This window comes from Battus philenor, unplaced genomic scaffold (genome assembly GCF_028537555.1).
Source record: "Battus philenor isolate CCGP_79_NKW_IND1 unplaced genomic scaffold, ilBatPhil1.0.hap1 SCAF_14, whole genome shotgun sequence".
Lineage (NCBI taxonomy): Eukaryota > Metazoa > Arthropoda > Insecta > Lepidoptera > Papilionidae > Battus > Battus philenor.
Window position 1 is genome coordinate 658,743 of NW_027181676.1, and position 144,179 is coordinate 802,921.

Consider the following 144,179-nt stretch of genomic DNA (forward strand, 5'->3'; position numbering starts at 1 on the left):
TTCTCGAGTCACGGTGTTCGAACTTGAACGGCTTGACCGATTTTTACCAAATTTTACATGCGTATTCAGTATGTCTGAGAATCGGCTACTATCTATTTTCCATACCCCTAAGTGATCAGCTAGTGTATATACATATATATATATATATATAAATATATATTAAATATGTTAAATATATATATATATATATATATAAATATATATATATATATATAAATATATATATATATTTAAAAAGATTGTATATTGATTTAAATAGCATTACTTCATATATGTAAACAAAAGGTGGTTAAACCGTTGAAGAGGTTCATTGACGTAAATGTGAAAAGAGGTAAATGTTATTTGAAGGTAATAAACTTAAAATCCCAATGATTGTTCACCCCATTGTTGTCTGTTAAAGAAAAACAAATACATTCCTTCGAATATTATTCTTCTGTACAAAGGTCATGTCATCTTAGATTAGGAAGGTATTTTAAATAAATTTTAAATACGAGATCATTGACCAACTTCTAAACTTCTTTACGTCATTGCTACTTCTTTAATTTTTTTTAAATTTAACACAAGAAACACTCTTAACCTATCTACATCATAGTATAAACGTATTATATTGCAGTTATATGTATAAATTGTTTTAGCTTCTGACACTGTAAAATGTATTTATGTATACATAAATTTTCATAGTTTATCGGTGTACGGATTACAAAGAAAATGGCCTAAAATAAAAGATTTTTATTTGATAGTTGAGCGTGTATTAGTTTATTATTTAATTGGTTCCCTAGATGGCGCTAATGAACGCTTTTTAATACGTCACTGTTGACAGCAACTGTCAGAAACATCAGGAATAATGTCCGTTGTTGTCAGTGTGATTTTTTTTGACAGATCTTTCAGATGCTATGCCAATATAAAATGCATTTCTTTTCTGCTAAAATATTGTCAATCGTGCATGAAATATTAAATAAATACGTGCATTCGCATGAAATAGAATTAAAAAACTATGACATAAATAAACACCACAGCTACCTAACTCTATTTAACTTACTAAATATATTTATAATCTGTTCACTTTTCGAATATTCCAATATTAATTCAATATCTTTAAAGTTATATTTTTAGAAAAACTATCTCGTCGGACAATGCTATGAAATTTAAAATAGACTGTTACAAGCAATCAAGTCAATCAACATAAAATGTCTGCACTGTTGTCCCTTCTGGAAGCTACCACAGGCTCGGAAGGCAGTTCTGCTAAGAGCCGACGAGACACTCAACAGTTGCTCTTTACAAATATAGTTTTATAAAGAGTGCGCTACAATGATTAGCTTCCTGAGTGAGTTTCAACAACATTTAATTCCACGCATTAACATCAGTATAGTATTCTAGTATAGAATAATATACTTCTTTCAATAATATGCTTTGATATCTCTCCAGTGACAGATCTGAAATTGCTTCTGAAATTTTACTGTACATACCTTGTACCATAAATGATTTATTTAATTATTGAAGACAAAAATAAGTAGTAATCAGCTTATATTTCTCATATAATAACTTGTAAAACACTGTTTTTATTAATAATTTTGGAGGTTTTTGCGCAGAAACAATACATTTTTATAGATATATTGTGTTGCAACCATCAGAATACCTTTAAAGAAAAGTTATCACCAAGAATCCCGTGCTGCAATCATTGAATATCTGCAATATTCCCCAGAACTAGGACAATAAGCTATAAACGCAGCCAAAATAAAAGAGTCTGACTGCATTTTGACGGTATTTGTGGCTGGAAGCTTATTTAATACGGAGTAACTTAGTCTACTTTTACTTAAAAAACTAAATGAATTGAATATTTTTTTTATTAAATTCTACGCAGACGTAATTGCAGGTAAAAAGCTAGTATTAAATGTTAATAATAACATGTTTATATGTTTTTTCTATAAAAGAAACCCTATGTCGGAGAAAATAGTAACATAAGGATAGAAAAAATGAAAAGATTGATATTGACAAATGGCGGTTGTTGTGTGGTTAGGACGAATTTTAAGATTTTGTATTAACGAAAGTTCTAAAAGGAAATTCGAGTGTTTTTCCATTGAGCATGCCACATATGTTGTTCTTTTATATATATATATATATATGGTTTCTTTCGCCTGTTCTTCTCAGGTCTGAATCATTGTCCAAACAGATGGTAGAGTCAACTTAAAGAAAACAAAATAATAAATTCACACAAAGTTAAACAAAGAATTGTTCAATCTTATAAATAGAAAAGCCTTCATACGCATATACTTAAAGATCTTTTTGTCGCGACATAAGGCTCAAGACATTATTAACACTTAGGATCATCACCAGGAACGTTTTAACATGAACAGAAGATAAAAAGCCTCCATGGACGTGAAGGCATAACAATTCGTAAGTTTAACAACCTACAAGTTAAAAGGGAAAGATAGCAGAAATGTGGCATGAAAGAATAGATTGAAAGAATATGTGAAGAACGAAAGGAGAGAATGGAAATAATAAATAACTATGTAAAAAAATAAATTGCCCGTAAAGTCCCTGTCCCACCAAAGATAGGGGTACGAGAGGCCCCCAATAGCGAGGGCCATTAAAAAAAAACCTACAAGTTAATTTTAAAAATAGTTTATAAAGTACATGTGATATAGCAATTTCGTTTTTTTTTATCCCATCACTTAACATAATTATATCTGCCAACATTATACATAATTACGCCGACTTCCTGTCCAAATCTACCAAAACATCTGACGTGAAAATTTAAAAACGAGCCTACAATTTTATTGTTAGAATCATATAAATGACGTATACAATTATAGAATTAAAACTGATCTATTATCGTATGTACGTATATACGGGTTCTTTATTTAAACGAAACGTTTTATAATTCAGTTATCTATTTATTTATGCACAATTATAAAAAAACAATTTAAAATATTTAATGGAATCAGGCGTTACCTCACGGAAGTCCATCCTAAGTAAGAAAAGGACAAATATTTAGCCAGACAGAGTGGCTCTGTGTTTGGCACTAATCGGTGTAACATAACTCCTGAAGATGCCCCGTGGAGGGGTGAAACACGTGTTGAGTAATTTGGTAGTAGCGGTTATGTGATTCGAATTGTTTGCCGCATACGCATTTATCAGCGGGCTGGCGGGCGGTGCATTTCATTGCACGACTACCACTGCATGTGCGGAAGTGGCTAAATATTGGTCCTTTTCTTACTTAATATAAAATATGATTAAAGAAATGGAAGTGACTACGAGGTACCAGAGCGATAGGCAGATCTAATGCCAGATGGGCTGACGAGATCGTGGCTACGGCAAGTCGCTGGTGACTCCAAGTTGCCAAAGATAGAGTAAAATGGAAAGCTTTGAAAGAGGCTTTACCGTGAAGGAGTTCACAAATTTAACACAAATCACTGAAACTATTATCTAAAACAGAGTTCCCCAAACTTTTTTGTGTCGTAGACCCCTTGCCATGTTATTCCGTGTTTGTTAGACCCCCTACTTACCTGATATTGATTTCCTGTAAATTTCTAACTGTAGTGAAGTTTAGTGTTAAAAACTTAAAGTAAAAACACATGTTAATTTATACATTTATAAATTGAATTTAAATTAAAACTACTCAAAATAAAATTTTGTACCTGTTGTGTAAAATATACGTAACATAAAATAACATAAGCAATAAGTCAATATTTTTAGTGAGAAGGATGAACCTGATGCTTTAATAATAAATTATCAACATTTGGCGTCAATTTTGTAAGGGTTAATCTTAAATCTCCTCGGCTAATGATGTCCAGTCTGTTTCTTTTTTTTCGTTAGGAGGTTGGTAACAGCGCTGAACCCCCTTTCCACTAGGTATGATGATTGAAAGGAAATTAAAAATTTCCTGATATTATAAGCTAGTATGATGTAAGTAAACAGGTACTATCAGTATATGTGTTGAGATCCACTATGGTGGACCCCCATTTTCATTTCATGGACCCCCAAAATGTTGTTTCGCTGACGTAGACCCCTTGCAGGTTGTCATAGACCCCTAGGGGTCGATAAAGGCCACTTTGGGAATCACTGATCTAAAATTTTAAAATATGTATTTTTAAGGTGTTTATATGCAATGAAATAAAACGTTATTGTTATGATGTATGAAATTAAAATCTAAAGTCTTTGTATTCCAAAACTAAAATTTGAAATGAGCAGTGGTAGCACAGTGGTAGAAGGCAGACTTGCGATCCTACATCGCGGATTCGTTTCTCGGGATACAGTCTTATATAATTCACACTGGCCTTGCTGATGAATCTAAGAGTGGGAGACCACGTTTCTATGCCGTATATGGCAGTGGTAGTGATGGAAGACTGACACTTGCGATCATATATACACTTTGTGCATTAATTTTTTTTATGGCCCCCGCTTTTGGGGGCCTCTCGTACCCTAACTTTTTGGGATCGGGGACTTTATAATAATTTTTTTTCAGTCTTTTCTTTATCTATCACTCTCTTTCACGCGTCACAATATCTTTCGTTTTGCTCTTTTATAACTTCTTTCTTTCCTCGCCTTTCTTCCATCATCATCTTACTCTAAGGTGGCTAGGTACATTTTATTTATTTTTATTCTTTAATTTTATCTTACATTTATTTTATCTTTGCATTAATTATATAGGATTGCCATTGCACACAAACAAGTTTACAGAGGATGGGTGGTAGCGTCGTCTCCATACCACAATACCACACTGTGATCGCCAACCCGCCTGCCAGGCGTGGCGATTATGGTATATCCCCCCATAAAAATCTTGCGGGAGTCCTATACCCTGAAGTGGGCATCTATGGACTAAAACAACAAAAATTCGAAACATAGACATAAAAAAGACAAACCGAACATAATATTTAAATAACTAGTAATATATAACATTTTTTTTCATAATTTTATACAAATATATAAAAGATAATTCATTTTCAAGATCATCAAATGAGTGGAGATTTTTGTACTACATAAAAATATTTGCGGGACACCTATGCCCTTCAGTGGGTATCTGTGGGCTGAAAGGACGAATGCTTGTAATAAAGCACCAATTAAATGAAGAGATAATTCAAATATAGAATGTATTCTAACCGTCACAATCTTCAAACGTATCTGTATATGATTCACAGAAGAAAAAAAAAGTTACAATTTGAAGAGATATACATTATCAAAGAAATTTATGTGAATAATTAAAAAAAAATGCGTTATGAGTTCAGTGCACACAAATCATAGAAGCAGATAAAATTAGTCGTTAAATTACTTCAAATTGATTCTATTTTCAAACTGGATTCATCTGACACTTTTCTTTTGACATGTACATATTTTTTTTTTTTTTTTAAAAATTCGAAATTTAAAATATCTCTATTCCTGTAAACATTTACATGAGCTTATAACGCGTCAATTATTTAACTTTATATATAGTAAGCTAGCGCCGGAACGCCGATCTATTGATTAAAACCAGCCATAACCTCAAAAGTTGGTTTTTTAAATGGAATTTAGCAATTTTTGAAGTGTACATTATAATATAAATCACGTAAATGAGTCATCAAACCAAGTTCTACACATTTCGGACAACTAAATACATTTGAATGCTATAATAATATTTATTTAATGATGTACTTTTAATTTTAGATTTAAAACTATAAAACGGAAGGTCTAAAATATATTGTATAAACATGAAGGGTGGGCAAATTTTTAAAAACAATGTCCATCAAGTTGATATGAATAAATGGTTAAGTTTTCTAAGGTGAAAGTCATTTACTTTTAAGTCCTTGGAGATCCAAAAATTTCGTAAAATGTAAAGGCAGTAAAATTACTGGCTCAGCTAAATATAACAAAATAAATTTAATTTAAAAATGCTAAATAGCGTATATATATGCTACATAGCATTATTAAAAGCATTTATTAAATTTCGTAATCAACCTGTAGATTTGCATTTTTAGGTTAAAAAAATTTCATAAAACGTGTGAAAATAATTAAGAATTTTAGCGTATAAATAAGTAATAAAAATTAATTATAATTCTTCGCATTGCGTTATAATTAGTATAATAGTATGCTATTAAATATTAATATTTCTTTTTCCGCTTAGCGATGTTTATAATCTGTGGCCAGTAACAGATATACACGTGAAGGATGCGTAAATATATGCGCGGGTTCATAAGAATTATTTGTATAAATATGTTGTCGACTTTTTGAATATTTTATAAAGGACATTCAACTTCATCTTTTGGTTCAAGTAACGTCTGATGACGAAGGTCATTAACCAATGTGTGTTGCCGGTGATGACTTATGGGACGGAGGTGAAACAGAGAGCAAGAGAGCTCGGGTCTTGAATGAAAGAGTAATGTGGAGATACGTTTCTTCTGTTCTAAACTAAAGGCTATGTTATATCTTATGTTTAAAAAAAGGTTTACCCAAAAGCCTTGGAAGATCGCAATCTCAAAAAAGGTCTTAGGCTACGCTTATCTAGGAATCTGAAAATGACATTTAAAAAGAACTTTATTCTAAGCTAACCTATAAGAAAAAAAAAACTGCTACTCGAAATCGAGTCCCACGGCTTAAATGTCGTATTGTCCGCTAAAACATTCAAAATTATTTAAATATATACAGTGATAGATACGGTTTTAATACAAGCAATAATAACATGCTTATTACTTCTAGTTTTCAACTTCAAAAATTATATAAATCATTAATGGCACAAGGTATATGTATATACAATAAAATTCAACAGATAATTTCAGATCTGTGACTGGAAAGATATAAAAAACATATTATTCTATACAAGAATACTATACTTATGTCCACTTAGGAAACTAATTATTGTCAAGGACTAAATAAAACTATATTTGTAAAGAGCAACTGTTAAATTTCTCGCCGGCTTTCAGCAGAACTGCCTTTCCGATGGTTGCTTCGTGTAGGAACAACAATGCCGACATTTCATGTTTATTGACAATTTGAAAGTACCTGTAACAACTTATTCAAATAAAATATATTTTACTTTGAATGATGTTGATAATTCCAGAGTGGTAAAACAACAAAAATATATTTAGCTAATTTTATTAAAAACATCTAAACTATATTAATATTTAGGTTAAAAAAGTCGTTGCACTATTTTTCCTGTTTGTGTTCAATTTATATCATAAAGGGAGTATGCTTGATAAAGTCATTTTAAATATATTACTTTTATAACATAATATATGCTATGAACTAGCTATACAGATATAGCAGATAGCACGCGCGTGATTTTTTGTGTGAAATTAAACAAATCACATCCGTAGCGACAATTTATTTTTTCGTAAGAAAATAATTGAACATAATACTAGTAATCTTTCAATCAGAGTGTATTATAATCTGTGATGAATAATGATTAATTCCCGCTTATTATAAGCTGTATTGTCATCATTGTAAAAATTATATTTTTTGCGTGTTGCCCGATAATTTGTGAAAAAAGTTTTTTAATGCTATAATCTGTGACGAATTTCTATCAAAAAATTGTATTAATCATTATATGTATATGTATATAATTGTAATATTAAAATAACCACTTGTTATTACATGCATAAGAATTTATAAACAATACATGTGCCAAAATTACACATTTTTTAATTTATTTCTATCTGTCCGTCTGTTTGTTTCGGTTAATCTCTGAAATGGCTGAACCGATTTTGACAAACTCGAGAATCTTTTAGACCCAACGTCTGCACGAGCGATATGTCCTGCTCATTGCCACTTTGACGAGCAATTCTTCGAGCAACCTCGGTGATGTTTCTTCTTCGTTGGTTTTTTAATATACGCTAATATAATTTTTATCATTTTAATCGTTTTGATTTAAATCGCAAGCTCCCATGCATTCAGCGAATAAATTATTCGATATGCTGTTATTTCTTTGATCCAATAACAATTATAAAAAAATTGCCTATGACGCCCTTGACCCTGAACACAGTAAAATTTAGTCATAACCATTTGACGCAAGACGAGGTGGACGGTGTGGTCATGACTCCCTCTAAGTGGACGTACGACATGGTCAAGGTTGCAGAAAGTCGCTGGACGCAGGCAACGCAAGACCGGTGATCATGGCGATCATTGGGGGAGTCCTATGTCAGTGAGCACTTATCGGTTTACATGATGATGATTAGGATTTGACACATGATATGGGCGGCCATGAGAAATCAAATTTTTTACAGAGCGAAATCTTTTGGTTAATATAGCCATACAGGTGTATTTAATCTATGGTTCATACAGAAAGAGAAAAATTTGGTTTAAAAATTTCTATATTATTTCTTTAAGAACTTTCTTAATTCTTTAACCAAAATATAAAAATATATCGAATTTAGTCGAGCCGTTTTTGAATTTTGCGTTCAGAAACACATTTCGTGTCTTATTATCATTTATATACTCTATAGACATGTAACGCGAGATATTACTGACCTGACATTTCGAAACAAAAAATATATTAATGTAAATTATTTGAGATTTGTTGCATTTTTATGAAATAAATGTGAAATTAATAAATTAATTTTAAACGACAACTTAAATATGGCGCGCGTGAAATGTCAAATGCGCGAATCTCAAAGCGAACTGTCAAACCTACGAAATTCCAAGACTTAATTTTTTTGGCGCTTGGTATTTTCTACACAATTATTAGAAAATTAAATAAAAATAGATATTTTTTTAAATAACCTTTTACAAAGTAAAAGGAAGCTTAATAAAATTAAATAATAAAATCGAGTAAGCCGATTTCACGTTATGACGTGACAAAAAAATATGATTTTACACATGTACACATAGATTGATATAGATAAATTGAACATAGGAATAGATATATGACATATTACAATTAAAAATGTTATTTTTTTATTTTATAAAATGACACTTATGTTATTAAATTTCTTTATTTCATATATAAAGCCTACGTAAGCGAGGTTATTAATTGATCATGTTACTTCGTCATTCGAAAGTTCAATCTCTTATAGGGTCATCTTGTAAATGGATTTTAAATTTACGGTTGATACTCTTGCGATAAACCGGAAAAATTAACTCTTGACATCGCTTCCGGATGTCATGTTTGTTTGAGTTGAAATATTACCATAAAAAAAGAAATTTTACAACTGTCAATAATGTGTATTTATGAAATAAATAGTTACTATAAATTAATATTTATTTTTAACATATTCATATCTTTATTAATATCTTAAAAAGACAATAACACACCAGCTTACTTACAAATATTCCAGATAAATAAAATTGACTATTAGTATATAGTAATGTATCATATCTTAAATACGTTTTAAAAAATTCCGAGCCTGGTAAATTTCTTAACAGTATACTGATGAACACAAGTTTGGCATACTCATATGCGATGCCGTTTGACATGTTTGCGTACGCCAAGTCGCCCGTTGTAATCCGCCTCCTTGTCAAATCTTTGCGTAACGTATAAAAGACAGGTGTTGTGAAAATACACGCAGTGTGGAGCCCAGCCGCCCCAAATAACACAACTCTTAATTTTAAATTAACAAATTTTAAAACTATAAAAGTCAAAATGCGTGCGACAGTTTACATGATGGCTGCCCTGACTCTTTTGGCGGGAATTTCGGCGGGAACGCTTCGTGAGTTAAACTTTTTTTTTAATGTTGTTGCTAATGTTGACAATGGAACGATTCATATATGCATCCTATTTAATATTTGTATCCTAAGCATACATGCATAAATAATTTTTATTATCAAATAATTTCTTCCTTTCTAATTGTGTAAAATATTACAAATATCTCTTACAGTCTAATAAAATTTAACATAGCATATTAATTTTGATATGGTTATTTTTGTTCGTGTATTATAATACAATAAACATAAGTATCAATTTAAATGCTTAATAATATTATGAAGCTACAAAATATTGTCGTATTTTAAATAACAAAAAATACTTTTTATTAAATCCTATTTAAAATTCATTATAATTTGTTTTTTTGTAAATATATTTAATGTAAAGTGGCCTTTATAATTTGTAGGTTGTCAAAAAAAAAATTATCGATAGAAAAACTAACATCAACATAGATTACTAGGATTTATTTTTTTAAAACGAAATACTTGCGACGTTCATTTGTAACATTTTGGTGTATAAAGTTATTGCTATAGAAATATAGGAATAGTAATAAAAAGTGAGAGAAGTTATTTCGGATCAGGAAGACCGAAGACAAGTCGCGAAAAGCCGCTGGAAGCCAAAACCTTGTAGTAAAGAGTAAGAGTAGTTATTTTGACAGCCATATTTTTTTTAAAACTTATGACTAACACAATACTAAATATATATACCAATATGGGTAATAAATGTAAATATATTTCCAACCATCGTATATTAATTTATCACTATGAAATATGTTACATTAATTTGTTTTATATAATGGAATGCGACATCCCCAATAGCTTCTGGCAGTAAAAATTCTGCAGATACAGATATAAAAAAAAATGTTTTTCATATATAATCTATATCCTAGACGGCAACAGCATGATATAAAGATTATATATAAGCTATGGAAAGATAGATAACGTGAAAGACAAAAAGAAAGCATGAAAATTTTAATAAAACAAACATGTTTTTACAGACATATACAGTTCTGGCCATTATAATGTTAGCTTTTAACGAAATCTTGACAACTAAAAAAAAATAGCTAATTAAAAATAATAGAGCATCCATAAATTGAGTATAACTATCGTTTAAATATCGTAAATCTAATTCAAAAACTTCACAATCTCCATTAATTATATCAATATTCAACATATATTAGATTTAAATAAATTATTATCATAAAACTTATACATAGTTACTTATAAAAAGCAGGAAGAAACTTCACAATAACTTATCTTTTAATAATACACTTTATTATTAGCCTAAATGAAATCAAAACAATCAAGCGCCATCGCTGCCAAGGATTTGCTTTTTCCGACAATTTACTTTTAATATGCGCTTTTAATTTCGCAAATGGTATTCCAATAATGTTTTGCGAAATTTCATAAGAAAATCTGTTTATTACAAATGAATTAGGGACTTTTTGCAGTCGAAACTTTGGTATAGTTGGTTTTTTAGTTTCAGCATTCTTTTCTTCGGTCTGGATCTATACTACCTTATTGGATTGAGGAGGTACAACGCGGAAGGCGCTTACTCCAAACCTTATTTAATTAACTTTCTTTATGTCCTCTGTTGGGGACATCTCGTTCACATCTACGTGTGGGACAGGGACATTTTTTACAAGTGTAAATGATTCTTACATTTTTGATTTTGATTTTATTTTCTTCTTTCGTGCTTCATATTTTCTTTTGTTCTTATATCGGTCACTGTTTACATTCTTTGCATTTAGTTCAGACTTCCTCTTACATCCTGCATTCCGAAGACATCACAGTTTTGTTTCAACTATCACATTACTTTGCTATCACAGACTTAGTTACTGGTTTACAACTTGCGTCCGTTTCTTGTTTTCTCTATACATAACTTAGCCTAAAGGCTATCTTGGGAATTTCGGTACGGCATGTTATATATATGATTTTAAAGCCTCCAAACTTATAGATCTCCATGACACATCTGACCCAATAGCCTTTGAGAGATACCTAGATTTGGACAGCTGCTACTAAGCGTCTAATATTACTACAACTTTGAAAAACATTAGGAAGTAGAGCTGAGAGAAGAAACGGAAGAAACATCAGCAATGCCTATATCTAGGATGAAATTTCATGTCAAATATAATATATACTACTATATTTTATATACTACTGTGATCAAAAAGTAAGTTCAAATTGTCATTCAAACCTCCCGGACATTAGTAAGGTAATTTTTTAAGGTTGGTAGAACTGTCTATAATATCTGCCAAGCGTCTGTTTTTTTTTTAAATGGTTCAATTTAGTCAAACACGTCAAGTCTCGATTGGTGTGATTTTATCTATCAATTTAAAAAAAAAACTGTCAAAAGTCGGCTGATATCTGTCCGCAACCATCGTATTCGCATATTTTGACTACGACTTCTGGCTTTTCAACAAATTCAAAAAGCTTTGTAGACACCGTTTTGACTCAATTGAGGAGATGAAAACCGAATCGAATGTCTTGAAAGCTATACCTAATAATGACTGTTCCAACTGCTTCGAGGACTGGAAAAAGCATTGACAAAAGTGCGTTTTATGGAACGAAGGATTACTTTGAAGGGGATGAAATATCGATTTGGAACTATAATACATAATTTTCATGTTATAAACATATTCACATTACTTTTTGATCGCAGTTTTACTTGGTATAACTAGTGTATAAATAAAGACCAGAACACACAATCACGTGGCCGTATTGCTAAGAGCAATCATAAGTCTCTGACGTGATAAGGCATGATACGGAAACATACAAGATCTTAAAAGTTAATGCGTGGAAATAAATGTTGATGCTCACTCTGGAAGCTAATTATTGTCGCGCATCTATAAAACTATATTTGTAAAGAGCAACTGTTTGAGTTTCTCGACGGCTGCAGAACTGTCTTCCGAGCCTGTGGTAGCTTCCTGTAGGGACAACAATGCCGACATTTTATGTTGATTCTAAAGCGCTTGTAACAGCGTATTCGAATAAAAAATATGAAAGAGAAGATGTTTCTCATGAGTGATCACTGTAAATAATTCTAAGTGAATAAAATACACAGCTAAATAATATCTTTGTATCAGTATTTCATTTTATTTTATTTAATATTTATTACTCGCAAAAATAATAATTTTAAATGCAAATAAAAATCGATTAAAAATTTAAAGATAAATCGTAATTTTAATGACATGCAATCATGCGTTGTGCAATAGAATCCGATTTAATTCATTTAAAATTTAATAGTTGACGCAAAAGTAATATAAAACGTAATTTTTAATTTTTGTCAAGAAGTGATGAAATATATCTATATATCTACATCTTAAATGTCAAAGCGTTGTTTCATTTTACTTTTTTTTTACAAATGGCAAACAAATGACATGACATTTTGGCGCCATTTGTAAAAATTAAATCACGTTCACATTATGACCTAATTTATGTAATATTTTTAAAATGCCGTAATATCAAATGTAAAGTTATTATTTAGTATGTAGATATTATTCAGTTATCAACTACTTAATAAATTATTTGTGACTTATTTAATCACCATCAATATGTTAAAAAATAAATTAATCAATTTAAATTAAAATATTATTATTTTCATAGATTCTTCATACAAAGCAGATAGATGAGTGAGAGAAGAATATCTTACTACATTCACACCGCTTCAATTTGTCTGTAAAGAAGCTGACATTGAGAATATTTAAATAAACATGTGACATCATTATAGATACATTAAAAAATTGAACGAATTCAGCCATGTATAATCTGTGATTCTCACGTTTGAAATAAGAACAAAAAAGTCTATTGTCCGACTCGTAGATTATAAAAAAATAAAAATGAATATCTATGAATTTCCTTCGCAACAGTATAAGAATTTTACATAAAAGGCATTCTAGTTGAGGATAATATGAGTAAATTGGATCTGTTAACACGGAAGTATGTTTAGTATTTGTAAACAGTAGACAGTTGATTTGCTTTTTATATTTAAGGCTTATCGCACACGTCATGCAGCGGCAGAATACTGAAACTTATGAGTACCGGGGTATAATGTTATATATTTCAAATTTTGTGCATTAAATACATGGGATTGCCATTGGGCAGCAACGTCCTGTATATGTATGTATATACCAAAAATCAAACTGCAATCGCCAACCCGCCTGCCATATATATATATCATTGGCGAAGGCCTATACCTTGCAGTGGGAATTTATAGGCTGAAAACTACAATAAACAAAATCGCGTTTCTCTGTAAGCAAACCTTACCACCAACCATTATAATCGATATTAATTCTTATACAGGTGGTTGCTTTCGCTACATTTTTGCGGAATCCTTTTCCAGCATGTTTGTTTTTGTTACATGTAAATCAAATCCAGTTCATTTCTAGACTATAGTATTTATTCTAACATTTATACCGGTTACAGTTGTTACAGGACGGTTGCTATGATAAGATTTATGCGAAATTCCAGAACTTTCCTCAGCTATATCACTTACTAGCTTAAACTGAATATTTTGCATAAAGTACGTTTGTGTTGTACGTTGTTACATATATATAATTTTTCTTAAATATTATTTTTAAAAAAAATCTGTATTTTTCCCGCTCTTTTTTGACAGATGTCAATGTAGGTTGTCATGTAATAAAAGACTTATAAGATATTAGTCATAGTCATAGTCAAAATGGCTAGTAATATATAGATATACACCACATAGTTCGCGTATGAGAATCCTTAAAGGTTGACATCACTCAAGAAGGACATTTGTCGTTGACTTTGAACAACATAACCTTCTCATAGAACTTACATAACAACCAGTTTCCTAAAACTGGACAACATAAACATTACGTTGTTTATGAAGAGTGGGCACTTTGTTTTGAAGTGCCTTTTAGTCAAATGATAAACATTTGAATAATTCTTGTATAAATTGTAAGATAGCTAATAATACTCTATTTAAGAAACGTAAACAAAAAGTTTTTTTTTAATTTTTATGTAACTTATAACCTCGTCAGCCTATACGCCCGCAAGGTATTTGCCTCCTCCACAAATCGCTTTTATGATCTGTATTTTTTTAGTATGTACCAAATCCACAACGTCGCTTCACATAAGTTTTTTTTTTTTTTAATATACATTTATAGTCTGTACCGAAGGCAACAAAAGATTATTTTACATTTATTTGTCAAAACTTTTGTAAAATATTTTTAAATTGTTATCACTTATAAATTAAGGGTTCTCTTAATTTATTTTATTTTAATTCATAAGTATGTTTATATTCTGTACCAAAACGTACACAAATCATTACAGATAGGTTTACGTACAGACCTTGATAGATAACAGAAACGGACAAGCGTTTTTAGTAATTTATTTATGTAATTCATACATTTATAGCCTGTGCCCAAAACGTAAACAAATAACATATATGCTTGAAACATTAGTGTTATCACAAAAACATAAGGTTAATTTTTTTTATAGCGGAAAATGGCGGGTTAATTGTGACATTTACGTCATAGTAAATGCATGTCTTTAAATTTTATTTAAAACGAATTTATTTTTATTAAGAATTTAAATGCAATTAGTAAATTTTCATTAATACATAATACATTTAACCATCGTTCTATGTATATTAATAGTCTGTTGCGAAACGGGCACAGATCAATTAATAATACTTGTATAATGTATCCTTTTTTTTTGTCATTTAAAATATTTAAAAATTATAAATTTTAAAATCTTTAATTAAATAGTCAATTCATTTACAAGTTTTATTGTCACTTATTACTCTGTATCTAATATATCTTAGTACCTTAAGTAAATCTTTGATAGATGTGTTAAAATCACTCGCATTTACGTGATCCCTCAATAAGACTTTTATGGGTAAGCTGACAATCACTCATCGGGCCTTGAATGGGCATGCCCAGGATTTCCTCCGAATTTTCTCAAGATTTTCTTAAATAAAATAACATGGGCTGTGTCCGTTAGAAGGAACAAGTAGGCAAAAAAAACAAAAGTGTCTAAGACTATTCAAGATAAATAATTAAATCTGTAATATATGTAAAGGAAAAAGGAAAATTAAAATTAGATTAGAAAGGAATGTAAATGTAAAGTGAAGCAAAATAAATAAAAATAGTGCAAAACAGAACAACGTGTAAAACTTGTATTCTGGTGGGAGGCGACGAAAGTGAGGTCATGAATTAAATAATTAGGAAAAAACCCAAGACAGAGGATATACAAGACGCGCCCAAAAACGGGGGCCGCAAAAAAAAGACGGCATACGCTTGTATAATTAACACATTAAAGTTATGAACTATAAAACATAATCGGAAGAGCTAGAGTTATATAGTTTGATATAGAAATGAAGAAAGGAAAAAAAAGTAAAAGGTTATACAAATTCTTTGCCGCTATTTGGCGACTATAAATAAATTAAAAAAAAAACAGATCGTCTAAAGTCACTATTTGACATAATATGAATAAAAAATCCAAAATTTATTATCCTGGGTACAATTCATTTGTTTATATATTTTCAAATCATCACACTTATATAATTACATTAACTTTTTTCGCAGTATTTCGTTCCTAACCTCCTAGATTTAAGTTTTTTTTTTAATTTACTAAAAAATTTAAATACATTACGTGGGTGTGTTTGTTTTGCAATAAATATATGCCCACAAAATAATTCATCATTATATAATAATTATTATGATAAGAATAAATAAGAAAGCTCATTATATCACGAACTTAATCATCAAAGTTAAAATGTATCCTAACCTATAAAAATTCTTGCTTTTTTAGTCCGTTTGCTAGTCGGCAAAGACCTATTTCAAAATTAAGCCATTTACCATAAAATTTAACCTGCTTTTTAATATATTTATTTAGTATAAATATTAAATGTTATTAAATATATTGATAGTAATATAATTATGGTAAATATGCCTTGATGTAACTTTAGAGTTGCAGCGGTTGGGCAACGGAAATACGCAATGCTGGTACATTTACTTCACCGGTTGTACTTGATACAGTTATCAATGACTTTCTTTTTAAACGCATACAATATGTAAAACTTATTGTCGAAAGTATCTAAAAAGTACAGCTTTATTTAAAAAATTTACTTAGTATGTAAATTCATTTTTCATATAAAAACTCAAGAAGTATATTAATATATTATCTACATATAAATTAAAATTACTGGCTTGACTTATTTGGCTATTTTATAATTGTTTCAGCGACGAGGCATTTTTTTTAACTATTTGTCCTGCTGTGGATTTCCTTCAACTGAAAAGATTTTACATAACTTATCTTGTTAAGTTATATTTGATTTAAACTAAAAAGAATTTTTCATATGTAAAGGTTTAAAACAGTTCTGGTAATTAAACATACTAATACTTTTTAGGTTTTGTTAATGGTTGCGTTCTTTTATTTAATATTCTATTGTTAATAGCGGAAATATTATTAAACAATTGTTAGTAGTCTCAAATAAAATTTAAAAAAAAAACTGCAATCGGACTGTTGTTCGGGCATCGTCGAAACATCTATTGCAATCAGCCGAGACTTCCAAGGCAGCTATAGAGTTTATTTACTGAACTTAGCACTACTAAAGACATAGACATATATACCCACGATTAAATTTCCTCTACATATTTAGATTTCAAATTATTTACAATTATAATTTATTATTATAATCTAGCAAATTTTTTTTAATCTAATAAACTTTAAAACTTTTAATTTTTGTCAGTGTTTATTATCTGTGGTCGCAATAACTTGACCGCCATTGACCCCGAAGTAACCGTTTAACCTTGCGCCGGCATTCTACTGAAGTCACGTACGCCATTTCACTTCTTTCCTTTCTTTACTTTCAGCCTCGCATGATGACAGTGATGGATACTCTTACTATTATTTTTCAATAAATTTAATTTTTACAATATTATAAATACTATATAACTTGTTTTTTTTGTTTTTCATTTTATAATCAATAAATATTGGCCGACGCAGTTGTTTAATGACAATGTAAATAAGCGTTTGAACTGTCAAACTCGCGAAGTTCAAAACCAACTGTCAAAAGTATAAAGTCTCAATAGCCAATGTTTTCTTATTATATTTTAAAGTTTATGTGCAATTATTTAAATATATTTCATCTTTGTAATGATGATGAATGATGAAATATATTTAATAATTTTTGAGGGCTTTGAGTGTTGTTTCAGATATATTTTGAAATATAAAAGAAAGACCATACTCGTTACAAAAACTAACGTCCATTTTTTGACATTTTAGTTTGACATTTAACAGTCAACTATCAAACGAACAGACGATGATAGGCTTAATATCATTTTATGATTAATCATATTATGATCATATAAAAATTATACACCAATTCTAATTATTATTTGTACTCTACATAACATATTATTCAAAATGTCTCATATTTGTAGTGGCATTTATGTAGCATAAAAAGAACTAATTAACCACGGTTCTATGCATTCTGTCTATTATTCTAACATTTTATATGAACAATTGGAAAGACACGGGATAAATACAAGAAATAAATATAAACGTGTTAACTCGTAAATTTCTAATTCAAACAATTAATAAATCCTTCACGGGTCTGAGTGTACACATTATAAAGTTCCACAAGATATCTTGGACCTTTCGTTTCTTAGTTTTAAATCTATATTATTATAAGCATATACTAATAAGCATATTACTAAATAAATCTTATTAAACCATTCAATAGTTTTTATTTGATCGAAAAATGCGGAAGTTTTTTTGTAGACTTATTTACACGGTTGATAGTATAATGTTCATATCAAAAATTGTTAAATTTCATTTACATAACCCACAGACCAGCGTTCTGAGTCGGTGGTAACTTACTATGTATTATGCTTACTATATTATAGTAATCGACGATTCAAATTGGCTTGAAAAAGGATATTTTGAATTTACTATACATGTAGGTAAATTTGATATTGTCTATCCCTTTCACTGCAACAGATTAAAAATAAACTCTGCAATATTCCTTTATTTTTATTTCGGTACACGCATTGCTTATTTTTAAATATTTATATCTAATGTTAATGGTATTTATACTTATTTTTCCTCAAACTTTATTATAATTAGCTTTCTTTTTCTGTTTTAACTATTTCTTAACGTAACTATGTACGACTACAAAAGGCAAACCAATTTATTTATATCATACTAAACTAATGTAAAATTATGTTATGTAAAAGCGATTTGTAAATAAAATACAAATCCAAAATAAAATTGATTTACATATATATATTTTATTATTTATCTGTAAGACCAATGTTGACATTTAAGAAATGACGTTAATTAATTTTATGTGACACATTTAGTTGCTAATGTTGGTACAGGCTCTATGTTGAAATGCACAAACATTCCTTATTGCGTCGCTGAGGAAGTCGAAATTGTTCATTAGCCCATATCGAGCAGACGACCGGTATTATGAAAGTTTTTTTTTAATATCAACGTACAATAGTCACATCATACAGCCACTGATGTCATGTGATAATTGTTTTATTTTATTTTGTTCCGCTATAAAAGCTATACTACTTATATAATTGTTCTTAATGTAATTCATATTTTAAGTGAAAAATTGTTAAGAGAATTTAAGGTGGGAAGAATATTGTATTTCAAAAGTTTGAATACTGCTACTATTATATTATTATATAACATATATATATATATATATATATATATATATATATATATATACCATCAGGTAAACGGTATAATCATTACGGGGCCTCATACCAAGGTTACTGTTCTTCAATAGGCCATGTAGAGGGTTACGTTCGGAATTTCTGTGCGAATTTGAATAAGGAATTAGGAAATTAATAAACAAACAAAAATAACCTTCTTAACCTAGTTGATATGACAGTGGGCAGGCCACATAGTGGGCAGACCACATAGTGGGCAGACCACATAGTGGGCAGAAACTAATTGCTGATGGATTCCTTGGACTGGAAAGCGCAGCGTGGGCCATCCACCTACTGGATCGACAAGCCTGGTTAAGTACTGATGTAGAGTCGAAGGATGGACTAGCATAGTGTTGGACTATCACCTTAATAAGACCGTATGTCCACGCCAGATGCCGGCCAACTGGTCCTAAACAAAATATAAAGACGACGTCTACGTTCAGTACTGGACCTTCTTCATTTACTAATAATTTCACCTACCATAAACAATATCTCTCCACAGCATCTTTCATCAAGCCGTGCTCGATCAGCGATCCAAAGCTAAACGAATGCGTGACGAAGTCGATCGAGGCGGCAGGTCCGAAGTTCGCGGAGGGCATCCCTGAGTTAGGCATCGCGCCATTGGACCCCGTGATGCTGGGCACAGTGGTGGTGGACAACCCTGCCCTGAAGCTCACCTTCACAGACACTGTCGTCACCGGCCTAGGAGGCTTCAAAGTTAATTCTTTCAAGTAAGCGATAAATATATATTCCTGATTAATATGGGCCTTATATGTAGGTTCAAGGTGTATGCTCGGAGTTTAGCTCCTAGATAAAATTAGAAATGAGGAGATAGTAGAACAAGTGGCAGTGTTCAGGGAACATCGCTCGTGTAATCAACGTCTGCTGGGGTTGGAAGGTACTCGAGTGGTGATAATCAGCCGGTAGACGCTGCCTGGGTAGTCCACTCCTGGTGGACAGACATTAAGGTCGCGAGAAATCGCTGAATGCGGGCAGCGCAGAACTGGTCGTGGTGATGATTTTTGGGGGGAGGCCAATTCCTTGTATTGACCGTATATTGGCTGATATGATGATGAAATAACATGAATAGTGTTTTGGCACAATTTTATAGTCATAGTTAGTGAGATATACATTTTTAAATCTGTCATAAGTCGCTTTAGTTCCTGTGACATCTCACCGACTTGTAAATAGCTTTTTAATTTACTATATTTTATTATATTATAGTTAATGATTCACTAAACACAACGGGCATACTGCCATTAAAAAAATACATGACAATGATATAAATGACCTTCTTTTTTAATATCCTGTTTAGTTTTTTTTTTAATTTTCTATTCGTTATTGTAACATCTGAACCATATTGAAACAGAAGGACAAATAGCGCGCAGTCAATGTGTATATTAGAAGAAATAGTTTAAAATACGTAAAACATATGATATCGAAACCGACATTTACATATATATATATACCTATGCATTTACTAATATATACATATTCATACAAATTGATACTAGAGAAATTTAAAGATATCCAGATAATATTCATGGTTAGTTATACATAAATATCAAAAGTATAGTTTTAAAATATGCATTTTTTAAATCTAATCCTTTCAATTATCCTTGCGTGTGGAATTCCAGAAAAACCATTCATAGCTGATCTCTATTCGGTAAACAAAATATTTTTACCAAATTTAAAAATCTCTAAGTCTTATGGTTCCAGAAATATCGTGATGATTCAGGATGTATGTACATGTATATGTGTATACAGATGATATATACATTTAAATTTATTGTAATACAAGAAATTCACTAAAAAAAAACAATTTTATTTCGTTCAATGCACCGTTAATGCTGTTCTCATATGATACTTATGTGGTCTCTCGCAGAATCAATCCAGAAAAAGGCAAACAGGTTCTAGACTTCACCGCCAACGTGACGCTGAAGGCCAACTATGACATGGATGGGCAGGTGCTCATCCTACCTATCAGGGGTAATGGCCAAGCTAAAATTAAAATCAGTGAGTATCATCTCTATTTTTAACCAAAAGACACTTTGAGGCATAAGCAACCCGAAAAGATATCTATGGCACGCAGAGGTCGCTGCTGGGCATTCTCTGGAAACTTCTTTATGAGCAATGGCAATCCTATATATTTTATATAAAAATTATACAAGATTGTATTTTGGGACTTGAAACCAGGACTTACAATCGCAATTCACAGTCTGTTACTATCCACACAATATAAACATTAAATAGGCCAGTTGAAGGCATACTACCGTGAATTTAATTTAAAATAAATTGTAATAGATTAAGAGACTTATTAAACATTGTAACTTGCAAAACCGTACGGATGTTAATGTCTTGTACAGTACCCGAAGATAACTATTGAACATCGACCTTCGAAAGAGACAATCGGCTAATTTCGGCTTCGTAGAGCGTTATCTCTGTCGCACACTACCTAGGTGACGTTTTGTCAGTCGTGCAATATTTATCGCCGGGTGTATAGATCCTAATAATTAAAAAGTTGCATTTATTATAACATGCAACACTGAAACGAGTGTGTGCCTCACTCTGGGCGTTGTCAGTTCATATTTCTTCAACGGACCACGGAGAAGACTATGTTCGGTATTTCTCTACGAGATCTTACCAAGAATGAGGTCACTGTTATTGAATAAATAAAAACATAAATAAAAAACAAGAGCAAAAATTGTAAATAAAAATAATAACCAACGTAATTAGGAATATAAACGAGGAAAGAAAGGCACGTGGTCACGTTATATATAATATATTTATAATTACGTTACAGCAAATCTGAACATTGTGATCAAGTATGACTACGAGACGAAAGATGGCCACTGGGTCGTCCCCAATTACAAAGACAGCTACAAGATGGACCGTGCTCAGTTCAAATTCACCAACCTGTTCGGCGGAAATAAGGAATTGGGTGAGATTTTATTATCTTTACCAACTAACATATCAGGGAGACCTGAAAGTGAAATCCTTTCTATCGACATATTTTACAGAAAAACCAATTGATTTTTATCGCTCCGGCATTAAAATTTGTATACTAGATGGCAAAAGGTTGTTCACAACAGTTTAATATATTGTTGACAAGAAATAAAAACTGATTAAAAAAGTAGTCTTGTGAATTTAACTTAAGAAAGCGACATTACTTTCCGGTTCCCCTAATAGAAACGATGCTACATTGGACGGCGCCGATAGATGGCGCTAGTTGTAGATTAACTCGCGTTGTTTTGATGCATGAATCTGTGATTTTGATGAACTAGTTACTAAGGAGAATCAACAAATACCCGACATATGTTTAGTTAATTTCAAATACAGACGTGTTACAATTAAGTAAATAATTTTTTATCAACATACATATGCATAATAACCAATGTTACATTGAGATCAATCAATTTGATATCACGTCTTTAATGCTATGTTATTATATTTAAATTAAAAAAAATACTTTATTTGAAATACAATTATTAGATCACTTTTTGGGTTAAGTTACTCTCACACATCTTCCGTCGCTCTCACACAAACGACACATGTGATTGGTTGTAAAAATAGAGCTTATTCTAGAATTGTTAACTTAGCTTTAAAGTTTGGTATAAATGTAGGATCTCGGCAAATAATATTCAGTCTGTTCTCTGCGCTCGAGTTTAGTAACTCCAAGAGTCTAATATAATATTTCATGCCCTCAAGATGTGAAAATTACTTTTAACACACTTGGTTAGTAAATTCAAAAACAAGTTACCTTACAGCTGACACAACAATTAAATTTATTAACGAAAGCTGGGACATAATAATGCAAGAGATTGCACCGCCTGCGATGAAGGAAATTATCGCCAGATGCGTGAAGGAAGTTCAGAAGCTATTCGCCGTAGTCCCGTCTACAGAACTCTTGCTCCAATAAACGGTTCGGGACACCACGCCGTTTTTTAATCACCTCATGGGTCCAGTCATACTGCTTTCCTCCGAAACCATCTCTGATTATCAGCCATTCTTTCTTAAATCATTCATTCATGTTCACTTCACTTATATGTCTATTATTATTCATTCATGTCCACTTGTCTATGCTTGAATGAAATGTCACATCACGGGAAAATTGTTCATCTCCAAAAAATATACATCTATGGATTCATCAGGAAACATCGGCCATTAACTCAAACGAGATACATTTAATTATCATTTTCACTAAACACATTGTCATTTTTACATAAATTACATATTAGATAACATGAAATGTCATAATGTCATACAAATATCATTTAATTATGATCATACATTTAACAAAACGTAATTGTCAAACTAATATCTGTAAAATGTGATTTATTTTAATTAAAATAACTCTAACTGTCATAGAGAGTATTAAATTAAATAAAAAGGCGAGCAACCTTAAATAGAAATACTCAACTCTATTCGAGTGACAGTCCAAGGCTAAATCGGCACAGGAGCCGTTGTGACCACTCACGCTATAAAATGTCTGCCTCCAGTGATATAAATAAAGTAACTATTACAATCAAATTCCCTAAGGGATCTCACGTCTTAATAAATATTAAAAAGTTCAAGTGCCTTGAGCACTATGCAATCATAAATTTTAAGCTGGCAATTCCAAAATTTGTGCATTTGTCCATGTCAAAAAAAATTCATTTTAATTTTCGACATTCTTACATTTAGTTTAACGAAATTAATTAAATAATTTTTAATTTACACTGCTACAAATTATTCAACATTTCAAAGTTCCATTTTTTTCACAAAACAGATATTGGTATGACAAAATAAAACGTATCAAAATAGTATTAAATACTTATTTATCGATTTCAGCAAATACAATCGGTAACGTTATAAACGCCAACTGGGAACCGGTTATTCGAGATATAGCTCCAGTCGCCTTTGAGAACATCATCGCAGCCTGCGTGCATGAGGCGAAGAAACTCTTCGCTGCCGTGCCCGCCAATCATTTACTTCTGCCCTGACATCATAGATAATAAATTTATTTTAATTTGTTACTTGTAAAACGTCATTCAACATTATGTTACGAAGTACCTTTCAAGCCGCTTTATTGCTTCATGAAACAGATATTTCATACATTGATCAATATTCATCGGTTGCACAAAGAAAAGCTCAATTTCAACTACATTGTATTTAGGCAAGATTAAACGCTTTTTTAAATTGCAATGCAAAAAAACATTTCAATCTAAAGTTTATAAAATATCTCGTAAATGCAAAGAATTTTAAGTAATTATAGAAACTTGGTATGGTTGGGTTAAAGAAATAGGAATCAGTGATAATATGTTTTAGGTTTTTGTGATAATTTTAATTAAGTGTAGTAATAGGTTGATGAAATAAAAGTTTAAAAAAATAACATTTTTTACTTATGAACCCAAGAAAGATAAACCTATTAATATAAATATTAATCTCTGTTTTCATTGGTCACGCCGTACTTTTGTGATTATGACTACGAATATCATCTTTTTTTTAAAAAAAGGTTTTGTAATACTATTTGGTCCTAATTAAAAAAAAAAAACTTGCAGGAATCAAAAATACAATGACTATTGAAAATGAATTTGACAGCTTGTTTTAAACTTCGCGCGTTTTACAAATCACCAGGTATACATTTATATATTGTCAATTCGTTATTTATCAAGGATAAAACTGATCCATTTATTTCACATTTATTCAATAAATTCTCTGCAAAATTAGTTTTATTAATTTATTTAGAATATTACAATGTGATAGGCTAGTAACTTCTGGCATCCTCTATCAGGACAACTAGTTACCAATAAACCTTTCCTCTCATCAGATTACATAAACTTGAAAATGTTTTACTATAATTATTATATAATTTAAGCTTAAGAACGGTACCATTTTATTCAATATGTAAGAAAAGTACTGTTATTTAAAAAAAAAAAAGAGTAATTTCTGCAGGGTGAAGATAATCTGCATTCATTAAAAGTAAACATATTAATAATAGTGAATTTATTGCAAGTTAAACTGAAAATCTTATTTTTTAAATAATGCTTGAAAATTGGTTATCAAAAACCAAAAAAATAAGATATTTAATGCCTTAAGCAATATCATTTTACCAGTAGGAAATAAAACACAATATAAATAAAATATTTATTAAAATGAGAAAACAATAACAAAATGTATATGGCAGTATGAAAATTAATTTTTCATTTACTCTTAAATGCTATAACATTTTTAATGTACAAAGGCACTTGTGTAAATTTGTAAAACAGCTTTAATTTACTTAACAATAATTAACGTGGGCACATAGCATGACGTCCACCGTCTACTGGCAGACTTGCACCCGTAATGTTAGATGCCAAGTCACTAGCAAGAAAAGCTATAGTAGCTGCAACTTCCTCTGGCTTTCCTGGACGTCCTAATGCATGGGTATCCTTAGTACGTGCCAAGAAAGCTGCATACTGTTCTTCATTTAACCCACCCCGCTTCTGTAACTCCGTCAATATAACACCAGGATTCACACAGTTGACTCGAACACCTTTCGGAGCTAACTCCAATGCTACACAGCGAGTAAACTGGTCAACAGAGGCCTTAGAAATGTTATAAGCTAGGACTCCTGGGAAAGATCTAATACCATTGACGCTTGATACATTTACAATGTTTCCTTTAGTTTTAATTAAATGTGGGACAGCTAACATTGTTAAATAATAAATAGATCGAACATTAGTGTTCATGAGACGATCGTACTGCGCCAGTGTGGTTGTTTCAATAGTACCAGTTTCAATTATACCTGCGTTGTTAACCAATATGTCTATCTGGCCATAATGGTCGATAGTATTCTTAACGATTTTTTCGATGTCGCTTTCTTTATTCAAATCGGCTGGCACAACGAACGTGCTGGTGGACTTTTCGCAGTCCTTGTTAACTTTCTGGAGATTGTCAACGTTCCTACCGGTCAGTGATAGCTTTGCTCCGAGTCTGGACAAGAATACAGCGGTAGCAGCACCAATACCGGAGCTGGCGCCAGTGACGATAACCACTTTACCAGCGAAATTCATGGTTATACAGACTCTAGAACGATTAGAAGACTTAAACACAAAATAAATTCCCTATCAAAACTATTAATAGATTGCGATAAATTATCAAACTAGTATTTTTTTTAAAAAGTGACAGTCTGTCAAGCATAAGGCAACTTTCTACATTCATTAATAGAAATAAATTTCAATATTAAATAACACTAAATTTAAAAATGCAATTCAAATTTAAACCAACCCGTTAATATTTCTAGGCACAAATAAAATAATAAAAATCTATTGGGGCGTGGGAAAAAAATTATTGTAAACATAAATAATCCAAACATTAAAATAACAAATCAATAAATTTACTTGAACCATAATCTTTTAGAAACAAAATTTACTATCTTTTTCAATAATTACCATGTATTTACTATTAGATAATAAATATTCAGTTTATAAAATTAAAGGAACTGATGTAAATAAATAAAAAAATTAAATTCTGCAATTGTTTATACATCACAAATAATTGAATAAAAATAATCAATAATATTATAAATCTTTCAAAAAATCTGAGTCACATAGATCAGTGACATAAAACGTCATGTCATGTGTAGTTAATACAATAGCCGTTTACTTCAAATATTACAAAATAATAATGTAGAAACTAGACAATTATATCTCTCATTTTCAAAATTTTAGTGTGTATTCTGCAGTAATGCCTAGAGTTAGTAAAACGGTTCGTTACTATAACAATATAAAATAATGATATGGTACAAGAGTTATGATATTTTACAGAAAGAAGTAATTCATATCCACATAGGACAGGCAGGAGTTCAAGTGGCAAACGCATGTTGGGAATTATATTGTCTAGAGCATGCTATACGCCCTGATGGATTCCTGGCACAAGCAGATGACCAGGCGAGCCACGAAGCATTTTTTAAAGAAACTGGTGCCGGAAAAGTTATACCAAGAGTGGTTATGATTGATTTAGAACCAACGCCTATCGGTAAGTTTTAGCCAAAATAAATTATATTTAGACTATTTTTTGATTATACAACTCTTAGCAAAAATAAAAGAAAAAAAATATCCGCCTATCCAAACTTGGTCTACATGGTTTATTACACTGGTAACATTACAAATTTAATCAATGCAATACCAAAATATTTCAAATAATTATTTCGTAATAAATTTTAACAGATGAAATTAGAACTGGAACATACAAACAACTATTTAGCCCTTCAACTTTAATTACTGGAAAAGAAGATGCCGCTAGCAACTTTGCAAGAGGATATTTTTCTATCGGCAGAGAGATGATTGATTTAGCACTAAACCGTATTAGATTAGTTGCTGAAGATTGCCATTCTCTGCAAGGTTTTATTATATTTAGATCATTTGGTGGAGGTACCGGTTCAGGCTTTACTGCACTGTTACTAGAAGGGTTGATAAGAGATTACGGAAAATTAACTAAAATAGAAATAGCAGTGTATCCAGCTCCGAAAATTTCGCCAATAATTGTAGAGCCATATAACGCAGTGTTGACATCGCATGCATGTATGGAAACAGAAGATGTCTGTTTTATTTTTGATAATGAAGCTTTATACGATATTTTGGCGAGATCGCTCGATGTTCCGAGACCTACTTACACAAATTTAAATAGACTTATTGCACAGGTACATTTAAGTAAATATTATTGAATATGTCAAAGTATATTGAACAAAATAATTAAAAAGTATGCACTCCATTTTAGGTAGTGTCGTGCATGACAGCGGCCATGAGATTTGAAGGATCTTTGAACGTGGAATTAGTAGAATTTCGTACAAACCTAATCCCCTATCCTAGAATACACTTCCCATTGATTACTTTTGCCCCTTTCGTTCCTATAACTAGAGCTATGCATGAAAATACGTCCACTTATCAACTAATGATGTCTTGCTTTGAGCCGTCTAATCAAATGGTTAAATGTGATCCAAGACAAGGAAATTACATGTCCTGCTGCATACTCTTCAGGGGAGACATAGATCAAAACGACATTAATACGGCCATTAATCAAATAAAAAGCACTAAAACAATTAAATTTGTTTCCTGGTCACCAACGGGATTCAAGGTAGTCGCATATTTAATTATTATTACTTTTTATAATCCCTTAAAATCTCATACTCTAATCTGAAAATAAAGTTATCAAAAATTATATTATGCATAATAATGACAAAGCAAAGGATAATATAGATAATTAATAAATTATCATCACGTAGTCAGATAAGTCTTTTCTTCTCTTAGTATTAATTTGAATATGTTAATGCCTAGTCATAATATATACATATGAAAAATGAAAGTCAGTGATATGTTTTGTTCTAAATGATTATTATTATTTTTAGATTGGTCTAAATTACCAACCACCACTGACAGTACCTGGAGGAGATTTGGGAGCATTACAAAGAGCAGTGGTGATGGTATCCAATTCATCAGCTATACGCATTGCATGGGAACGATTGTGCAAAAAGTTTCATTTGATGTATGCTAAACGTGCATTCGTTCATCACTATGTTGGTGAAGGCATGGATGAAGGGGAGTTTACAAACGCCTTGAAAAATATTAAAGCTTTATCTAATGATTATAGAGAGATGGAAACATAAGGAATAATTTCAAAGTAACTTTGTGCTTAAGTAAACATGTTTATCCTAATAATTTGTTTCATTTATAATAATTTTTTACTTGAATTGTCAGAGTTACTAACCTAATTAAACTTTGCGCATAGCAACACCGAGTGTGACAATATACTGACATTTATTTTTGACTAGTTCAAAATAATAGTATTTAAAATTTTAATAAAGTGAATTGAATAAATGAAAAGTTTACTACAGAAAATAGTTTAAAATCGTGACTTTTTAAATAAACGCTGCAGTTGTATTATCTTTAGTTGATAGCATTAAGGTTATACAATGAATGTTGGTTATCTTACGATTAAATAGTTTTATCGTTATATGAAAGTATTAAACAAAGTTAGGTAATAGAGTAAACATCGATCGATACTTCAAATTGGATGATAAGTTGATACATGTCAGAATTTTTATAAGAATTGCATTAAGTTCAAAGTTATACAATGTTGGGTGTCGCGCTTTTATGTCGATGCTCTCTGCCAGTTCGCGCGATACAAAGTAAAATACACAATTTGGGGCCGAGATTGTTTGCGAGGCAGTTTGCGGTACCCGCGCGGTGTGGTCGAGTGGGTTTGCAAAATGCACGGAGCTATAAGGTAACTTATATTTTGTAAAAAAAAAATACTTGTAAACATCACATTTAGTAGATATTCATAGTTTCTGATCAAAATATACATTATTATAACTGTTTAATATGTATATTTTTTAACCATATTACAGAATTCATTGTTAAAATAAAGATCTTCTATGGTTACTAACATTTTTTTTGTCTATTGAGGTTGCATATTCTGATATGCCATACTGGCTGAATAGAAGTTTAAATTTAAACTTAGAACATGAACAGGGTTGTCAATGTTATTTTATAGTTTGTTTGAAAGGTCCAGTTCATAATTAATTATAGAAAAATGTAGTAATATCAACTGATTTTCTAATTCATAGTACTCTTATTTATAGATTAAAATATGTAATCCTTAAGAAATGCAAGTATTAATCTTTAGATCCTCATCCTTCCGATCATTGCTTATGCTTTGTGTCATTTTAACGGGTATAGAGATTACAATATACTAAGCCATATTCTTAATAACTGCAATCAATTAGTTTGTATATCTTTGTTTAACAGTGTTAAATGTTACTTTCAAATTCCCAATTTAATTTTAATTATGTTTCAAATTGTTCTTAATTATTACAAGCCATAAGACATCCACTGCTGTCTACTGTACATAGTTTTTTCCCATGGGTTTCCGATAAGAACAAAAGTGGCCAACATTTAGTGCCTTTAACAATCTTACAGAAATAATCATGAAATTTAGGAAAAAGCGAAATTTAGAAAAGTTTTTTTCTAAAATAAAAGCCTGTTACTCCTTATTACTTCAGTTACCTGCCAGTACAAGTTTCTTCAAAATTCTGTCCAGCCATTTCAGAGATAAAGAGTTGAAGATAGTTATAACAAAGACAATGAAAATAAAAAGAATGGAATTTTGACATATGTACTATATATATATATTCATAACTGTTTATCAGCACTGGTTTCACTGTCATTTTGGATGTGCATTAAGTTTAATAGTGCCAGTTGAATGAAGTTATGTACTAAGTGTTTTGAATCTGTTTCTGATCAGCACAGCCTAAATATGGAACAAGCTGGCTTCCTTATTTCCTGGGAAATATAGCTAGCCTAGGTCTCTTCAAGGTCAAAGTGAACAGGTACTTACTGAATCTCTGTGCTTGGTCTTTGATATGGTCGCATTCCTAAAAGAGAGTTGGTGGTCAAAGACGGACTAGTAATTGTTAAAAAAATTAACTGAAGTGTACACTGTTGTCTGGAAAATGTAGCATGTTATATCCACTTACTTATAACAATGTTTACACATTGGAGTCTAGTATTTAATGGAATTAGGTGTTACCTCGCGGAAGTCCATCTTCAATTTCTCAAATCAAATTACTCAACACGTGTTTCACTGCTCCACTGGGCATCTTCAGGAGTTATGTTGCACCGATTAGTGCCAAACACAGAGTGACTTAGGGTGGCTCTAATCGGTTTGGCAGAGGCGGTTGTGTGATTCGCATTGTTTGCCGCATACACATTTATCAGCGGGCTGGTGGGCGGTGCACTTTATTGCATGATTACCACTGCATGTGCAGAATTGGCTAAATATTGGTCCTTTTCTTACATTGAAGGCTAGTGGCTTGCATTTTATACAGCCTGAGAAAAACAACATCACAGTAACCTTAAAAATATAAATTCCAGATAAGCGAAGTCATTAAGTCAAATGGAATCGTTGCAAGGTTCTGCGCGAGCAGTCCAAAGCCAAAGACATCAAAGGCGGTTGGGTACTGGCTGCTGGGATGCAGCGGAATGGTTTTCACTGCTGTGGTCTTAGGTATGGTGGCTGGTTATATGATTCTGCTTTATTGTGTTTATTACGTTATCAATGTTATTGTCAGAACCACAAATGGGAGTAAATAAGAATTGAACCGATATAACCTGTGAACTTATTTTTAGTGAAACATTTTCAAAAATAAAAATTTTATAGTTATTATTAACTTATATAAATAAAGAAAAATCAATAATTTGATTCTGAAATCAGATGCCATTTCAACCATAGGCTGTGAAGTCCTCGTTCTTCATTACTTTAAAGGAGGTTTTAAACTAGGCACTCTTCACCTGCCACTTCAAACCCGTGAAATCTACTGCCACTTGGGCAGCAGTGTGGGTGGTAAAAAGCAAAGAGTATTTTATCATCTCATTAATGAAATTTCATTATTGTAGGGTAGAAATATAACTTGTAATGTTTAATTGTATGCCATTGTTTCTGTTCTAGTGTGTTAGGGTTCAAAAAGAAACACCCATTTGTTCTATGAAGATATTTTAATTTTCAACTATGCTATGATGTCTACAGTCTGCAAACAAATGACTGACAATGTGTTTTTACTTATTGCAGTAATTTTATACACCTGCATCTAGAGGAGTATTTATGAAAACTAAATATTACACACAATACACAATGCACTTGCACACTTGATGTAATTGGGTCCACAATTACACTATTGATCTTATTAACATCTGGCTGAACCAAGGTCAACAAGATTTACAATCTTTGTTTGTTTAATTCATAGGTTTCCTAACATATTATGGATTTACCTTCCCTGGAGACCGTAAAGTTCCAAAAGCCTCTTTTATTAAATAGTTAATTATATAATTTTTATTTGCTGCCTAGCGGTAGAGATCTGAGACTTGAGATCGCCGGTTGCATGGTTTGATTTCCTGGACACAGTCCTACCCTGGGTATTATTTATATATGTTTGCTACCACTTACAAATGAGTTTCCAGAGTATAGGTTGGAACTTTCTCTGCATACCATAATACCACACTGCGATCACCTGTCAAGTGTGGTGATTATAGTATATTCCTCCATCAATGTCTTTGGGTAAGGCCTATGCTTTGCAGTAGGCATCCGCAATATTGTCTATTAATATATATTCTTTGCATACCATCTGTTACCAACAGTCTCAAATTAAATCTGACTTTGTTTATACTTAACCATTATTTAAATGTTTGTAATATTATTCATGCTGTATAAGATAAAAAATATAATACAATATTTATTATTTTTACAAGGTCACTGAAAGTACCTTGCCATGTACATGCATCATATGGTCTTATTGGAAGTGTAAGGGGGAGACTTATGTCTAGCTGTGAATGTCGTACAGCTGGAGTAGTGATGAGTCTCCAACATATGTAACTTCTTAATATAGTTATCTATTCATTAGTACAATGAAATTGTTATTTTGTATGTAGGAACTAGTAACGGTCGGCGTCAACATCTGTTGGCGCTAGTTGTTCGTAAACGTATAAAAGCGGCACCGCGCGGTAGAATCGACATTAATAACGAAGTCGCCACGACGACATGACGTATATATAAACCGTATATTTTTTTAATATAATTAATAGTGTACCTGAAAATATTTGTGATTTAAAAAATAACATTTGAAGATAGATAATTAAAATTAAGTTATATATTTAAGTTATTAATTAAAATTTATAATAATAATTATTGTGAGAATAATAAATGTTTTAAATTGAATTTTATCTGGTCTAGTTACTTTCTTTAACCCACATAGAGGAAGATTAGTTATAAATATTAAATCTTTTAGTAAATTTTAAGCCAATTTACTGTCAATTAATGTAGGGTTTTTTTTGTTGTTTTAAATGCAAAAATTATTAAATATAGAAGATAAGGTAAAAAATCTCATTTTGAAACCATAGATTTTTATATGGTTTTACCATATATTTATTGACAGCAAATGAGCTTATCTTATCACCTTCCTGTATATCCTCGAAAATAAAATTGCAATGATTTAATGAATAAAATTTATTTGCTTGATAATATTTTTACATAAATTTTAGACTTTTTTTTAATTAAAAATGTAATTGATTAAATCTCATATTAATTTCAAGATTAGTCTACCTAGACTCTATTTTATTTAATGTTACAATCAATAAAAAATAATAATTCAATTACAGATAATTAATATATTTTGAAAAAGCTTAATGTTTAGTAAAGTTATTTTCAGTGTAGTAACCCTAAGGGAGCAAATATTTTTTGATTTTTTTATCTGGCAATGCGTATGAAATATAATATATTAAAAAGGTTTATAGAATGACAATATGAGGAAGCTTATTTTTGATACTAGTGAATCAATCTTCGTTATTTCTTGGCATACACAAATTAATTATATGAATGACAACACAAACAAATATGTAATAATAAATATATAATTAATGTAGACATTGGGCTGAGTGATCTCTGTAGCACACTCGAATGTGAGCGCCTAACGCAAGTGATAGCCCAAGCTGAAGTCGGCAGCTTCTGCTCAGTGACTCCGTAGAGCGTCTGCCTATGTGTCTAATTACCAGGGGAATTCCCAAATTTAGAATTATAAGTATTGGAATGGACCAAGCAGAGACCCTTACGGTAGTCCTCGATCATACTTACTTTATAAGGTTCTAGGTTATGCTCTACCATCTTAAACCAGGTGAAGCCTAAATGCCACCGTCAATAATGGTTATGTAGTATCGAGGTGGACGCGGTCTCGACCCAGCTCTTCACGGGGCACGGGGGGTTCTCTGAGTACCTCCACAGGTTCAAGCTCAAGGAAGACCCCTCGTGCTTCTGTGAACCGGGCGTGGACCAGACAGTGATCCACCTTGTGGCCCAGTGTCCCGCATTCGGGGGACTCCGGCTCGAATTCGAGTGTCGGTCTGGCGTTAAAATCAGGGAGGAGTCAATAGCCTCCCTGATAAGCGGAAAGGATACCAAGAAAGAATTCCTCTCATATTGCAAAAGAATCACACAATATGCAATAGAAAGATATAAAAGTTAGGCATTGACAACAAATAAAACTAACAAGACAAGATAAAAATAAAATAATATAAAACTGTGATATAGAATAGATAAAAATGTGATATACAATAAAAATAGAAACTAAGAAAATGTAAAATGAAAAGAGGATGAAAGAAAGGTAATACAGAGCAAAAGGGAAAGACAGCAGAATTGTGGCATGAAAGAATAGACTGAAAGAATATGTAAAGTATGAAAGGAGAGAATGTAAATAATAAATAATAATGTGAATAAATAAATTTGCCCATAAAGTCCCTATCCCACACTAGATAGGGGTACGATAGGCCCCCAATAGCGGGGGCCAACTAAAAAAAAAATGGTTATGTAGAGAATGCTGCTGCCCATCTGGAAAATTGTTCGTTTGCATTGTCGTGAATTAAAAAAGATTGTATTGCAGGAATCGAACCCGCGACATACGATCGTACAATACTCGGCGATAAATATTGCACATCGACCTTAGGAAAGAGACAATCGGCTAATTTCGGCTTCCTAGAGCGTTATCTCTGTCGCACGACTGACAAAACGTCACATAGATAGTGTGGGACAGAGATAACGCTCTACAAATCTCTCAATCCCCTATCACTGGTCTATCGTCTAATAAGATGGCAGTATATTTTATATACAGGGGGTGTCACACGTCTGACAGAGTCAGGTTTGTCCATGGTGACGTGGAGGCTGCTGGGGGAGAAGTTGCCCACCAGTGAGGAAGAGTGGCAGCAGGAGTTTGAGAAGTATAAACAGTATCCAGAGTACAAATAGTTAGTGGAACTCTATTTATAATGTTACAGTGATTGTTTTGTGATCTAGTTAGAGAGTAAATGGTGATGGAAGTTCCTGAACACGTTTCGATACTGTTTGAATTGTATAAAATTTTCAAAATAGAAGAGATTAACCAAAAGATAATCCGTTACATCCTTCTCCAGTCATGACGTAAGACTGAGGTCATGGAAATGGATGGTGAAGGAAAATTGACCACGAACCTCCGATCATAAGTCAAGTTCTCACAAGTTGGTCTAATGACTTCGTTAAAGTCAAACAACACTGGATACTGGCCGCTTCCAACTGGTCTTATTAAAAATTTATAGAGGAAGCCTCTGTCCATCAGTGGATAATGGTGATGAAAGTAAATTGCGTTGGTTTTTATGATATATGAACTTTGAGTTAAAAATTTAATGGAATAAGGGACTACCTTGCGGAAGTCCTTCCTAGTAAGAAAAGGACCAATGTTTAGCAACTTCCACACATGCAGTGGTAGTCGTGCAACAAAGTGCACCGCCCGCAAGCCACCGATTAGTGCCAAATACAGAGTGACTAATCGATGTAATATAACTCCTGAAGATGCCCCGTGGAGGGGTGAAACACATGATAAGTGATTTGGCAGCGGCAGTTGTGTGATTCGCATTGGTTGCCGCATACGCATTTATCAGCGGGCAGCGGCGGTGCACTTTGTTGCACGACTACCACTGCATGTGCGGAAGTGGCTAAATATTGGTCCTTTTCTTATTTAAGTTAAAAGTTATCACTTATAAACGAGTGTATATTTGTTAATGGTACCTACATTACATAAACTGTCTTACCAGTAAAAACCAGCACATAACCCTGTCGGAGTTCAAGTGGATATGGTGGATGGAGTATGCCCACCGGAGCTGGGGCCGAGCTATTGGTGCGGTGGTATTCCTCCCGGCTGCGTTCTTCTGGGCCAAGGGCTACCTGGACAGGGGGATGAAGGTGCGCGTGGGAGTATACTGTGCTCTGGTCGCTGCACAGGTGAGCGCAACACTCTTACCATCAATCATACTCTGCTGGTGTTCCACCTGCTTTTTTTGGATCCAGGAGAAATCTTCTAGATGAAGATAAGATACGCTTTCCTCTGGGGGAAGGACAGGGTTATGAGAATTTTTACCGACTACATTCTTACCCTCGGTGGTCGTCTTCGTACCTTTGAAGGGGCCGCCGCATCTACGACTATGAGAGGAATCTGGGCCTCCCACGGCGGAGGTCCTCCTCTAATGTAACCTACCCAATTAGGCCCTCAGCTCTCTTTACTTAATTGAGAGAGAGAGAAAATATCTATATGTGATGTACCCCAAAAACAACCTTTTACTTCATGTCTATCATCTCCTTCCAAAACGTATCAAGTAGAGATTCCTTCTAGCGATAAGACTGCCTTCTGTATCACCGCTGCATTAACTTTCCAACTTTTATTTATAATTTCTTTTTGTGCTAAATATTCTTTTACATATTTTTATTGGGTCATCTATGTCAGCCAATATACGTCCACTGTATATATAATATCGTAATATCCTCTTGTATATATAATATCGCACCGAACTATCGTTTCGATCCTCAAAGAATTTATCATAAAAGAGAGATTATCGTCAACTGTGCAAATACGAATCAAGTTGTTTGGACTTGTCACCAATAATGGAGACTTAATGGTACGTTTGGTGGTACAAGGTATAGTGGAAGGTCGATCTATAGGATGCTCTCTAAGAAGATGGACAAACATCATTAAAACTGTCGCTGATAAGTCAGTAAATGAATGCCCCCACTTCGCCAACAACAGCGGGGGAAGCAGGCCAGGCCATGACCAAGACCACTGACAAAAGCGCACGAAGGAGGAGAATATGTAATATACTTTTAGCTTTCTTGTTCAGGGTCTAATGGGCTGGTATATGGTGAAGTCTGGTCTAGAAGACCGTTTCCAAGGACCCTCGGATGTGCCCAGGGTGTCGCAGTACAGGCTTGCGGCACATCTTAGCCTGGCGTTCATCTTGTACTCGGGGCTGGTGGCCGGCGCGCTAAGGGTGCTCCGTCCCTTCCCAGTGTCCGCCACCTTCCAAAGGATCAAGGAGTTAAAGAGCGTGACAGCGTTCGCGCACACTGTTAAGGCGATGGCGTTCGTCACTGCTGTATCAGGTGAGTTCTATAATTTTATATGATGACTAAATAACAATCTGGTGATAGTGTGTCAAAGTAAAAGCAATATTTCTAGTGCACAACTGTTATTGCATACGCGGCACGCTTTTGATCAGTACGTGGCACACTTTGATCAGTACATGGCACGTTTTGATCAATACGCGGCACGCTTTGATCAATACGCGGCACGCTTTGATCAATACGCGGCACGCTTTGATTACATTACATGATTGCACCATCATGGTTTCATGGGCAAAATCCAAAACACTGTATAGCAATTCCAAGCGCCTCTTGTAATTTCAGGCGCATTCGTAGCGGGCCTAGACGCTGGCTTGGTCTACAATTCGTTCCCAAAAATGGGCGAGAGCTGGATACCCGAAGACATTCTTGCATTCAGTCCCACGTTGAGGAACTTCACGGAGAACCCCACCACCGTGCAATTTGACCATCGGATCCTGGGAACTGGTACGCTGCTGGCAGCGACCACGCTGTGGTTACTGTCCAGGGGTAAACCGCTTTCACCAGCTGCAAGAAGAGTCGCCAATGCGGTGGGAGCTATGGCTTGGATGCAGGTTGGTTATTTTTTAGAAGATGTCGTAGATGATCTGTGGTTAAACTGATAAGGTCCCCACTTTACCCTCCCACCAGTGGGAGGAACCCAGTAGCTTACTTATACAAGTTGAGTGGACACCGCGAACCGATAAGCTGTTAGATGATCTTTTAAAGGCCGTTGGAAGATGACCAGGTCGCTTAAAACTGTTTTTTTTTTTGAAAATCGAAAACGGACGACATTATTTAATGGTTTTCGATCGAATGTCAAGTTTTGTATGTCTCCTTTGTTAGGTATTTTTCGTTTTAATTTTAATAATAATAACAAAAATTAAACTTGTCGCTAGAATCTCCTTTTAAGCATAGGTACCTGATTATCAGATAGCTCTCTTCAATTACTCTTTATTATATGTATGAAAAAGCATACAGGATGTTTTGTTACAGGCGTAAAAGATTTTTTTACACCTGTAACAAATTTTACACCTACTTCGAATCAAACTGTATAAAGTGATCATTCAGGACAGGCCATTGTATATAACAAAAATATTAATTATTGTAACATAATTAATAAGTATCAGATATAATCACCAGTTTGAAGCTATATATAGCTATATGTGTAAAAGGAATCGTACTGTGTATATATAAAGAAATAAGTCATTTAAAATGTATTTTGTCTGTCGTGAAGATCAAGTGTTCAATAAAGACGGGTTTCATGATTAAGCATGGGTATGTGATCCCACAGGTGGGGCTGGGTATCGCGACCCTTCTGCACTACGTGCCGACGCCGCTCGCCGCCAGTCACCAGTCCGGCTCGCTGGTACTGCTGACCTTGGCCATCTGGCTTACCCACGAGATCAAACTTCTCAAATATATACCCAAATAGACTGCATTTCCACAACTACCTTCAATAAACAAAATATATGTCTGAAAGAATTTAAAATGTATTTTTTTACCTTGCTTATACTACTGTCCACGTGATATTTTTCTTTCGAGGGTTTACTGGAAAGCCTTGGTTCAGGATGCTACTGTTTCACTGGAATGGTGTGGAGTGGAGTCCATGGAATGGATTAAGGCAAGTAACATCACTTCCTTAGTGGGTTAGATGGGGTAAGACTTCAATACTGTGATTCATAAATAAAAAATTAAATAATATGTGTGAATTAAATAGGAGTTTATTTCAAAAATTCAAAATAAAAACAAGGTACAGATGCAAGTTGTGAACTAATAACAAAGTTTGTGATAACAAAGTAATGTGATAGTTAAATCGGTGATGTCCTGGAAATGCAGGAGAGGGATGTAAGAGGAAGTCTGAACGAAATGCAAACAATATAAACAGTGACAGATATATAAAAATTAAAGTAAATATAAAGCACGAAAGAAGAAAATGAAATGAAAATCAAAAGTGTAAAAATCATGTACACACCACATATCTACAGAAGTGAACTAGTGGTCCCAAAATATTGGGGTCATAAAACAAAAAAGATTCAACGTAATAAAGTTCTTTCTGACACGTAATTTTGTGAAAAATGTTTAATTTGAAATAAAAGAAAAATTGAAAAAATCGAATTTATTGACAATAAATTGTCAAAGAAATCAATTACGTGCTGGGATATATTATATCTAGACTCTGAACACAATGCATCGATACAAATAAGAAATGAGACCAATATTTATGAAGGCGCTCAATTTTTGGACCTACACTCACTTGGGGACCTCCAAGTTGATATAAAAGACCTGACCGTGGACCACGCTATTACTTGCTATCCCGTATATGGAGTGTTTAGAGTGGCGTGCAAAGTGGAAATGTGTCGAAGGATTGTTTGAGGCAATATCACTTTCCTTTTAGGAGAGCCGTCACACTTGCGGTTTTGTTGCAGGGTGGTGGGTGAAGTTATTGGGATATACAAACACGTGTAATGAAGTGCGGGAATGTGTAATGTGGCTGTATGTTGAATGATAGAAAATATGAAGGATGAATGAGGGAATAAAGAGAGAAATTGGAAAGAGTGAGAGAAAGAAGGTGGAAGATGGGGAAAAGAGTATTTAAACAAAAAAAGGTTATATAACAAACTTTCCTAGTTAGGATCCCTGGGGAACGCCTCCAACATAAAGTTTCAAGACATAGTTTAATAGAATCAGGTGTTACCTCGCGGAAGTCCATCCCAAGTAAGAAAAGGACCAATATTTAGCCACTTCCGCACATGCAGTGGTAGTCGTGCAATAAAATGCACCGCCCGCCAGCCCGCTGATAAACACTTTGTTTTCACTAATCGGTGTAACATAACTCCTGAAGATGCCCCGTGGAGGGATGAAACACGTGTCGAGTAATTTGGCGGTGGCGGTTGTGTGATTCGCATTGTTTGCCGCATATGCATTTTATTGCATGACTACCACTGCATGTGCGGAAGTGGCTAAATATTGGTCCTTTTCTTACATAGTATCACCATTTCCCTTGAAATCTAAAATACGTGTACAAGATTAAAAAATAAAAGAACCAGATAAGTTATTCACAAAGTGATTTTATTTGAAAATTTTTAAAATGCTAATATTGCTTACACACTCAAAAAAATATCGTTTATATACAAGTTTATATGTCGGGCACACGCCCGAGAGAATACACTTGACAGTTCCATAGAGTACAGTCTACATATGAGGCCGAAACACGAGCTTTTGGCTTGCCTTTCAAAAAAAAAATTAACCAATGTAATAACATATATAATTATTAATATACATTTGAATAATAAGCTATAATATATTTAAAATGTAGCGACAAAGGTACAGTTATGTTGTTTATTTATTTGGTGTTGAAATAACTGTTTTAATTCATTTGCATCCCTAATACATGCGATTTAATTTACGTCACTTTTTTGTTGGTTGTTATTAAAAGATTACATATTTTTGATATAATTATTAATGGTCATAAATTCTACATTTCGAGTATCAATGTCATATATATGAAGTATCAATCAATATTATAAATGAAGTATCAATATTATACATGAAGTATCAATGTTATATCTGAAGTATCAATGTTAAATAATAACCTTAAATCATTTTTCATTACTCTCAAATTATTCAAATCAATTTTTTGCGCACAAAACATGTAGATTATTTTTTTCCTTGCTTTTCTTATGGAATCAAAATTTCTGTGTAAAATTATAACATTTTAATTATACATCAGGTTTTCTAGTAAACATGATGATTGATTATTAGTATAAAAGCTTTAAAATAATGAACATATTATTTGTAAAAAATGGTAAAATCTACGCAAAAATCACAACATTCAGAAATACTAAATAACACAATGATAATATATACTATAAGACATAATTGACCTGTCGAGAGAATAAAAAAAAATGTACCATATTTTAATATGAACACTTATATAGGTGCGATTGAAAATAGTTGTAAAATATTTAAAACTGTTGCCAAATAAGCAATACATTCATTCATATATATCTCTTAAAGCTTTTTAGATTTCGCTATTAAAAGATACATTTTTGTATCGAAAAGAATCCTTGATTTTGTAACTGAAGCCACCTCCATAATTTCTTAGCCGATCTTCGAACATCTAAACCTTTTATATATTACTATGCAAATGAATTAAATAAAAAAAAACGCTATATTGTTATCATATATTATTTTATAAAATTCCATTGGTTCAGTAAATTATAAGGTGATTATGCTTCCACAAATGCCAGAAATTAAAATGTATATACTCAGTAAAAGCCAGTGTTAGGAAATGTTTACAGTTTTGGACTTTACCCGTATTAGTTAGCAGTGAAGGTTTTAATGTAAATATCGAGCCAAAATCCCCAACGCCCAAATATACAATGTATACAAATCGCGAATATAGAGTGTAAACATTTACACTTTCTATATTAAATGTAAACATCAATTAAAAAAGTATGATTATTTTATTCGTACTTTAATAACCATTTCTAAAGTATATTAAATAGGTATGTTTGAATATATTAAATTTTTTATCGAACTCTGTCACAAACCTCAAGTAAAATCCAGTTGGAAGCTATCTAAATCTAGCTTCTAATGACTTTAATAAGGTTGTTTTTGTCCACCTAGTGGACATATGCCCAACATAGAGTTTATATGATTTTTCTTGGTGTAAATTAGGCTCAGAACGTTTCTTATGGTCACTAATTGATCTAAATAGGATTTTTTTATAGTTTACAAAGAAAATTTGGATTATTTTTTAGTGTATTTGGGCATTAGGAATAAGGCTCGATAGGCTAATGAAATTATTCTAGCACCATTAAATAATTCCTTAATGCATTTTTAAAATAAATAAAACCAATCATTTTTGGAGTATGTCCGACGATTAATTTGAGATCTAATCAGATAAATATTCTATAGTTAATATATGAGTGGTATATATCTTATCTTACAACGCATGAGATGTACAACACCTAATTATGAATACGATATGGCGTGTGAAACGTACAGGGAACGAATTCACTGATTTTCTTTATTGTCGAAGTTCTCTATACATTACACTATCGAGCATTGAAACGGTGAGACTTGCGCGGGAGTAAGCTCTTCAACTGCACGCAAGTGTACTTCCACGTGTTACTATAATTATTTGTAACTCTCATTTTCATATATGGTAACGTGAGGCGGCAAATAAACACATCTGTTGAAACAAAGCCTCATACATATTTTAGATTAGCATATAATATATAATACATATAATTTTAATCTACGTTAATATGACATATAATATATTACATACATTACTGTACCCGGCGATAAAAATTGCACATCGACCTTTGGAAAGAGACAATCGGCTAGCTTCGGCTTTGTAGAGCGCTGTCTCTGTCGCACACTATGTGACGTTTTGTCTCTCGTATTTCGTGGGACAGAGATAACGCTCTACGAAGCCGAAATTAGCCGATTGTCTCTTTTCAAAGGTCGATGAGCAATATATATCGCCGGGTACTGTATATTAGACCGTAGCAAATATAAAATAATCGTTTATTGTGAGATGAAAACGGACACATGTTTACAATTAAATAAATTACGACAATTTTCACTCGGTATATGAAATATGCTTAGAATATCTTCACAGTTAATATATGTAAATATATACAGGTGTCCCATATATCAACGACAAGTCTAACTAAAAAAAAAATTAGCACTTCGTTAGAGTGAAATTTGCATTAAAAATCAATATGAATTATTGTCGACGTAAGGCTTATTCGTGGTAATATAAGTGAAAAAAAAAATTAAAAAGTAAAATTAGCGATATTCTTAATGACAAAATTTGAGAAAAAAAATCATGTGATATAGATAATTTAATCAGTTGATTTATGGAACACCCTGTATATAGAGCTTCGTCTAGGCCCGAAGATTACATAAGAAAAATAACATCAAAAGTGTATATTAGTTAATAATTTACATTATAACATATCCAGTAGTTTACATCGAACTAACACCTTAGAATTTTCATCATAATATCCATGTATATGTTTACAAGTAAATATGAATTCAACATATAGTTTATACTTTTACATGTTTCATATGTTTGCAGCGGAGATGAATAATTTAATTTAACATAAATGTTGATTTGTAAATAAGTGTAATCGTGACAAAATTTTCAAAGTACATTAGCAACATGCATATTTATCTTAAGTTGAAACGTTAACTTAGTATAGAAAACACTTTTGTGAATAACATAAGATACTGAAAAACTGTTTATATTTTCACAATACATTCTTATGTAATGTTTCTGAAATATCATGAAAAACTTTAAGAAAATAGTTTTATTAAATGAAAACTTGTTAAAAAAACCTATAAAATGCTTTGCTAATGTATTAAATATATTGTTTAAGGACTCGTCTGAGTTTCTTGAAGGCTTTTTACAGATCATGGCGTTTGGAGCCTCCGTAACTTTAAGTTTAAGCAAGGGGAACTTAATTTTGCTTTTATTATACCACAACGCACTCTTCGGCCATTTTTAGGAGGTACAAAAGTGAATAAATGTGAAATTTTTGCTTCAAAAATATCCTGAAATGATTATTGAATTAGTCTGCGAAATATTGTTTAAAATTTATATATCAACGAAGTCGCCTCCATATTTTCTTAGCCCAATAATAACTAGATAAATATGCATTTGATGTAATAATTTAAGTATGTATGAAAATAAGTTTGTTCATTTAGGCCGGCCATCCGTTAATATATACAAGAGATATTAAATTTACATTGTATATGAAGTTGTTTCATGATATACATACCGTTTACATTTCGATCTTTGAACAATAAATAATACATATTATGAAAGTACTTACAAATAATTTATTGAGCAATAAGCATTATTTCTGTATTTTTTTTACATATTTCTTGTAAATATAGAGTTGACTGGTTTACATTTCAATGATAAGTATATATTTTAAGTAGAAGTATATTAAATGTATCAATTGTATGGATACATGTGCTAAGATAGTATGGATTTTCATTTGTCGACTTAAAAAAATTCAATTTATTTTTAGATTGAAAGTTATCATGATCTACTTTGTTGTAGGCTTTACAAATTCCATTGTAGAGTTAGTTTAATTTGAGTTTCTATCAATTTAGGCCCTTCTATAATGACATATAAATTCGTTTAAAATATGACGGTAGGTATGACAGTTCCATATTTAAAATTTAGCAGTAGAAGTAACGGTAAAATAAACTAATGGACGTATACGAAACTCAGTCCTGATTATACACCAGATACAACATCTTATTGCATTGTCTATGGCAACATATTTTATCTGTTTTACACACAATATTAATTAATCTCCATATTGAATGAAATCAACATAAAAAAACTTTTAAAACTGGCCGCTGAACATATAGATATGTTACCAATGGCTAATAAATATAATCAATACTATATTTTATCACATATATTTCATATTTACACTAACATCGATAATTTTATTGGATATATACGTGTTATATAGATATATCTGTTCCGCTATATATGTACATAACCGTGACAAATCTTCGGTTTTAAGAAAGAGACATGTGATACGTGCGAAAGAGACAGAGCTCTACATTACTCCAGCAGGTTGTCTCTTTCTAACAGATAAAATATTTTCACAGGTTACTTCGGACTGTATGCCTTACTACTCATACAAAATGTATTTTTAAATTTATTTACAACACAGAAATTTCAGCGTTTAAACATACAAGACGCGGAGTGTATATAAAAACATACATTAAGATATAAAAGTGATACGAAAATCATAACTACTATGTTAGTGTCGCTTGCGGAATTACATTATAAACATTCTTTCGAAGCGAACATATATATGCAACGTTCATGTGTTAATCACACACACATTAAGCTTCCATAAAAATGACGGTAGTTGTGAAAACGACCTAGAGTGAATGTTCATAATTAAAAAAAATATAAAAATAAATGCATTAATTCAATTTGCCAGCAAAATAAAAATAATCTCATTATAAAAAGGAACGCCCAAACGCAGCGCGACAGTCGACATTGAATCAAGTAAGAAAATCTCTATCTACCCTACCATTTTAAATATAACTTTTCGGGCTTAAAATTCTTAATTGATCCAATAAACAGTACATCGAGTTTATACATTATTTTTTTTATATATTTTAATAATACTTTTATATAAAAATCATAGTGCATTTATAACAAAAAAAATTTAAAACGATTTTTTTTAGAATCAAATCGATTTTACACAACGGGCGATTATGATTAATTGCGCTACTCGATTACATGTGCCAAAGATGTACATCGAATAAAACTATCGGTTGGGGCAATGACGATTTTAAACTTTTGACACGTGATGATTTTATTGAAAAAAAAAACATCTCGTAGAGTTGGATGGTTAGAAATATAATTTAAAAAATTACAGAATAAAAATCTGAAAGAAATCGATTATTTAGATGTGAGAACGCAAGTTGGAGAATCGATTTTGAGTATCACAATCGCCCAGTAAACGATGGTATCGAGACGGTCGGTATATACGTGCCATTTTGGCGACTAGCTTGGCGGACGCGGTTCAGTGCTTACAATCACCTGCACCACATAGCCGGGCGTGATCTTGGCTTCCTCCACCAGCAGGCGATCTCCGAGCAGCTTGCCGCCGTAGAACCAGCGCTGGCGCCACGGCTCGATGCCCTCTTGCGTCTACAAATGTCAGACCTCTTACTATATGACCACAGATAATTATTTCTTTTGTCTCCAATCCGAAGGACAAAAGTCATCTTCGAACTTTAGATTTAAATATAAACATTTAATTTACACCACAATTACACATAAATACTCTTTTTTTTTCTTTGTAAACGAAACATTTGGTCTACGATGGTACAGTGGACAATCGGCTAATTTCGGCTTCGTAGAGCATTATCTCTATCTCACACTATCCTATATAACATTTTGTCAGTTGTGCGACAGAGATAACGTTCTACGAAGCCGAAATTAGCCGATTGTCTTTTATCACAGGTCGATGTGGAATGTTTATCGCCGGGTTCTGTAAATGTATGCTTAGAAGAAACCTATTCACTCTGAACTTGAAGACTTCTAAGTTATAATTGGCTGAAAAGAATGACGCCGGTAGTTTGGTAGGTACTAAATACAAAAAGGTTATACTGAAATACAGTACCCGGCGATAAATATTGCACATCGACCTTTGGAAAGAGACAATCGACTAATTTCGGCTTCGTAGAGCACTATCTCTATCCCACACTACCTATGTGACCTTTTGTCAATCGTTGTATTTCGTGCGACAGAGATAACACTTTTAGAATCCGAAATTAGCCGATTGTCTCTTTCCAAAGGTATATGACAAAATATACACTAATTATTAATAAAAATATTTTAGCATATATAATTGATATATATTGTAGTAGTGTGACTGACTTTTATTCGCGATTTTGCAGACCGACCAACGGCTAAAATAAATGTTAAATTAAAGAAATGCAATCATTTCTATACACAGACTTTTCAATTTACGAAGTTACCAAAATTTGATACAAGATGGCGTTCGTAACGCTGAAACTCCGGGTGACGACGATAGATGGCGTTGGCTGTCGTTTGCCTCACGCTATCGTTTGGCTTGTTAAGGATGGACCACGACCCGAAAAATTTATTATTGATTTTTATAATGTTTATCATCTATTAGATTTTCAATTACATTAAAGCTATCATAGCCTTATATATGACTTGCCTCACCTTTGCGTTTATCATCTTTTTTTACAAATGTGTAGTGTAAAAAAAGATTTAAATAATTACTAAACATCGAGTATAGGAAGTTCGTATACAGACTATTATCAGGAAAACTCCAATTCACAGCACAGTAAATAATTTTATTCCACTTTTAACACTTCTATCGGCCAACTAGCATAGTTTCCATTAGACAACTTATCACTTCGATGGTTATCGAACGAGTGACCGAGCTCCCGACTCAATAATCAAAACGCTGTTTCAACCCCACCACTCTCAATTCTTTTACCAGAAGTTGTTACAAAAGAGTGACGGGTGCGAGTAGTGTTGCCATTTAAGAAAAATAAAATTACCTTTCATAAAATTATTACACTATTCACTAATTTTTGTCGCAACATAATTTTTATACTATGTTTATAATGTAAAAGTGTGTAATGTAGAAACGCAAAATGCTCTATTAATGATAAAAAATAAAATGCATTTACTCATCATAGGAACTTTTAACAGAACTCTTATTGATCGTCGACTTGTTATCTATTTATTTTTTTTAATCTATTTTATTACTGACTCCACTCTGCTTCGCAAGTTGTTATAGTTGAGTAGAAGCAGGAAGAAATTCCACAACAACACATCTTTTAATAATGTTTACCACAGATATATACATATATACCTTATCAGATATAGCCTAATTGAATTCAAAATAATCAGGCGACATCACTGCCAAAGATTCTTGTCATTTAAATATTCGTTTTGCGGAATTTTATTGCAAAACAAGATTCCGTTTATTACAAATGAATTAGAGACTTTTTGTAGTTGACACTTTGGTAGTGCCATTTGGACCTCAGTTCTAGCATACAATTGGTTTTCTAACATTTTCTTTGATCATTATTAAGTTATTTAATACAACATTAAAACCGAGGCAGACTTATTTCAAGCCGTTGGACTCATCTTGTACATATTCACTTGCATACAAGTGATCCAAAATGAAAGGTAACATAAATAAATAAATAAAATATGATGATAATCTAGATCGTGGATGCACAGACCGCGGCCCGCCGGTCGAATACTGGTGGCCCGCCGGCAGCAAAAATAGCACTCTCGTACATTCGACCAGTGGGTAGACCCAGGTATCGCTGGATCGATCGCGTTGAGGCAGACTTGCGCGAATTGAATGTCAACCAATGGCAGACGATGGCGCAAGATAGAGGAAAGTGGAAGTCTCTCGCTTCGGAGGCCAAGACCCACTTTGGGTCACATGAGCTAGCGGAGTAGTAGTAGTAGTACATTCGAAAAATATTGAATTCTATTCCAGAATAAAACCAAGAAAAATTAATTACCTATACTTCTGGCGGCCGGCCCGCCATCAGTTCATGATTTGCCCGAATGGCCCCTAGTCTTAATAAGTCTGTACAACCATGATCTAGATGAAGGAATTGAAGAGAATATTATTTTTAAATTAGACCCGTTAGTGGTAACGAAGGCCGGGCGCATTAGCAGTCGAGACGCATTGCACCGGCGACCGGACAAAAGCCTACTCAATGCAGTGATTTGAACTCTGAGTCACTCTATAAAGCGCACCTTTTCATCGCTATAAACCGTTTCGAAATATATTCCAACGGAACACGACGCTACTCAGTTGAGTATTCTAGTCTTGGATTTTCGAAATAAGGGTTAAATTATCCCTTCCCTATTCATAATGATATATTGTAACCCTACTATACCACACATTAAAAAGATGTCAACACAGTGATCCAATATTACAAGCCATAGGAGTAATCTTTGATATTTAAATTAAAAGCTGTGATCTAGGAACATAGATGAAGGAAGAAAGGAGATGCAAGAAAATATATCTCCAAGCGAAGAAGGAATGGACTAAGCGTAAAAAGAATTAAAAGATAATGTGAAGGACGAAAGAGAGTGTAGAATAAAAATTAAAAAAAAAACTCATTTTACCCGACACTTGACCAAACGAGAGGTCCCCAAAAACGAGGGTCATAATGTCTACAGTATCCCGTGACCATATCTGAGTAAATACGACCACAGCATTGATATTTTTGTGAGTAAAATTTCACAAATATCTGTGTTTATTCCCGGAATACAAATGTAATCTTTAGCCACATCCGCACATGCAGTCGTAGTCGTGCCAAACACAGAGTGGCACTAATCGGTGTAACATAACTCATGAAGATGCCCCGTGGAGAGGTGAAACACGTGTTGAGTGATTTAACGGTGGTAGTCATGTAATTCGCATTGTTTGCCGCATGCGCATTTATCAGCGAGCTGGCGGGCGGTGCACTTTGTTGCACGACTACGACTGCATGTGCGGAAGTGGCTAAATATTGGTCCTTTTCTTACTTAGGATGGACTTCCGCAAATGACGCCTAATTCCTTTAAATGTAATATTTCCGATGAACCTTTTGTTTTTCTTTCATATTCAAATAAGGAACATCCCAAAAACCCGAAGCCAGGTGTAGTAGTGAGAGGATACAAGATCTGCCCTGAATCTCGACTCCAGGTGATCCTTGATATGCCTTTAGCGTTACCATTCCAGGGTGCTTGAGAGAACCTAACTACAGCTAGATCGTATATACATTCTTTTTTGTTTCAGCCGATGGACCCCAACTGCAAGGCATAGACCTCCCCCTTAGCGCTGTCCTCATGCCAACTTCCTGGAGGTGGTGGGAAGCCCACTCTCGTCAAGGATTACCAAAGTTAAATACCCGTATATTACATATTGCCAGGTAGATTCTGAACATTATGAGTTTGGAACACGTGTCTTGCTGGATAGATTGAAGAATCGACTATGAATTTAGGATGTGTCTAGCTGGATATATTCTGGATTTGCCAAAGAATCTACTACACATGGCTTGCTGAATAATTTCTCGACTTAACTATCAATTTGGGACTCGTGTCTTGCTAGATAAACTCTGAAATTGACTAAAAATTTGTATGAGGCGTCTTGATACATTCTAGACCTGACTATGAATCAGGAAACGTGTTATTCTGGAGAAATTTTGGATTTGGCTATTAATTTAAGACTGGTATCTTGCTGGATAGATCTATAATTGGGTATCAAATTGGGAGACATTACTTGCTGGACTGATTCTGGACTTGACTACGATTCTAGGACACATATCTTGCTGGAGAAATTATAGGTTTATCCATCAATTTGGAACTGGTATCTTGCTAGATAGATCTCTAATTGACTATCAATTTGGGACCCTTATTTTTGTTAATAGTCTCTGGACTCTACTATGAATCTGTGTGTCTTGCTAGATAAAGTATAGACTTGACTATCAATTTGGGTTACGAGTCACATTACATAGATTTTAGACTTGACGAATAGCGAAAAGGTAAAATGTTGCACTTACATGTAGTTCAGTCTTGCAGTGTGCGATAGTATGCCGCGCGCCCACTTGTAGCTCCACGTCGCGGCACGTCGTAGAAAGGCGTAGGCGGAGCGCCAGGGCTGCGCCCCCGTCGGCCGGCTCCGACCATTCGGCCGGAGAGTCGCGTCCACTCGCCTCCTTCACCATGTTTATCGGTGGCGACAGACAGTATATTGGTACCTGAAGATGATTTAATAGATACACTTACAATCTATAACATTTACCTCTTCCCACACACACATACACACGCACAAAATAATTATAATTGTATGCATATGTATATATATGTGTATATATAATACATTTACATGAGGCCTATAGCACACCACCATATACAACTTTATCAACATTCCCATTTCACCTTTCCTGGGTCAACCCCTAGACATAGGCCTCCACAATAAATATCCTATAAGAATGTTTATAACAAGGTTTTCTGTAAACTTAGTCATTATAATTAACCAGCTCAGGCAAGTAAATTCTACCAATTGATAGAAATGGTTGCAATCATCGGTAGTTTTCTTATGCAAAGTACCATAAATACAAAAGTTACATTGTACCAGCTCCTAGTAAAAATCTAAGGCACAAGATCATATATAACTAAATTAACATTTTAACTTCAGCTTTTCTAGGTCAACCAATAATACTGTTTATAACAGGATCTGTCCACATATATTATAATTAACCAGGTAAGGCAAGTAATTTCTACCAATTGGTAGAAATGGTTGCAATCATCTGTAGTTTTCTTATGAAATGTACCATAAATACAAAAGTTACATTGAAACAGCTTCTTGTAAAAGTAATTATAGACTATCTTTTCTTACAAAAATATTACCAATTATCTCTAATATTTAATCAACAATGATAAAAGATTTCCAATCAAGTCTTATCATAATCATTCATGTGAGGCTTTGATTAACTTTTGTGTTAGTAATATCATTATATCCATTTACAGTACCCGGCGATAAATATTGCACATCGACTTTTGGAAAGAGACAATCGGCTAATCTCAGCTTCGTAGAGCTTTATCTCTGTCACATGAAATACAACGACTAAAAACGTCACATAGGTAGTGTGAGACAGAGACAGTGTTCTACGAAGCCGAAATTAGCCGATTATCTCTTTCCAAAGTTCGATGTGCCATATTTATAGCCAGATACTATAGAATCTAGTCTGATTCAAACCAGTCTCTAAGAATTTATAGGCATGTCTATAAATTTTCAATTGTATCTCATATGTATTAAATGTAATAGGCTGTAATGATCTATTATTATAAGGTGAACGAACTGACTTATCACTGGCTGGTATAAAAAAAAAACATTAAAAACATCAACAATTATTGTAAACAGTTCCATATTAACTTCAATAACATATTTTAATTAACGAGGGTAGATTATATTAATAAACATTGCTTGATATACAGGATGATTTGTTATAGGTATAAAACCTAATTATGTACAATAGAAGAACGATACACAATAGATCTTTATTTGAAAAAAGTTATTACAATGAAAGTTTCTAAGCGTATATTCTTAACATAGGAAAATCAGTGGTCAACTTCGAAGTTCATGTAAATATCATCTTTTGTATTATAATGTAGGTAAAGCTATAATTTATTAAAGTATTAGACTATTTGGAAAGATAGATTGTCAATATGTTACTTTTTGATATATCTTAGATGCATTGTGTGCAACCTTTTTCCAACCAACCTGTACCTGTAATCGATCACTCTGAAATATTTTACACTAATTTATTTTTTCTATTAGAATGCAACAGGCTGTACTTTCTGGCTGTACAAAGTATGCAGGGATAGAAAATAAATTATAATAAAATGTAATATTTAATACTCTGATATTTCAATACACTATCTTATTATATCAGTATTTTTCAACCATAAATATATCATGCATAACCTTAGCCTTTCCAAAATTCTTATGTAACATATATATTCTTTATATAAAAGTCAAAGGGAAACTCAACGCAATTCAACTATCAAATTGCCACCCTGTGGGGCATGGGTCCCACATTGGGTCCCACACGATATTATCATTACATTATTTATTATTTCTGACACCATTGATTTTTATACAGGGTGTACCATACAGTAAATGAGCTATCTATATATACATTCACTGTTTAAAGATATTACAGCTATTCACAAATCAACATGTATAAGTGATCACTCTGAAATTTGTCACAGTAATTTATTTTATCAATAAAAATACGACAATCTAATACCTTCTGCCAAAACAAAGTCTGCTGAGACAGATAATAAATAATTTTTTGATTTACTATATTATTATATATTCACCCATATAGAGATTTTACACCTCTAACCAAACATCCTGTATTTATAATCCATAGTAACCGCTTGAAATTGTCCAAATGGTAATATCACCTATTATTTTATATTATATGATGTATTTGAAAAGTGGATGGAAATGTGGTACAGGCATTTTGACTGCCTTACACTTTAAAAAACATTTAATGGAACCATATCATTTATATCATAATGTATGACTTGAGAAAACAAAAAAAGAAATGTATGTGACTCATAGTTTAGGCATTTGGTACAAGGGGCCACAAATTGGATGACTCATATAAAAGAAAGATATGAATGGAACATTTTGTGCGAGATAGAGGATCCCATCCTGTCTGTACTATTTTCAAATGAAAATTGTAGTTGTGATAAGATAGTACACAGCTGTATGCAATCTATACTAGGATGTCATTTTAAGTTTTTTTCATATTCCTGATTTAATTTCATCACCAAGTGATTGTACCAATCTGTATTAAACATTGTGGTTTTCTGATATACCCTCTCTCTATCAGTTTGTAAATTATAAAGTTGTCCAAAATTGGCAAATCATAAAATTAATTCAAGTAATATAAATTTGATATCAAAGAGGATGGACCAAGCAGGTTTTTGTATCAACTGATTGTTTTATGTCAAAATCAATTATTTTTATGTCAAAATAGAATAACTAATTTTACCTGATATCTAGTTCCCCATTCATCATAGCACTCTGTGAGGTAGCCATTGGGGACGGAGACGCTGGCCCCGTCCAGTATCGCTTGCGCCAGCTGGAAGTCCATGGCCTCAGCGGCAACGGCCGCGGCTCGCAAAGCGTCCCATATCTCCTTCCTGCCTTCGAAGGCCGGCGCCGTATCCCAAAACTCATCCCTCTTACTACGCAGCTGCCCCTCCGTCAGAGGCACGTCCGACTTCCACCGTATAGTTTCGTGACATAAAGACTGGTTTTTTCTCAGCGCGCCTAAAACAAACACAAAATCAGTTCGCACGTATCGCAGGCTTCAGGGTCGTCTCGGCGGCAGCGCTCACGTACCGGAGTTGGGCCGCGACACGGTTCCCGACGACTCTTCAATGGGTCCGCTCCTGCTCCTAGTGATACCAATGCAGCCACCCATCGTGTTCACATTCTACGATCGCCCATTCAACAATTTCTCGTAAAAAAAATATTAACAAATAACATTTTCATCGCCTGTCCGCCGCTGTCAAAAGATAGCTGTACATGTTCTGTCTTTGCATTATGATTGATTTGTTTCTATCTATAATTTAAATATTTATATTGAGAATAACAGCACGAAAATAATAATAAAACCGAACCAATTTTTTATCACACTAATAAATTTAATAATGATTTTAGATTTCTAGCAAATTTAAAATTAGACAAAATGAGATGCCTTAGAGAAATATACTAACATTATAAATCACTAAAATTTATTCCCTAATCTTCTGTTTATTTTAATGATACTTAATAAATGTATATCGTCGTATTAGTCTAATACATATAATAAGAGTCGATCTGTTTATAACATTTATAATGGATTGACTTTGAATATTAGAAGAATGCATAGTAAATAAATACGTATGAATTTGTTTCTGTGCAAGTATTTAAATCGAATAAATATATTTGATTTCAATTTGGAGATATTATTACGACATAACAATGAAAGTTTTTCTGTAAGCCCTACAAAAATACATTTAAAGTGACTATTTAAAAAGAAAGGTGGAAACCATTTTGATAAAATTAAAAATATTTATTTTAAATATGTAGAGAAATTTTAGTACTTAACATTTAAATGGACAATAAAAAAATCTGTTATTACTTTATTTTTAGGTAAAATCCTAGATGGTAGAGTAAGCATGAAAAAATTTTTCGCTTGTCGTCATACGTCAGAGCAATGTAAAATTTTGTAAATAAACACGAAACACAAGATAATTCACAAGAGAATATATTTTAGAGACTTTTTTGATTATCAAGAGAAGTTAAATAGTTTTTACAATATTAAGTATTGCAAATAAGTTATAATTTATGTAAGACAGTAATGGAAAATGATAGAAACTTTTATTCAATACAAAATTACAGTGTAACCAATGTGAGTATCTCTATATTTTAAAAATATTTACTAGATCATTGATTATATATCCTTTAATTCCTTTTGTTTTCTTTATCTTTTTCTTTATTCTTTATTATTATAAGGGGCAAGTGCGACTATATTTATATATATTAAATTAAAGATATTAAAGACATTGCCCAAGTGGCTTCAAAACAAGAAAGGGATATCAGTTAGTTGTGGCTTCTTCTCTGATATGGGAAATTAGGAACCTTGTAGCCTTAAGTTGAATGATGCCTAATAGAGGTGTTGATTCTATGAATATAAATATGAATAAATAAGTAACCCCTATTATTATACTTTGCAGGTTGAACCAACTGCATATTACATATCAGAATTCTTATCACCTAAAGAAGAGAGTAATATTTTATCAAACATATACTCTTCACCGAAACCTAAATGGACACAGCTTTCGAATCGAAGACTTCAAAATTGGGGCGGTATACCCCACAGTAAAGGAATGATTGCGGAGACAATACCATCATGGCTCCAAAGCTATTTGGATAGAATAAATAGTTTAGATTTAATGGGTGGCAATAAGCCTAATCATGTTCTAGTAAATGAATATATGCCAGGTCAGGGTATAATGCCGCATTTAGATGGTTCCTTATTTTATCCAACAATAACCACTATATCAGTAGGTTCACACATTGTTCTCAAGTTCTGGGAGACACCTGATGCAAATGGAAATGTAGGGGATATGAAATTAGCTTTCTCTCTTCTTCTAGAACCGCGCAGTCTTCTTGTGTTACAAGACAAACTTTTCCATCAATATTTACACAGTATAGAGGAATGTAAAGAGGATATATTAGATGACTCGATAAGAAATCTAAATATGTGTTCAGTTAAATATGTGAAAGGTTGTAAACTTGTCCGAGGTACCAGAGTATCATTGACAATACGACATGTACCTAAAACCACTAGTTTTAAAATTAATATTGGTAATAAAAGATAGCATATAATATCTGTTTTATTTGACTACCTACAACATAACTACAAAAGCAAGCTATTCGACTATTTGCAGAGGTTTAAAGAGGTCAATATCCTAACAATACTATGTTATTTTGTATGTTTACAATAATCATAGTAAATTTAAAAAAATAGAGGACATCCTGTGTATTAATAAGGCACTGTGAAAAACTGACTGTACCAAAGTGTTTGACTGTTAAGTCTCTTATTCATTTGTAATAAATGAAATAAGATTTTTTAATAAAATGCCGCTAAACATATTTGCAGTACCATTAACAAAATTAAAAATAAATTGATGGAAAAGGCTTATTACATACAGAAAACATCATAGCATTTACTATGTCCTGCCAATAATGGCAAGCTAACCATTCAAACCTGATGTGATGGATGCCTAAATTTTAACAACAAATTATGACAAATGCATTGAGGTATTGATCCTAGGGCTGGTAGGTCTTGAATTAACAACACAGTTCGAAGAAGAAGTGTATACACACTTCTTCTTCGGCTGTGTTGTGTTTTCACTTATTCTCTGTTGATGTAGGTGCTGGAAGCCCAAAGGCTTTTACAGCTTCATTTGAGCCAAGTTCAAGGAGCAGAAGGGTCTGTGAACTTAAATGTGTATACTCATCGCATTTGATGTGTTTGAAGTTGTGCTGCTAGCCGATCTAGGCTTGGTACACCTTCATCGAAATTGAGTCCTTGGAAACAGAGGTCTATGGACTAAAAATTTTACGCTGGGGATCGTACCACAGTTACAACGAAGACGTACACACACGGAGAACTATAGCTGTGTAGGTGTATAGTGTATGTAGCACGAAGCGAGGACTACTCGGCGGTTGGCAGAGACACGGGTCTCTCCGGACCGCCCTCGCTTGAACGTGGGTTAGGCGGACGCGGCTGCCATGTCATGTGTTAGAGATTGAGTATTGCATGACATGTGCATCAAGACCGCCGGGGCTTGATGTAAGGCGTATATCCTGACGTTGAGACGGGAGAGCGGAGATTATTTAAACTCCGCTTTAAGGGCGGCGAGAAGGGCCGAGTGCTCCGCGATACAGAGAAAGCGCTCCGAGGAACCGGAGGCTTTAAGGAGTTCGTATATATTCGTTTGAGCTTCGCCCGTATTTATATCGACGTAAATATACAATGTCATTTCTGTGGGATTCCCCTTTTCGATGCACCGCTGACGATAACGTAATGTTGCCAGTACAGCAAGAATAAGCATGTTATCCAGTAGCTGCATGGACTGATGTAGATCTATTCTGACATACAGTCAGTAAACTGATTGTAGATTAGTGCAGAAGAGAAATTAAATATTTTTTGCTTAAAAAAAGTAAAGTGAACAATTGAAAATTCATCACCAGGCATAGCCAATGCTGCCAATAAATTTGTTTACTCAAATCTATGTTGTTTTTTTTATCTTTAAATACAAGTTGAATTTTGTAATAAAGTTTAATTTTTCTACATTCAACCATTCAGTTGTGGGATTTTTCCTAGAGCCGGTATATCTTGGAAGTAATGACAACACGAAGTCCGTAGTAGAAGTGTGTATATTCATCAAACTTAGTCCATATTTATACCGATTTTAAACAATGAAAACAATGTTCAACCAATAAAAATTGTCAGCCAATCACAAGTCTAGAAGTATTGTAGAGCGCTCCGATTTGCCTGATGTATTTTATTTAAAGAATTATATTTCTGTGGAATACCTCTTTTTTGATGCGCTGCTGACGATGGCGTAACAGCCTCCTACCTAGTCATTACATATCACTGAATTTACTTATTCTGTCTAAAAAAGTAAGTTCCTGGCCTAAAGTTACTTATCCAATCCAAAGACACTCCCAAAATACTTTTTGTTTTTACTGCTACATATATTTGTACTGACAGAAGTTATTGCAGTGTCGTATTGTAATTAAAAAAAAAAAAAACATTTTTCAGAGAGATATTATAGTGTGATTGGAAAAAGGTTTTTTACACCTTTATAGCTATTTGCTCACAATAACCAATCAATTTCTTCATGATCCAAATAAGCATTGATGGATCTTGCTATTTGTAAATTATATAAAAACATTGGTTTGACAAAGATTAAAAATGTCATGTATAATCCGGGTAAAATGAGATGTATTATTTTGTTACCATTATTTAGGCGTAACGAATGGTGTCCGAAAATTAGAATCATAATAATGCTTAAAAAGTTTATTTCCGATATAAATAAGTATTTACTGTAATTAAATTTTTAAATTCCAATATCAAAAAGTTTCTATTGTTTTTTATTCTCTAATCTAGTTGGTTCAATAATGATCAGAGTTTTATGTTAATTTTATTTCACGTATTTTTTAATTCGAAATGAGATTTTCTAAATTGACTGCAAAAGTTTTTCGGGCGGTTGGTATCAGAACACCGGTGAGAAATGTGAGTGGTATTTCTGCTCATGAGCAAGAACACTGTGGTGGGAAGAAAGAAGTTAAAGCTGTAAATTCCAGCTCTGATGAGAAGGTGGGTAGATAATGGAATAGATAATAGCTGCGAAACATTTCGTCCAAAATACAGTAATGTCTGAAAACGAAGGTCATTGACTAGTGTGTTGCCGGTGATGACTTATGGGTCCGAAACGTGGTAATTTACGATAGACCTTATAAGAAAAACTCTACCCCTGACATATCTCTAAGAATTGCTCATCTGAAGTGGCAGTAGGAGGCAGGGGGGGGGCTCTAGTTCCTGAAGCGCCTCCTAGGCCTGACCCCCCCCCCCTCGCGGCAATAACTATTAACTTTGCCTTCGTAACAAGAAAGTTTTTTAATATTCCGAAAAGCTATTTTATAAGTAGGTATAGCTTACAGTATGGTATTAGTTACGGCCTTTCTTCTTATGACGGCAGAATAACACTCATTGTTCTTATGCCTGTAGCACATCTCTGTTGCGAAACTAAGCGGCGAACTGCGATAGTTCATGTTTCGTTTTGTGTTTTTAAATAAGGTTTATTTCGAGTTGAAACAAAATTTTGGAAAAAGAAACCGCCCATACCACGCTGGCTGACCGCTTCTGTCATATCATTGTTATAACATGATGGTCCAAGACGATGCTCTTAGCTGTCTCAGGGAGCGCCGCGGCGGCGCCCGTGTGCATTGCACACACTGCACTATAGGTTAAGCCCCTAGTAGGAGGTGTACATCACTTAAGGAACCGTCAGTTGTCGGGGCCGAAAGAGCAGCATAAAACCTGCCAACGTGTTGTAGAACCATGAAACAATAGTTTTATTATTGAATGTTCCGTTCCAGAAGGGAGTGGTGTTGGGTGTATACGAGACTGACAAGGATCTGGTGCTGACACCAGCAGCGGAGGAGGTCAACCAACGCAGTGGGGGAAAGCTGACGCGCTACCTGAATGAGTTAGGGTTCTTTGTTCTCTGTGTTTGGCATTAATCGGTGTAACATAACTCCTAAAGATGCCCCGTGGATTGGTGAAACACGTGTTGAGAAATTTGGCGGTGGCGGTTGTGTGATTAGCATTGTTTGCCGCATACGCATTTATCAGCGGGCTGGCGGGCGATGCACTTTGTTGCACGCCTACCGCTGCATGTGCGGAAGTGGCTAAATATTGGTCCTTTTCTTACTTAGGATGGACTTCCGCAAGGTAACGCCTGATTCCATTAAATATTTAGGGTTCTTTATTATAGTCATATGTCATACGGTGATGGAAGATGATGAAAAATGATTAAGATTATCTTTTACCAACCTTAGAATGTAATTCCTTAGTACAACAGTTAATTACATGCCATTTAGAGCAAATCCTTACATAGACAGTCTTCAACTGATTCTATTGAAAATCTATGATGAGGCCTATATCCAGCTAAGAATGTCTTACAACAGAAACCAAAAAGGAGGAGATGCGATTGCATCTTCTAAACCAGTGAAAAATCTATGCAATTGGACGAACTGAAGCTCTGGTGGAAACCTTCAATCTTAGATGCATAAAATGATGTTTAAGATGTGCGCTGTTGATGCCTCAACAGCCTGTGGGAAAAAAATGTTATTCTCTTAGTATATATTCTTGCCTAAAAGCTTTGGTGTTTAGAAACTATATACCTTTACATTGGCATAGTCCAGTAGATTGGCAACTTGATATTTGTTTCAATTTTTATGGTCCTCGTTTTTGGGTGCCTGTCATTTCCCCTTTTTTGTGTGGGACAGGGACCCTAGAAGTTCGGGTAGTAATTTTTTCAGGTATCTTTTTATTTACATTTGTCTTTTCATTTCTTTTATCCATCATAAATTCTTTCACCTCTTAAGTAATCTTATCATTCTTTAAACTATCATCTTTCCTCCTTCTATTCTGTTTCAATAGTATCACAGATTATTTTATGTTTTGATTCTTATTAAGCAACTCACTCTCCTAGAGTTTAAACTGATGAAGGTGCTCTGGGAATCCCCCGTGCCCCGTGAACATCTGAACCTGTACCTTGTCCAGCTGAACTTTCAGGAGTATGGCAAGTTGAATTGGCAGTCAGTAGATCATATGGCGCGAAGAACAGATAGCCGCTGGGAATATAAGATTCAGGTGTGGACCTCAAAGACGCAACGTAAGATGTTCGCTCACAAAGTAGACAGATGATCTTCTTAAAGTTGTGAATGTAGACTTCTTCCTTTTGCTCCTGATGGAGATCTATTGGTGAGGCTTAACGGTGGTCCAGTTGTGGATATCCTATTGGCGAAATAATGATGATACTTTTGTACCATGTGTTTAATAGTAGCAAATCTCCTAATTGATTTCCTAAACAAAACAAGATTAATGTAAATAATATACACCAACGTTAAAGAACGTTTCTTTATGTCTGGTCTTAGATTCTCCTGTCAGTTGAGGGTTGGGAGTTCTGTGGTTGTGACGGACGTGGACCCAGAGCTGGGCGATGTCGCGCTGACATCTTTCGGCCGCAAAGATGTCGGGTATAACAAGTTGGAAGAACTTGAAGAGGGACGGGTATGTTTTTCATGTCTTTTTTACCTGACGTGTGTTGGCCAGATATCATTTGCCTTTTCTACGTGTCCAAGAAGGCAGAGCGCCGAGACGATATTACACGGCATATAAATACAAAACATAATATTTACATAATACAAATATTTTTTCTTATTTAAATAATAATATAGCTGTTGTCAATGTAGGAAAGGCCAGAATACTAAGTCTAAAGATAGATTGTTATGTGTTAGTAGATTTATTTAATGCTTCAACAAAGTTACATGTAATATCATGGAATGTTCTCGAATTTCGCTGTTTATCAACAAGAGAGAATTATTTTTGGCGTTGATCAAGAATAGATTTTTAGTAAGCGACAGATAAAATATGATGGTTCAAGTGGCAGCTACAGTGTCTTTCACAACGTTTCTTTGATTTTTATTAACATCACATGTTTGAAAGTTTAGTTTACTTTGTTGCATTGGGAAAATGTTATATCCCTTGATTTGTTTGGAATATAATTATCAACGTTTTACTTACTTAATTGTTATTTTGAGTGATAAATATGGCGATGGATGGTGCAGGAGAATGTGCGGTGGGGGATAGGCGCAGGGATCACTGCGTTGGGGCAACGTGGCTGCAAGCGTGCGCTGGTGGACATCTCCGTAGCACCCGACGCCGCAGCCGAAGCCGCCCAGCTAGCAGCCTGGAGGTAACTATATGTACATCCGAGAACCAGACGCCATCTTTAGTCAAGTCACGCTGTTTCTTTACTTACTCATGTGCTATTGACAGGTCAGCATATCAACGGATTCAGTGATCATTATCATAGATTTAAGGTGTCGATTTCGTGACTTCCATTGATCCGTACCTCATAAAGCTGGGTAATCTCTGGTCTCGATCCATCAACTCTACCCTGGAGGTCACATACCGTAGTTTTACTTTTGTCAATTTTGAACAAGTTTTAAAAATTTAGAGGTAACAAAGCCGAGAGTAAGAGACACGTATAATAGTTTAAATAGGGTCCTTACAATGTGAAGTGCGACATATTTTACTCCGGTGTTTCCCAACGTTGGGCCAATGCCCCCTAATGGTGGTAATATGAAAACGGACCTGATACAAGTTAACAACTCTCAAATTTATGAAAGACTTGGAACATGGCACAAAAATAGCTGGGAAAAATTGTTTTTCTTTATAGTAAGTGATAACTTGATATGTTTCCATGCTATAAAAATATATATCACATAAAACAATCAATTGGGATTGGAGATCTTAGGTTTAAATCCTCTTATTCTATTTTACGATATTAGAGCACCGTTTATTTAGATCAGCGATTCCCAAAGTGGTCTATATAGACCCCTAGGGTCTATGACAACCTGCAAGGGGTCTACGTCAGCAAAAAAATATTTGGGGGTCCATGAAATGAAAATGGGGGTCCACGATAGTGGATCTTAACACATACACTGATAGTACCTATTTATATTATACTATCTTATAATATCAAAACATTTGCATTATTTATAAAAGTACCTATGAAGTAAAAAAAATATTATATATGTTTATAAAATTGGATAAGTTGTAGGATGTTGGTATTCGCTTTGTGGTCGCAATACATTTTGAACTTGTAAAAACCTGAGAGTCGCAGTCTCAGAGCTTCGCTACCTTGCACTGACTTGTTCAATTCGTCACTCTATGAATACGAATGTGGGACAAACAAATAAATTTACAGAAAATCAATATCAGGTAAGTAGGGGGTCTACCCAATACGGAAAAACATGGCAAGGGGTCTACGACACAAAAAAGTTTGAGGAACTCTGATTTAGATATAGAAGGACTTCGCCGTGTTGAACTTAGTAATGGTCGCACTTTGGGTAATTCTAGAGGGTCAAGTTTATTGTTAATCAATTCAATTCAATTATGTTTAGAGAGGACTTAGATCTATTCATATTTTTTCTGCTTAGGTCTTTAATATCATTTGAGTACACCAAAAGAAAAAAGCCGTAAGAACACAATTTGATATAAAATATTTTCAAATTGCGTTCCTTAAAGCAACTGTCATCGCTGTTATCCTATATCTAGATTCCAAGAGTTCAAATCAGATGAGAACCGTCATCCGATCACCACAGTGGACAAGTACGAGTGTAAAACCAAGCCCAGCACGAAGGAAGGCGACCAGACGCCTTCCCAGCAGTGGAATAGAGGCACGATTATGGGCTGCGCACAGAACTGGGCACGCTATTTGTCCGACATGCCTGCGAATAAGATGACGCCTTTCGGTATTGCGCAGGTGAGTGGGATTTTAAATAATTGAATCTTTGTTTTATGATATTAAAAAAAATTTGACAGATGAGAAAACTTTTTGACATCTGTCATTATTGACAACGACTTTTAATGTTGTAATAAAGCATGCGTTGCTTTTGTGTATTTTTGATAAAATTAAGATACCTGACCGTAACTTGCCCAAAATTTTGGTTGGTAAAGCAAAAGTTAACGAATTTTTAAATGAAAAATTTTATTAAATTAAAAATTATTATTAACATACTTAATTAAGTCGATTTGACATTTTATTATAATGACTACTGTGAATGTAAATTTAAATTTAAACAAAGAACTGACATTTTTTTTCTTTTTTATACATACCTACGTAAAATTTATATGCCACTACGCAGAACACATTTGAAGTATTTATTCTCTTTTGTTATCACCATATTTGACATGTGATTCACGAAATAAATGAATTGATTTGATTTGAATTCTAGTTTTAAAAACTAAATAGTAAAAGTGGGGAATTTAAAATAAACCGCAATACAATTGAATACATTTTGACAGCGTACAACGCCAAGACAGTAAGAAACGTATGAAGTAAATAGATGGCGCTGTGTGCAGCATTATGAACATCAAGAATATGATATATATATATTTAATAAATACATTTAAAAAACTTTTAATTTAAACGGTTTTTTGATACCCATATTGTGGTGGTTGTGGAAAAATATGTACCTAGTCCGCCATATTGGAACGGCGTCCATCTTGAATTTTAAATTTTGACATAATCATCGTGTTTACTAGTGTAGCCTTTTTATTTGATACCCATATTGAGGGGGTTAAGGAAAAATATGTAATCCGCCATTTTGTATCGGCGGCCATCTTATATTTATAATGTTATTGATTTTATTATATTGTATTGTCATCTGAATTAAATGTGTGTGTCAAATTTCAGATCAATCTGACAACGGGAAGGTGCTTAAATTTCAATTTCTGATTTTGACCCAAATAAATTCCCTACGGGTCGAACTAAATAAAACCGTTTAATTTTAAAATTATAACACTATTAACAGATAGGTTTTGGTCATTATAATGTCGTAACTGTTAAAGCTAGGTACGATTCAAAATATTTACCACTAAAAAATATTTATTAATTTTTAATTTTTACATACACTATGGACTGAACGATAACGTGAGTGGTGGAAATATAACAAGTAGGTATGCTACTTAAAAAACCGAGTGTTCCCCAGGCGGCCCTGGATGTGCTTTGCCCACTCGGCGTACAGGTGTGGGTCCGCGAGCGAGAGTGGGCAGAGGCCCAAGGAATGGAGGCCTTCCTGGCGGTGGCGCGGGGCTCTTGCGAGCCTCCTGCACTTCTGGACTGCTCCTATAACGGCGCCGGACCTCAAACCCCACCAGTGCTGCTCGCCGCTAAGGGCATCACCTTCGACTCGTGAGCTTCCATATAGCATTATAAATAATACAGTTTATTCAAAGATTTAACCAGAAATATTTCAATAGATATAGATATCACTGATATGTGGTATACTGGTAGCCCAGCGGTCAGGACTGAGAAGTAGTCTTATATAATTCATACTTTGTGCTTTAAGTTTCTAGAGAATGGACAGCAACGTCCTATGCATACTATAATAACACACTGCGATCATCAACCCGCCTGCTAAGTGTGGGGATTATAATATTATATATCCCCTATAGATATCCTTTGGGAAGGCCTATGCCCTGCAGTGGGTGTCTATGGGCTGAAATGACGATCACAATGCTGCAGCTCCATGTACTCCTCATGTAACCATTTGTTTAAGCATTACGTCCTCCACATGGTATAACAACGCATCTCAAACTTCAACAAATGATTTTGGAAGCTAGAGTTCATACATAACACCATTGAAATAAAGCATATATCTAATAGATTCAGACGTTACTTTGCGGAAGTCCATCCTTAGTAAGAAAATGACGAATATATAGCTACTTCCGCTATGTAGCAGTAGTCGTGCAATAAAGTGCACCGCCCGCCAGCCCGCTGTTAAATGCGTTTGCGGAAAACAATGCGAATTACACAACTACCACCGTTAAATCACACACCGAGTCCTTTTTTAACATCCAGAGATAGGAAAAACGAGTTCGTTGGTAAAGTAACATCCGTTACTTTATTTATCAAATCACACGCACTCGGTGTTTGGCACTAATCGGTGTAACATTACTCCTGAGGATGCCCCGTGGAGGTGTGAAAAACGTGTTGAGTGATTTAACGGTGGTAGTTGAGTAATTCGCATTATTTGTCGCACGCGCATTTATCAGCGGGCTGGCGAGCGGTGCACTTTATTGCACGACTACTGCTACATAGCGGAAGTAGCTATATATTAGTCTTTTTCTTACATAAAGCATATCGCGTCTTATATGTCAAGGAATTCCACGTGTATAGTAGGATATCCATTTTGTGTATTTAAATATATTCCTCAGTGGTGGACTGTGCTTAAAGCATCCGGAGCAGATGCTGGAGAACAGAGGCAGCATGGCGGGCGCTGCGGTCGTCCTCGCGGCGTTAAAAGCTATCGCCGAACTCAAGGTAAGATCTTACATGTCACTAATAAGCTCCCATCTAATATACAGGATAATAATTATATTTTTTGAATTTTCAAAAGCATGGATAGATTTTTGAGTGTCAATAAATGTAACATATTGTTGAATATTCGTCTTCTTTATTTAAAAGTAAATTCCGTTAAAAACATATTGCTGGACATTTTGTTAATTGTTGTCAACTAAATTTAGGTTTTAATTATAGAGGATGTAGGGATGTTCTCTTCTTTGGGATGAATGGTAACGAAAGTTGACCTGCCGCCTTGCTCGTGCAGCTGCCGCGCTCCTCCGTGGCACTTTCAGTTCAACGCGCGAACATACCTCCACGGTGACAGTGCGGCTTCGTGGAAGTTGTAGCTCGTAACTTAAAATAGGTAGTGAAAAGAGTGTGCTGACGCATCTTCGGTCGATGCCCTTACTCGCGCGGAACCCGACAAGTCGGGTGAACCCATCATTGCCTGGATAGACCTGGTCAACGTGCCATTTGAGTGGTGGTAAACTGGGCTCCTGTAGAACCACCATATCACCTAGCAATGGTGGTTGGTCCACATGCCATTTGTGCCGTTTCTATACTTCGGCCAGGATTTGCGCCAACGTTCCCAAAAGTGCTGTCATAGTTACTCGAGGACCTGGTGTCGGGAGAACCTCGTATGGTAGACGTCATAAAGCGTAGTTGAAGGTAGAGTAGTCAGTGTTCTGCCGATCAGAAAGAGGCCCGGGGTTAAGGGATGGAGGTCGGATGGATCAGAAGAAAGGGGAGACAAAGGTCGGGAATTTAAAATTGCTTCTATATAATTAATAATTAATAACGTAAGGAAAATATAAATGGAAAATTCGTATTAATACATTTTAAAATTAATTGTTGTCTTCTATCTGTCTTTGCAGACTTTGTATTGCCAGTATTTATTGATCTGTTGCATCCCAATGCTTATTTACTTTACGTTGCGGTCAGATATCCTCTCGGGCGCCCTTGGGGTGGAACACTAAACTGGTGTTATCGACGAATGATAGCCCAAGTCGAGGTCTTTTCACTGGTACTCTTGATTCTAATCACTCCATGGAGTTTGACAGCCTTACAACCTGGAGAAATTTTAGTATGTAGCGGCCTGAGCCGAGGCTTCCATGGGAGCCCTCAAGCTTTTGCTACCTTATAGGAGGTGTTAGGCTAAGAGCCTTCAGAACCCCGCCCTTCGCCTCCTAGCGCAAGTGCGACCAAAAAAAATAGGCAGAATTCTCTTAGTATACCTGTTCTATTTGTTTTTCTGGCTAGCACTGTTCGAAGTGTTCCGATAATACGATGGTAACTTAATTGTTACCTTGGAGTTCCGTCTCAGATCTTGACGGCCTTCCAACCTAGTGAATTGTCAACTGAAAAGTCACTTATGCCTAGATGTTTGACAGAACCCCCGAATTAAAGCAAGGAAGTCATGATCATCTTGTAACCAACCGGTCTATAGCTTCCAATCCATAGAAATCCATAGAAAAACACAATAAAACATTTTAATTATTCCAGGTGGCTCTAAACGTGCGAGCGGTAATACCACTTTGTGAGAACTTGATCAGCGGACAGTGCATGAAAGTGGGGGACGTGGTGCGCGCTTTGAATGGAACGCACATACAGGTCATTAATCAAATTTTGACGTAGAGATACAAATAGGTTTAAATGCGCAAAGTTTATCAAAATATACGTAGATAGAACTCTAAACAGGCCCTCATTTTTATCAAAAAATCTAAATCATAAATGGCACATATAACAATACGACATCGCCAGCGGCGCATCAAAAAGGGGAATCCCACAACAGAGCGTTATATATTTACGTCAACCAAAAGAGACAACGCTCTACAACACTTCTTGTGACTTGGACAGCCTTGTGATTGGCTGACGGTTTGGTGTTGTTTTATTGGTTGAATATTGTTTCATAGACATAAAAATATGGGCTAAGTTTATTGTCACGTCGATGGTAACTTACTACTTATAATGTTACAGTAATCGAACAGTACGTAACGAACAGTGTATGTAAATGATGGCTCGAATAAAAACAATTTGAATGCATGTATTATCGCAAATGGTTTTTTGTTTGACTCCCATTTCTCGGTTTTCCCTAGCGTACAATGTTGCCAATTGCAGTCTGAGTCTGTAGGATTCTTTCTAGGGCCGATATTTCTTGGAGATAATAACAACACCAAGTTAAAAATAGAAGTGTATATGTACACCAAGTTTAGTCCATATTTATACCGATTCCTAAAACTACAAAAACAAGACGAGAGGTTTTGTAGAGCGCTGTCTCTTTCGCCCGACGTAAATATAAATCGCTCTAGCGTGGGATTCCCCTTTTCGATGTGCCACTGACGATGACATATTGTAACTCTTACACAGTAATAGAGCAATTAATTCCCAAGCACTATTATCACTAGAAAAATCCTTCATAACTTAAACGGATTTTTTACTAGTTTGTTTTATGAACTCTCAATATATATTTTATGCTAATGCAGAGCAAAGAACATTGTTTTCATAGTTTTATAGCGATTTTTGTATCGAATGTTCAACTAATAAGAACCGTCAGCCAATCACAAGTCGAGTAGTGTAGTGCGCTCTCTTTAGCCCGATGTTTGTATATAATTATATTTCTGTGGAATTCCCCTTTTCGATGCGCCACTGACGATGACATATTGTAACTCCTACATAGTAGTAGAGCAATTAATTCCCAAGCACTATTATCACTTAAAAATCCTTAACAACGGAAACGGATTTTTTACAAGTTGTTTTATGAACTCTCCGAATATATTATATGCTAATTAAGAGCAAACAATTTTTTTTTTTAGTTTTATTGCGATATTTGTACCGAATGCTCAACCAATAAGAACCGTCAGCCAATCATATAAGGGTACCGATCCCAATAAACTAGCGTTATTTTGTGATCTCTTTTCAATATTTATACAGTTGTGGGATTCTTCCTAGGGCTGGTAGGTAACGACGACGCAAAGTCCAAAGAAGTGTGTATATTGATTAAAAATACTTATACCGATTTATAAAACTCCAAAACTAATATTCAACCAATCACAAGGCGAAAAGTATTGTTGAGCGCCATCTCTTTCGCCCTGCGTATATGTAGGGCCATCTAGCGTGGGATTCCCCTTTTCGATGCGCCGCTGACGATGACGAAATGCACCTCCTACGTGTCAATGTAACTCTTTTAATGCAATCTTTGTATAGATTGATTTTTGTTAAATGATCTAGAATTATATTCAATTAGCTTAGTTAACTTATATTGAAACCTGATGTAGATCGAGGATACAGATATGGAGGGTCGGCTGATGCTGGCGGACGCGCTGGTCTACGGCCAGGCCGCCTACCGTCCGGCTCTTGTCGTGGATGTAGCCACTCTCACGCGTGAGCTCACCTTATTTGTGTTATCTATTTTATACGTTATTTATTAGAAACGTATTTTAATTATTGTGCAAATTTATTGAAGTAGCAATAGGCAGGCCACGAAGTGCGCAGATTCCTGCCACTACAGCCTTAATTTTCCGGAGTGGACACTATAGACTGGTGGATAATTGACTTTTGATCAGGTCATTTGAAAACACTGGATAACCGTTTACAATCGGTCTTATTGTAAATTTACGGGGGAGAATTTTATCTACCTGTGAACGTTTTGCTGCAAAAATGATGATGATTTGGACTATCTGTTCCGTAAGCCCTCGATGTGGCAGCGCAAACCCGATAGCAGTGGCGTACCTAGAACTTTTGGCGCCCGGGGCGATCTCCAGTTTGCCGCCCTTTCTATTATAAGTCAATCAAATAGTGGTTTTTATAAATTAATACACATAAATAAATTACTAAGTTATTTAATCAATATTAATTATTACATAGAGTAAATTTTTTTTACATACATTTGCATGCACTTGTAAATATATTTATATAATATCTACTCTCCTACCTTTCATACTAGAAAAATCGTTTACAATGTTCGCAAAATTTATATTATTTGTAATTTCTTGTTCTATTGACAATATTGCAAGATTTTGTAGTCTTAATTGACTCATTGTAAAACGAAGATAATTTTTTATCAACTTCAATTTTGAGAAGCTTCTTTCGCAACTAGCGACACTGATTGAAATTGTTAAAAAGATTCTTAACAAAATTACAATGTTGGGAACAGAATTTTCCAACCTATACTGCTGAATAAATTTTAGCAGATCAAGAGGGCCCTTCTCGTTTTTCAAATGTTTTGTCTCTTCTTTTAGTGTAGGTACAGCCAAAAAAACCTGCATCCTTTTTCTTTCAATATGGAACTGTTCTTTATCAATGTCAATCAAGTCATTTATTTGACATTCAAATTCTTCATATAGTAGGCTACACGGTATTATACACGAATATTTTCTTACAAGGCCATGCAACTGATCGAAGCGTTCTTTTATTTCCTTTATATTTCTGTCCATAGATGAAAACATTTCTCTTCGTACTTCTTCTTCTAAGGATAGCCCCACGTTTCGCGAATTTTCCCCACTCATATTTTTTCTCCTTCTAACTCGACGCTTAGTCGATATCTCCAACTCTTCACAAATTATTTTGGCTGCCATAACAGCGTTTTGTACTAGCGTATCTCTTTGTTCCATTAAATGTGTTTGCAAAGAATTTAGTTTTATATGGCATTGATGGACATTTAACCCTTTTTATTTGCAGGTATTTTTGAGCGTCATTAATTTCCAAAATGCATTTACATACACCGAGGAATAATGTTCGAAATCATATAGTTAATCATAATTTATAAATCAAATTTTAAACTTATAATAATCACAATAATCCATTATTATTTAAGAAAGAAAATAAATATGAAATAAATAAGTTGTTTTTTACAACTATAAGTAAATATAAAAAATGCCGCCCCAAGGTAAGTGCCGCCCGGTGCGGACCGCACCCCCCCCCCCCCTAGGTACGCCACTGCCCGATAGGCAAGCAACATATACATCATTCGAAACATTTGTAAATAGAAGCATTTCGTCTGAAACATCCAATCGGTGTAGTGTAAAAGCTCCTTATACGCTATTTGCGGATTAAAAAGTGCCAGCCATTTCGTATATTCGCGGCTATTCGCAGGTTTAATAAGTACATACATAAAAATAAAAGGATTCCAATAGGCATCCAACCCGATATCCTTTGTAAATCCCGTCAATTGGACTAATAAAAAAAGTTATGTTAAAATGTTAAATTTACAGCTCATTGAAGAAGAGGCTGCAACAAGCACCGGAAACGTTACATTTAATTTGAAAATCTTAGCGAAGATTTAAGAATAGCAAATGAGTTTTGCGATTTCTTTATGAACATTGATCCGTCTGTGGAACGACGTCTTATTTTTAAGAAACAAATTACTAACGCAACTGCTGCGTGTCAGTCTGAATTGAAGGAGTATTTACCTTAAAACTGCCAAGCAAGAGAAAATTACTAAATTATTTAAACCATCATTTAAGCCTTAAGATAATGAAAATGTTCAAACACTTTAGTCAATTTTTATTAATATTGTTTTTTTTTTAATTTTATCACCTAAGAACGTATACCCTTTAATCTCATATAAAAAACAATCACATATACAAAGTATCTGTATTGGCGTCATATTTATGGAATATTTACCCCGTGAATAAAGAACTTTTACTGTACTTCACACTGTTTTACCTTTTTTTTTCAGTCTTTTCTTTATTTATCACTCTCTTTCACGCGTCACAATATCTTTCATTCTTTACTTTTGTCCTTCACTATATTTTTCGTTTTGCTCTTTTATACCTTCTTTTTTTCCTCGCCTTTCTTCCATCAACTGTTTTACCTTAGACAGTAGGTATTCATATTGTACTATTAAGGACATAATAAACGTGTGTTTTTATCAAGGTGGGATACTCCTGGCGACGGGAGGCGGTGCCTTTGGTTGCTTCAGCACCGGAGACGAGGCTTGGGGAGCTCTGCAGCATGCTGGTGCGCTCAGTGGTGATCGACCCTGGCGTTTCCCGCTTTGGCATTACTACCAACGCCAGCTAACTGGTGAGATTAAATTTATAACTCAATATCTTACTGAAAGAAGATTACATCTCATTGACAAGTGCAAAACTTGTACCAAAAGTCTATTTATTCATAAATATTTTTTTTTATATCCACATTGAAAAACTTTATGGTTAACCTAATGACGTTGCAGATGACCCATCAGTGGACCTGAGGAACAGAGGGTCTGGAACAGCTACACCTTGTCTGGGAGCAGCTTTCTTGAGGGTAATAATTACTGATATTCAAATCTTGTCTCAAAGGATTTGTTTCCGCAACATTGCGCTCATTGTATAACATAACTGCAGTCTCACACACATGATGGTATGGGGACGCCAACGCACATCTACAGGTTGTACTTTGGTGTTGTGTTGACTTGTCTTAGATTTCACAACGTACTAAAAGTTTAGGGAGACCTACAAAAAGCTTGTATTTAGTCCAAAATGGTAGTGTAGGGTAGTTATAAAACGATGTTTATAGAACTTCGTATGCGGTGAGTGGCTGCACCTGGACGTGACGGGAGTGGGGAAGCTGCCGCACGCAGCAGCGCCGCCCTATCTACGCCGCAAGCGCATGAGCGGCCGCCCCACAAGAACCCTGGCTTACTTCCTCGCAGAGCTCCCGGAACATAGGGAGGCAAAGACTGATTCTCATTAACAACTATCACCATCACCCTCTTACACTCTCGAAACCAATATAGAGCACGATAAAGTAACTTGTATTTTTTGTACAAGTGGGTAGTTTAACGATACTGGCCAGCAGTTTAAGGCATACCCTCATTATTTCATGATTTATTACTACCCACATCAACCGTGATCTGTAACACGTATCTCAAAATTCTAAAGTCAGTACCTATTCCAAGATTATTATTGAATCGTCAAAATATTTTTTGTGGTACACATGTACAGTCAGTACAGTATTTTTTATAAAATTTATTGATCTTTAATATGCATTTTAATTTGTATTAATTTAACATTATTACATATATCTCTCTTATTATATTTTGTATGTTAATAAAGGTTTAAAAGTTATGTCAGTTTTTAATGTAATTTTAAAAGTGAATTAACAACGGCAAAGGAAATTTTAACGAGGGTAGAATGGTTTTGGGTTTAAAAATTAAAAGTTAACGTCACAAGTTTTTCATAATCGGTGTCTTCTTTGCTATACGATGACTAAAAACATGTGTTTGTTTGTCTTTGCCGCATACACCATTGTAACAGCCAGCAAACCAACTACAATACTTCATTGTGCTTTATGTTAATTTTTACATTGCTCACTTGTGAACGCCATGAGAGCCCAATTTGATAGAAAGTTGAGTCAAATTTAAGCTACCTTGTTATGACATCCTTCAACTTTAAGTTGTAAGGATACCAATCCCACAATAAACAAAAACTGTTTTTTTTTTTTTAAAGAAAAGGACTAATATATAGCTACTTCCGCTATGTAGCAGTAGTCGTGCAATAACCAAAGTGCCAAACATCGAGTCTCTAATCAGCGTAACAATACTCCTAAGAATGCCCCGTGGAGGGGTGAAACACGTGTTGAGTGATTTAACGGTGGTAGTTGTGTACTTCGCATTGTTTGCCGCATTCTTAAATTTGCTTTAGGAACTTTATTATATAATGCACAGACAATGTATGAGTGTATTGAGCAGTGGTAGCTAGGTGGGAAGGACTAAAACCTACGATTACAGGTCGCGGGTTCGATTCCCGGGATACAATCATACACAATTCACACTGTGCATTAATTATATATAATTGTCACTGTTCATAAACAAGTTTCCAAAGGATGGATAGCAGCGTCATATAAGTTCTTTCAAGTTTCATCAAGTAAGTTCTCACGGATAAGGTTTGTCATTTTCAGTTCATGTTATAGCAACTGCTGTAAACTGTTCGACATCTATGTATATAAAAATTACTCCATTTCCCTTGGTTACGTCATTATTTGGAAACTACTTTCAAACTTCGTACTTTTCAATGATTACCTGTTATATGCAGTCTCATAGTATTTGAGCAACGTCGAGTTGCCTTATAGGTTTTTTATAGGATACTTTGGAGAGTACTCGAGGACTCTTTTCAAACTGATCGAGCCATCTCCATTACTTTATCGGACTACTAGGCGCAGGCAAGTTTCATTCATACTCAATGTACATTGTTAACACACCCAAAAGTTGAACTAAACGGTTTGACAGCTCGTTTTTGGTGAGAGTCGCCAAGATTTGGAACGACCTGCCTGGGTCTATTTGTCATGATATGATAAACTCTGGAGCCTTTAAGAATAGAGTGAAAAGGTTTCCTTTGGATGAGCGTGTACTACCTTCATCTTCATTTACACTTTCCATCAGGTGAGATAGATGACAAACCTATTCTATTACAACTATATAAAAAAATTGAAAATTGCACAGAAACTTCTTAACAGTTCAACATTGTTGTTCCACAGCTTCATCGGTTAATATTTGTAATTACAAATAGTTTATTTAGTGTTATATATTTAATTAATAAATAGTGATCACGTTGAAATACATTTTTTTCTCGTGGAATGTGACTGGCGAATAACTAGCTTCAGTTTGCTGGTTAAGGAATATTTTCTTTTATATACTTCATGTTAAGTTTAGTGGTTTCTTTCTTATTTACTTATAAGAGAACAGTGAATAGGCTAATGGGCTTAACTTAAGGCTTCATTATTTACTAATGTATGTCATAGATATTACTCAACTTTTGTTGTCACGATTGAATGCCCAAATAAAGTTGGTTACAAATATATGAAACTACCCACACTATACGTGATGTGATAATCATGTCTCACGATAACGGCTTACGTCATAATGACTTCACCTACCACTCATATAGTCAGTTTGCCCTAAAAATACTAATGAATCAGCATTGTATCATATCACCTTAGTCATAGCGTTGTCAAGTCCAATTAGCTAATCACTGATTCATCATGCTTTCGATAACCTTGTTGATCTAGGGTCCGTTTAATACCAGTCGCGTCAGAAACGAGGCCACGTTATATCACAGCGGCCGCCAACTCCAGATCATACTAAATAGGAGTGTTGCTGGAATTTCCTCTATCACTTCTACCAGCGCTAATGCTTTCCAAGTAGAAATGTTATTAAGGTATTCTGGAATGCTAAGTGGATAGCCATTAAGCATATCCCCTAAGCGTTTTACGAGTTCGACCTCCGAATCTGGTGAAATAGTATGCATCGACCAGAGCAGAGACTTTTCTTGGGAGCCCTAGATTATAGCTACCTTAAAAGAGAACTTAGGCTATGCGCTCTCTGTAATCTTCTAGGGTAGAATTGATTTCGATTCAAAACATTAGATCTTGTACAACTTTGAATTTAAGAGTAAGGGTAGGGTAGGTTTATGTACACTGCCACACCTAAGTGCGACGTGATGAAGCTGAGAATAAAAAGTGATGAAAATAAAAAATGAACGCCACTGCAGGGTTGACGGTGGATTGAAGGAACACAAACTGCCGATAATTATTTCTGTCTGCGTATATGGGGAGTATAGCAATTTAGCTAAAACTGAAATTTAGTAAATTCTAGTCGCACGCTTCAATAGTTCAATTAGATGGCGTTAGTCTGCGACAAATAAGTGTCCATATTAGGCGCTGAGAATACTAGTAGGAACATATTATTGATGGCAAATAAAATTACCAAACCCTTTAAATAAAAATAGACTCGGTAACTGGTTGCAAATATAATGCGTCAATGTTTCAAAACAAGCATTTGTTTAAATTAGTGTTGTAGCGTTCACATAGGAACGCGTAGTGTAGTTGGCCACTCCGACCACAATACCTTATAACTATGCGCATTAACGCCTTTAGTGATGTGATTGCTGTCATTGCATTAAGTTTGATTTTTAAGGACAAATACTTTCATAGATGGTAATTCACCACCGCTCCTTACGCGTGTACAGCGTGCATGTATAAGCACAGAAAAATAAAGCCTTCGAGCGTTTTAGTTCACTGGCCATTCTAAGAGGCTGCCTCTTTAGGGATAACACTGCACATTTGGGGAATTCCCGACCTTCGTTCTTAAACTAGTACTTTTTGATCATTATGCTGCCCGCTTAAGCAAACTTACCTCCTTTATCAGACAACTAGACAGACTCATTTTAACACGTTCCGTGCCGCGGCAATTTTTAAAGGTTTTCCATTCAGGCCGCGTTGGGCGTATACTACCCACACTTTAAAAGGTTGTCAGACATTTGCTTCACATTTTTTCAAAACTGAAAAGCTATAGTTGGAGCGAATAGTTCTAGATCTTAATATGCATTACGTGTGTCCATACTTGATGTTGTCTATATTCGAGCCTACAATTAATTTGTTTAGGAATTCTTTGTTTTTCAATGAAAACTGCAAATGTCCTGAAAGTGCAGCGGGGGTCGTGTACGCCCCACGTGGCGTAGAATGTGATTGTTACCTTAGGTTTAAGAATGTGTAAGATAAAAATAAAGTATTGTGTACTTCGGGTAGGAAAGGGAGGGTAGAAATGAAACATCGATACTTATTGACCTAAAAATGAAGAAACATTTATTTTCAGTATGTCTTTTGTAAAATTTAATAACCGAATGAATCAAATGCAGGAGATAACAGAGCGGAGACTTCCATTCGATAGAATTAGTTCCACCAACAATAGAAATATAATATTTATGTAATTTACAGATACGATCAATGCATTACCAATAAATCTAATTTATTCGTTTACCGAGTTAAATTTAAACATCCATATGATCAATGTACAGGCAGCGGCGCGCGGCGCGCTGGCTACGGACAAGAGAGATGAGTTTTTTTTTTGGGGATTTTCGACATTAATCACGTACTTTATAAATATCTCATACTTGAAAAAAATTTACATTAAAATGTATCGGAAAGTGCGGACGCGACGCGACACGCACGCACGCACACATACATAATTATACACACCGACGGCGCGGGCGCTGCTGCCGCCCGGCACGTCACACCTTCACGCGCGCACAGCAACGACAACGGAATACTTTAAGTCTAGACGAGAGGGGGGCGGGTGAGGGGGTGGCGCGGGCGGCGGGGGGCGACGAGCAACCCCCCGCCCGCCCGCGCCGCCCCCCGAGGCCCCCGCGCAGTACGATTATACCATTAAACTGAAACGATGACAATATTTAATTTATCGCAAACACTAGAGAAATGCAGGTCCAATACGATGGTAATATTGCGTGTCATGAAACAAAATGTATATTTAAATTCTCTGCTTTTTACACACACACTAGCCGGCGGCTCACTTCGACGTCATCATGGTGACGAATTCTGGAAACAAACAGAAAGGTTTCATTAGTGAGTCTGTCGGCACAAGTCGTACCCCGGCAAAACATATCTAGATAAGAAACGTGAGAACAGTAACGTCGACACAGAACACTAGTAACCGACAGAGATAGAGATGCACTATTGTAGAGATACCTGTTAGACAGTGAACAACCACTAGATTATACAAATGAACCACAGAGTAGGGCGAGCAGAGGCGTCGGCGAGCGCTCGACGCGTCTGCCCGGCGCTCGGACAGAGACCGAAGGGAACCGTCGGCATGCCACTACGAACGGTTCAGCCCGAAATACCACCCTCCGGCCGGCGGGGCGCCCGTGGCACAGTTTGCTGCTCGTCGGTTAGGAAACACAAAGCGACAGGCGGTGAGAGCAAGCGGGGGGTTCGCAAGGTGGTATTTCATACGTTCTAGACAGATATTAGACAACATGCACCAATCTACAGGAGGAAGAGAAAGAGACGAGGTGGTGGCCGGACGGGCGGTGAGAAGAGGTGACCGAACGGTCGGACGGGCGGAGGGCAGAGGTCGGAGGGGCGGCTAACACGTCCAAGGAACAGTTAATAACGAGCAGCAAACCATTCAGAAGTCAGTACCTAGTGGAGCACCGCGCTCGCCGAGGGCCTTACACTACTAGGGAAAGGTTTCGAGGTGACAGCGCTATCGCAGAGTCTTGTCTTATGGTTAGTTAGCGACTAGGTCGGCTAGCGGCTGCCGTCGCCGCGAGCGAATATCATTTGCGCGAGCGCGTGGAAGTCTGCAAACAAACGCGCGCTCGGGTCAGACATGCACTGACTGGCTGCCAGTGGCGCCAGGTCGACGCCCTCTCCCGGCCCCCGAACACGCAAGGTGCTTAGCTTTCTAAGCGGCCCGGCAACCCCTGAACGTCTTAGTCAGAGAAATGAAACCGTTACAGCGAGTTCTCTGGAACTTTCTAAAGGCACTAATGCTATACGCTTCCCCCAGATCCACATGCATATTATATACCATCACCATACCCCTTACATCCGTCACCTGTTCGATGTCAACAGTTTTATATACGCATGCAAAGCTAGTTTTGCTCGCTCTTTTATAGCATATAAGAATCGGAGCACAAAATCCAGGTTTTCATTTTACGATGTGGGTATGTCAACAAAGGCGACCGGTTTGAAAGCGGCGCGACGCGTCGATATCTCTTCGCGCGTCACACAAACCGCGTGTTGACAATTTCTAAGACCTTTAAACGCTTCGCCTCAAGTTGTTTGTTATGGATTTTAACTTTACAATTTATACGTGATGTCCGGATAGTGACGTCTAATTCAAACACTGATATCATTCAAGTGGGCTGAAATTACGTGATTTGAGTTTCGTAATCCCACTATCGCATTTATTATGTATATAAAGATTGTCAGCCTTGTTTCTGATCCAGAGAAAACGTGCTAGTTGATTTTTCAGTACGCTTGTGGGAGAATATGTATATTCCTTATAGCAAACAGAATTATTTGTACCGTCTGTAGACTACTTACTCAAATACTAGTAAAATACTAATACTACTAGACTATAAAGGAAAATAAAAAAAGTATTTCTTTCAGTACTAAATCATTTACGGGCAAATTTTGACTTTAAACGTATTTTTCCATATTTATACTTTATACTTTGCGTACATTTAACGTTTTTGTGGGTAGTTGACATTTCTCTGGTAGAATAATTTTAAAATTTAATTTAACCTATTTAACGTTCTAAGAGTTAACTCAATGGAACACAGCGCGTTGTTCTATACCAAGGTACAGTAACATTCGCGACTTGGAAAAGTACGGCACCCATAAATCAATTCCACAAGTAAACAGCGACTGGTATGTATGTGTGTGCGCATCTTTACGTGGAAACACTAAGCGCTAGGGATAGCTGTTTAGTTTTACAGCGAGACGTCATTGTTTAGCAGACTCTCAGAGACGACTTTTAAAATTAACGATTTATTTGCGTATTCAGCCATTCTTTGTTAATTGCGCATATGTCTCGTCTATTTGAAATTTAGATATTTTTCAGATTTTGCGATGCCTAATCGAGTTACCAAATAAATTTAATTTACTATAATTTGTCTACTTTAAAATTTTAGATAACTTAAGCTTTTGGCGTACTATTCATCTATAAAGGAAAAAAAAAGAAAATAAATTACAGCTTACCAAAAACCCTGCGCAAAAACAAGATACAAAAAAGTTTATGATTTGCGTAATAAGGATTGCAAAGGTTGAAATCGCTTCACCGACCCCGTTTGAGCTCATTTAAAAATAAACAACAACTGGCAGTGAACTGTAAAAGAGCAAAACATCCAAAAGGGAAGTTGTTAAACTACCGCCAGTCGGAGTTTACGAGGCGTAAGTGGTTTCCCAGAATAATAAAGCGGAGCTCACGACATCTGCGAAGTGGACGGTGGCGGTGGTGTCGAGCGGACTAAAATAAGCAAACACATCCGCACTCACCCTCGTAATTGACTTGGCCGTCGCCGTCGATGTCCGCCTCGCGGATCATCTCGTCCACCTCCTCGTCCGTGAGCTTCTCGCCCAGGTTGGTCATGACGTGGCGGAGCTCCGCGGCGGATATGAATCCGTTGCCGTCCTTGTCAAAGACGCGGAACGCCTCGCGGATCTCCTCCTCGCTGTCGGTGTCCTTCATCTTGCGCGCCATCATCGTGAGGAACTCTGGGAAGTCTATCGTGCCGTTTCCTGAAATTATAGAAACAGCGTGGTGTTAAAAAAATGACATGTATTAATATTTTCTTAAACTAAACATCAAGTAACGTTCTTTTATTAAATGTGGGTAGGAAGTATTAAAACGATTTTATTGAACTACCTTCATTCGGTTTTCCTTATATTTAATTGCGCTGACCCCTATGTTAAGCTGCACGACTTCAAGGTTTAGTATATTTTGTAAATAATAAACTCAATATATTAAAGTACGCTGCGATTTGCATGTTGGACAAATGACGTCATCGCGCCGCGCTAGACTACAATAGGGAAGGTTTAAAACTAAATAACGTTTCACATAAACACGAAACATATCACTTTCGTGAGAATTCGCAGGTGCGGCCGATATTGCTTTCGGGAATAACGAGCTTCATCAAAAGAAACGGCTTGTTTACGCACCCGCCTTCAAAGAGGCGGCCGATGACTTTGAAGGTGCGGGGAATTTACAGTAGCGTCGTTACGGGGCCCGAAGCCGTCCATTGTTCAGGCGGATCTGCTGCTTTTATTTACTGTACCATCGATGATGTTAGATAATGATATCATGCTTTCGGTACCTAGTCGTACATTTGGCGGGCAGGCGCGGTCGCGTCCGTGTTTTGACAACTGCCCCGCACAAGTGCACAGTGTTTGTATCGCATACTTGTACGGTTTGTTTATAAAACATGAAACAATAACAATGAAACAGTTTATGTAATTTCAAGAGCTCAAGGCGCATGCGCGGCGCGTTTCAAGGTTTACATTTCGTATGCACGTTTTCTCTAATGGCGGATGCGGATAGTATGCACAGCCAAGCGTGCAAAACCGCCATTAAAATATAAATTACGCTGGGTTTTCGATACGAATTAAGAGGAAACGTTATCGGGCTAAGTGCTCTCGTTGGACTTTGATGTGAATTTAAAGTAATTTATTTGACATATCTGGCTAATATGTATCAAAAGAAGTAGACTATCAAACTTAGCTTGAGAGAATTCCAAATTTGGGAGTTTTAATTACGATGTTATTATCAATTTTACAGGTTGAGTGGTCATAAGTGTAAACGTTTTAAAGGGTGTGTGTTGTTGCCCATTGACAGTAAAAGGCTAATACACCTTTCGGTTTAGCTTTTGACCAATCACCGTGTAAAGTCCACAGCGTCGATTATAAAATAATGTATCGTTAACACACATGCCTCACATCGACTCTTTCAATAATATATACTATGTGCAAATTCTGAAAAGATGTCCATTATTCAATCAATTTCTTTATACTCTGAAACACTGTGATTTATTACACGTTTGGAGAAAAGTGAAAAAGCCAATATATAAACTAGTATTAGATTGTGCTTCTCTTATGACTTCTCGCAACTTGAAATATTCACGAGCTGTCAATATGAGAATCTTCCCACAATAAACGCAGTCTGTTTTTTGCGCTTACTTTGATGTACGTCTTTAATATATACAATCAAAGGTGCACAATCAAAACAACAACGTTTTTAGTCCAGTTCGTTATTACTTTTTAGTCACATAGCACTTAGACTGTGACTTGATTGGGAGATTTTAACTGACTACGATAGACAAAATCTCTGAAACGGATGCATATAAAATATTTTCAGCTGTCTTTAAAATGTTTCATAAAACAAATTAACAATTTTACGACGACAGCGTAGGATTATTTGTTTTGAACAATTGCATTAATAGGCAACGTGCCGTCGTCCGTCAATGGACGCATCTGGAATGTTGATAATATTGTTGCAAGTTTAGTCGCAATGGAATAAATAATGAACGTAACGTACGGCGACGTGAAATCGATTCGCGCTGCGCGAGCGCGCGCCTGCGTTTAGTCAGCCTAACGTATTGTTCAAGAGCACGGCCGGAACTCTGCACAATTTATTGGAATTAGTTTTAAATAAACATGGCCACCACATATATCACCCATTTTAAACTTATTATTTATGCTATAAGGTAAACGTGCACCAATAGATGATTTATGTTTGGTACATTATTGATAATCTATAAAAAAATCTTGTGTTTGTTGTCTCTCACGGTCGAATTAAACTAAACTGTGATGTGTGCACGCTAAAATAAGTTAATCTTAGCGGTACGCGGGGCCGAATCGGACTCGTGATCGAACGCAGCGAGGTAGCTGGTTACCCTAAACGCCCTTAGCAAATTTGATATCTGCTCCCACAAATGGTAGTCTAAATAATACCATGCCCGCTGCAAATTTGAATAATTGTTACAATTAACCTTTTTACACATAACATATTCCATTCAACTTTAACTACACTCTATTTGCTTTCGCTTCCAATTCACGTTAAGAGAATGGTTCCTTCCTTTCAGCCGACGGACATGCTTACAGCGAGGCATAAGGCTCTCCCAAAGATGGTCACAATGACCGTTCATGATCGGACTTCTCGCGACCTTGACTATGTCCTCTGTCCACTTTGTGAAGAGCCTAACAAATGGGTAGTCATCGTTATTCATTTTTTAAAAGGCATACATTTTCTTAAAGGCTCAATTCACCTGGCCAATATGAACATGGTTTTCTTAACGAATAAATCAAGGAACGAATTTCATAACCTTTTAGGCTGAGTGTCGTAGTGACTCGAGTTACTGAAGATTAAAAACAAACAACGACAATAATTAAGCACTTTGCCATTCAATTATTATACGTACCCACACTATACTGTACCAACACCGGGTAGAACACGAAACCTGGTAGAAGCGTTCGCGAGTGCGTTAAAATTTAATAACCGCCTGTAAACGCCTCGTGCGAGAGCACACCGAGGCGACAGTTCCGAATCATTACCTCTGACATGCAGCGGGGGCGACAATGGGAGTGAACAGTCGTGAACAAGAAATGTATTATTCTAGCGAAGTAAACATACCAATATAAATCTGTACGCCCAGGCAAAACACATTTGGGACTTTTTATTGAGACGCGTTTCACGAGAATGATTTGATTTGTAAATAATATAGTAAGACAAGGCGTTTTAAAAATATATATTGTTTACTATCTGTTACTGTAGACATTTTCAACCATCCTGTATAAAGTGTCAATCACTCAGAAAATCTACTGGAATGCGTCAGGTCAATTACCTAAGGCAGAAGTCTACAGAAACAGGTAGCAAAAAATAATCAATTTTATTATATCGTCTTCTTTTATTTTCAGCCACTAGACGCCAATTGGCAGACGAGTTGGCGATCGCAGCGTGGTGGTTATTGTACGCTAAAGACACTACTGCCCATCATTTGGAACCTAGTCTGTGAGCAGTAGCAATCCTATATAATTAATGAATAAAGTATTAATTATGTAAGATTGTCTCTCCCGGGAATCAAACCAGTGATCTATAATCGCAAGTCCTCAGTCCTCCACCGCTGGTCAATGTCGGGGACAGGGACATCAATTGACAGCATGTGATATACATTTAAAAGTTGTTACACCTACAGCTTATCACTAAAGTAAACAACACAGGGCTCTCCCTTACAATGCGGAAAGATTTATTGCGTCATTAATAATTCAGCGGCGGCCTCATTTAGGGAATTTATTTCCGAGCCTCGGATATTTCCAACGCACAAAATTTGACATTTAGGCCCTCGCCAAGGTCAGCTGTCTGTCTTATTTACACAATCTCTTTGTTTATTTAACTCGGACTAGTTGTACATCAACAGTTTGTAACACGTATATACATTTGTAAACATTAGATGTAAATATATATACACATATGCTTAATAAGTAATATAACTAGCTACAAATAGGAGATTAAGAAACCATCTAATGTCTTGTCAAGTTCTTCGCTATAGAATTAACATTCCGAACCTGACAGAAGCGTATAGTGAAAATTGGAACCAATGAGACTTTATATTTAAATTGTTGAAGGTGCTAAGAAAAGCCTACTCTAAAAAATAAACATTTCCTTCACTGCAATATTTTTAAGTTAACGATCTTATTCTAGCGGAAATAGCAAGACAGATACAAGAAAAGCGCATCTGCTGCGATTTATTGCCTAAGATTTGACGTGTTTTACAAACAACGTTTGAAAAATTTGATTTCCTGATTTACGGGTGCCTCAAAAATACATTCGGCACCTAACTATACAATCGAGGTACACGGGTGTATATCTATCAATAGTTTTGGGTCCTTAAAAACTTTTAAATTGTTACATTATTTTTATTTATTGAATCCGTATTCCTTAGGCATTAGCGTCTGTCTTTGTTTTTAAAATTACATCTATTTCCGATTTTTTATAACGTTTTTGTATGTCATAGTATCAACAGTCTTAAGCTTTTTCTAACTTAAATCATAAACTATTTAAACCTAAAATGGAGTCAACTAATCTTTTTTAAATCATTGATGTCTTGTTGATTTTTAATGACGCTTTAACAATGTCCAGTTTTTAACCCTTAATAACCCAGAGTTTCAATTTTGATACTAATCTTTTAAACTGTATGTTTACATTACTATTAGTTTTTTTTATAGGTTCGCTGTACAAATTTTACTGTTGTATAATATTCTAACGAAATTTAAAAAAAATCGCTTTTTTCCCTTCATCTAGACCCTCAAGCAAACGTAACAACAACACAGTAATATTTAAAAAAAAAATTTGTAAATCAGGCTATTAAGAATTAACAATACTCGTTTCTTGCGACTACTTCTATCACTACGCCACATCGCCATCCTTAGGTTTTACACCATTAAATGAATTGTTTGGTGTAATTTAGCTGTACATTCTAAAATGCAGTCGGTGGGATACTGTTAAACTGGCTACTTTTCATCGGTGCTGCAAGCTTATCCGGAGAAATTAAACAGCTAACATTACTGTGGTAATATAATATACATATAATCCAAAATATACTATGATAATAATAATAATATTAATATTAGTTTTTCATAAGTGTAAGCGCTGGGAGAACACTCGCGAAAGAAACTACAACTTATTACATTAATATTGGAAATCATGCCTAGTACGTGAGATCGTGAGTACACAGCAGTCCTCTTCAACAAAAGACGGCGTGACGACGGTGTTACAGAGAACGATGGTTCGGAGCACGGTGCGTGGGAGAACGTAATACATGTTGATAGGGGTGAACGGCCCGCGGCAACGGTTGCAAAAATAAGTACGCGGGTTAAGTTCGGCGGATCTAATTGCGGGGCAACCTTTCGTCGCCCGGCGGCTATATATAGGCGCGCGCCCCACTTGCATTCCGATTCAAATCCGACAACTGTAGCTGGTGCCGTGTACTAAACAATCCCAGCTGGGACACGTCTAAACTGCATTGTTTTAAAACTGACACAAGTTGGCAACGATCGTAACCCAGAAGTAAAGCTACAACATGTGTTTAGCGGATGAAACTGAAATGACCTGAGCACGTTGGTGAGGAAGCTGTTTTTCTTTATTTATTTACAATAGAGTATTTACGATTTACACGACCTTAACGCAACGGCAGCCACCATGTCACTGATGGCGTTCGAAATTCGAACGCCCTAGAATGATTTTAAATAAATGTATAGGGGTCCTAGTGGCCAGCGGCGAAAGAGCGCTACAAGCACATCGCCTGACACGGCTGCACTCGGCTGTTTACAATCCAAAACAGTTAAAAGAAAACCCAAAACCCTGTCAGCTCATCACCAAAAAAGAAACTAATATAGAACGTTTTAAATTTTGCATGGTTTTAAAACATATAATGTAAAATGTTATACGAGTGTTTTTAGTTTTAGTACCACAAAATTTCACAGTTTTAGTAGTCAAACTCAACGCAATGATTTTGTTTGTATATTTTGGTTCTACCGCTACCATGTAATATTGACTTATTTAATAAGACTTAAGAAAATTGTAAAAGTAAAACAAGGAATCAGGTGACGAAAGAAAAGAATCGGAAAATGAAATGAAAGGGTAAGGACATACGAAATGTGGGAAGTAAGAAAAAGAATGAAATAAAATGAATGGATGTACAATGCGGAAATAAAATGAGCTGTGTAAAAATTATTAAAAGAAAATATATGACCCTGTCCTTCCACAAGATAGGGGAACGAGAGACCCTAATAAGCAAGGGCCATTAAAAATGTTATAATTTTGTAGATTTCTGAGAAAACAATAAAGTTCAATTTAATATGTTTTTTAAACAAAAAAACATGATTCTATCCGATTTCTAATTCACTCTGCCTGCCCAATGCCTCTATCTTTAAAACCAGCTGGGTTATTTTCCATCGCATTGGACTCTCTTCGCATTCTTTCATATTTAATTTTCTTCGTAACGTACTGCTGCTAGCTATTACAGCTCCCTTGATTTATAAAAACTACAACAAAAGAGTATTTTGCTGTAACTCAGCATTCGGTCGCATTAAGACGGAGGGTAAATGGCTTCGCGTTTTTATGGGCGACGATAAATCATATCGCAACAAAGGCCTATTCAAAGTCTGGGTGTAACACGCCATTACGCCGTCGTCGCCTTGAACCCGTATCGTTTGCGCGTAGTTTTTATGTCTGCGAACTGCGCGGACTTTGAGAGAAATAACTTGAATCGAGCTGTGATTCTATAATTTAATTTTTAACTGAAACACTGCACCGTGGACATTCTCAGTTTTGATAACGCGTAATAGATAGACAAGAGAAGAGATTTTGATTAGAGACAGTTCTCTTACTGCTACTCCAATGGTATTTGCAGATTCAGCGAGTTCGAGACGGCAAGAGAGAGGACACCTAGCCGAAGCACTCTTTTAAGGAAACGAAGCTCATGGGCTCTCCGGGAAGTCCTGGCAGGAATATACCGGAACTCATTTTTGAGGTATTTAAATAAAATATCGTTTTGTTTCAAAATGTCTTTTTGTTACTAACCACAAATGATTATTTACCTTTTGTAAATATTCAAATTCAATATACATTTTACATACGTTAATTTTGTTAATAAATATGATTTCTATATCATAAAAAACTTTTTCGGATACCCTTTAAATACGTATTTAATTGTGGTTAGCGAAAAATTTCAGTTTGAACAACGGCTCAGACCATCGAGAACATTGCCTCGCATATAGCTATTCGTTAAAGTTCACTTTGAAATCACTCACAGCTAATGTTTACAATCGCATCAACTAGTTTGTAAACCGGTTTTCCAAATGTGACATGTGAGGCTTTAAAAAGTTCGAATTGAGTCAAAGCTTTTTTTGATATTGAGTCGCTCGTGAAGCGGGCAGGCGCGACATAGAACCTACAGGAGCCAACAAATAAAGGATATAATCAATGTAATTTATATATATATATATATAAAAGTGAAATAAACTGTAATAATTTTAAAAGTAACCTAAAACTATACTTAGGGGTAATAATGAAACAAAGTAATATTAATATTAAACTAAGGCAGATAAATGTAAAGCAAAAGCAATATATATATATATAATTGTAGGATCCTTGAAGCGATAATAAATTATTTAAGTAGTCCCCTGCTACGCTATCGTGTGTGTGGGGGGCGGCGCGAGAGGTCCCTAAAAACGGGGGCCATATAAAGATAAAAAAAAAATAATTTACTGATATTATGGAAACTGCAAAATTTAAATTTGTCTTTTTTTATAATACCATATATAATTTAAATTCGACTTAATAGTTTCTATTGTGTATTTAGATTTCGTGTCGCACTGTATATCGTATTGGCTAATAAATAACCAATCAATCCAATATATCCTTTCCATTGTTGAACTCAAAACGCAGCCGTGTGCACGGAGAGACCTTGGGACGCAGAGGTCAACGACCGGAGCGCGCGAATGCTGTGCATGTCTTGGTGCTGCGGTCTCCGCGGTCAAACTGTATGCACCGTGTTACATTGCACACACACAGGCCAACGCTTTCGACTTTCCAAGTAACGGGCGCAGTGTTAGTTCACCGCGCACGTTTCCCGAGCGGCGACTACTTTTCCTTGTAACACGAGGACCTGTTAGTTACTTATAACTAATGGTCACAAATGATACATAACAATTTCTAGCCTGAATAACGAAAATATTTAAAATAAAATTATTTGTGATTTTTTTTGAGAAATGCTGTACATCAGTTTTTCCCAACCTTATTTGTCATGCCCCACCTTAACCTTTATAAAATTCTTGCGTCACCATATGTAATTTTTATGTCACATTCATTTTTATGTTAAACAGATCGAAAAACTCTCAATTTAATAAAATACTATGAAGGCCTGACTCCTCGAGCTTGGCTACTTGGAAACGGGTTTAAACCTCTTAGACAAGGCGCACTCTGCCCTCTGCCACCTTATATCAAAATCTGTAAATGTCATTTGGGCACCAGTGAGAGTCCATTCAAAAAAATTCAAATTGTCCCCAGTTGGGCGTGGTTCCCACGCTGTGAAACACACTGGTTTGACAATACACTTTCGTGTAATGCCTTTCAATAATCGTTCATAGAAAAACAGAAGGCTTCGACCAATGAAAAGTGTAAGCCTTCTTCCAGTATTGGCCTTGCCTGTGACGTCTCGCGACCACAACTATGTGGTCGGTGTACCTAGAGGGTGACCAACTCACGCCGCGCCCACCGGCTCGTGGTCGCCACACGTGAATATTCTAGGCTAGGCAGGCATTCGCCTGGCAATCGCGTAGTGAGTCAGCGCCGAGGAAGGCCGGTTAATTATCACGGCGCGTGGGCCTCGGCGTGAGATCATCCGGGTAATCGCAGCTTGCAGACCGTTTACAATTAAACTAATGTACATTTGCTTGTATATATATACTAGCTGATCCCCTGCAAACGTTGTTTTGCCATGTATGTTATTTCTAGGAAACATTATAAAACAAAAATAAGGGTTGATCGTAGAGGGATGAAAATTGAGGGTTATTCGTTTTTGTATGCTGTATCTGTCAATTGAGAGGTGGAACGTTTTCCCCCGTTTGCAGTTTTGCTCCAATAACTAATCATCCTGTATATCGACCATTAGGAAACATGAACGTTAACCAAGTACTTTCTCTGTCGACAGAGCCCTGAAGCCTTAGTACTGTGATGTTCTATTGTGCGATATTACATTTGCAGTGTATAAATGAAGTCACTCATGGTTATAATGTTTAAAGTTTTTTTTCTAACTGTGCGTCGTAACTCGTCACTACTTAAAGTCGTGACCGTTTTCGTTTACCGTTGCGTTTTTGTCGCTCATATGTTTCACCTGTGGCGACATAGTGGCCCACTATAAAACATAACTTCCATATAGTCATTCTGACATTTCTGATATATATGTTCATTCACAGACATTGACACTACACAGACTTTGCCTCTGCTAGGACAACGTACGCTTGTGACTGTATTATTAAAACATTGGAGTCGAAACAAACGCGGAGATTTTATTCCTTATCACCTCCCAAAAACCATCAGTGCCGCGGCGTGTATTACATATCTGAACATGGCTAGGATCAGCCGCCACGTGGTCGACGTCTATCTTTGTTTCCATCATTTAAAATGTCAATGCAATTCCTTCAACTAACAAGTCGAAGTGGGAAGCCAGAATATGCCTCAGAGACATTTTTTTAAGTATTTCCAGGTAAAGCCGATAAAAGAGAGCCCCCGCCACCTTGGACATAATCAGATAGTCGTCGTGAAGCCACACAGCGGCGAGGTCGCGTGACGCACTACAAGCGCATTCCGATGACGCAGTCAGCAAACGCTTTTCGCGGACGCTAAATAGCGTTATAACGTTATAATTCGTTAAAACGAAACTTCCCGTCGCGCTAACGAGCGCGCGCAACTGTGCTAATTTGTGTTCGCGCTTCCGACAAAAATAACAACATTTTCCTTGTAGTATTAAAAATAATAAATACATTTAAAAACTTTTAAGTTAAACGGTATTTTGATACCCATATTGTGGTGGTCGTGGAAAAATATGTACCTAGTCCGCCATATTGGAACGGCGTCCATCTTGAATTTTAAATTTTGACATAATCATCAAGTTTTACTAGTGTAGCCCTTTCATTTGATACCCATATTGAGGGGATTAAGAAAAAAATTTGTATCGGCGGCCATATTAGATTTATAATGTTATTGATTTTATTATATTGTATTGTCATCTAAATTAAATGTGTGTACCAAATTTCAGATCAATCTGACAACGGGAAGGTGCTTAAATTTTAATTTCCAATTTTGATTCAAATAAATTCCGTACGGGTCGAACTAAATAAAACCGTTTAATAATCCAATCATTTGTAACCGACATGCAGGTTCACCTAACGTATTTTAAGTTTGAAATATATGGAGGCGGCTTCAATAAGTTACAAACAGAATAATCCGGAAGGAAAAATTGCGTTTTGATGTCCAATAAATATAAATTAAACATACAGGTATTAGAATGTATCTGCATTTACGAACAGTAATATCTGGCTTGTCGTCTCAAGTGCCACAAAACATCTTGTCACAAATAACTAACCCATTGGTTTAGGTATAAATTGTTTACGAATATCTTATTGTATGCCAACTGCTGTTTTAGTAATATTATAGATAGCATGTCACCTGACCAGACAGACGGAATCCTGTTTTAACTATGAATAATTAATTCCTAATCACCGTGATCTGTTTGTTAAATGCGTAGTTTTACCATTCATTACATGTTGTATTTATAAATACATATATATAATATATTTAGACATTTAAATATATTATGGTATAAGGTGTTATTTTAACTTTTATATTAACTTGTTTCAACTACCTTCATTAATTTATCTCTGCACGGCGCAACGCTTAATTGGTAGAGAAAGCCTTCGACATTAAGTTCGCCATTATACATAAATTGTGTTTTAAATAAATAAATAAATAGCCTAAAAAAGTCGAAATTGAAATTTTTAATGAAAACCTTAGGTATTTGGTTAACGAAACTGCTAAAGTTAGTTAACAAGCAAGTAAGTGACAAGGGAAAGTATTAATAGGTAAAAGTTAGTAGGGTTAATTTTTATATAAATATAATAATAATGTTAACAAACCTCATATATACACAACAAAAGAAGAAAATTAAACGTAAAACTCCGTCATTAATAACTTCAATTCACCCAGATTACATTAAATCTAGCTATATAAACGCTGCAACTAAAAATAGCTACGTTCATTTAAATTTAATTAGTGTTATTATTGTGTGCGCAATTAACAATATTTAGCAGTTTGGTAAATGTAAATTAAATAAACGTTCACGACAATAAAACAATGACAAATATAAAGCACACGTAACCCGTGGACACCAGTCAACAAATCCTATCACCCTCGCAAATAAGCGAACGGGAAAAATGTGTTTACATTGCAAACGATTCGCACGGCTTGCCAAAACGAAACGCCGATAGCGGTAGCGTTGCAGCGATACAAAAATATATATATGTAGAAATGTTAAAATAGCAACAAAACCAATTAGCATTTTGTCGTTAGATTAATAGCATTCAGTTGAAGAATGCTATTATAAGGAGAGCTCAACATAGGACCGTAAATTTTTCAAGTTTGTAGCGCGCTGTCTTCACATTAAATCAAACTCTACCGGCAGTCTCATGCCGAATATAATTGAATGTAGCCATGTTCGCTTTTAAGACTTTTCTTTTCAGTTCATAAGTCTTCGCCAAACTTCGACTTCACGCAACCTTGATTATGTCGTGGGTCCAGCTAGTGGAAGGGTCTACCCACGCCACGTCCATCAGTTTATGGTCGCTATTCAAGAACCTTTTAGACATTAGGACGAGCTATTCTTCGAGCCAGGTCGATGATCTAGGTTTTTCTGCGGATCTCCAAATCGATCTTTACTGGCAGTCTCATGCCGGATACAATTGAATGTAGCCATGTTCGCTTCTTACATTTTTCCTTTCAGGTCATAAGTCTTCCCCAAACATCGCCACGAAGACTCGTATCTAGACTCGACTTCTTGTAACCTTGATTATGTCGTCGGTCCAGCTAGTGGAAGGGTCTACCCACGCCACGTCTACCAGATCATGGTCGCTATTCAAGAACCTTTTAGATCCTTCAGGAAAGCTATTCTTCGAGCTACGACGGTGATCTTGGTTCTTCTGCGGATCTCCGAGCATAGCATTGTCCATTACTCTCTGGGTAACCTTGAACCTGAGGCCTGTCGTATTTGACATGTCATCACCGACAGCACATATTGGACAATCTTCAAACATTGCGGTATTTTGGACAAGAGGTTTCTGAACTTTCCAAACGCTGCCCTATCCGAGTTGGATTCAAACGAACTCTTGCCCTTCTATTTCCAATAGCAAGCAAAATAAGCAATAAGACCGTCATTAGTACGTTTTTTCTTAGATGAATGTATTTATTTATCTGACGTGTACAATTAGAGAGTATTGAATTGTTTAAACTTTTATTTTATTTAAAAGGCTGAAATCGTGATGATGAAACTCAAAACGTAACGCGTCAACTGATTGTAGTTTTAGTAGATGATAAATCAAGCCATACACGGTTACCTCGAACAAGAGCAAGTATAAACATCTTGCCTAGGTAAGAAAAGGACCAATATTCAGCTACTTCCGCACATGCAGTGGTAGTCGTGCAATGAAATGCACCGCCCGCCAGCCCGCTGGTAAATGCGTATGCGGCAAACAATGCGAATCACACAACCGCCACCACCAAATTACTCAACACGTGTTTCACACCTCCACGGGGCATCTTCAGGAGTTATGTTACACCGATTAGTACCAAACACAGAGCCACTCTGTCTGGCTAAATATTTGTCCTTTTCTTACTTAGGATGGACTTCCGCGAGGTAACGCCTGATTCCATTAAACATCTTGCCTAGTGCTATTGTAAATAAAATTATGTTCGATAAATGAGAGCCGATATAGAAATACATTGACACGGCGGCGGCGCCGCGCCGGGCCGGCTGGCGGTGCGCCAGCGCGTCATGTGCACTCGCCGCGTCCCGCTCCCCGGATACAACAACTCATTTATTTCCGCGCCGGCGCGGGGAAGTCGCGACACGAACGCACACTTGCAACTTTAACCCGCTCTTTCGATCTTTCCAACAGCTAGTCATTCACGTCAGCCGACAGATGTGCACTCCGAGACACGATATCCGGGGTCCAGTGACTTCCCGCTGCCTTGCCTGTGTCCTTTGTCTAACCAGAGGGAAGCACTCTACCCACGCACTATTAAATTTTATCGAACAGTCTCCGCATATTTCTTAATTTTTTCCCATTTAGCAAACTTTTTTGTAGTCTCCTTTACCGTAAATACCTCTTATTAAGAAAAAAATGTATTACAAAGAAACTAGTATAAGTAACACTTCAGTTACGAGGCACTTGCTTTTTCGTATATCATAACCATTATATAAAAATCTAACATTATTGCTTGTCGTATTACATGAAACAAAAATCTTACTATCAGAGATTCGGCCCTCTTGTGGGGAGCCTTGAACTTAGTCACTCCACGTAACGTTCAACGAAGCGATCTTAGATCTCGTCGGTCACCTAATCTGGTAAAATAGTAGTATGCAGTGACTTGAGCCGAAGCTACCCCGGGAGCCCCCGATCTTCGCTATGCGCCCTGCCACCTCAGACCCACGAAATCTGCAAATGTCATTTGGACAGCAGTGAGAGTTCGGTCATAGGCCTCCCTCAAAGATTCGACATTCGACGACAAGTCTTGCGCTGCCCGCTTTCAGCAACCTTAACTATATCGTCGATCCACATAGTGGGGGCCGCGTCTACCGGCTCGTGGTTCCACTTGAGAACCTTTCGGCACCAACAGCCATCGCTTCAAGCAATTCTTCAATTTCTTCAGCAATTCTTCGAACTCCTTTTATTTTTGATTCGATCTCGCAACAAAACCTCGAGCATAGCCCTCTAGGTGACCTTGTGCATTCTTATGAGGTAAGTAAGGCAACAACACGCATTGATCAAAGACCTTCGTCTTCAAAAATTGTGTTAGCATGTGAATTCACCGGAATAATTTTCGAAAGTGGTTACAAAAATATTTAGGAACATGATTGCTCGAAATAATTAAAATATGGCGACCGTATTGATGATACATCAACACCGGTGTGCAGCGGTTGGTTACAAGCGCGCCGACGACAGTTTCAAATCGCGGCGAGTTGGCAGCGGCCGGCTATATCGATCTCCCGGGCGTGCGAGCTGCGCCCCGATCGCAAATTACTCTGCACCTACAATATCTATAGACATCGGGCTCCGGATAGGGGGGCTGCTAAATCCGGCCGCGAGTCACCCGGGGAAAGGGCAGCCAGCGTGGACCGTCCCCCATCGCCGCCCCTCCAACCCACAAAACGGTCAACAAATTCTATAGTTCTATATATTTACTAGCTGATCCCGCAAACGTTGTTTTGTAAAAAAAATTTAAGTTTTTAATTAACAAATGTAAGATAAGGGTTGATCGTAGAGGGGTGAAAATTTAGGTTTATATGTATTTTTGTATGCTGTATCATAATAAAATAAAAACCAAAAAAATTGTCTAAAAAATTACAAATAAAATTTAGGGGTGGACCACCCTTATCACTTAGGGGTATGAAAAATAGATAGTAGCCGATTCTCAGACCTACTGAATACGCATATGAAATTTGGTAAAAATCGGTCAAGCCGTTTAGGAGGAGTTCAAGTTCGTACACCGTGACACGAGAATTTAATATATTAGATATATTTATACATTCACAGCGCAAAAACAGAACTGTTTTTTAATGAAGGATTCTTTAAGTTGTTTTCAGTTAAAATCGGCTAAAGCACACCCAGCTTCATTTTATGTTAAAGGATGTAATTTTACATGATAATTGCAAATAAACCCCAACTCACAAAACGCTCGTACACAAGTTTATATTTTCATATATATATTCATTTTAAGCACAAAAATAGAAAACCAAGTTTGTTTTTTAAAGTTTGCAACAGTTAAGTAAGCTCGTTTCAGATAAGAGCGGGTACGAACACACGTAATTTCATTTTATGTTAAAGAATGTCATTTTACACGATAATTGCAAATAGGTGCAAAAGCAAATAAATAAACTATACATTCTCTTTTAAGTTATTACATTTCCATTAATTTATATATATATATATAATATAAGGCATATTCATTATATATATATATATATATATATATATATAATATAAGGCATATTCATTATATATATATATATATATATATATATATATATAATGAATATGCCTTCTCTTTGGCCAGACAATAACTTAGAACGACTGACCGACTTTGTTCATCTTTTTTATTACTTTTCTAATACTTCGTACAAGGTTTTTATGGAAAAAAAATATTATTTCCATGGAATATCGAAAATAGAAGCGGAGATCACAGATGGACAGACACAGCTGGATGAAGGCGGGTCTTACAGAGTCTACGGGAAATCTATGGGCAGGTGGTCGTGTTTGGACATACTGTCGACATCCACCCTACGACTGAAATAACAGCTATGATCATCAAAAACATTTTCAATAAACATTAATTTAAATTATATTTTCTTTTATATTATATTTCCGCAATTAAATAAAATCCTATCGCATACAAATTTAATTTTTATTTATATCAAGTTTCATTTTTATGGTATAAATAACAACGAAAACCATCAACCAGGTGGTGCAGTAAATGACAAATAAAAGAGGAAACAAACATATTTGTTCGCCAATTAGGAGCAGGGCTAATATTGTAAAACCGCAAAACGAGGAAAAATGTTACAACAATTGCCGCACGGGACTACTGTCCTTGGGAATGTCCCGTATAAAATAAATAAAAGTGGAGGTCATCGATCATAGTGCCTACAGAAATATATACCAAGGATACGTGTTATATTCTATGACTTGGGTGGCCGAGGAGTTTTTGAAGGATAAATTTTGCCTTCAATTATTTTTTCGAGTTATTTACATTTTTGGAATTTATTTTATTAATTCGTATAATCCAAATAAATCAGTATTTGACTATAACCAAGCATCTTAAATATTTAATGGAATTGCTAGCAACCCTTCTCGAAAGATCGCCACTATGACCGGCCCTGCGCTGTCCGTATTCAGGGAGTCCCCGCGCGTCTACCTGCTCGTGGTCACCCACTCAAGAAGTTTACGCCCAATTTATTCACCAAGCCTGAAGACGTGGCGTGAGTAAGCTTCAACTAAGCGGGAACGGAAGGTGTTATCGGATGATATGATGGTGATGACTAGAGAATTAAAAAATGTATTTATAATGGTGTGATCAAAAAGTAGGATGAATTTGCTTACAACAAATAAATACTTTATTTATTCCAAATAAACTTTATTCCCATCCGATAAAATGCCTATATGCCAACGCTTTTTCTAGTTCTCGAAATAGTCTTTTTCCAGTATAGCCTACAAGACCTTCGATTCGGTTCATCTCCTCAGTAGTGTTAAAATGGCGTCCTCCGCATGGGCCTTTTGAGTTTGCTAAATAGCCAGAAGCCGCACGGAACCAAATATAATATTTGACGCCTTTGTTACTAAAAAAATAACCATTTTTCCATCAGTCGAGACTTGATACGTTTGAGATGCAAACCATTCTTTAAAATGGTTGAACCAAATGATATTACAACTTATGACAAACAGACATTTGGCAAATGTTACAGACAGTCTTATCATCCTAGGAAAAAAAAAATACTACCTAAGGCCTGGGAATATTAAATGACAGTTTCACCTATATTTTGATCGCAGCGAATTTTAAAAAAATGTCTCGGACTATCAAGAAGTTTTGTCACCCGTGCTTTATAAGGTTCGTCTAACTAGGTAATCGATTTCAATCACGCTCGACTATTTAAAATGAAAATCGAGTCTCCAGAGCCGTTATTGTTTTAAGACAATGGAACTTTTTTAGCAACATAGTGTTTCGAATTCAGCGAAGATAGCGCTGCAGTGAATTTTTTATCGTTTTTTTTTTTCAAAATAAATTACCAATGATAACGTTTTTTAGTTTTAATGGCATCCTTATATTTAAAGCTGTGGAGGTTCCAAAGGCATCTCGAGCTTAAAAAGATCGCCATGATGACAAATCTTGCGCTGTCTGCATCCAGTGACAATGTGACACTTGACGGAGAAGACTCATTATTTAATAAACGAATTTTTAAATGTGAGGAATCCTTAAATATTTAATGGAATCAGGCGTTACCGCGCGGAAGTCCATCCTAAGTAAGAAAAGGACCAATATTTAGCCACTTCCGCACATGCAGTGCCACTATGTGTCTGGCCAAACAAAGAGTGGCACTAATAGGTGTAACATAACTCCTGAAGATGCCCCCTGGAGGGGTGAAACAAGTGTAGAATGATTTGACGGTGGCAGTTGAGTAGTTCGCATTTTTTGCCGCATGCACATTTATCAGCGGGCTGGCGGGCGGTGCACTTTGTTGCACGACTACCACTGCATGTGCGGAAGTGGCTAAATATTGGTCCTTTTGTAACTGAGGAATCCTTGGCAATAATGTTACTTGATATATATATATATATATATATATATATATATATATCAAGCAACATATATATATATATATATATATCCGTGTAAAACTTTATTAAACGATGTTTGATAGATAAAGTTTCTTCCTGCTTCTTGTCCACAATTACATTTCTTTCATATGTTATTTCTAAAAGAGTTATAATGTATTGCAATTCAAAGCTCAGCATCTAATTGCACCTCGCACACCATTGACCAGCGCGCGTGGCGACGGGGCATTCGGTCGTTGTTTATTGAAACTGACGGGTCCGTCGCGGGCGGCCGAAGGAAATGCGTGTCAGCGATGCGATGACACGTAATTGGCGGACGTCGGGCTCCGGCCAACGGGTTACTTGAGAAGACCTCAACGTATAATATGTTCTTCAACTTGTATATTGTACACAGGGCGATTTGTAATTGATATACAAAAGTTTTAATGCAAATCAATGTTTTCACAAACAAAACTGAATACAATGTGATGCTATAGCAAGAAAAAGTGTTTATAAAATTTGTATTGCCACATAATTGAAATTAAAAATAATAATTGTGAAATATTTCACAGAGGCTTGCGTCCCACAGGCAGGTGGTGAATGGGTCGAAAGTGAACTAGACAAGGGTTTAACCCTTTCGTTTTAATATACAACTAAATGTTACACAGGAGCGCGTAAGAATTTATAAAGGATAAGTTGGTTGCATGGCACCAAAATGGTTAAATAATACTAATCTAGAAATTTTTTTTTGTTAAAAAATAAGATACTTTTAACCATTTAAGGCATTGTTTCCCAACGAACCCCAAACCCCACAGATGGGCAATTTAATTGTTAAGGGGGGCAACTCAAAAGTGGAATCGACGTGAGTTCAACACTTTAACTCAAATATATTACGAGGTGGACCGTAAAGAATTTTAGAAAGGCTTAACTGGGGCATGGCACAAAATAGTTGAAAAATACTACTTTAAAGCCTTTTTACAAATAACAGCCAAAACCCAGTATTGTATAAAAGTGATGAGATAAATTTAACAATGTGATAAGTGTTTTGAAAAGTAAAGTCGCTTCATTATTGGCGGCAAAATATTTGTAGTTATTGTTAGTATAGGTATAAATAATGACACACTGAAGGCACAAAGAGAGAGTTGCCGCTTGAACCGCCAGTCTTAGGATCTCATTTCTTGACCTGGGTCACATTGGCAGGTATTGGTAGATTCAATGGATGCCAGAAGTCATGTAACAAGACACTTATATTTCACGGGATTGGGAGGCCGCAGACTTTTTATTAACATTCTTTCTATTTAATGGAATCAGGCGTTATTTTGCTCAAGTCCATCCTAAGTAAGAAAACTACCACCGTTAAGTCACTCAGTGATTGACGGTGGTAGTTGTGTAATTCGCATTGTTTGCCGCATACGCATTTATCAGCGGGCTGGGCACTTTGTTGCACGACTACCGCTGCATGTGTGGAAGTGGCCAAATATTGGTCCTTTATTACTTAACATTCTTGAAAGGCGCTCGAGAGGGTCGATCCTTAATTTAGTCGATTGTTATTACTTGACTAACACAACTATCATTTCTAAAAGCGTCAGCGCTATTAGAGTTGGCGGAACAACATACAGCAAAACTTCTATCGCTAACACGTTTGGTGCCCAGCTACTGCTATCCGAGTAACTCGCCCGTTCATTTCGCTTAGGCCAGTCGAAACTCGGCGTCCGTGGATATTTTATATTTTAAACATATCAGTCATTCGTGTGTATCTATTGAAAACTTGAAGTGACATTCACGCGAAAAGGCGTGTGTGCTCTTGTTGTCGCATCATCCGGAACGTTAAGGCCGTAGCTAATACGATTACATGCTACATGGGCGGCAAGTTCCACCGTCGCATTCATGTCCTCCTAGTTTGGGGGTCACTGTCGCAACAGTCGGAAATTGAAACAACGCCCATGCTCCGTGGCGTCCATTGTTCCGCAAATAGTGCGAGAGGAGCACATCCGATCGTCCCGTCCCGCTCCGTGTGAACGACACGTTATCTGTGACATCAGCTTTTAAACTGACTTTCAAGTAAGCTATGGATTTCTACTGGTGGTCCTTACAGGAAGGTAAAAAGCTAAGTCTAACAGCATCATACTTGCAATTCCTTAACATAAACCATGAGAGGAATCTAAGATGATCAAATAATCTTTTACTTTTTACGGGCCCCGTTTTTGTGGACCTCCCGTGCTCCCCCTGCCACGTATAAGCAGAAACATTATTTAAAGTAACTTTGTCATTTCCTCACGAACTTTGATTTATTCCTCTGTTGTCCTTCCCATTCTTCCATTCCTTGTTGCAATAACCTACATCGCCTCCTTTGATTTTTATTTTTCAATTTTTTTATTTTGTATCCATTGTTATCGTTTACTGTGTTCCTCTTACAAATTAGACTTCGTTCACATTTCTCTTCTCCAACGCGTCCTACTTTAGAATCAACACAACTTCGAAATTATATAATCAACCTTTCTTGTTAAAGAAGAAGGTTCGAGACTAATTGGTAAATGAAATACCTTCACTTTCTCGTATATTATACTGTACATGTGTATATATCTTCATATTTAAACATAGGCATAGTATTTAATGTGTATATAAATAATATAATTTTTTTTTATATTTATACATCTGCTAATTGATTATAATTGCATCACTCCGGGTTGAATGGTAGACTGCGTGTAAGTCCAATATTCAAACTTTTTGTACAGAATAGAGTAAATGGCGTTAAATACAGAATGAACTTCACTTTATGACCATCAAATAAATGCCAGGTGATGAACGGATAAAATTTAACATTGGAACTTTTAACAGAACTCTTATTGATCTCTACTCTCCTTCGTAAGGTTTCATTATTGTATAGAAGAAGCAGGAAGAAACTCTACAACATTCTATAATAAAGTTTAACACAGATTCATACATATAGACTTTACCATATATAGCCTAAATGAAATCAAGACAATCAAGCGACATCGCTGCCAAGGATTCTTGTCATTTAAATATTAGTTTATTGAATAATAAGCTTTTTCCGTCAGTTTACTTTTATTATGAACACGACTCATATGTTTTTTTTTGACCCCCGCTATTGGAGGCCTCTCGTACCACTAATTAGTTGGGATCAGGGTCTTTGTTTACAAATAAGTTTTTCAGATTTTTCATCTTTATTCTCCACTCACTGTCACAATATCTTTTATTTTGTTCTTTCATTCCTTCTTGTTTTCATCGCCTTCCTTTCATCATCTTATTACTCTTAGGTGGCTAGGTACATTTTTTTTATTCTTTATTTTATTTTTTACATCTAATATGTAAAATTCTCGTGTCACGGTGTTCGAACTTGAACTCCTCTGAAACGGCTTGACTGATTTTTACCAAATTTAATATGCATATTCAGTAGGTCTGAGAATCGGCTACTATCTATTTTTCATACCCCTAAGTGATATGGATTGTTCACCCTTAAATTTTTTTTTTATTTTTTTTGACGAAATTTTTTGTTTTTATTTTTTTATGATACAAAAATACACACAACCCTAAATTTTCACCCCTCTACGACCAACCCTTATTTTTTATTTGTAAAAAAAATATTATTTTTTTTGCAAAACAACGTTTGCGGGATCAGCTAGTATTCTATAATTTTTATCACAATTTTCTTTGGGTTCATATGTTCATCATATGGTCATATGTTTCGCTGTGTCCACTTTTATCCTGTCATCTATTTCCTCTTCAGTTCAATTAGTTTTTCAGTTTCAATTCAATACTTGCTTGCGCATTACAAAGCGAACGGTATCGGAGCCGGTCGCACGCGTCAGGTAGGCACTGATTTGTTTGTCCTTACTCACTCACTCGACCTAAATCACACGTAATGGCGCATAAAACGACGCAACCTACACTAATGTTCACTACAGTATATGTACAGTAGTATATTATTTGTGCACACAGGATGATTGCTTATTAAAACTTCTGGCAGTACAGTCTGCGGGGAGAGATAGTAAACAATAATTGATTTGATGTGTTTAATTCTAATTTTGAAAACGATTTTTTCCTACTATATATTATTATAAAGTTATTTATGTGCACCGTACAAATCATCCTGTACATTATCAGCTCATTAACACTGATAGAGCATTCGCATTAAAAGCAGTGATTGATTGTTGTCAAGGTTTTTGATGGCAATCTTGATTTTCCAATTTATAATAAACACAAAACGCACGTCCGCAAAATCTGATGGGCTCGTTTCAACTGGTGAATGTGAACACGGTTTTCTGATTTCAGCAGTCGCTCACTGCAACGCAATCAGGTAATAATCACCACGATAACCTGTCTTGCTTGTCGTGACTTCGTAACCACGTCGATCCACCTGGTGGAGGCTACCTTCCAACCTTTCAGCCTTAATAACAATTTTTCGAGCCACGTTGGTGATTTCGGTTCTTCTTTCTATCTCATTTCTGGTTCAATCTCGCAGCGAAGCTCCAACATACCCCTCTTTTTTTAATTTACTAATTGACTAGTCTTAACCCCCTATATGTTAATATATACGCTATTTTTTAATTGACTCCGATTCAAAATTGACTAATATTAACCATGCTTCCTAAGTCTACTAAATATCGTTACTTATGTTTAGGCTGTAATTGAAATAAAAACATTTAAAAAACTTTTAAGTTAAACGGTTTTTTAATACCCATATTGTGGAGGTTGTGAAAAAATATGTACCTAGTCCGCCATATTGGAACGGCGTCCATCTTAGATTTATAATGTTATTGATTTTATTATATTGTATTGTCATCTAAATTAAATGTGTGTACCAAATTTCAGATCAATCTGACAACGGGAAGGTGCTTAAATTTCAATTTCTAATTTTGACCCAAATAAACAAATTCCGTACGGGTCGAACTAAATAAAACCGTTTAAAAAATTAAACAACAACTTGCGATTATTTATAACATATTATTTTTATATATGCATTTAAATTGCGATAATAAATTCAACCAACATCAAAATATTGGTTAAAACGTAACTTTTTATTGCAAATCAATTCATAGGATAAAATAAATTATCTAAAATTAGTAACAGTATATATATATATATACTTTTACTAATTTGTTGATAAAAGAATATATATATATATATATATATATATATATATATATATATTCTTTTATCAACAAATTACACGCGCGTTGAGTAATATGCTGCAGTGTTATCTACTGTTGCTGATAAGACAAACACCTTCAACGATAACTAGCCAGTTTAGGTATTGTGACGAATCCAAAAGACATCAGTCTTGTATACACATCTCTTACTACCCACATCTACATGTGCGACGCGGGGCTGCCAAATATTTATACTCGCACACATCGAGCATAATGTGTTACTATTAAAAATATGTTCAAACACGGAACTAAAGACACGGGTGTAATATTTATGTGCGGGTATTTGGAAAACGAAGCGGGTAGCGAATTCGATCTCTGACATACCGTGAGAATCCATAACATTGCAAATGCTCACATATGTTACAAAAAAAAAACTTGTTCAATCTATAAATTAAATTTTCGCGGCACGGAACGTGTTAATGGAGTCCCTTAGCTTAGTAAAAAAAATATATAATTGAATGTAAGAAATTAAATATAAGCGCAGTTGTTTGCACATCATGTACATAGTTTATTGTAAACGTGTCTGCGTGCGGCGAATATTCGGGAGCAATAAAATCGTTACGCCGCCAGTTCACCGCTCCCGGAACATAAAACCCCGATCCAGGAGCGATAAAGACACCCAAGGACTTTGCGGTTCGACCGCCTCCGACACACAACCTTTCTGGGACAATGTCCAAAGGCAAATGATATTATTACTATTGTTTTTGATAAAGTTGTTGTTGTTAGCCAGGTGGCTTTTACAACTTTATATTGAGCGGCAAGTCTGTCAACTTTTCAAACCATTTTTACTGGGCACTTAAGCCTTAAATGCATGACTTTTATTTATACTTTAAAAAAAAATTATCTTGTAGATAAATACATTTTAGTGCGGGGCAAAAAAATTAAAATGTATATAATATTTTTTAAACTTACTTTTTAAAAAACCTTATGTTGCATATATACAACACTATGCATTTACTATCTCATTTTACGTTTAAGTGGTATGTTGCAGTTTTACATCATTATACATTTAAGGGTTAAACCAGTTGCACGATGGTGGCAGTTCCACCCGCGGACGATAGCGAGAACCACTCGGCAAGAGAGAGGATCCGGATCGTCCACGATTTTCGCGATTTAGAGGGCAAGAAATCGCCCTCGATTGATCGTTCGGAAATGATCTTTCAGCTATCAACTTCATATATGCACTTAAAATAGATACTTGTGCGGTATAGGAATCCCTTTAAAAAAGTCTCACGTACAAATAATTTAAAGAAAAGACTGGTATGCACCTATAAACAAAAGATACAACACTGCGATCTAAAAAAGTTTTATACAAAGTTTATTTAAAATAAGATAATAATAACCTACTTTTATATAATTTTCGATTTACGTTAGTCAATAGAATAAATGACTAAACATCACTAACATGCAAAAAAGCGAACAAAAAAAATTTCTTCACGAAAATATTAAACGTAAATGTAATAACAAAGACACGGAAATGTCTTCAGAATATACATCCTAATAATAATAATAAAAAACACGAAGCCGATACTTATGCGATGCAAAATACAACTACATCATTTCAAATAAGTAAGAAAAGGACCAATATTTAGCCACTTCCGCACCTGCAGTGGTAGTCGTGCAACAAAGTGCACCGCCCGCCAGCCCGCTGATAAATGTGCATGCGGCAAAAAATGCGAATCACACAACCGCACGACTACCACTGCATGTGCGGAAGTTGCTAAATATTGGTCCTTTTCTTACTTAGGGTGGACTTCCGCGAGGTAACGCCTGATTCCATTAAATATCATTTCAAATGTTACCAAATGTTTTAATGGTATATATCATACAAAATAAAATATATCTTAGTGTCATTCTGTCATATGAATAATAAAGAAAAATGATAGATTTAATTAATTCCTGACACAAATTGAGCGCAGTATTGCAAGCGAAATCAGCCCGTAGACAAGACAACACAAGAACATAAATATTTACAAATAAAATTTAACTGTCGGGCGTGTTGCCGAGGTCAAAACTAAAACTAAACAATTCGATTAATTCAAACAGCAAATGAAGGTTTCAAAAAAATAGCAAAAACTAATTGTTTACTCAAACTACGCAGTAAATAAAACACCAGCAGTTCAAAACTAGATGTCAAACGTTTGCCATCAAAAACCTTAAAAGTAAAGTGAAAAACGTTCAATTTATTTTTAATACTAGCTGTGCCTACAACTTCGTCCGCGTGGATTTTAACAAAAAAAATTTTTTTTTTCAAAAAATTTTTCCGTATTACATCAGCCAAATAAAGTGCAGTCAAAATCGGTCGAGCCATTTCCAAGATTAGTCGAAACAAACAGACAGACGTATATATAATATATTCACATGTATTTTCTAAGCGCGATTATGTTAATATTTGTACATATTAGATGATATAGACAATGATATAGGTCTATTACTGGACATAGACCTCTTCCTTTAGTTTTTCTACAGGGCCTGGCCTCTTGTTAGAAGCTGCCTGATCTTCCAGAATTTTCTTTATGTATACAATGTTTTGAAAAGCTTTTGCTTTCTTGTATGCAATTAGGACGCAAACATCAAAGTTAGGGTGCGATCACATTGGATCGACGTTACCCTTGCGATGTATTCAGACCAGTTTACACTAATGCGCGTTATTGTTCAGGGCAGAGGAGCATGGAATCATTCCCGTGGCGCGCTGCCATCTGTTTCAGACATAATGTCGGAGGCGCGTTATCTCGGGCGCGACCGGAACGTTTCCTGGAAGCGAGCATCTGTGTTTATCTGCAACATGCATATGGCTACCGTGCCCGTTAGGACTTGTACACACTTGGGCGTTAGGAATGTTTTTAAAAAATTCGACGTTTGGCAGTAAACCAAAAACAATCAGAGTGCTCCGTTATCGTTTATTTCCGTGTAATTTAAGAACAATTTGTTCGTGTGACGGTTAATGTTATGCTCTATTGTCACAAAAGAGAACTTAAAAGCCCTTGCGTATTTTTAGCCCCCCCCCCCCCGCCACTAGGAGGCCTATGAAGTGGGCATCTATCAATAGAAAAGAAGAATTTTGACATAGCTGGATATAGGCTGCTTCCACCAGTGGGCGCCCCATGGCTCGAGTAACGATAATGACATAACCATCGCAAGAAGAAAATTAAAATGTTTTTGAAATACACTGTAGACAAGATGAAAGGCGATGCATTGGAGGTATGTAAATAAATAAAACTATACTGAAGGACTTGGTAAAGTCAGTTTTTTCCCCTTAAATATGAAAGGGGAACCAGAGGTGTTCAAAAACGGAGGTCATGTTAAGAAATGAAATACACAGACACACTGTTTATATGTGATATAGAGAAAAGATTTCGTCGTATTAGCATTACAACTGATAATTTTAGAACTGATTTTCAGACCCCTATCGCAAAGATTTGTTCCGTTTCGGTTTGCACAATATTTGTCGATTCTTAAAAATCTTTTATTTTAAAACAATAGTAGGTGTAATAATCAAATTCTAAGCTTTATCTTTCCAAAAAATCATTTATACTGTATGTTTTTTTAATAGTTTTATATAAAACTTTGTATATAAAAATCATTGCATAAAAATGTTTTGTTAAAACCTATAGTTGTGCCCACAACAGTTACTACATTTATAATTTTTAAACACATCATTTTTGTCTCTTAATTATAAAAATCGAATTAGGTTATAGATTTTGTATAAGTACAATACTATTGATCTTCGGCAATTCAAGATTATGTGAAATGTTTTAATACTTTGCGGTCTCATGTCGAGCCACACGCTACGTCGACACTAAGTAGTAAGTAAAAAAGCAAAACAATTTACAATTATTAATAAATAAAAATACCATTTGCAAGTCTTTCGATTGTTTTGTATAATCCACGGTGAAGCACGTGGGTAGTTGGTAACATGGCAACAGCTTATCGCACTATGCTGGCAGGAAGTGAAACACAGCTTATCAGCATGCGAGGCAATCCGACCAGCTGCAGTGGATATGGTGTAGAGATACGCCGGGCGTCCAAACCCACTACCTATTAGTTTAGAAACTCACAATCCTACATTCCATCCACCTAAACAACATGAGTTAGATCGAATTAGAAATGATGAAATCCACAGAGGAACTAAGGTCATCTATGCTAGAACATTCATGGAACAAATTGGAACTGAAAATTCTTGAATGGTCCCCCCCTTTACGAGATAATTTGATGATATAGTTAAGATCATAGGAAGTCCATCACCGTGACGATCTTTGGAGATTGGTTTGGACCCTGCAATTCGGCATCTATATCACACGGTGATGATGACCCAAGCGTGTTCACGAACCGAATCGCCTAATCTCTCGACAAGGGATTCCCGTAGCTGAAATCAATCTTTTGGACTCGTTTTTGCGAGTCCAAATCTAAAAATGGACCCCTGTTAAATAAAATTTACCAACTTTCAAAGTACTTTATAATTTTGATTATGTTTTTATTAAACTACCCACAGTTTTTTCATCGCAAACATTTTGTAACAGATCGAAAAAAATCTAGAATTTTTATATTAATTTGGCTACAGATGTTTAAGTTATAGGCTCATTTTGAAAGAGTTCTCTAGTCCCAAACAAAATTCATGGACCCGTGTGAAAACATTACAAAACAATTGCGTAAACAAAAAGTACATACACAATTAATGTCGCATTCAATTACATCACATCAACAAATGGCACTGCATTAGTTTACAAGCGAAACAAATGACTTCAACTATTGTCTGCGATACGGCCGCGCATTTGTCAGCCGTTCAAGCGATAAGTCGGCTGCGACGGTTCAATGGAAATATAAAAGGAAAACTAATTGCAGTCTCACGGCAAAATCTAAGTTTCTTTGTTTTAAATTATTGCAACTAAGATTAGTCAAAGAATTTTGAATTTAACTACCTCGTTCACACAAAACAGTTCGTCAAACAAGATTTTTTTTGACCTATGTCTTCAATTACAGTTTATTAAAATTACAATGCGATTAAAATAAGAATAGGACGGGCTCTCGGCTAACTTCACTCATATAAGTACGGTCAGCATTAAATATATAACATAAAAAAATAATAATAATTGTTTTTGTTGATTGTTTAATTTGTTCTACAATGAGCAAAAGAGGTAGTGTTTTACATAGGCGAGCTCAAAAGATTATCAGCAATGTTGATAAGTACTTCGAGGAAGAGAAAAAACGTGCCAATATGTTGTTGGACCAGTTAAAACAAGCAAGAATTGTACCAGGGCCAGATGGCAATATTCATATATCGCGTGATGTATTTGGAAGTTTCATTAAGCATTTGGAAACTGCTTCGAAGGTAACCGAGCGAGTGACTTTAGCCACTGGTATTATTTTTTAACATAGCTTTTTTTGCACACTATACCAAGTTCCCGTTGTGACGTCACAACATGGCGCTAGGCCGGTCCTATTCTTATTTTAATCGCATTGTACATTAGGTGAACGTAATGCTCGTATCATCGTGTGTTTGGTGTGAAATCAAAAACTAACATCTATTGAATCTAAAATTTGCGATATAAATAAAATTCAACATATTGAAACACCTAAATAAAAATAAAAGCTGTCTTAATTACATTACAAATAATATTAGCTTGTAATGTAAAACACTGCACTGCAAGAGCAGGGCAGGTTGTTTTGTGGCAGGTATATAGCCAGCTGTGGGCAGTATATAGCCCAGCTGTGGGCGTCGACTGAAGTCCGCATTCGTACTGAAGTAATTGAGTATTAGTGGGACCTGAAATTAATGTCACTCGCCTTCTTAATTTCACACGACTGTATTCTTAACAAGTTTTCATTTCTAATCAACAATATTTTCACTTTTATTATCAACAACCTTTTGTCATCTAGTATACAAATCAATGCCAGAGTGATAACAAATAAATCGGTTTTTCTGTAAAATATGTCGACAGAAACGACATTACTTTCTAGTCCCCTGATAGATGTCATTTTGTTAGTTCAATTTGATTCTAGTTCCAATCAGATGGGTTTTTATATTCCTCTCATCGTGTATTAATTTGATTACGATGAACTAGGGGATTCCCGAAACATTTTGTACAAGGAATTTTCAAAAATCAATTGATACTTCAAATTTTTTTAGTCTCTTTTCAGTACTGGGGCTTCTTCTGTAGATATAATTTACTTTGTAATAAACACAAGACACGTAATAGGAAAAAAATGAAGTATTTTATTTTGATATTATCGCCAAAAGCTATTTCTTCCAAAAAACATATATCCAAAACCGTTAATAAATAAAGATGGAGTGGGCAGTAAACAAACAAAAGATTTAAGAAAATGTATATAGTTTCATATTAGTTATAATACAACATACTATGTTTATGAGTGGTGCTCCACTAGTGGGACCAACGACATAGCTAAGATCTCGGAAAGTCGAGATACTGCGACGATCTATAGGTGGTCAATTCTTCAAAGTGGGCGTCGCCGTCGCTTGTGATGGTGATGACATAAATTTTCAAATACATAATGCCAAGTGAATAATAATATAAGTGTAAAAATAAAACGTCATCAGAGACGTGGCCGCATCGCTGGCACGACAGACGTCCCCCGCCCTCGCGTGCATGCGCCGGCGCAGCGTGACCACCCACACTTTTGTACCGCATATTTGGGATCTAAATATAAAACATACACCATACCTCTTTACCTGCACTATGATAATATTGATCGAGCCAAGGCTTCGATTCGCTCTCACTTCGAATCGAGACAAATATATTTGGAACAGAGATGCAGATACGCTGCCGAGATGAATGTATTAGTCAGTCATATCGATATATATAATTAGAGCAGGGGTGTCAAACTCAAAACTTAAACAATGTTAAACTAATTATAAATATTTATGTATTGACAAACAATGTACAGTACCCCGGCGATAAATATTGCACATCGATCGATTTGAAATGAGATCATCGGATAATTTCGGATCAAAACGACTGATAAAATGTCACGTAGGAAACTAGCCAATGGTTTCTTTCCAAAAGTCGATGTGCAATATTCATCGCCGGGTACTATACCCGTATTATCATAAATATATATAAAGATAAATTATACATATAATTCATAACTATATTATAGTTTACAAATAAAACATAGATATCATTTTATAAGCTTTCGTTTCTAATTCAAATACCATTTTGTCTTTACTTTGCGCCGAATATATTGAATAACAGCAAAATTTCCTTTCATTGCGCGCGCGGCCCGCTAGTTTGACTGCCCTGATTTAGTCTATTGTTATACCTAGAAACTTAGTTACATTCTGCCGGTTTCCTTCGTAATTCAAATATTCGAATATAGAATGTATATTCGTCGTTCTAGATATGAAATCAGCTTTCACTGTAAGATCGAGATTATAAAAAAAAAATTGTGATATCACGAGGCCGATATTGTGGTCTTGTGATCTGCCCGTCACGCGTGTGTGTGTACAGCGCGTGCTTGTGTGCATTGCCCCGGTGTACCAATATTGAAACAGCAAAAGATACTGCTGGCTTATTAATATTTGAATTCGCTATCACTTGTGTTTGCCCATAAGAATATCCTTAAGAAAACATACGAATGTAAAATCTGCTTCGTTGTAATAACATACGTTAAGCCGTGATATCGGGTGTGATGTTTATACGGTGATATATATCTCATCACTTACTTCTTCACACATAGATCAATGGTTATGTTGCGTTCACGTGAGAACAATCTGTATTACTGGCCTCTTCATCATCATGCCAGCCGATAGGCGCCTACTGTAGGGCATAGGTCTCTCCAAAGATCGCCAGTGACCAATGGTCTTGCGCAGTCTGAATCTTTTTTCTTTTTTAAGAAAACGATGTTCCCTAAATGGCATTTGCAGATTCTACAGGTTTCAGGTGGCAGACAGACCTCTCTAGCGAATCACGAGGACACCTGGCAGAGTCTCGGCTGGCTATATAATAATACTACTTAACGTGAACGTTCCATGTAGTGGCTAAGGTCACGGGCCCCCACGAGGACTTGTCGATATACCCGGCTTAGCATTCCGACATTTGGTTTAGCCGATTGTTATTGCCTGGCTAATACCACTACTACAATTTTTAGAGAGCGTTAGCGCTGGGAGAAATGGTGGAAGGCCGAATCTTATCGCCACTAAGACTATAACACTTAAGATTTAATTTATTCTTTCGCGTTCGATATTAAATTTGAATTTGGAAGTCATCATTAACATAGAGATAGATATGTATATGTGTATAGTAGTGGATATATTTGTATATATACATATATATATATATATATATATATTTGTATATATGTATGTCCGTACATCCTAAATTGCCGCCTTCATCGTCCATCTCCATCGTCTCTCATCTCCAACCAAAGGTTGTCTAGTAGAGATCGCCTCTTAACCCTTAATAGCCTGATTTACGAAAGTGATTTCTTTCTAATATTATTGTGTATGTTTGAGGGTCTAGATGAAGGGAAAAAAAAATATATTTTTTTAATTTCTTTGGAAAGAATATTATACAACAGTAAAATTCGTACAGCTAACCTATAAAAAAAAACTAATAGTAATGTGGTACATTCGGTTTAAAAGATTGGTATCAAAATTGAAACTAGGCTATTAAGTGTTAAACTATATGAATTGTTTCTTTTTTACTCTCCTATATTTATTGTCAATGGTGTACAGAAGTGTAAATTATATTAGATATCATTGCGCACAGATTCAAGATATTTCGTCGCAGTTAAATAAAACAAATACAAATGTCCTCTCACACAAATTTCCTCGTTTAACTTCGCTTAGTTACACCAAGGATAGGCAGATTACAATTTTGAATATATCTCTTAAAAGGCTGTCATACAGAACAAAGATTTCAACTCGAACCGTTGAAGCCTACACAAAAACAAATTTAACATTGACGTAATCTGTCTACCGTAGCAATGAGTCATAATACTGTATTATGCAGTCGTTATTACAAAATTTAAATATTCGCTGCGGACCAATGGTATGTTTGAGATTTTATAATTCCGGGTTCTCATACGAACTTAGTCCAAAATGTGCTATGCAAGCTCGCTCCTTTTAACAAAGTGATGTCAGGGGTAACAAACATTTGATTTTTAAATAATCAATTGCTAAGACAAATATCGGTAAACGTGCACCCTTATATAGGACGTGACCTCCACAATTCATATATTAATGCTATTGATATATTCTCATGCTCTCTTGTATCTTTTAGAAGACAATTTAATTCGAAATTATTGTATATACACAATACAATTTAAACCTCATTGGAATATGACTTGCTGTGACTCGTAATTATTATTGTCTGTTTTGAATGCGCTGGATTGTTGATCCCTGTTTGGTAATGTTTTATTATTGTTTGACTTTGTTTTATTAAATTTTCTTAGTGAAATTTGAATGGGCTGGGTACATGGCGTGCTGTAAAGATAAAAGTTTGGGAAAAGAAATGTCGGTCGCCCATACAACAGATGAAAAGATATTCGGAAATAGCAGGAATGCATGAAATATACAGGCGGAGTCCAACACCCAAAGATGGGTTAAAACATTATTATATAATTTTTGGTGTATTTAAAATGAAACATATATACATATATATATATATATTCGCACCGAGAACACTGTAAAATAAATAGATATTCAGAAACGCATTCCTGTTCGGACTGCTTTCGAAAAAATTTCTTTTTCATGAGCAAAAAAATACATAAAACCTTCCCCAGTGTACAGTCGCCGCGAATAATATTTCCAAGTGAGCAAGCATTGTATGCGGCGGTACGTGGGCCACGGGCGATAACTCTCCGCGCCCACGCCCACCGCTGAGCTCGCGCGCAACAAACAATCGTACATCATCGTTCACATCGGTCTCAAACGCCCGCAATTTTCAGCCCAAATGTTTACATTGGGAATAGAGTTAATTTTTTTTTATTTCTTCTTCAACGCTGCCAAGCAAACCGTTTCTTGTTTACGTTGGCATTTTTACCGCGGTATTTTTCTTTGTGATCAGTGTTTCTCAAGCTTTTTTTGAGCCATGTCCACCTTAGTACAATATATAACGAATATAATTTTGATATTAAAGTTCACTTTCATAATGCCCTCCTTTAAAGATCAAATTATCCCCACGTTGGGAAACATCGAGTTAAATATTATAAACTATTGTTGAGTTCTACATATATTTTTTTTATCTACAAATTTGAATATACATATATGTTTGACATACATCAAATCTATCAGTATGTAAGTCGCGGAACCCAAGACCTCTGGGTCCCCAAGGTTCTCTGGTGGTGAACATGTACAGATAGACAAGCGGGTAAAGCTTTAAGGGCGACGACGGCAGCATCAGACCGTTCAGCGTGGCAATATTTGAGGAGAGGGCCTCTCTTGCAGTGGTCGTTCATCAACTGACATGAATGAAGCAATAAATAGACAAATGCTTTAATATCATATATTTTGCTAAAGTCTTTCTATTCCGACATACATCGTCTTTTTAACTACAAAGTTACAATGAAATTAATATTTATTAATTCGAAACATCAAACTATAGAAACAAAATACATTTAATGTAATTGTTTCTACATTATCAAGATTCTAACGATAAGGGCCTTGAAATTAACTCGACAGTTACTAATTTTAACGTTTCATAAATTTTAAAAAACTTGAATGTTCCGGAAAGTCCCCTTAGACTACCAAACTTTATACACGTGTATATAAACATGTATTTGTAAAATTTATCTTGTTCCTGGTACTAAATGAAAATTTAAATGTCGAAAAATTTGTTGTACATAGAATGAGACGTCATATATAAATGAACACAAAATTACACATATATGCAAAAACGTGTAATGTATACCGCGCTTATCAATTATATCGATAAACTATCGATTATTGATAACGGACCTGTGGAAACCCCACCCCACCGCCCAAATTGCACCGAACCAAATTCAAAATATCTGCATCAAGTGGTCATTTACTATTTTTGAATTGTCATTTATTCGTTTCGTTAAAATCTGTTGTGTGCAGTTCTTAAGTATAATACAAGCTGTTTCTCTCGCTTATAAAAGCCTCCGAATATATTAAATGTTGTAAAAAATATTTGATAGTAAAAAAATATGAAAAGATGACGGAACTTAACAATCTTTCAATAAATTATACGCAGATGCTTCATCTGATTGTTCGAGTGATTGAATCAAATTGTGGTGACTGCGAAAGTGATACTGTATCGGAAGAGAGCGACTCCGATATTAGGCCGCCTATATATAAAAAAAGATATAGCATAAGATAGTAGCAACGATTGGAAAGAAGAGTTGAATGAGCATAATACAACACCAAACTTTTTATTTAAATATTCCTGCTGCAATTATTGAACTTGGTGACGCGCACACTAGTGACTGCCTTATTTTATAATAGCGGTTGTTTTTGATTTAGTCGTTACGCAAAACAATTACCATGTACCATTCTTAAATAAAAGAGTTACATAAAATTAATGCAAAAACGAAACCCTGCCGGTGACGCGAGATATTTTTTTTTTTGTAAAATTGCCAGTCAACAATGTGTTAATTACACATTTTAGCTTTTCGTCTGATTAAGCCAATGAAAAAAGAAAGAAAAAAAAAACCGATTCATTCGAATTTTAAATTAAACAGAATTGAGATTATTTAAATAGTCAATATCTACTGATAATTACACATTTTAGCTTTTCGTTTGATTAAGCCAATTACAAAGAAAAAAAAAACCGATTCATTCGAATTTTAAATTAAACAAAATTGAGATTATTTAAATAGTCAATATCTACAGATAATTACACATTTTAGTATTTCGTTTGATTAAGCCAATTACAAAGAAAAAAAAAAACGATTCATTCGAATTTTAAATTAAATCGATTTGAGATCTTTTAAGTCAATATCTACTGACGCCAGTCTATTATAGGCGCGTATTCCTCTAATTTTAAAACAATGGAAATATACTTTCGTACACGTTTCCGTTGGCCTATGTATGTATTTCTCTTATCAGCACGGAATTTAGTCGCCGCAGCATGCCGCTGTGTAGTTTATTGGCATTCATGATAACATCGCCATGTAGTAATTACGCGATAAAAAAATATAAAAATTAAAATATTTAAAGCCATGTCGTCTTTGTCAACACCTATTTTTTTAATTTTCGAACAATTACAAAAAAAGGGTGACTGTTAAGCAGAGTACAATTAGGTTAAGGGGGATTGACCTGAATTGCTCTCCCGAACTTGGCTAACTGCGTAGAATTTGATTGCCTCCTTGTCAATATCTATGTGTATTTTTTAAATTTAGAATAGTTTCAAAATCGACGATCAGTAAAAAAAAAACAAGAAAATATAGTTTATTATTTAAAAGGTCACAGTTCCCTGTAACCCATACGATAAAATAATACAATTTTTTTAAATAATCTAGTTAAGGTGGCTTCAAAAGGATTTACGAAAGAAAAATGAGCGTAGATTACGCGAATATTCTGTATTTCAAAATTTTAGCCTTCTCCATTAATTTGCTATACTCTTCCACACGCGTAATTCTCACATACTGACATGATTTATTCGCACAAGTTTATAATATTTAATTAAAAACGTAAATTTAAATTTTTATTAAACAATTTAAAAAAAATAAAGTTACATAAAACTAATTTTTATATACATTATCCTTCAATATTTCAAACTAAAAAAAAAGTCTACATAAAACGGCGGCCATCTTGAATTTAAATATAATTCCTAACAAATTCAATTTTAATTTAAAATATGTACAAAATTATCAAGGTAATTATTTTTTTAGAATTATTAATATTGAAAATATTCACATGCGTAAATTTTACAATAATATTTTTGAATCAGAGGCCTAATTTTGAAAATTTATTACACATTCTGCAACGATAAACAAATGGCGGCCACTTAGCCGTCCACGCCTCGGATGCGGACCTTGAATCGATACAAGGTCACGCAGCGTTATTTATTTGGCCAGTTTTTTTTTTTAAATAAACATCAAACATTCACTCTGCCAAGTCCCGGCAGCGATAACGCACCACAATGCGTCAACGTCACAGACTTATCGAACGTAATTCACATTTAATGCGATGTTAAATAAAATAGTAATAAAACGAGAACTCCATTAAAAATACAATTCTATTTTTTTGAACATTAAATGTAGATTATAATCACTAACTACCCACATTTAATTAAAGACAGACTATTTATAACAGGAAACAAACGTAAAATTAGTATTTAAAAAGTAACTATCTAGTTCCTTGACAGATTCTAGGAAACAACATGCAGTGCCTGGAAGGAGTCTATTTTAAAGAATAAACATTTGTTTCATTGTTAGACTATGATTCAGTATTTTCAAGTAGTTTGTATGATAGATGCCAAAAATACCATATAGGTATAGAACTTTAAAAATAACCTGTGAAGAATTCACATGCACATAATCATACAAGCAGCTAACACTTACCATCAGCATCAACTTCATTTATCATGTCTTGCAGCTCAGCCTCGGTGGGGTTTTGTCCAAGCGAGCGCATCACAGTGCCCAGCTCCTTAGTGGTAATGGTGCCATCGCCGTCCTTGTCAAACAGCGAGAACGCCTCCTTGAACTCAGCAATCTGTTCCTCTGTGAGCTGATCCGCCTGGAACACACCATAAACACATTAGTATATGTCATAGTTTCCCAATTATAGACTATCTACTCTTTCTAAGAAAAGATCAAAATGCCCCCCTACCCCCTTTATCTTTCATTAAATACAAAATAAAGATTAATCCACCCAAACTCTTATCATGCTTCTTATGGTCATGGTTGAGGGTTGTGATAGCATAGTATAGTATTTTTGATGACTAGAAACTTTGTAAAATGAAAACAGATTTACAGTGCCTCTATATTGTTTAGCTTCCTTGCCCTATAAAGTGTGACAAGTCTATCACAATACTCCTATATTAACAAATCAGCTGTTAATCTGTAAATTTCTTATATACATACTTTTGATACGACCATCTTGTCAAACCCTGCAACGATGGACAGAGTCTGAACAGTTAATGAGAGTTTTTGCGATATCTAACAAGATAAGATTACATACACAATTACATATAACACGTCATAATGCGGACAGATACCAAATGCTGCATTACAATAACTTTTATCATTTCCCAGATATAAAGATATGCTATATACTCAACATCAATCTGTAACTGATAATTGTTTTATCTGTATATTAGTGAACCATATTTATATATACCTACTCTATTTATTATTTCACAAGAATAAACTCCATTTGACATACCCTATATTAGTTTAATACATTACATGTAAAAAGGGTGTGGTCTTATGCCTTTAAACTTCAATAATGAGATGTACAATATACATTCATTGCAAAATGATATATATGTTTAGTTATAGATATATAATTTACATTATTAGTACATAATGATATATTTGAAATAAGCTGTCCAAGAATTGCACATATATAACTATCCCATATAGTATAACAAAGCAGGTTCAAACCAAGTTTATTTTAAAATAAAAACCTTCATAGTGTTATATAATTATAAATTGTAATGATAATTTAATGTAAAAATATTTAAATTTATGAAAATTACTTTCATGTTCAAACTGTTTATATTTTTGGTTGTTTAAAACATAAGACAGACACACAAAAAGATTTTAATTAAAAATTTACAATGTTTTGCAAAGTTTGGCTCAATTTTCATTGTAAATATCTGTAGAAACTTATTGCAAATGATAAATTGTTATTGAAAGGTTTACTTTTATCACAAACAATGCCTTATTGTAATTCCATAGGCATCCAATTAACTATTGTTTCAGTACATCTCAATTTGTGTCAGTTGCCTCTCCAATTTGTTCAAATTGTTTTTCAAGAACATCTTTGAGTATTCCAGTGATTTTAAAAGGTCTAAATTCTTACTTCAACTGTATTGCCTACTAAAACAAAACCATGGAAAGAGATATACTATCCTATGTAACTAAATATTGTAATAGTGCTCTTTAGCTATTTTATAAAGTTTAACAATTTAGGGAAGAAGTTTGTTTTAAAATTGATCATATTTAACTATATGTTACTAAAAGATTTTGAATATATTAATAATGTAAGGGATATGGATGAATTGTATTGGTATACAATATAAAATCAATATTTTACAATATTTGAATATTGTAGAATTCTTATTAGATACTAAATAATCAGAGTATTTTCTTCTGGAAAAATATAGACAAGGGGTTCAAAGCCGGTAATTGGCAGGTAGGTCGATAATTCAACACAAGTAGGAATTTGTTTTACCATTTCTGGACCTCAAAGCCACGAACACCGACGAAGGAATGCAAAGGGAGTCGCTTTATCGTAATGCGTATGAGAAATAAAAAGCTAGCCCGCCCCGCGATGAGTCAAGAGGCATTTGACAGGTGCGCCGGTCGATCGATCCGACACCGGGGAACGACGCGACTTCCCCAAACTCCTCCACCCGCAAAAACACCCAAAAAAAGCCGCAACAATCCCTCAGCGCCATTTTAAAAGCGTCATCGAACGTTTGGCTTCGTCCAGGGAAACGTCATTTGACCGGCAACACCTAACGAACTATGGCGACGGATGTTTCTCGATAAATATAACGGTAATTCGATGGCACCGCAGTAATTGCCTCGGATCACAAGCCCACTATTGACTTTGTTTCGGTTCAATCCTTATCCTTATTCAGACTTTGACGTCGTCGTCGATCCGCATTGCGGTAAAAAACGGCCATCACAATAATATAATGGAGGCCGTCATCACTATAAACACCGATGCACCACAACCCCGAAAATATACCCGGAAAGCCGTTCTACGATGTCTCCCTAATGCACTGTAGAAATTTTTGTTGCGAAATATCACTCACCATCGTAGATTAACTTGGATTATCTGGAGCTACACTAAAAAATCACAGACTACGCCGCAAAAGCGACCGCACGGACCGACGGTTGGAACGATACTGCCGCCCTCACTCGCGCGAGCGGCCGCGCCGGGAAGCTCGCTCGATCCGTTCCGAGTCGAGGCGCGCGAATCGAGTGGCTCAATCGAATCGCGCTCTCATGTCCGATGCGCACTCGGGTTTGCACTACGCGTTGGTTCAGGCGCGAAAGTCTCGGACGTCCAAGTCCATGTCTCGGGACGAACGGCACGGGATTAGGTTTGATCTGCAAAGGATACTCGGTTTTATATCGGGGCGGCGCGGCGGCGGGCGCGGCGGGCGGCGCCCGCCCATTGGCCGCCGCGCACCTGCAATGCGGCAGCCCGGCGCGGCCCGGCGCGGCCCGGCGCAGCCCGCCGCTGCCCGCCGCTGCCCCACTTCCACGCGCCGCCCGCCGGCACAGCCCCAAACAAAGGCCACCGCGCACGAGCCCCATCACATCTCCTGCGCCTTCACAAATAAACTTACTAAACACTCCATGTGTCTCTAATTCAAAATATTTTTGAATCGTCAACTATTTTAAAATGCTCAAAATTCAAATCCACGGAATTGCAGGATCTTATTACACTTTCTTCACTCGTTGTTGAAGAAGACCAAGGAATTGACCAGTTTTCTTTTGGTCTTTCTTAGTCAAATTTAAATTCAAAATATTTTTTATCGCAGTAGTCATTTAAATTCACTTTAGTAGCGTCAATTATTTTAACATTAATAGTAAGTTACCGACGGATCGAATTGCAGATCTGCTAGGTGCCGGCCAGAAACTCAACAGTTGCAATTATTAACAGTCAAACAAAGTGACTACGTATTATACCGATTATTCTGTTATCAGATAGCGGTATATTGTTTTATAATGTCAATATTGACATTTGAAAGAATAAAGACAGCATAATATTTCTGTTTCAATTTAAACATTAGTATTTTGTAATATTAGCATCCATAATTCGGCATGCTAAGGGACATAAGTCATGCATAAGTCAAGCCTGGCCGTCGAGGCCGCGGCCCGTTTCCCGCATCGGCCGGCGCCATAACAAGATAACGCAACTTGAACTGCGCAGGCTTCCGCTGCGACCCTACGAGCCACGCAACCGCGACTAGCGCAACTCTTGTGCCAGTCTTGGCTACACCCATTTCATCCACTGCTACTGCTCTATAACTGACTATAAACCTAATATAGCCTCAATTATTATGCAATAACTAATCTATTCCTCAGAGGATGTCTTATTCGGTGAAACGATTTAACGATCGTTTACCGATATTTAAATTAGAAAAAAAAATAGCCGGTTTTTTGTGCAAACAGCAATAATGAGTATTTAATTTTTTTATTAACTAATCTAACACACCTTACATTCATTAACTTACTACAAATAATCAACAATACTCCTATATATGCCTAAAATGTAACTCCTATACAATAACAATGAAGTTGAAAAGCAATCGACTGCATCCATGAAATGCGAACGTTCTATTTGAACCTTCTATTAAAAAACCAATTTAAAAATTTATCAACATTTAGATTATATTATGTATGCGTTATTGAGCGACTGAAGTTCACGACAGATTTTATTAATACATAAGCGATCTGCAATAAACAGGGTACAGACGTATTATTATAAATATAATTAAGATTTAAAAACGTAGCCAATAGCAATCTTCGATTTTATAAAAATAGTTAAGATTATTATTAGTTCTTTACAAACATAATGCTAAATTTATAAATTCCAACTATATAATTTTAACTAATAAAATTAAGTCGATTTTTCAACCGATTCTTTATAATCGATATTCGGTAATGTTAAATCACAACTCTAATATATGTCACTGGCCGTTACTGTCATATTTAAATTAAAAACATCTAATCTAACATGCCCGAAGTTTTTGAATTTAACGTTATCTTTTTTTATAATTAATAATGAATATTAACATGTTTGAATTTTATTAATACAGAAATAAATGGTAGAAGAATTGAGTAAATATTTTGTATCGTTCTCTATGATTTCATATGCGGAACTATATTACAAAGTTGGTTGTAATGGCTTCATTTACACGCGTATTCTAACTATAGGGTTTCCGATCTCATTACAATTGTGTATCAGCGTTCATTTGTGTTTCTTTTTTGCTGTGAAATAGAACTGCTCTTATAATTACTAGATAGGCATAAATCATCCTCATCTTTTGTTCATTCATAATTTAATTCTTTTAAATTCTGTTTATATTTAATTTTTTTTATTTAATTCTTTTTAAACATAATTTAATTCTTCTCACTTCGCCTTTACTTACAGAATAGTACGTTTTACATTTTTATTTTTATATTCACTTTTCTTCATTTTTGCACTCGAGTTTTTGCTTTACACTTTTCCTATTTTATTTTGTTTAGTTTTATATTCCATAATCTCACAATTATTACCTCATTCTACTCTTACCCGACTATTGATATATTTTTTTTATTACGTCACTCTTAACCTTTTCGCAGTACTCTTAGAAAATGTGGCGTCATTCTTCATCTTCTATCAGCATGGCGTTGCCTTCTTTTTTTCTTGCACCCGAAACTGGCAATCAATTAGTTCCACGTCAAATACGTGACGTGATTATTACACTGCTGAAACATATGAAAAAGTTTGTATCCTCTTTTTGAATAAAGAATGTTTTAATTACATCTGGTATTGACGTCACAGTTGGTTTACCATCTGTTCGGAAAAAAATGTCTGTAACCCATGACATAGTAAAAGAAACTCAGCAGGGCTATGCTATCTTTAACATGAATATAAAATTACGTACGTTAGAGGTAAGACATAAAAACTGTCAATAATGTGTCAGTAAATGATTGCTTTCACGTAAAAATACCGATTTACATGGCGACGCTTAGTGGAAGAGCCAACCAAACAACAGAACCGACAGGGATATGAACACGACCATTCTGACAAGAGTGTACGGATGAGAAAAAAGGAGAAGAGAATTTAATTAACAATGAAATTGACAAACACGTCATTCTCGAGGTGTGCTATCTTCTATAAAATCATTTACAGTGTAACAACCCATGCCTCATCACCGTTCTTTTACATTATTTTAAATGGACCAATAGGAACTGAGTATTTTTTTTGGATTTAATTGTATTCCCGCGAATTTATAAATAGCTATGTACATTATCCGGCGATAAATATTGCAGATCGACTTTTGGAAAGAGACAATCGGCTTATTTCGGCTTTTTAGAGCGTCATCTCTGTCGCTTGAAATACGACTGACAAAACGTTAAATAGGTAGTGTGGGACAGAGATAAAGCTCTACGAAACCGAAATTAGCCGATTGTCTCTTTTCAAAAATCGATGTGCAATATTTATCGCCAGGTACTGTAATTTAATCAAAGCAATCATTTTGTATATATGGAACAGGCTTTATTGCTGTCTAAGCGGCTCTTGCAGATTCTGCTGATTTGAGACATTTAAGACATCTTTTAATAGCGAAGCCCTGGGGCTTCCGGAGCAGCCACGGTTTCCAGCTGAACTCTTTGATTGTTTATTTGGACGCTCAATTATGTGTGTTCAAAGGCTTTTATGAGGTGACTTCGATTTGTGCTCTCAAAAAGAGGAATTCAACTTGGTCAGTTTCTATTCCGTGGCAATAATGATAGTACTAACTTAAAAAGCGTTAGCTTTGCAGAAGAAGTTAAAGAAGAATCTCTAGCAATGCTTCTATTTGGTATGATCAGGGATTTGTCGTCACCTGATATACGATCTGGTCTTATTTCAAACCGATTGGTTATAGAAAGGCGACAAGGGATCCATGATAGCGTATTGTAAAGAATAGTTATATAGTTCACTTTATTCAACAATGTTTTATTTCAGGATAGAGAACTATCCTCCTAAAACATTTAATTCTAAATTTATTGGACATCTAAAAATGTAATAATTTAAATTCTATATCTGTAAATAAAAAATATAGGTCATAATACATTTGCATCGCACTCCCACATATAGTGCCTCGTGCTAGATCTTCAAAAGAATATAAGTCTACGTCAAAGTGGCCGATGTGTTTGACCCAGTTTATATTTTGAATAAGAGCCACCTCGACCAATGACTTATAAAAAAAAACAGCTCGATGCATACAAGCAGCTTCGAGTATTGGAATTCTAGCCCTACCATATTTGTACCGATTTTTTTTTGTACCCCTATTTTGTTTGGGACAGGGACTTTATTTACTAATTTTTTTGCAGGGTTTTATCTTTATTCTACACTCACTTTCATTCTTATCAATTTCTTTTATCCTTCACAATATCTTGCAATTTTTTTTGTTCTTTCATTCCTTCTTTCTTTCATCGTCTTCCTTTCCTCATCTTTTTTTACTCTTAGGTGGCTATGTACAATTTTATTTCTAATCTTTATTTTATTCTTACATTTTCTATTCTTATCTTTTAATATCACAGGTTTGTTTAGATAAGACTTTTTAATACATTAGAGTCTTATATTCTATTATTATTTAATAAGTTCTTTTACATGTGTATGTTATTCATTTTGGTTCAAGTTTTCCTATTTGGTTTTGTTAGTTTTTATTGCATTGCTTACCACCCTGCAAGCAAACGTACCGAAATTTGAAGTCAACGGTTTTAAATACTTGCCTCGCTTTTATTGATGCGTGACTACCTTCAGTCAGAACTTTTAGTTACTCACGGATCAATGTATTGCGAAGTTAGCGATTCAATACCTTTAATTATACGGGGTGTTATAAATGTAAAATGTTTAAATTGGTGAATGTATAACTCATTTGCTATCAGATAATGTTATACACACTGTCAAAAATCAACAATTTAAGAAAAATTAAAGAACCTAATGATAATATAGTAGAAAGATTGTTTACGAAATACAAATTATAATACCCGGCGATAAATATTGCACATCGACGTTATCTCTGTCGCACGAAATACAAACAGTCCGATATCAAATAGAAAACGTCACATAGTGTGGGACAGAGATAGTGCTCTACGAAGCCGAAATTAGCCGATTGTCTCTTTCCAAAGGTCGATTTGGTATATTTATCATTTAGTACTACATATTATAACAGGTTGTCAAATATCTCCCTTCCGCTTTTTTGCTCTTTATTCAATGCTTTATAAAAAGTGTTACAGTGATCGGATTTAGTTCAAATATGCGCCGTTTTGTTCGATAATCTGTTTCCATCTAGACGGCAACTTCATAATACCTCCCTCGTAGAAGCCCCCCTCCTTATTTGCGAAGAACTCGGATAGCCACTTTTCACAAACTTTTTTTGAGTTCAACTTTACACCACCAAGGGCGTTCGCCATGGACAGGAACAGGTGGTAATCACTTGGCGCTATGTCCGGGATATATGGTGGATGTGATAAAACCTCCCATCCGAGCTCTTTTAATTAATTATTGTTTACTACCTGTTCTTGTAGATTTTGTGTAGCTAGAAATTATTGGCCTGAGACATTATAATACAGTTGATATAGTAAAATTTATTTGATGTGTTTGGAATTATGCTGCTAGCCTTTTTAGGCTTTGGAAACAGGAGTTTCATGGACTAAAAGTTTACGCTGGGTGATCGTACCCCAGTTACATTGGAGACGAAGGCACTAAGAGGAACTATACCCGTGTAGGTGTATAGTGTAGTGTGAGTGATGCGAAGGGAGGACTACACGGCGGCTGGGAGCGACACGAACCTCTCCAGACCGCCGTCCTGAACGCGTGCTAAGATGTAAAAGCACTAAAACTTTGTGCCGACAAATCAGCAATACCTTTAAAAGTTTTATATCAAAAAATGATCAACCTGTTTACGCCAAGAGACTTATAAAACATTGACATGCTAAAATACAAGCAAAAAAGAACTGAATAAAAATGTATTTGTATAAACAAATGCACGCAAATCACTATGGGTAATTTCACTATAAGTTCTCGTAAAGGTATGAGGCTATTTGTGTATGAAGGGGAAATAAGTCTCCTTCAAAAGTAACTACCAGATATGAATTAGTAAGAAAAGGACCAATATTTAGCCACTACCGCACATGCAGTGGTAGTCGTGCAACAAAGTGCACCGCTCGCCAGCCCGCTGATAAATGCGTATGCGGCAAACAATGCGAATCACACAACTGCCACTGTCAAACCATTCAACACGTGTTTCACCCCTCCACGGGGCATCTTCAGGAGTTATGTTACACCGAAGGTTGTATACATGAAACGTCTTGACGAAATCGATGACTGCCTGTGTCCATGCCGTCTAACTTTCTGCTATTTAATGGAATCAGGCGTTACCTCGCGGAAGTCCATCCTAAGTAAGAAAAGGGCCAATATTTAGCCACTTCCGCACATGCAGTGGTAGTCGTGCAATAAAGTGCACCGGGAGAATCCTAATGCGCTGGATAGATCAATTCCGTGTCACTATGGACAGGTTTTATGATATTGTACATCGCAGTCGCAACCGATGGTGCAGATTCATGGAGAAAGTGGTCCTGGAAGTCGGTGACCAGGAGGGGTAGGATTCATATTATTATCAAATTTAGATCATTTATAGTAAACATTTAAGCCACGAGAATTCTAGAATATTCCCAAAATTTAAATATCGCTATGAAGGTTCCAAAAGTACTACTATGACCTGTGAAGAGTCCGGAGTATTTGCTAAAACAGATTATTGTACATAGATATGTCTATACCTACTTGTTTATCTGTATTCACAGTTCAAGGGCAAAGGGCGAAACCCCGAATTAAAGTTACTCCAAACTCGGTTTATTTGTCGAATCGATTTACTCACCGATTCAGGTTGAGTAATCGGTAACTTTATTACAAATTCCGATATATTATTTGGCGCCGAAATAAGTTTATTTATGTACACCAAAACCTCGCTTTACGTCGTGTCGTTTTGCGTTTTTTTCGAAGATTCCTCGCTGCTTAATTAGTACTAATTTTCACTGTGCCTTGTTAGATTTTCGAGGTTGCGTTGTTTTGGGTTAGAGTCTTTAATTTGTTTTAATATTCTTTTTTCTTAAAGATGGCAACACTTTTGTTTCTAATTGCGCCATGCCATCAAAACTCGGGGATTCCCTTTATAATTAAATTAAAACGTAATTTTAATACGTAGTGTGTTGTAATGTACACGAACTAAAGGTAGTAAAAATATCATAAATAAAATTTTTAGTTATATTATAGCTTTGAAATGAGTTGGTTCAAGTTGCAGGAAGTCGATGGATGGTGGCGATTTTTGAGGGAGCCCTAAGCCTTGCAGTGGGTGTATATCAGTAATGTATTGCGTCTATTCTTTCATATAAATATCATTATAGTCGAAGGTTGAGGGTCTGGAATGAGCCGCTGTTTTATACGTATCGGAGAAATAGCCGCCGTATTATAAGCATGACGTCAGCAACTATGACGTCATTAATATTATATCGATGATTACAATACGCTTTCGATACGAAACGGTTACAAAATATATTCTTATATTCGAACAATTTCTTTGGACGAGAAACTCTCTTGTGCCGTCTTCTTTCCATTTTCACTTATTCTTTTGATCATCCCAAGATAATTTAACTCGTATCAGCTGACAGACACCCCCCGGCAATGCACAGGCCTCCCCCAAAGATGACTGGTCTAGCCCTTTACCCCTATCCAGCAACTTCCCCTGACCTTGATTATGTGCTTATGGCATCTCTTATTAAGGAAGACGAGACACGTCATGAGTTCCTCAAGTTGTATAAGAGAATCGCTGTACAAATAATAAATAAGAATAAAAGTTAAAATGTAAGAAAACCGTAAATAAAATAAACAAAAATGTAAGTAATAATATTTTGTAAATAAATTGAATACTGTGAAATAAAATAAAAATAGTAAAAACTAAGGAATAAGGTGATGGATAAAAGGTATCGGAAAAGAGGGAAAATGGAATGAAAGTGTAAGACAGATGAAATGTAAAAAGTAAGGAAAAGTATGAAAGATTTTATACACGGAAGAAGAGCGCGAAAATGAAAACACTGAGTGAAACAATTATTAATAGAAATAAAAATCCCTAACCCAAAAATCAGTTAGGGGTATGAAAGACCCCAATAGGGGAGGAGAGGGGGGGGGGTCATAAAAAGACCTTATTTATGTCAGTCCACATAATGGAGAATTACAAGGTGATTAGTGTGAAGAAGCTGTAACAGTATCTAACAAAATCAATAATTACCCGAAATATAATATGAAGCACGATAGAAGAATATATAAAAAAAAAACAAAACTGAAATAATTTCACCATGTAAACAAAGTCCACGTCCCACGCGTAGGAGTGAACAAGACGTCCCTAAAACCGGAGGTTATAAAAATACCAAACAATTAGGATCCTAATAAATAATAATAAACATTGTTTATATTTATAGATTTTTATTTCTATTTATAGATTTAAATTTCAAGTTGTCACAAACAAGAATCTCGTTACGAACAAACACGAACATCCCTTTTTAACCTTTTGTAATGTAGCTTATAAACAGTACTGAAGAAGTAATGGTTTTATCAACGGAAGTGCTACACGGGTTCGGGGCCGTCAATTTCCGGCGCTACGGTCTACGAGCGTAGCCGCAATGTCATCGGGGCTAATGGGCTACACGTAGCAATCTTTAAATAAACTCTACGAGTAAAATAAGAAATTATATAATTCAAATTAAATTCTAAATATAAATTGATTTAATTTAATTATCATAGTATAGAATTCGCAATTTCAGTTTAATAACATCCCGAGTTAGTGCTTATTACGAGTTAGTATAATAATATGAAATCATATTGGCGCCCGAGTGGGACTGGCGTAAAGTAGCGTAGCATCGACGTAACGCGTTAATTATGCGGTACGGAGCGTGATGCAAGTAGACGGAGACGCATTGCGGGTGGAGCGACGCCGCGGCGGGGAGCACGGGGTCACGGAGTCACGGGGTCACGGGTCACGGGTCACGGGGCGTGCAATTATCTCGCCAAAATGTGAAGATTTCGCAATTTTATTGGTTAACGAATCGAGACGTCACACAGTACATGTTTGATTCACCGCGGTGTACAGATACGACTCATAGACATTTATTCCTTTTGGGAATGTTTTAATAGTAACTCCAAAGTTAAAGTTAATATTAATAGCGGCTTCCTAGGCAGGTCATATAGTCTTCGCGTCGCGTCTTTCTCCAACCCTCTTAAGATGGCCTTGGCGCCGGATTAGGGGTGATCCGCCGCAAGTAAGGAGTCGAGACACTGGGTCACCAAAAACTACGGTAGTTCAACAAAAGGCGTTTAAAAAGACCGAGAGGGTTTTAGCTGGTAGGAATACGGCATAACCCTTTCATTGCCCCCGGAGCTAAGGAGTATCCCATGCGGGACTTGTCAACGAGAAAATAAAAATAAAAAAGGTCACATAGTAGGCTGAACAGATATCCGCTTTGGGCTTTTTTATCTATTGCCTCTCTTGTTTAGGGACCTCTCGATATCGCTATGTAATTGTGACCGAAAAGTATTTTACAAATGATTTTTCATCATTACATTTTCCTCTTTTTAACTTTGGCATCAATGGCTTTTTAAAAATTTGGCATCAATCGAGAACTGATGCTTTTGACAAAAACACGTGTAATTCAGAGACTATTATATCTTTTGACGCTTTGCAAATGTTATAGACCAAAGCCAAGCTCTGATAGCGCGAGCCATTTTTCAAAATTTGAAATTTTTTGCGAGCCACAATTTAATACATATAAAACAAGCAAACGAATATTTTTTTTTACAAAAATTTTATTAATTGAAATTATTTAAACAAAAGTACAAAACATATATATTGAAGTTAGATATAAGTGCACACGTATATGACAGCACTCCTAATAATACTTAAGATGCCGGTTAGTTAATTATGATCGGTGTATCGATTTCGCTAATTATTGTGGAATAATAATAATAATTATTCACACCAGTAATTTGTTTCGATTCCCAGTAGCTCACATAGGCTATATAAATTTAAATATTGAAATAATTCGACAATCAATCGGAGCAAAAAATAATCGTTGAAAGAGCCGTAGTTTGACCACCCCTGTTATAGACAGTTCTACCAACCTAGGAAAAAAATTACCTGCCTTCCTACAAGGTAGTTTTAATTAACAATTTCACGTTACGTTTTGATTACAGTAGTACATTATGCATGTACAAACAAGTACAATAAAACAGTCGACTGTGAAGTTTGACTCTTGGTTCAGGGGCGGCTTTAGCTGGTGTAGCGCCTGTGTGTAATGAAACCCTAGCGCCCCCTAGGCCTACCCCACCCCTCCGGCTATAACTATTAACTGTACCGTCACTTACAAACTTTAAATACGTGAAATAAGATTTATTTCGAGTTGAAACTAAATGTTCGATAGGGCGCTCGCGTTTAACACGTTCACTGCGGCTTGAGGTCGATTTAGCCTCATGGTAAACTTTGCACCGGTGTGGCGCGTAAAACTCGTGTTTTCTCTCTAGTGCGGCCGCTGTTTACACTCAACCGTATGAGGTATGACAAAGACAAATATGGCTTTCTTTATGTCTGCGAAGCATTGACTCAATATTGTAAAAAAATATTGATGAACATGAGGCAGAAAAGGCCTCAACCGCACTACTAGGAAGTTCAGCTTGAGGCTGATTCGACCTTAGCCGCACCAGCTGAAAGTTCTTCAAAATTGGGCCCGCAGTGAACGTGTTAATAACTGCCGCCACTATGCTAGATGGACGCTTCTGTCATATCATTGTTGAACCATGATAGTCCAAGACGATGCTCTTAGCTGTCTCAGGGAGCGCCGCGGCGGCGCCCGTGTGCATTGCACACCCTGCACTATAGGTTAAGCCCCCTGTCGTGGCTTTTGACAATTTAAAGGAAACCATTTTTATGTAATATTTCATACGACACAATGATAAATTTAACAAGGCTAATTTACAAATGGGCAGGGCATTAGGGTGTGGAACAACACCTTTTGAATATCACAAATGAATTGCTCGCCGCCCACGTTTTTTCCGCTAGAGAGAAACTAATTAATTACACTACCCGGCTATAAATATTGCACATCGATCTTTGGAAAGAGACAATCGGCTAATTTCAACTTTGTAGAGCACTATCTCTGTTTCTCACTACTTTTGTGACGTTTTATCAGTCTTTGTATTTCGTGGGATAGAGATAACGATCTACGAAGCCGAAATTAACCGATTATTTCTTTCTAAAAGTCGTTGTACAATATTTATTGCCTGGTACTGCACATACATTATATATATATCAAGAATACGTATATAGTAAAAATAAAAAAAGCAGCATTTCGCGAAGGTCACACTTTACTAAACACACGCCTGCTTTAAGCCCATCTACCACTAAGTGTAATTACAATATCTGGCGATAAATATTACACATCGACCTTTGGAAAGAGACAATCGACTAATTTCGGTAGACCACTATCTTTGTCCCACACTACCTATGCGACGTAGTAATACAACGAGTATTTCGTGCGACAGAGATAACGCTCTACGAAGCCGAAATTAGCCGATTATCTCTTTTTAAAAGTCGTTGTGCAATATTTATCGCCTGGTGCTGTACGTACATTATTATACACACATATATATATCAAGAATATGTATATAGTAAAAATAAAAAAATAGTTTAGAAATAAAAAAGTAAGGTAACGTTTTACGTAATTAAAATTTATATTTAACGCCGTCGAGAAAAAGCGAAATTTACAAAAGAATACATTGTTTCACTGCGCTACTCTAAAGTTGCTCCCTTGAGTCGGATGTGTATTCCGTCTCAACAATGGCCGAGCTACGTTTTCATTTCCAAAACTGTGAAGGCTGTTACGTTTAGACGCATTGCAGTTTTGCCAGCACTTATATGCGAGTGTTGACTTATTTTTTTTATGAACAAAGATTTGAGATATTTATATATCGAGTTATTTATTAAACTTTATTTATACGTAAACTTGTGGTACATCACGTGTTCCATTGCTTGGATACAGCCTTATATATAATTTACATTTGTTACCAGAGGAAAGGCGGCAGTTTCAATTCTGTATATCCTCCCACATATACCTTATGGGGAGGCTATACTTTGCAGTGTGTATATCGAGTGAAAAGAATAAGAAATAGTTTCCTAATTTTAAAAAGTGTAGACTTTATTACAAGACTGACTTTATTCCAATCTTGTGTACATCATACAAGGAGATATCGTTCTCTGTTGTCGCTGCCAGGTTATGGAATGAATTACACGACTCTACAAAAAAATTTTCGTTCTTTGTCCTAAAGTTTATACTATTATTTTCCAGTTAGTTATGCACAAAAACGCAAAGAAAATACCTTTTTTCGGTATAAAGTTTGCTTTTGTGATAGTTATAATAATAATACTCATTTTTCAATTTTTTCATAAATTTTAATTGATTTTAATATTTTTGAAAAGACCGCGCAGTGAGAGTGGGGTATTAACGTTTACACTGTGCCGCTAGATGGCACCCGAGTGATAAACAACCATCAGGTGTTATTTACAAGCCCAGAAACTTAAAATGTCGTCACGAAAGTGCAAATACGATGCTGATGCATTTTGTTTTATATGTGGTCAATTCATTAAAGTTCGAGACGTGAAATATGAACTAAAGACATCTCACGTTCTCTGTGAAGCCTATGAAGCATATTTTGACTGTCCTGTACGGAATCAAGATAAGCCATCGGCTCCACATGTTGCTTGTAGTTATTGTAAAAGGTGTTTGGAAGGTAAGCAATTTTTATTTAATTAAGCGATGAATCCAAAATAATAGACATATTAATTTTAATTTTTATATTTTTATTTTGGTATCGAGGTGAGAAAAGGTCTATGAAATTTGCAATACCAAGGATTTGGCGAGAACCAAAAGACCATATTACTGACTGCTACTTTTGTATGGTGAATCCGAGTAAAAGACGTAGAGGTAAAAATGCAAAACCTATTGAATATCCTGACCTCGAATCTTCTTCTGCTCCAATTGCTCACGACCTGACACGACCAGTACCTGAGCCACCAAAAAAATTATCGCAGAAAAGTAGCTCATCTTTTAGGTCTTATAAAAGTAATTCCGATAAGGAGTTTTTGCCTACACCTGAACAACCAAAACACTATCTCATTACTTCAGAAGATTTTAACGATCTAATTAGAGATTTAAATTTGCCAAAAAATAAAGCAGAGCTTCTAGGCTCTCGGTTAAAACAGTGGAATTTGCTTGATGATGTTAAGATCAAGGCCAATACAATGAAAACACGATGGGCGACTATATTTGGGGTTTATTGAGAGAAAGTAGCTATGAACATAAAAGAAAAAGTAAAAGTGTGCACTTTTAAGTTATTTTCCACTTTTCTGTAAGCTAATTTGATAGTAAAACTTAATAAAAATAATAAACATTTTTATTTCAATAGTTTTATTTTCAATCAAAAATTAAAATCCGAGATTTTTAAAAATTTCGTTCAATCAGTCTTCTAAGCACAAAAGCAAAGTTTTTCGTGCCATATATTTTTTTTCCGTCTTATTACGACCTAAACTACCGAAATTGAATGCTTTGCAATCAAAGTCAAATTTCATGTTGACCCGTGTTATCAGAAGCAATAAGGCGCGCTAAATCGCTGTCAGCTTTTAAAATGTTGATAAAAGAGCACTTCCTTGGCCTCTAAAATAGGATATAGTCTATTTTATTGTTTCTGAAGATGTTAATGCGGTTAGCCTTAAGGTTTTTACAGCTTCATCGGTACTGAGTTCACGGAGCAGAAGGATCTGTGAACTAGAAGGATATAGTGTGTACATATTTTATATATATATATATATATATATATGTATGTATATATATATATATATATATATATATATATATATATATATATATATACCCTAAATTGCCCTTTCTTTCACGTCTCTCACCTTCATCCAAAAGGTTTTCTGGTCGCCTCAAGTGATAATACAACTTCTTTTAACATTATATAAATAATTTTAGTGATTATCTATATTATTTTGTTACATTTTCTTTTTGTTTTTTGTATATAGTTTTGTACTAAAATAAAGTATAGATAAATAAATAAAATATACCCCAATTTTAATTACATTCATCACTAGTTTTGGTGATAAAACGCTCTGACTTAATAAGAATCTATTCATTCTTCTCTTTAATAAGTTGTAGTTAAAATTAAATCATGCCATTTCACATGTGATGTTCAAAATGTATTCATGCAACCATCATCGACTTAACATCCTTTAGTTGGCGCATGCGCGGTAAACTTCTAACGTAATAGGTTGTAAAAATATAATTAGCAAATAAATATTTAACAGGCGACTGTTAGCCGTTGATGTAGTTTCACGGGAAGCTCGTTCCGAGGGCCGTTATATGGAATTGACCAATTTAACTTTAACAATTTCAGATTACAACTACGGGTCATAAAAGTTTTCGGGTTCAACTTTCATGTACGGTTCAACTAAAGGTAAATTGTCAAAAAAGGGTTACTTATTAAACTTAAATCGAGGGAAAAACTTTAATGTAATGTGACTTAATTAAAAAAGGTTTATTACACATATACTACTACTACTACTCCGCTAGCTCAGTGACCCAAAGTGGGTCTTGGCCTCCGAAGCGAGAGACTTCCACTTTCCTCTATCTTGCGCCATCGTCTGCCATTGGCTGACATTCAATTCGCGCAAGTCTGCCTCAACGCGATCGATCCAGCGATACCTGGGTCTACCCACTGGTCTTCGACCCCTCGGTTTTTCCAGGTACGCTACCTTCACGCTCCGATCCGATCCCATTCGCTCCAAGTGACCAAGCCAGCGGATTCGTTGAGCTTTATATTCGCCAATGATATTTGGCTGTGCTACTATAGTCTGAATTTCGGCATTCTTTCGGAGCCTCCAAGATCCATCTTGTTAATTATTACACATATAGTAGTTAAAAATATTTATCGTTTATTCCTCAAGATCACACGTCCACAGTAAGTCGCGTTCCCGAGCGATCTTGAGCAAAGCTTTACTTCGCTCCACGTCATTCCAACTGCCTTCACTTCTGCAGTTATCATCCGCCCTAGGTTTGCTTTGGGCGGCCACGTCGGAATTATTCTAATTATTACTGGCCAGTGAGAAAATACTTTAATTAATTCAGTCAACCTTTTTTATGATCACTTTAATAACATTCTTAAAATTACAATTTTAGATTTTTAACCAAAGTAACTCGAATCTCGGTATGAACTGGCCTAAGAAAGTCTCCAATGTAGATCTCTGGAAACGCTGCGGTGAAATGCCGATCGACCAGCAGATCAAACGCCGCAAGTGGAACTGGATAGGCCACACGCTCCCAAGGGACCCTGATCAGATACCGAGGGAAGCCCTAGAATGGAATCTTCGAGGAAAGCGAAGACGTGGCCGCTCAAAGCAAACCTGGGGCGGATGATAAGGCAGAAGTGAAGGCAGTTGGAATGATGTGGAGCGAAGTAAAGCGCGAGGCTCAAGACCGCTCGGGATGGCGACGTACTGTGGACGCCCTCTGCCCCATCTTGGGAACATAGGAATAAAAGATCAACGATGTATTCTAGTTTAACGAAATTTACGATTTTACATTTGTTAAATTTAAACGATAATTCATATAGATAAACAAAGGGACTGTTGGATACATAAATCATTTTCTTAACGATTATCCTGTGTACATTAAATTAGTTAATAATTTATGTTAAAAGTTTATTAAGTTGAACAAGAGAGTTTAAAACATTAATCATTGTTTTATGATAGTTTTAACAGAATTTCATCTTTTTATAGTATATATAGTACATTCGATATGATTTCTACCTAAGTTAGTGTAAGTTATGTATATCACGAAGATATGTCTTGATAATGTACTGACCAAAATCAGAGACAATTTAAATTTAAGTCAAATGAATACAAAATAATCTTACTAAAGTATATATATTAAGTTGGGACTGAAAGGTTCTTCTTCTGGTAGACGCAGCGTGAGTAATTAGTCTACCTCGGAGGTAGACCGTTGACATAGTCAAGGTCGGGAAATCGATATATGAGGGCAGGGAATCGGTCATTGTGGTGATGTTTGGGCAAAATCTATACTTTGCAGTGTGTGTTTATTTGCTGAAAAGAAGAATAATAAATAACTTCAAGTACTCGTACAGTGTTAAGGATGTATGTGAATATAAAATTAGGTTGGGTTTTTTATAGACTTTAGATCAGAGTTCTCCAAACTTTTTTGTGTCGAACACGGAAAAACATGGCAAGGGGTCTATTGCCATGTTTTGGTTTTGGGTAGACCCTCTACTTACCTGATATTGATTTCCTGTAAATTTCTAACTGTAATGAAGTTTAGTGTTAAAAACTTAAAGTTACACATGTTAATTTATACATTTATAAATAGAATTTAAATTAAAACTACTCAAAATACTACTTCATAGGTACTTTTATAAATAACGTAAATGTTTTGATATTATAAGATAGTATGATGTAAGCAAATAGGTACTATCAGTGTATGTGTTGAGATCCACTATCGTGGACCCCCATTTTCATTTCATGGACCCCCAAATTTTTTTTCGCTGATGTAGACCCCTTGCAGGTTGTCATAGACCCCTAGGAGTCGATATAGACCACTTTGGGAATCGCTGCTTTAGATAAAGACGTGCTTGGAGTAGTTGCATATTTTTTATTTTTCAAAGCCTCAATTTGAGGGGGTCTGTCGTTCATCTAACTTAATCTATGACAGGGACTTGGGTTACAACAGATTTTTTTCAGTATTTTGTTCTTCAGTTTTCTTCTCCCTCTACATATAACCTCGCATTCTCTCTTCTTCCTTTCTTCTAAATATCTTTCACTTTATAACTTTTATTTATATTCATCACAATGCTCCTCGGCCTGAAGGTGGGTAGAGCCAAATTCTCTACTCGTCACTTGGGTAATACCTGTCCGGCGCGTCCACGTCGCGGGGGTGGGCACCACTCACTCCAGTAGGCCGGAGTGAAATTGGTGGCCGAGTTCGGATAGGGACCTAGTGCCGCGGGGTATAGCGCGGCCCCTTGCCCAGGGTTACGGGTGAAGACCTTATCGGCTGCAAAGGCGGAGATGGAGTCCATTGGTACGGTAAAGCAGGCGGAAGAGGCAAATATCCCAGTCGCAAGCTGCCCTCACATATTGGGGTCACAGGTTGCTCTGGAGCTACGCTGCCAGGTGGGGTGGTGTAGTAGGGTTGGTGATGAAGACCGCGGTCGGCAGAAGCACCCATAGCTCTCCAAGAGAGTTACTACCTTAGCGTCAGGCGGCAGCCGGCTGTAAAAACCCAATTGCCAAAACAAATTCTCCTTATCATGAAAGTTACAAGAAATAATAGACGAGATCATACTAGGGCGTACCCCACAAGCGACGCATATACTTTAGAGGCGAATAAAAGGGCGACAAAAGAAGACAACACTAGGGCGTCCCCCGCAAGCGACGTAATTGACACTCTGAGATTCGCTACGTGGAACTTAGGTTCCCTTACCGGTCGCACCAGCGAACTAAGTGAAGTCCTCAAACGAAGATACATTGATGCGTGTTGCTTACAGGAAACCAAGTGGAAGGGTTCCAAGTCTCGTGATATTGGACTAGGATTTAAACTAATATATAATGGAACATTAACACACCGAAATGGTGTGGCCATAGCTCTAAACTCTTGTCTAAAAGATAGAATCATTAGCATAAATAGGAAGTCTGACCGGCTCCTAGCCATAAAACTAGCGCTTGACAATCAGCCACCACTAAATATCATATCAGCATACGCTCCTCAAATTGGATGCTCTAAGGAGGAAAAACAAGATTTCTGGGAGGACTTTGATGATGTGATAGCCTCTATAGGAGTTAATGAAATAAAACTAATCGGCGGTGACCTTAATGGGCACGTTGGCCATAAAACTCCAAATGGCAGTGAACACCATTGCGGTTTTGGCTATGGCAAGCTAAATCAAGAAGGACATAGTATTTTAGATTTTTCAAGTAGACACAATTTAATGATCATTAACACATGCTTTGAGAAAAAGGAAGAGCACCTTATAACTTACAAAAGTGGAGGTAAGAAGACGCAGGTTGATTACATACTGGGAGAAAAAAGCTTAATATCTAGATTCAAGGACTGTAAGGTTATCCCAGGGGAAGCATTAACAAGTCAACATCGAATACTTGTTACGAAGTTCAAATTGCGGAAACCACTGAGAAATGTCAAAGATAAAACACCAAAAATCAAATGGGCTAAACTGAACGGACCAGAAGGAAACCGCTTGTTAGAATGTATTACAAACTATTTAAAATCTGACTTGGACAACAAGTACCAAAACGTAAATGAAATGTGGTCCAAATTCGAAGATCTAACGGTCCCGGCAGCAAAAACTATACTAGGAGAGTCAAAAGGCATAATTCCAAATAAAGACCCTAGTTGGTGGAACGATACCGTGAAAGCAGCAGTGCGGAACAAAAAAGAGCGTTTCAAGGCTTGGCAAGATTCGGAAAATGACGAGGACCTAAAGGCATATAAAATAACCAAAGCCCACACCAAAAATATCGTTGCCCAAGAAAGACAGAAAGCTAGAGATAATTTCTATAGACAGTTAGAGGAAAACACAGACGATTATGATATATACAAAATTGCTAAGCAGCGCCAGCGCAATACATTGGACATAAACATAAATAAATATATCAGAGATGTTAATGGTAAACTCTTGACCTCAAATAATGACATCAACAAAAGATGGAAAGATTACTACGTCGAATTATCCAACGAAGAATTTCCAAGCGAAAAACTCCCCTCCATACGTGTGACCTCAGGGCCCATCGAAGCCATCGTAGCGATACTAAAGATGAAGAACAAGAAAGCTACGGGGCCAGATCAGATACCTGCGGAGATATGGAAGCGTGGAGGAATGGTAGCTATAAGGTGGCTTACGAAACTCCTAAATCTTGTCCTCACGTCCGGTACAATGCCAGACTCCTGGGGGAAGAGCTACTTAATACCATTTTACAAGCATAAAGGAGACGTTTCACTTTGTGGAAATTACAGGGGGATAAAATTAACATCACACACTTTTAAACTCTTCGAAAGAATTATTAATAATAGACTGCGGCTGCTAACAACGGTCACGGAAAACCAATTCGGCTTCACTGCTGGTAAATCAACGTCGGACGCAATTCAAGCCATGAGAATTATTATGGAGAAACATAGATGCAATAAAGAAGATTTACATATTGTCTTCATTGACCTGGAAAAAGCTTTCGATAGAGTGGCAAGACAACTTGTATGGCAAGCTCTCAGGTCTCAAGGCCTCCCCGAAAAGTATGTCTCCATAGTAAAAGACATGTACTACAACTGCGCGACCCAGGTGAGAAGCCCGGCAGGACTCAGTGACCCGTTCGAAGTAACAGTTGGCGTTCATCAGGGATCCGCACTTAGCCCATTATTATTTAACTGCGTCATGCATTACCTCACAAAGGATATACAGAATGCCTTACCATGGTGCCTTCTATATGCAGATGATATTGTTCTTGCAAACAAATCAGCGGATGATTTGCAGAGAGACCTGAACCTATGGATTAGAGAACTAGAATCCAACGGCCTCCGCATAAGTAGATCCAAAACGGAACACATGCACTGTGCATTTGCACCAACACCAACACAAGGCCATAGCAATCTGAACATCAGTGGCATTCCAATACCATCCGTCACTAAGTTCAGGTACCTAGTGTCGACCTTGAGTACCGATGCAGACTCAACCGCTGATGTCAAGAACAGGGTACAAACTGCATGGATGAAGTGGAGGGAAGTGTCAGGCGTTCTATGTGATAACCGTATGCCCATTAAGACCAAGGGTAAAGTCTACAAAGCAGTTGTCAGACCAGCTATGCTCTACGGCTCGGAATGCTGGACTGTAAGTCAGAGACACGAGCAAACACTTCATGTCAATGAGATGAAGATGCTTAGATGGTCGGGTGGCGTCACTAGAATGGACAAAATACGGAACGAATATATGAGAGGTTCGTTTAAGGTAGCTCCGATCCCCAGCAAATTACTGGAAAAAAGATTACGATGGTATGGCCACATTCAACGGAAACCAGATAACCACGTAGTAAAAACTGCCTTAAGCCTCCCAGAATTCCCAAGAGGGAGAGGGCGTCCAAAAGCTACGTGGTGGTCTAATATCAGAAAGGAACTGGAAAGTCTTCAACTTGATGCAGGGACAACCCAGGATAGAGTGGCCTGGCGCAAATTGATAAGGAGACCCGACACCAAATAAAGGGAAAAGGGAAAGAAGAAGAAGAAGAAGAAGATTTACATTCATCACAATATTACATCTTTAGTATTTTCTTTTTTTAATATTTACAATTTTATTTTTTTATTTTTAATATTACTAATGATAAAATTTTAGGTAAGTTTAATTTGATTTCGATTTGATTGTATCACATTGAATCCTTCCAGTTTCTTTTGACGCAAATTATCAGAATAGACGATTTCAAGCGAAAAATAATATGAACAACTCATTAAAAATTTATAAAAAAAATAAAGGATATAAGATGAAATTCGTTCATCTAACATAGGAACTTTTAACAGAACTTTTTTTGATCTTAAACTTATTATCTATTTACTTTTTACTCCGTTTCGCAAGGTGTTATAGTTATGGAGAAGAAGCAGGAAGAAACTCCACAACACATCTTTTAATAAAGTTGAATACAGATTTATACATATACATATTTATATTACCATTTAAAAATTCAAAACGCACATTTAAAGTAAAGTGACAGGAAAAGCTTATTATTCAATAAACTAATATTTAAATGACAAGAATCCTTGGCAGCGATGTCGCCTGATTGTTTTTATTTCATTTAGGGAAATAGTAAAGTGGACTTATATTAATCTGTATTGTTAAACTATTAAAACATTTGTAGTTTTGGAGTCTCTTTCTGCTTCTTCTCAAGTAGTAGTAGAGTCAAAAATAAAATAGATTAAAAAAAGTTATCCATTTATAAGAGATCTGTTAAAAGTTCCGATGTTGAATAAATATATTTTATATTTATTTTTAAACAAAATTGCCACAAAAGGGTAACTAATTCAATGTAGCTTGTAGAAGACTATATAAATATTCTATATATAGAACGCAGTCGGGTCAGGAATGACTAAAATAAATTTTCGTTGGTTTTTGAACGCACCCTAATTGCTGTACCACCCGCCGAGTCATCCTCCATTTTGAAAATTAACACACGAAAGAAATAATAGATTAAAAATGGAAACGAAATGAAAAGAAAAAAATAAAAACAGGTAAATTAGAATTTAGTTTAAACGAACGGCGAAAAGGACAGCCCGTGTTCCCAGAGGTAGACGGGAAGGGAAATTTAATAAGGCGGGTCGAGTCACGCTCGTAAATTTTTACACTTTTTTTTTCTTTTTTAATCATATCTTTCTTCATTTCGTACGAGAATATCTATTAACTATAAAATAAGTAAAATATAAAAGTACAAGATATTTTGATTGTTATTTATCATTTTAAAAGCTAATCTAAAAATGCTTACATAGAAAATGTTCACGTTAATATATATATAATATATGTATATATATATATATATATATATATATATATACGTATATATATATACGTATATATATACATACATACTTTACTTTTACTTATTATCTTTTAAAACCAGTGCCTGTGGTCCAAATGGTAACAATTCATAAGCGGTGGTCCATGAAAATTTATTTCCTTTTGGTAGTGAAGAGCTAAAATGTTATATCTAAATATACAAATACCTATCGGTTTACTCAGAAGGTTACGGAGGAGGAACCATTTTTAAAATTCAGAACTCTTTTAGTATCTAAAGCCGTAAGTTAGATGTTTCCTCTTACCCGCGATCACTTTTTAATCTTTTTTTTATTTATATGTGGTCTGATCTTTCTGCAATGATATTCTGAATGTATAAAGTTAATTTTAATGTCGTGTCACCTATAAAGGAACAGATAACAATAATGGTTACATTATTGTACATGTACTACAAGTGTACTAAAATAAATAATGTTACTTTAATGTTCCGTATTTACACAACGCAAATTTCCATATTTAAATAATAATGTCGTTGCATTGTCGTTGTCCTTTGGAACAAGATAAATTTTACATATGAACAATAAGTTCGCACATTTCTTTTCAGCTGATAGACGCCCACTGCAAGGCTTAGGCCTTTCCCAAAGATGGGCAAGGTAACCGGCCCTGCGCTGCTTGCATTCAGCAACTATCTAACTATATTTTCAGTCCAGCAGCGGTGGACCTATCCGTAACCTTCTTGACTCTTTGAGTTACTATTAACTTGCCAATGCGGACTGAATATAGAATTTACATTTCAGTGCATCTTTAGACCCAAAACTTATGCATGGATGTTTTTTATAAAGCCATCTCGTTAAAGCTATAATAATCATCATCCAGTACGACAATGATAATCATTTATATATCACTGTAAATAACTGTTGCAAATTTTGACAGAAGATAATAAAAGAAATCACTCGAGATAAAGTTTGTGCTGTCAGAGTTCTAAAACAAGTAAAATATGTAAGCAAGTAAGTCTAGGTATGTAAAATAAGTGTGCAGAAAAAAAGAGTAATCCGAGTGTGCAAGCAAAGTCAATTATTTAAGTAAGTTAAGTAAGTAAGCATACCGAGTACAGTAAGAAAGGCAAGTAAACAAAGCAAGGAAGAAAGGTAAGTAACATAAGGATACAAAGTAAGTAAGCAAAACAAGTTTAGTGAGAAATGAAAGTAAACAAAGTAAGTAACATGAAGAAACAAATTAAGTAAGCAAAACAAGTTTATTAAGGTAAGTAAGTAAACGAAGTAGGAAAGCAAAGTAAGTAAGCAAAACAAGTTTAGTAAGGTAAGTAAGTAAACGAAGTAGGAAATAAAAGTAAGTAAGCAAAACAAGTTTAGTAAGGTAAGTAAGTAAACGAAGTAGGAAAGCAAAGTAAGTAAGCAAAAGAAGGAAACAAAGTAAGTAAACAAAAGAAGGATTAAAGGAAGTAATGAAAAAAAGTTTAGAAAGAAAAGTGAGTACACTAAACAAGTTTAGTAAGAAAAGTAAGTAAATAATGCAAGAAGTCGGCGGTCACAAAATGAAGTCAAAATTATTATCAGCGGGCGGTACGGGCGGTGCGTGCCGCGCGGAGGCAGCGGCTTCCCGCAGCCATTGTACTTAACGTGCTTAAACAAGCCACACTTAATTGATATTCAAAGCCTGCATCCGGTGCCTCATTTGCATGCACGCGGCCACCAAGAGGGTAGAGAGAATTTTAAATACAATTTTTCCTTGGTAAGAAATTTACGTTGTAGATATTTGATTAATAAAGTCAACTTTATCGATTATATATTTGAATAACAATGTATTAATGTAAAGAAAGAACTTCAATTTAATGAGTACGGATGGTTTATGTATTCTAATTTTTGATTTTCAATTATTCGGTGAAATACCACCCCAGTATGTATGGGCATGTTGAGGGCTAGATCACCACTACACATGATTAGCAGATGGTGGCGATCTACCGCCAATGCTACCATTCGCATTCGAATCTAAAACATATTAAGTAGCATATTTCACAGTGATCATTTTATACAGGTTGATTTTAAATGTAAAGTTAAACATAATATTCATTTATTCAACATTTTAACTCTTATCAATCGTCAACTTATTTGTGTCATTTCGAGAAGAAGCATGAAGAAACTCCACAACAACACAACTTTTAATAAAGTTTAATAATACAGATTTATAAATCAAAATAATCTAGTGATATCACTGCCAAGGATTCTTGTCGTTAATATTTCTATTCGTTTATTGAAAAATAATCAATTTCCAACAATTTAGGTTATATATTCGCTTTGAATTTTGTAAATAGTAGTCCAATAATATTTCGAGAAATTTTATTTAAATATCTGATACCGTTTTACAAATGAATTAGACATTTTTGCAGTCGAAACTTTGGTACAGACAGTTTTTCACGGTGTCTTATAAATACACTACGGACGTCCCATATTTTTTAGAATTTATTATAATTATTGTAAACGTACGTAATATTAATATAAATAAATTTAGAGGCCATTATATATATATATATATATATTATATATATATATATTGACCTCTTATCCGGCCATTATATATATATTATATATATATATATTGACCTCTTAAAACTGATTTCTTAAGACCCTTAAGTCTTTATTTGTATATAGGAAAAAAAACTTCAAACTTTTTTACTGACAAATGAACAATACTTTCATTCATTTTAAGCTTTTCCACCATTCACCATAAATACATTAATTAACAGATACAACAATTTTTTGATACTTAGACTGCACGTAAAAATATTACATTAATATGTTTATGATTGTATCATTTTTTAAATATAGTTGCAATGGAATAGGCGTGTGTCTTCCATCTCACCTGATGGAGAGTGTAGATCAAGACGAAGGCGGTACACGTCCATCCAAAATAAACCTGTTCACTCTACTCTTAAAGGCTCCAGAGTTCAACTCATCAGGAAAAATAGACCCAGACAGGTCGTTCCAAATTTTGGCGACTCTCACTAAAAACGAGCTATGAAACCTTTTAGTTCAACTTTTGGGTATGTCAACAACGTATGGATGAAACTTTTGCCTGTGCCTAGTAGTCCAATAAAGGAATGGAGATGGCTCAATCAGTTCGAAAAGAGCCTTCGAGAACTCTTTAAAGTGTATCCTATAAAAAACCGATAAGGTGGCTATATTATACTACAGTTCAGTTTTATTCACTTATGAACTTGAAAATAAAAAAATACGTTCTACTTTTTTGTTCTTATCCTTTCTAGACTCATGCAAAGTTACAGAAGAGGTCGATGACCTTTAGTTTATCGATGTAACGAAGTAATATATTTAATGATGGTAAACGCTTCAGCCATTTAAAACGCGAAAATGGCACGACTTGGATTTTCAATACCACGAAAACCTCATGTTTATTTAAGCAAATGACGTCGCGTTATGGTAATCGCTTTCACGACGCAACGCGAATTTTCTTATTCAAATTTATTCAGATTTATTTTTATATAAAAATGTATGTTAAGTATATACAGGCTTGAATAATTGATACGTCTTATAGCATATTGCAGTGGTGTAATTATGCTGCAATAAATGTTATTTTTATACTGTATAAAAGATTTATTCGTGCTATATACAATTTAAGTCGTAAAAACAAAACAAAACCATTTCAAATACTGACGGCAGTTTCTCAATAAGTATATGAAAGTGTATTATATGTCCACAAAAACATGAACAATTTTCACAGTAAGTATGATATAAACAATATATTTAGTCTTGCCATAGATGTCGTAACAAAGAAAAAAAACATTTATTATTGTACGCAAAATTTATTACTATTGTACTTTGTTAGTTCAATGTATTAATATTAAACTATTAAAATATATTTAAAGATTATTCGAAGTGGTTTTTGTCACGGACTATTTATATGTTTTTTATTTATTTACATATAATTGATCACCCTGTGTCGAAATAATAAATGACATCGTGCACCAATCGATACGGTACCGCCGCAAGTTGCCTATGCGGCTTGTAATCTTGTTAGGGGTTGCGGGTTCGATACCAGTTGCGTCCGTACAGGCCTTCTATGGCTTGCTTGTTTTAACCTCCTTCTGTAACGTTTTACAATGTTTCATTTACACAGTTTATTTTATGTTAATATATTCTTCTCTGGAACGAACTGCTACTCGATATATTGGATGAGTAGGAATCGCTGCGAATTTAAAGCGAAGGTTCGATAGCTATCTCTTGACAATCTGACTGAACTATCACGATAATTGTATTTTATTATACATTTATATATAATTATAGTAAGTAGTAGTCATAAGGTGTTTTATCCTTTCTTAGATCGCCGAGTGGTTCATGCTGCCTTCGTATCCTAACTCCACACGCACTACACCCACATCAACACTGATACGACCTGATAATCCTCGT

General features: G+C 35.3%; 8 protein-coding genes across 9 annotated transcripts; 5 read left to right on the forward strand and 3 right to left on the reverse strand.

Annotated features, from left to right (window-relative positions):
- Positions 1-9,454: 9,454 nt before the first annotated feature.
- Positions 9,455-24,647, forward strand: LOC137933803 (circadian clock-controlled protein daywake-like). Its single transcript, XM_068777861.1, has 6 exons — positions 9,455-9,614; positions 19,807-20,035; positions 21,190-21,320; positions 22,108-22,245; positions 23,072-23,226; positions 24,135-24,647. Exons 1-5 carry the CDS (start codon positions 9,548-9,550, stop codon positions 23,221-23,223), a joined length of 717 nt encoding a protein of 238 aa, XP_068633962.1. The 5' UTR covers positions 9,455-9,547; the 3' UTR covers positions 23,224-23,226; positions 24,135-24,647.
- A 777-nt stretch (positions 24,648-25,424) lies between these two features.
- On the reverse strand, positions 25,425-26,442 carry LOC137933725 (3-oxoacyl-[acyl-carrier-protein] reductase FabG-like). Its single transcript, XM_068777753.1, has one exon. It carries the CDS (start codon positions 26,336-26,338, stop codon positions 25,574-25,576), a length of 765 nt encoding a protein of 254 aa, XP_068633854.1. The 5' UTR covers positions 26,339-26,442; the 3' UTR covers positions 25,425-25,573.
- A 616-nt stretch (positions 26,443-27,058) lies between these two features.
- LOC137918487 (tubulin alpha-1 chain-like) lies at positions 27,059-28,929 on the forward strand. The gene is made up of 4 exons (XM_068761309.1): positions 27,059-27,302; positions 27,494-27,966; positions 28,044-28,400; positions 28,672-28,929. The coding sequence occupies exons 1-4, from the start codon at positions 27,059-27,061 to the stop codon at positions 28,927-28,929; spliced, it is 1,332 nt and encodes a 443-aa protein (XP_068617410.1).
- Positions 28,930-29,166: 237 nt separating this feature from the next.
- On the forward strand, positions 29,167-38,732 carry LOC137933801 (heme A synthase COX15). The gene is made up of 7 exons (XM_068777859.1): positions 29,167-29,549; positions 31,199-31,331; positions 34,978-35,110; positions 35,933-36,119; positions 37,010-37,271; positions 37,575-37,843; positions 38,563-38,732. The coding sequence occupies exons 1-7, from the start codon at positions 29,397-29,399 to the stop codon at positions 38,701-38,703; spliced, it is 1,278 nt and encodes a 425-aa protein (XP_068633960.1). The 5' UTR covers positions 29,167-29,396; the 3' UTR covers positions 38,704-38,732.
- A 6,940-nt stretch (positions 38,733-45,672) lies between these two features.
- Positions 45,673-53,929, reverse strand: LOC137918369 (ubiquitin domain-containing protein 2). Its single transcript, XM_068761149.1, has 4 exons — positions 53,750-53,929; positions 53,397-53,677; positions 50,388-50,585; positions 45,673-45,981 (listed from the first exon to the last, which is right to left on the reverse strand). The coding sequence occupies exons 1-4, from the start codon at positions 53,829-53,831 to the stop codon at positions 45,835-45,837; spliced, it is 708 nt and encodes a 235-aa protein (XP_068617250.1). The 5' UTR covers positions 53,832-53,929; the 3' UTR covers positions 45,673-45,834.
- A 729-nt stretch (positions 53,930-54,658) lies between these two features.
- On the forward strand, positions 54,659-55,776 carry LOC137918399 (alpha-ketoglutarate-dependent dioxygenase alkB homolog 6). The gene is made up of 2 exons (XM_068761197.1): positions 54,659-54,803; positions 55,129-55,776. The coding sequence occupies exons 1-2, from the start codon at positions 54,753-54,755 to the stop codon at positions 55,774-55,776; spliced, it is 699 nt and encodes a 232-aa protein (XP_068617298.1). The 5' UTR covers positions 54,659-54,752.
- A 2,316-nt stretch (positions 55,777-58,092) lies between these two features.
- LOC137918355 (cytosol aminopeptidase-like) lies at positions 58,093-72,314 on the forward strand. The gene is made up of 12 exons (XM_068761132.1): positions 58,093-58,286; positions 59,069-59,178; positions 60,632-60,767; positions 61,325-61,452; positions 62,820-63,027; positions 64,256-64,458; positions 65,484-65,589; positions 67,114-67,221; positions 68,886-68,991; positions 71,485-71,634; positions 71,786-71,859; positions 72,112-72,314. Exons 1-12 carry the CDS (start codon positions 58,137-58,139, stop codon positions 72,286-72,288), a joined length of 1,656 nt encoding a protein of 551 aa, XP_068617233.1. The 5' UTR covers positions 58,093-58,136; the 3' UTR covers positions 72,289-72,314.
- Positions 72,315-76,150: 3,836 nt separating this feature from the next.
- On the reverse strand, positions 76,151-118,231 carry LOC137918473 (calmodulin). 2 transcript variants are annotated; one of them, XM_068761290.1, is made up of 4 exons: positions 118,115-118,231; positions 115,689-115,863; positions 79,396-79,638; positions 76,151-76,926 (listed from the first exon to the last, which is right to left on the reverse strand). In XM_068761290.1, the coding sequence occupies exons 1-4, from the start codon at positions 118,115-118,117 to the stop codon at positions 76,898-76,900; spliced, it is 450 nt and encodes a 149-aa protein (XP_068617391.1). In that variant the 5' UTR covers positions 118,118-118,231; the 3' UTR covers positions 76,151-76,897. The 2 variants fall into 2 exon arrangements, with proteins under 2 accessions (XP_068617391.1, XP_068617390.1); XM_068761289.1 differs by lacking the exon at positions 118,115-118,231 and adding an exon at positions 116,211-116,272.
- Positions 118,232-144,179: the final 25,948 nt, after the last annotated feature.

Coding starts and splice junctions, on each gene's coding strand:
- LOC137918399 (XM_068761197.1), top strand. CDS start 54,753: ATGGAAAATGATAGAAACTTTTATTCAATACAAAATTACAGTGTAACC. Junction 54,804..55,128: donor AAAATTACAGTGTAACCAAT/GTGAGTATCTCT, acceptor TATACTTTGCAG/GTTGAACCAACTGCATATTA.
- LOC137933725 (XM_068777753.1), bottom strand. CDS start 26,338: ATGAATTTCGCTGGTAAAGTGGTTATCGTCACTGGCGCCAGCTCCGGT.
- LOC137933803 (XM_068777861.1), top strand. CDS start 9,548: ATGCGTGCGACAGTTTACATGATGGCTGCCCTGACTCTTTTGGCGGGA. Junction 9,615..19,806: donor AATTTCGGCGGGAACGCTTC/GTGAGTTAAACT, acceptor ATCTCTCCACAG/CATCTTTCATCAAGCCGTGC. Junction 21,321..22,107: donor CCAAGCTAAAATTAAAATCA/GTGAGTATCATC, acceptor ATTACGTTACAG/CAAATCTGAACATTGTGATC.
- LOC137933801 (XM_068777859.1), top strand. CDS start 29,397: ATGTTGGGTGTCGCGCTTTTATGTCGATGCTCTCTGCCAGTTCGCGCG. Junction 36,120..37,009: donor GTGCTCTGGTCGCTGCACAG/GTGAGCGCAACA, acceptor TTTCTTGTTCAG/GGTCTAATGGGCTGGTATAT. Junction 37,844..38,562: donor GAGCTATGGCTTGGATGCAG/GTTGGTTATTTT, acceptor GTGATCCCACAG/GTGGGGCTGGGTATCGCGAC.
- LOC137918369 (XM_068761149.1), bottom strand. CDS start 53,831: ATGGGTGGCTGCATTGGTATCACTAGGAGCAGGAGCGGACCCATTGAA. Junction 53,678..53,749: donor CGTGTCGCGGCCCAACTCCG/GTACGTGAGCGC, acceptor TGTTTGTTTTAG/GCGCGCTGAGAAAAAACCAG. Junction 45,982..50,387: donor ACTGCAAGACTGAACTACAT/GTAAGTGCAACA, acceptor TGACATTTGTAG/ACGCAAGAGGGCATCGAGCC.
- LOC137918355 (XM_068761132.1), top strand. CDS start 58,137: ATGAGATTTTCTAAATTGACTGCAAAAGTTTTTCGGGCGGTTGGTATC. Junction 65,590..67,113: donor AAGCTATCGCCGAACTCAAG/GTAAGATCTTAC, acceptor TAATTATTCCAG/GTGGCTCTAAACGTGCGAGC. Junction 68,992..71,484: donor GGATGTAGCCACTCTCACGC/GTGAGCTCACCT, acceptor GTTTTTATCAAG/GTGGGATACTCCTGGCGACG.
- LOC137918487 (XM_068761309.1), top strand. CDS start 27,059: ATGATATGGTACAAGAGTTATGATATTTTACAGAAAGAAGTAATTCAT. Junction 27,967..28,043: donor TAAATAGACTTATTGCACAG/GTACATTTAAGT, acceptor ACTCCATTTTAG/GTAGTGTCGTGCATGACAGC. Junction 28,401..28,671: donor GGTCACCAACGGGATTCAAG/GTAGTCGCATAT, acceptor TATTATTTTTAG/ATTGGTCTAAATTACCAACC.
- LOC137918473 (XM_068761289.1), bottom strand. Junction 79,639..115,688: donor AAATGAAGTTGATGCTGATG/GTAAGTGTTAGC, acceptor CTATAATTTCAG/GAAACGGCACGATAGACTTC. Junction 76,927..79,395: donor CGGCCAAGTCAATTACGAGG/GTGAGTGCGGAT, acceptor GTTTGTTTCCAG/AATTCGTCACCATGATGACG.